At 47.1% G+C, this 144,179-nt stretch overlaps 1 protein-coding gene across 1 annotated transcript; it reads right to left on the bottom strand.

Moving 5' to 3' along the window:
* Positions 1-64,344: 64,344 nt before the first annotated feature.
* Positions 64,345-135,275, bottom strand: RGS9 (regulator of G protein signaling 9). Its single transcript, XM_024198328.2, has 19 exons — positions 135,161-135,275; positions 117,892-117,988; positions 110,117-110,167; positions 109,850-109,956; positions 108,967-109,018; positions 107,785-107,843; positions 106,464-106,540; positions 104,202-104,283; positions 102,904-102,966; positions 88,222-88,251; positions 87,469-87,530; positions 83,071-83,184; positions 82,177-82,292; positions 81,562-81,649; positions 80,696-80,834; positions 79,715-79,800; positions 76,148-76,265; positions 68,335-68,837; positions 64,345-64,526 (listed from the first exon to the last, which is right to left on the bottom strand). The coding sequence occupies exons 1-19, from the start codon at positions 135,221-135,223 to the stop codon at positions 64,370-64,372; spliced, it is 2,064 nt and encodes a 687-aa protein (XP_024054096.1). The 5' UTR covers positions 135,224-135,275; the 3' UTR covers positions 64,345-64,369.
* Between the last annotated feature and the right edge of the window lie 8,904 nt (positions 135,276-144,179).

Genomic DNA, 144,179 nt, shown 5'->3' with positions numbered 1-144,179 from the left:
TTTATGTAGTGAGGCTCCCACTCAGAAGGAGCTGCCAAGTGATTCACGTGTAGGTCATTATCATCATCTTATTGTTACAGATTCATCCATAACCGTTTGCTATAGCCGCACTAAGGAAAGACTCATATTGGCTGTAATGGGAACTGGATCAAGCCCTAAATTAGTTAGTCATGTCAAGCCTAGAACTCAGCCTGTTAGCTCCCACACTAGGGACAGGACAAAATATGTGTCACTACTTAGAACTCACTCCTAAATCACGGGTTCTAGATGTAGTTCAAAACCCAGCATTTTTCAGGTCTGAGTTCCATTGGGCTCTGGCAAAATGCAAATTCTGCAAAGTGTGAGTCCTATCTGAGGTTTCATTTTCTTCCCCTACTCGTCCTAGAAGCAGGGTGGGAGTTACTTTCAAACAAGATCCCATATACTTGGAATTTGGTTTGGTTTTATTCCATTGCAGGGAACGTGTGTTATCAAAATGTCAAATTTTGCAAAAATGATCTGGAGGTTTCTCAAAACCCAAACTCCGCTGGGTTCTTCTATTACTAAACCCCCAATGGCAGGAGCCTTTGCACGCGGTTCATCAACACTGAGGTTGGACCTCCACACTGCTACTGAATTTGTGCATCACAGACCTGATCCAAAGTCCTTTGAAGTGAACGGGAGTCTTTCCATTGATTTCAATGAGCCTTGGATCAGACCCAAGGTGCAAGTACCAGACTGATTACCTGGCTGTAGGCAGGAATGTTCCATGTACTCTGTAGTGGACACGTTTTACTTTTCTGGCAGTAACATTTCTTATGGCAAATGGCATGATTTCTTTGTTCTTCATCAGGCCTTCTATGTACACATCACTGGATCTTTAACTGCAGCTGCCATGGTTAGCGAACAGACTGAGTGTCCTGACCATGTCTATGTGGGGGGAGATTATGTCTTATACCATAGACTAGAGATGGACAACAGCCTGCCTGGGAAATTTTATACTGATTAATACACCCCGAGGCCAGTTCCCTGCCTGAATAAGCCATGTTAATATAAGGCAAGAACCAGAGACCCTCCATCTCTTTTCTCTATCTCCATTACAAGAACCAAGAGAAAAGTAAAGTCCAACAGCTCTCTATTATTAAAAAAAAAACAAAAAACCCTGAAGACCTTACAGGACGTCCATATGCACCTTGCTGTGGAGAAGGCAGAAGACTCCAGAATGAGACTAGTAGTTTCTGGGTCGGTCACTGAGCCTGCCCTAGAGAAGGATTTTCAGTAAAAAAGAAAACAGTGAGGAGTTTGGAGAGAGAGAAAAAGATCTAAATGTCGGTGGCTTTTTATGCAGCTCTTTTCACAACTAAGCAAGCAAGTTAGATGGATGCCAGGTTTGTGTGAATGTTTGTGCTCCTGGAAGCACGTCAGTGTCTACAGAAGATGGCGCAGTATTTAAAACCCAACCGGGAACGTCATTTTAGTCTTGTTTGACTGAGAGGAGGAACTGAGATCCCAGCATACACAGAAATGAGAATTCAGACAATTGACAAATGTTCAGAACATCTGGAGAGCCCAGCACTGCACCGAAAGCCCAAGAACGTACACCGCAGCTCTTTACCAGGAAAGTAAATCCCGACTCAGAGGACATTCTTCATTCCCAGACCCGGCTTTAATACCTACGGGCCAACTAGCCAGCCAAGCTCACATTTTAGCTTCGGATAGCAAGGGTTGACAACTAATCCTTTCCCAGGGCTTTGGTACAAGTGAAGAACTGCCTTTATGCGTTGGTGGATTTGGTTTTTGTTCCCATGATACGACTAGTTAATTGTAATCAGCAGAGTTCCTCTTGCTTCTCTGTCAAGTAACCATTCTGCCTCAGAGGATGGGAGCCAGTCCAGGGGCAGGGTACATGCTGATCTCTCTCGCTTCAAGTTAATAACCAACCTTCCTTTGAAACTATTTGCATTGCAAATCTTCTGAGTTCAGGCATATTGCTTTTTTCTCATTGGTTATACACACTGAGGGAAAACACTGTTTACAATGCAAAAAAATAAAGGAGACTGCATGAGGGGAATATTGGGAAGTCACATTTGGTATTTTAAAAACAAAACAACCCCCCACCCTACACCCCAAAACTCCCAACCCTTGAGGTGTTTATATAGAGGTACCTATGTCTATACCAGTAATAAGCCTTTGGGTGAATAAAGCAGTTACTGTTCTCAGCAAGAAAAATAGATCCTTTGAAGGCTGAAGGTCTATATGCATCATCCCGGGGAGGAAATATAGCATCCTTGTTAAAACAAGTGTCTGTTCTAGTCCACTGACTTCCTAAGGGACCTTATCTTCTCCAAGCATCAGTTTCCCTAACTACAACAGCTAGGAAAGGTATTATGAAGGTGAATGGATTAATGTTTGTAAGTGCTTTGAGATGCTTAAATGAGAAGTGTCATAACAGAGGGTAAAGCATTATATTAATGGTGAATTATTATTGTACTTTGTCCTTCTACCAGGAGCGCCGCCAGCTTTTCTGCCGCCCTAGGTGGCGGAAGGTCCCACCCCGAAATGCCGCCCCCCACAGAGGCGGCGGAAGGTCCTGCCGCTGAAATACCGCCGCGGTTGCCGCCCCCCAAATTAAGCGCCCTAGGCGACCACCTAGGTCGCCTAATGGGTTGCGCCGGCCCTGCCTTCTATGCAACCCTACACATGATGATCTCAAAGCACTTTACGGCACTAATTAATGGATATTCCAAGCTTTCCATTGGGCTTGTTTGGTTTTTAACCTATCTAAGAAAAGAACTGGAAAATCAATCAAACCAACATGTTGGCCTTTATATATCAGGAGCCAAACTTCTCCGACATCCAGGCATCTTCAGCTCCAGTCCCATCTCTCATCATCGTTGGCTTGCCACGGAACTGACTCTGCTTTAATTATGTGCAAGAGAGGAACAAAGCCTGAGCTGTAATATGGGCTCAATCCAATACTCAGTTTCTGAGAAGGGAAAACTCAGAGTCCCTGAAGAGGAAAGAGGCGGTGTTGTGGTTTCTGGAAGGAGAAATTTAATACAAGAGTTTAGAGTAAATAAATTACAATCTCATTCTGATGACTAGTGTGTGAGAATCTACAATCCCGGTTACTGAGAGTGAAACCCTGCCCTTCACAAGTGCAACTGTGCTGGGGTGGGACGCAAAGTGAAATCAGTGGAGGGTCCAACACTAGGGTCATCGTGCCAAGGCAGGGTAGTCTAGACAGGGATGGCGCAGGCATAGGACGCTGGCTTGGAGTGCACTTCGTTGCTCATTTGAAAGGACAGTGTGTACTCATGGCTAATGCCTGCCACTAACTTCAGGAAGCCGCTAGCTGTCTGGAGACCTGGATGCAGCCTCTATCCAGCACACCATGCTGCTGTGGAGCAGGAGCGGGACGGCTGCTTTACTGCTCCCTGTGAGGGGGGTGGGAGAGACTGCCTCAAGGAGCAGGACGGCAAAGTTCCCTAAACCCTGCTGCACTCACATATTAAAGGGCAGGAATCAGCCCTTAAAGGCCTCCTTTGTAGCATCACAGTTAGCCTTAAAGAGCAAGCCAGCAAAATAAACCACGACAAACGTCTCAGCCATAAAAGAGCTTGGCTAAAATGTCCACAGAAGGCCAATGATTTAAAATCAGGGGCCAGCTTTGGAAAATATTGACCCGGAATTGTAATTTCCTGAAACTTAAAGATTTTCTCCATGGTAAAAGCTGCTTGAAAAATCCTCTCTCTCATAATCAGAGGCGTTCTTTCAGCGCAGCCCTACCTAACAATTATTCAGGGAAACATTATGTTGACATTACTGTTTAGAAAATAAAAAAGGGTTTTTAGAGAGAGAGAGAAACATGACCATATAGCACTAGTGAATGATTAAAAATTTAGATGACTGCCTTTGAAACAATAAAAAGCTTTGGAAGCTTCTTAATGAGCAGCTATCAGAAATAAAGCATTTAAAACTTCAGAAAGTGCCTCTGTGGAAATTTCATTGTCTTTGATGCTGTAAAACAACTGCAGGGTGGATTCATTTCAAGTTCTTTTTAGCATATTGGTTGTTCAGAAATATTGGGAGATATCTTTCTTAGCAATATGTGGGGAAAACAATGTCTTGGTCGCTTTCATTTATCTGCAATTTGACAGGAGTGCAGTTTATTAACTTGAAAAGAGACAGATACATTATCTGAAACACAGAGAGTATAGTGGGTATTGCCTCCCTTTCATACCAGTTGGGAGTCCATGACACTTTGAACTTGCTCACCATTAAACGCCTTCCTGAGTTGTTGAAGAGGCCTTTAAAAAGGGAGCCGGTGCATTTATGATGTAAATTCGTTATTTTGACACTCTTTGAAATCTGTCATATTCACGTCCAATTTAATGCATCGCAAAAATTCTTTTCTTTTAAAATACTTTTCTTTTAAGATTTCAAAGCCATTTTTATGTAGAAAACTATTGTTATACCTAATATATCCTGAAAGTGTTTTAGCAAAGGAACTTATATGATTCTGTTTTAAGTCATGTCAGGTTTTTAAACATGTCATTTCTTCAAATAGGCTTTGACCACGTTATCTTTTTCCCGCCGATTAGTTAAAGTGCATTTGATTTCCATGGATAGAATTAGTCAGAGTATATGCTAGGTTATCAACATTCACATCAATTGAGATTCTTTTGGATTGTATTCGATCAAGAATTGCATACATACCTAAGATCCGTTCAGACCTGCAGGCAGGTAGATAGATCCAAACTAGAACACCTGTTTGTGTACATTTGAAAGCTTAACTAAAGCAGGAAGCGTTTAAAAATAATATGAGCTGGTGATGAAATTGAACTGCTTTTTTTGAGGGGAGGGGAGCGATATTTATTCTAAATGTGTGTATATATCCAGCACCCACTGTTCAGTTTAATTCTGACTAAATCCAAATCTCATATTTCAGCTCAATCTTCAATCCAAACAAACCTCCTCAAGTTCACTAATCCTTATTACACTGTGGATTTTAGCTGTACCTGCACTTCTTTATCAGTTTGCAAGATATTTTCAGCTGGTACAGAGGTCTTCGTGCAGCTCTGCTTCAAAGTGGCACACAGAGGACACTCTGTAAAGAGTTTCAGAGAGTGTTTACAGATGCCTTATCACTATGGGGGAAGAAGGGCGCTGGGCAGAGGGAACAAATTTCTCCAAAGGGGTGCAGAATCGTCCTAATCTGGAGAAGCGATCAAATAAGAGTTTCAAAGATCTCCTTCTACAAAGGAGAGAATTACGTTTAGTTATTAGCTGTCCAAAATCAGTGTCCAAGTTTTGCAAAACATAGAAATATGTCTGTTATACTATGGAATCTTACACTAAACAGTGTAAGTGATATTTTATATATGTCCTCAATGCAATATAATTACAAGCGGCTGGGTTTCAAATGCAGTTTATACTGAGAGTGAGATAAACGAGGAGAATCATTACTTTGGTGGTATTTAATCCTATAATGGTGGCGAAGGGGACTAGCGCTGATTTTATAAGGTCACCGTTATTTCCTTTGTTGCCTGGCTTTGTGATGGTGCTTTCACGTATTTCTCTCTTCCATCATAGGGAATGATATTTGAGGACTTACAAATCTTCCACCCTTTAAGCAAAGTCCCTCCCCACACACTATGATCACCTGCAAGCTGCCAGAGGCTGAATGTAAAGATGTTTTATATGAGGTCTCCGGGGCCGAAATCCTAATTGGCCTTAGGAAAGAACTATTAGGGGCTAATCATCTTATAGTTAGATCAGGGGTAGGCAACCTATGGCACGTGTGCCAAAGGCGGCACGCGAGCTGATTTTCAGTGGCACTCACACTGCCCGGGTCCTGCCACCGGTCTGGGGGGCTCTGCATTTTAATTTAATTTTACATGAAGCTTCTTAAACATTTTAAAAACCTTATTTACTTTACATACAACAGTAGTTTAGTTATATATTATAGACTTATAGAAAGAGACCTTCTAAAAACGTTCAAATGTATTACTGGCACGCGAAACCTTAAATCAGAGTGAATAAGTGAAGACTCGGCACACCGCTTCTGAAAGGTTGCTGAGCCCCAAGTTAGATCATCGTGCCCCTCTGCAAAGGTAGGATATCGTCCCCTGCTAGAGGTCATATCAGATATTGCCCCAATACTACACTTGATCTTAGCCAAAAGGCCATTAAATCTCACAACTTGAAAAAGGCAGCTTGAAGCAGGGAATCCTGCAGTGCTCGCTAACCTCGTGGCCTGGTTGGGATCCGCAACAGAATGCATTTCTGCTATCATTTTCCCAAGTTTCAGATTTCTGGCTGGCATGAACAAACCCTTGGGTTGCATGAGAAAATACTTTGAAACGGTGCCTAATTGATTTGGGCCCAGTTCAGACTATAGTATGCCACATAAACCACCACCACATCAGTTCAAGGGAGAAAGGATGTCCCCATGCTTGGCTCAGACTATAGGGTATTTCCTTTGCCAAAAGCATTTTAATCACACTTTAAGTATAGGTTTGTTGTGGCGGAAAGACAGAACCATTCCAGTTATTGATTTTTCCCACACAAGGAAACTTCTGTAACACAGCCCATCCAGTTAAATGTCCTGAGGTTCATTACACCAACTTAGTTGACTTAACTAGCCTTATCATATCGCTTCTCTTTTCTCTGCATTCCCACAGTACAAGGCATGTTTCTGTGGTCTGCAATAGTATTATTTTCATTCAGTTTGTCGGTGTTAAGCTTAGTCCCCAAGCTCTGGACTCCCTATCATTGCTCTGGGGGTTGTTTGATTCTCTCTTCTCTCCCTCCCTTTATTTTTTTTTGCTAATTGGCTTCCACCATTTATCTCTGATGGTAATTATAGTGCCCCCTTGGCAGAGCAGAGACAGGATCCAGTTGTTAGGAGTATAAATGGGATACTTCATAGAGGTGGCTGGACACAGAAAGACCCTGTGGTTCTTTGTGTCACTCTAGTTCAGCAGCTGATTGCAAACAGACCTAGGGTCACCAGTCAAGGTCTTACCAAGTCCTGGGCTAGAATCCACACTCATGGAAGGGGCTGCAGACTATAATACAGCAACACCCACGTGGCTAAGCACAATGGCAGAGAAAGGCCACAACTTCCTCCCCACCTACAGTGATGTTCAGTAGTGGGAGGAATCTTCAAAACCCAGCCTCTAGTGCAGCGGTCCCCAAATGTTTTTGCTCGCAGCCCCCCCTTACCTGGTCCGCACCTCCCTGGGAGCAGTGGTAGGGCCAAGAGCAGGGCCATGGCCAGGCGCCGGGTGCCGTGGTCAAAAGTGTGGCCAGGGTCGGGCACCGGGGGCCGCAGTCAGGAGCGTGGCTGCAGCCGGGCACCGGGGGTAGGGCCACGGACGGGCCAGGAGCAGAGCTGGGGGCAAAGCAAGGCTGGGTGGTGCTCCTTCCCCATGCCCTGTGGGGGCTGGGCTGGCCTGGGCCCCGCTGCACCCCCCTGAACATTCCTCCATGCCCCGTAGGGGGTTCACCCCGTAGTTTGGGGAACCACTGCTCTAGTGTTTGGGAGTTTGTGCCATGTCCAGTGAAGATGTCAGAAGAGGCCTTTGGAACACGGGATTGGCCTTGTGGATTACAGCGGTCATGCCAGCATGATGGATAGGACAGGTGCCTAATGCTGGCCGTGCGTGTTAATACCTAGCATAGTTCCTCCCACCTGAATATCACAAAGCACTTATGTCTGCTCTTAGTCTTATAATTTAGATATCATAAACAGGCTTGCCTGAATACCCTGGCTCCAAACACCTCAGACTCTGAAGAAGTTCTAATGCAGATCTATAGCGTGGGGCTGTGTCTTTTCCTTACAATGAGCTAAAGCAAACTCCAAGATATGAATGGATTTTGGTTCAACCCTGGGCAAGTTTAGATGCAGGTCTCACCTTTGCCGTTCAAGCTCATAGTAATGATATGGTTACTTGCAATATGCTGTGGAGAGTTCCAGAAAGGGTGTGGTCCCTGGTAAGCGAGCGAGACAATGCTGGAACTTGAACTGTGTGCAAGTTTGTCTGTGTCTTGTTGCAGTTGTTTTGTTTAATAAATGCCACCTGTTTAAGAAGAGGACACCCACCTCTTTCTAGAGTTGGGTTCTAAAATTGTTTTCACATTCTGGCATCTTTCTTATGGCCATGCAGAGTAGCCCATCCGTACCACAAGCCTAGCTGGCCACACCTTTAAAAAGTGACAATTTTCGATGCCTCAATTTTTGGCCACCCAACTTGATACATTTTCAAGGGGGCTGATTTTCAGAAAGTGCTGAGCATCCACCCTCTGGAGACCCTGCCCCTTTAGGTGGCCGAGGTTGGTTATCTCAGAAATGTGTCAACCAAAATCACTTTTGAAAATCTCGGGCAATAATTGCATTTATTAACAAATTAAGGGCCCTATCCTGGTGTAAGGTCAGTAGCCACATAAACCAGGGGGCCAGTCAAGTGAGGCGAGATCAGCACAGGGTTTCATGATGAATCTGGAAGAAGTCATGTTGCAGTGTGTGCCAGCCCTGTACAACATCATGGCTGGGAACTGTTCAATGAAAGTTCACTACCTGGGCATGTAGAACGTCACCATTAACAGCAGCTTCCGTTATCAACCCATTACATAGCCTCTTTCTTATCTTCCACTTCCCAGGAAACTGTGGAGATTTGTTTATGAATGTCAGAGACAGAGAGGGAGAGAAACATATGTTAAGCCACTGTGATAAATCAGACATTCAGTAAGAGAAAGGAGGGAAACTGAATGAAGATGAAAGCAAAATATTTTTTTAAAAGCCATATTAAAATTCCTCTGAAACATTCTGTTGATCACAGGTGCACACACAATATTTATACCTCAGAGGATGCCAGTGGCAAGCAAACAAACTTTCTAACCATTTGCAGATATCATTATTTGCAATACTCATGAAATGGGAATTTTATCATCATGCAATTCCCCTGATAATTCTAGTCTGTCTACATTGATTTCTCTACCCCTCCCCTCCCCCCAAAACACACACACACAAATAGGAAGTGTGGAGGTGTATTCAGTGACGTAGTCATGAATGGGCAGCTACGGGAACGCCCCTGCCAGTGTGATGTCACATGCAGAGGATGCCATTTTGCTCTACCAAATGGCATCTTCCATGTAGTGTGACCTCACATGCAAGATCATGCTATATAGAGGACACCATTTTGAGAATAAAACGGCATCCTTCACATGCCAATATGCCGTTCCAGCACTATGTGGCCCCACTACAGCACAGGATGTATTCAAAAGCCACTCCCCAAGAATGAGTTGTCCCCAAGAATGAGTTGTCCCCAAGAATGCTCGGGCATGAAGCCCCCTCTGGTTCAAATGAGAAGGGCTGTTGGCTCAAGTGCTTTGGCTGATGGTAGCTGCCACCCACAGTATCCCACAAGGTGAGCGGCTGTCCCTTAGGTAGCCAGGCCCCAAACCATGTAAGGCTTGGTAAGTTGAAGTCACCATGTTCTGTGCAAGAAACCCCACTTAAAAGGCAGGCACTGAATTCTGTGCTACTTGCAATTTCTAAATGGCTTTCTGGGGATAGGGTGACCAAACAGCAAATGTGAAAAATCGGGACGGGGGGTCGGGGGGTAATAGGAGCCTATATAAGAAAAAGACCCCAAAATCAGGACTGTCCCTATAAAATCAGAACATCTGGTCACTCTATCTGGGGAAGCTTCACATAGACCTGCAGGGTAATATTGGCTCTTCTGGATTTCCCCTTGGAACAATCCCTCTTGAATTGGATTGGCTGTAATGCTCTATGTCCTAGTTATGTGATGATGTGTCTGGATCCAAGGTTCTGTACTTGGCAATATCCTTTTTTGGGTTGATTGAACGAAACAAAGACCAACACTAATTTAGGACAGAGTGATTGCCTTTTGCTCATGTATTGCCCAGCCCAACTGCGTGAAAGGACTCACTGCCCCAGCCACGTCACATGCATGTAATTTCTGAAAGAATCCAAACTCGGTAAGATCAACAAATCTTGATAGATTATGCAACCATAGATGGAAAGCAAGCATAAAGGTTTGCTAAGGAACATCATGGCATTAGGATATTCGCCAAAATATCTTGATATGGAAGCTTAACTGCGCTAAGGGCAACTCTGAAAGAGACACAATTCTGTGCCATGCAATCAGCATATAGACACTTATTACCGTTTCACGCTCTTTGAGTTTCTGCTCTCCTCCCCCTGCCACTGCATGCAAATTGCATGGTCCAGCCCTTCTTGAGATACCCAGAATTCAGCCAAACAACCCAGCACATATTTTGTTAATATCCATTATGTATTTGTTGCTATTTACCATCTGTTTTTCCATGCACTGAAATAAACTTCAGATGCGAATCCTCCTGTTAGGATAGCTGAAAACAATTAAAAAAAAATAAAACAGAGGGAAAAATAAAACAGAGGAGCAGCTAACTATGTCCCAGACTGAAAGGAAAAGTGAATCGGGACCACTGGATTGTCAAAGTGGCATCCGCTGCACTATGCAGTCTCAACCCCCACTTTTATTTGTTTATGAACAAGCTAAAGGAAGCTTTAGTCCAGCACAAAAAACTCCCCCATGAGGATCCTTGATTTCTATTAGCCAACAACTAATTTTCCTAAATGTCACTAACATCTGGCTCTTTTGATCTGTCATTCATAGTCTGCTCCATACATAAATACAAATGCCCTCTAATTTTGATTCTATCACAGGCCACACGAAGAACAGTGATGCTCCAAACTAACTTGGCTGTTAGTTTATTAGTGTTACAGAGGAATCATCTCCATCTTGACTAGATTAGTGTTACACATTTATATAGCACCTTTCATTCAGTAGGTTCCCATAAACCGTGTATATATATACATACACATATACACACACACACACACACACACACACACCATTGGGCAAATTTTGTTCTCCGAAGCTTGCAAACCAATATTTTGTGCTCAAATACCATGGTGATGAGTATATTATAGAAATTTAAATGGAATAGCATAGAATAAAAGACAGTGTGACTTAATGGCTTCCATAGAACTTTGAGTTCTACCTCCTTGTGCACAGGCACTGTAACACATGAAATATGTCCCAACAGTACTGGTCAACTTTAGATACAGTTGGAAGAATCCCTGAATATCTATACAAGTTGATTACATAGACCTTGCATTGGTGTAACTTGAGTACAATTTGGCCCTGAATGCCCTGTGATTACTTCAGCAGGCATCAAAATGGATCCACCCCAGGAGGGAACATGTGTAGAGTTGCTGGCAGAGGATGGCTCACAACACATTTTAGAGAAGGGAAGTAAACTCAACCACCTGTTTCGCTGTATTTGATAATATATAACTTCAGCTCTCCCCAGCTTCTGAGCTAATTTAGGACTTGAGCGCTTGCCTCAAATAGAATCCTGTATCAGAGGGGTAAAAGTGAGGTTCTTACCCACGAAAGCTTATGCTCCCAATACTTCTGTTAGTCTTAAAGGTGCCACAGGACCCTCTGTTGCTTTAAATAGAATCCTGACACTTAAGTGGGCTTTGGATAAGTCCCTAAGTCAACGGGTAGGGGCTCCTTGATGTCAGAGGACTTTGGATCAAGCTTTTTGAGGCTGTGGTCTCACTTACATAGTGCTTATCACTTGATTCTCTGCATTAGATTTGACTTGACTTTGTTTGAATGCTTTCCTGGGGTTTTAAATATTACTCCCACTAACTAAAGGAGTCAATAATATATGCTGATTGAACATTTGACTCGGTTTTTCTCTTTAGGGCTGATACAGGATTCCTGCTGATCTAACTTTTCAATAAAATTTCTTTCACATACTTTTTCGCTCTTTGAAATGTCTTTGGCAGAAGAGCCTAAAGGATGCTGCAGTGTGACCTAGGAGGGAAGGTGGAAAAAGGCTATTCAGAGGCAAATACAAGTTTCAAAAAAAATGTCCCATCCACTTTTACATTCACTGCTGTTAATTCCCCAACTTTCCTTGCCTTGTGCCAGCCATTAAATGGACGAGATCATTCCTTTTTGGTGAGTGGCAAAGTTCCAGCTTCATTTCTAAAATCAAGGAGCTCACCTGTTTTCAGAGATGGCCAATGCATGAAGGTAAAGCCTCAGCAATAGCCAGGAGAGGCAACGCATGTGCTACGCAGGGGTTCTCAAACTTCATTGCACCGTGAGCTCCCTTCGGACAACACAAATTACTACACCACTCCGGTGGCAGCCGGGGGGGGGTGGAGTGTAACCTGAGCCTCACCGCCCAGGGCTTCAGCCCCAGGCAGTGGGGCTTGGGCCTCAGGCCCCAGGAAGTCTAACGGCAGCCCTGGTGACCCCATTAAAATGGGGTCCCGACCCACCATTTGAGAACCGCTGTGCTACTGTAATCCCTTTACCTGTTCCACTAATGAAGTGTAGAAATAGGGACAGTGGTCAGAAGTACATCAGCAACAAGGCAAAAAATATCTGGAGCGAGTATTTGGGAAGGAGCCTTTAGGGTACTTTGTAGGGTCGGAAGGCAAAGACCTGCTGTATTACTTGCACTGTGGCAAAGCCAGCGAGTGATATGAAAGTTACGCTCTGGTTTGCATTTCAAATCTTGTTTGTTTTGTTCCTGTCGTGTGCATCTTTCCTTTACTCTTCACATGCGCCTCACAGAGCTTCCCTACCACAGACAACTCTACCAAGTCCTTGGATCCTGTTTTCTTTCTTTAAGGAAACACTTGTCTTCTGGGACACCAAACTCATCTCATAGTGAATCTAAGCAGGCTATAAATGATATAAAGCCTTCACACCCAATGGAAATACTGATGCTAGTTTAGACTTTAAATATTTATACTTTTCTCTTCTGTCATCTCAGCATCAAAAATTCTAAAGCAGAGATTATATACATATGCAATATATAAATACAGCCCTAGAAAAGCTGGCATGCTTTTCTGATTTGTACGGGTTTTACAACAATATTTGACCCACTTCCCACAGAGATGGCTAACTGCAAAGGAAGTTTGACGTGACCAGACAGCTCATTGGAAGTATTTGACATTCAAGCAGTGTTGAGTAATTTTGCTTGGACACTTAATTCACACAATATGTCTGTGAAGAAATGTCTCCTCTCAAAACCTGTTTGGTTGCGTTGGGGGATTCTTCACATCCTTCTCAGAGATCTGGTGATTCATACACTAACCCCCTTCATGAGCATCCAGGATCAAGTTAATCCCAGATGTAATATGACTGAAATTACACCACCTGCATCACAATTATCCACCTTTGTCCGAGCGTTAATACCACGCTGATCGATGGAGCATCTGATTGAAGGACAGGAAAGGAGTCCCGCACAGGTTCACAATTCTGAAGAACAGCCGTCCTGCAGAAGGACCATACATGAACCCTGCCATCTCAGAGAAGGAGTTTTTGGCTTTTAATCATATTTCTGTTAATTCTGCAGTAATCACTTCCTATAGCATAATGTTGCCATCTAATTAAGGGAACATAATTCTCCATTCCCCTAGTATTGATATTCAGTTTGCTCTCCATCTAGTTCAAAGATGGACGGGATTTGTGTTTTCACTGTTTGATCCATTTTTATTATACATTATATTTTTACCTCCATCACATACTTTATTCTGCTTCACTTTTATTTTAATCGTGCATCGTTATAACTAACATCTACCTACCTGCTCTTTTTTCACTCCTTCTGGTCTCCCACACTCTCCTGTTACATACAGTTCAGGCCTGGGATGTAAACGTTTATTTACCCGAAAATGCCAGGGGAAGCGTGCTATTCTGGTAGCTTTAGTACAGCAGGAATAGCAACTCAAGTGCTCTTCAATAGCAATGGTTTATGGACCAGATCCCACACTGACAATCTACCTGGCATCACTCCACTGAAGCCAGTGGAGTTAAACCAGTATAATTAGGCCCATGTCACTATTGTTCATGCAGAAACAGTGGGAAATGCTGCCCGTCATATTCTCTTTTGGGAAACAACACGGGAGATATTGTTTCCATATACTATTAAAGGGACACTGCTATGAACAATGGATTGCAAAGCCAACCTTCCTGGAAAGCGTTCAAAGTCCTTTCCTAAAGAAGAGATCGAGCCAAGTCATGAAGTTCAGATTCACAAATGGATCTGAGCCCCGTCTTCGCCAAAGTTCAGGTCTGGTGGAGACGTGTGTTCTACTTCCGCTCATTAGAAGTAGGACTGTATGATGATGTCAGCTTCAGAACTGCATCTGGATCCACACTTCCCTGAAACAGGAGTTTGTTCAGTTGTGTTCTGGCTCAGCCTATTGTTCAGACACAAAGTTCTGATGTGGAACCAGAGCTGAACCTGAACATCCTCAAAGCTCAGGAAGGAGTGCTGAGATCTGGTGTTTCAATCAAGCCCATTTTAAAGATGGCAAATGTCTCATCTCAGTTTTGCTACAGTGCAGAATTCTTCTTCCCATGCTCAAAAGTTCCATTCATTCTATTGCGAAGCCCAGCAAAACTGTGCCTGTGCTCCGTCTCCTGCTAGAGTCCGGCTCTCCGGGCTTAGTTTCTAAACATGCACTCAGATACCACACTGATGATTTCAGTATAGATACCTGGAGAGAAAGACGATTTGATTGGCTGGTGAGGTTTTTTTGGGTAATGAGAAATAGGGAAAGAGAATTAGTCTCCCTGTCCACCCCTTTCACATTTAACATAAATGGTCTAGATAATACTTAGCCCTGCCATGAGTGCAGGGGACTGGGCTAGATGACCTCTCGAGGTCACTTCCAGTCCTATGATATGATACAGGGATTTCCCGCACTTCAAATATTAGTCTTTAGCTGCAAAGCCACCCAGCCAGTTACCCCTGAAAGATCTGCTATTTTTCTTCTCTCGTCCTTTCCATCTCCTTTTCTTTCTCTCCTCCAACTTCCCTCCTCTGCTACACCATTCATTTTAAAGGAAGAACTAAAGCAAATAAATGACGATTCAGCTAGCCTCATAAATGCAGTTTTGAAAACTGAACATACACCTTGTTCTTAAACTTGCACGCGTCTCACCGCACATGGTTCGCCTTCCTCCAAAGCTAGGACAAGCCAAACTTTCCTGCAACGTACAGATTTCCCAGACCTCTCTTGGGCACACGCCGTGATCTTGTACTGTGCATAGGGAACGTTGTGGATTTCCTATCGCAATCTTGCCTCTTCTATCCACGCCTCCCAGTTCTGGGAACCATGTGAAAAGTTCCTCAGTGTCAGCATCTCTCCAGCAGGCATGGACTGCAGATCCTTTGTGGTACTAGCTCAGGCAAGAAGTAAAGACAGAAAAGTCTGGCAGAATTTCCCTTGCACCTGAAGGGCTTCCCAGCAGTGTCACCTTTACCAGTTTCTTCACTTAGGACTGGGACTGGTGAAGGCAGGAATGTATTGATGCTCGGCTTTTTTTTATTGTTTCCCAATTCCAGATTTTTCTCCTGAGCTTCCATGTTCGTCCATGGGAAATAAAACCCTCTATTATAAAATTTGTCAAATGAGACCACCCAAGAGGCTGAGGGGAGAGGATTGGGGGGGGGTAAGAAATGCCTTGAACACCATTTTCTTGTTGATGGCTTAGAAAGGGAATTGACGGTTATTGTCTCCCTTTAAATATGTTCTTTATGAGGAGGTCATGTAGCAGGCACATCATTTTCTAATTACAGCCATGCAGATAACATGGAAACAAAATATATGGAGTTTTTCCAAAAGAGAGGTTGCACTTTCAAACAATATACCGTACAGTTCATTATCCCAGCCATCCAAATACAGCATAGAGCTTTACTCAAACGGGACTAAATATAGTTATAAGCCGTTCAACGCTTTGTTTTGCCAATTGTTTTATTGCCATGGGGGTGTCTAAGCTTAATCAGCCATTGGCTAATAACTTGCAAATGTAATCAGCAAGGCCCGTTGTTTAAATAGCTACATGGAAAACTGGGTTTGTGACTGGGATTTGCCAAAAAGGACAGCCTTTTTATTTTTTGCATGTTCCAGATTTATTTAAAGTCCAACGTCTACAGTTGCAAAGAGTTGCACAGGATTTAGTCAATGGAAATTGCATGTAAGGGGAGCTGTTTGATGAAATCCCATTAAAGTCAATGGGAATTGTGTGTAATGGGAAATTGTACAACTAAAAGTCCATTGATTTCAGTAGGAACGGTGTACTTAAATCCAATGGGATGGAGTCATCCTTGGTGTAATTCTTCTGAAGTCACCAGAGCTTCACCACCAGAGATGAACTTGCCCAGTGCAAGTTGTATGTAATGGTGCCTGGGCAGCTAAATCCCATTAAAGTCCATTGGGGCTGATTCGGCTCAAATCCCATTCAATGGGAATTGTGTGGCTTAAGTGACAACTTGAGTGTTTCCCTATCAAAGTTTCCAGAGACAAAACAGTTACCGTAAAAAGAATGCATGCCAGTATAAATAAATAGCAATGGACAATCCATCAGCAGTCCACAGCTCTCAGGGCTCCTTGCCTAGAGAAAGCCACATGAAGCCCCAGCAAGTGAGACTGAGAAACTCTTCCCCCATGATTTCAGTGGGAAAAATTATTTGACACTGAATGCTGTTTTGGAGCACGCGTCTGTCAGCATTTGGGGGGAGGGAGAGTACTGAGTTGGATTTTGCATACCCTGTGAACAGCTGGTGTGCAGACTATATAGACAGAACTGAGCCTCTGATCTTCTGTCTTGCCACCAGACAGCGAGGGCACTATTTGTATTGAAATTGGATGCGATTGTGCCTGTTTTTCACCCATCTCATTATCTGGTTTTCAGAGCTCTCCGCTTTCCACTACCAAAGGAAGGTTTCTTAACATGGATTTTCTGTCCCTGCAGTGTGGTCCCAGTCCTCCCACTGGAGTACATGAAGACTCTATCAGACTTATGCAGGACAGATACTGGTTTCATTCTCAGACACCACCAGAGGACATCTCTTGGAACATGATCATAAGCCTTCTCAGGATTGAGGAATACTACATGCAGTTTTCCTCTATATTTTTCCACAGCCAATCTTAATGCAAAAATAGAAAAGAAGAAAAGCAGTGGCTGGCAGGGAAACCTCTTCCCAGAGACGCATCCACCAGAGAGGAAATGATGCACTTTCAAGGGTGGTGAATAAAAAAAAAAAATACATAAAAACAGTGTCCAAAGCTTACTGCTGTTCCCATCTAAACCAATGGGAATGAGATTCTCTCCATTGTCTCTCAGTTAATCAAGGTTTCTGACCCTTCACAAAGGACTTCTCTGCCTTAGAGAAATTTGAGGCACTAAGCAGCATTTGGAAACCTTCCTACACCTATAACGTATAACCTATAATAGCATCCCCACACAAAAAGGGCTCCCAGACATGAACAAAGAGTAACCGCCATTTGGATTAGACTTGCTTAGATCAAGGCTGACTAGCCACCAGGCAGGCTTCTACTGTGCCAGTCTCCCTGATGTAGTGCCAGGGGAGACGGAGAACACTGGGGCAATAGCCCCACAGTGCAATTAGTCCTCCCGCTACCGTCCCAAGGTGCGCCAGGGATTACTGAGGTGGCCTGTCTGGTCTGCTTTCTGTATTCTGCTGGCCAAGCTCAAGGAGAAGCTACTGATCTGAATAACCCTGTACACAATATAGCTCTCAGAGGAGCCCTGTATGCACTTCGGGGGAAATCATGTGACTATTCCATGGTTGTACATTAGTATTATGTATGTTACCATTGTGCTGTGCACTGCTGTACAAACACAGAACAAACAGTTTACAATTTGCACTTCGCACATAGCATAGTCCGGGCAGTCATGTTTAAAAGCAGGTTGGCAGGTCATGGTTAAACCTAGGAGGGAACTAACATAAATGACAACCAAGTAATACATCGTAAACAGGTATTGTCCTTCTCCACACTAGGCGCTAAATTGTGTGCAACACCCTGGGTATTAGTTCACATGCTTTCTACCATGATGCATTTTCCCAGCAGAGACAAAACCTGGAAGTGTCACACTGGCTCATTCTAACTGAAACTGACCAAAATAAGTGAGGGAGGTTTTCCATAAAGACCAATTTACGTGTGTTTATACTGCCACTAACCCCCTGCTTTGTTTTTAGAAGATACTCAGGATAAAGGGATGTCTCCTTGATCTCTCTGTATTTGAAGCAATACAGTAGCATGTAATTGAGGGTGGATCATTTTTAGGCTAAATGCACCTGCTCAGAATCCCTTAGAATGATAAATTGTCATATGGTGAAGGAGAATAAGAGAACGTGCCAGATTCTGATCTCAGACACACCAGAGGAAAGCCTGAGTTTAACTGAATTTAAGAATGGTTCTCACATTTCCGGACTCCCATCTCTCTGCTTTAGTGACCAAACTCTGCTTCTTTCCTCATTGGAAGCTATTTCTAACACTCAGTTCTGCAAGCTTAAAAAAAACCCCAACCCAACAGACTTAAGAAAATGGGAATTTCACAGAATTATTACAGATGCAACTGTGCACAGAATCACTCTGGATAAAATGGCCACTTACTGGGTCTGACCTAAAACTAATCAATACACCCTGGATAGACCTCCAGGGTCGAGACTGTGATCCCCGTTACACCAGTACAAAACTGAGGAAATTCCATTGACTCCAGATTTACAGTGGCGCACCGCTGAGCACCTCACTCCACTCCAGAGTCCCCCTCCTATGTGTCAAGACAGATGACGTGGACACCACTGCAATCAGCATTCAGCTAGGCTTACTCAGAGAGCCCACACCTTTGGAACACATTCCTCCTGGGGTACCACTGAATGAGGATTTGCGCAACCTGAGCCTCCACACCCCCTTTCCCAGAAGCTAACTAGGCACCCCGAGACTTTTTTGTGATGGATGTGGGAGCTGCACTGTAATCATTTATGAATACTGCATGTTGGCCTGGTTATTGGGATGTTCGCCGTATGAATATATTCGGTTAACTCAGGAGAAGTCTGTCTGGCAAAATGGACAAGCGGGGCAGGGGGGAGGGTCACACTTGCCACTTCAGCTAACACGTAGGAGTTGTTAAGGTACCAGAAGCAGGATTATCTTTGATGATTTTGCCTGTCTCTCTACGGGACTGGTTTTGACCAGAAGAGTCAAGGTCCACAAACTCAGAAAGAAAAAGAACAAAGAACTCAGAGGATGAAAAGAGACCCTCACTCAAGGGAGAAGCTATAGTTGTCCAAGAGAGCCAGCCTTAGGACACAGGACCTCAGTGGAGGTGTCAGAAGAAGCAAAGCCTCCCTAGGTTATCATCAGAGGCAGGTAAGAGAAACGTGTAGGCATGCAGTGTGTCCCTTGGGAACGGGCTCACCTGCATTGTAGGGGGATTCTGCACTATTGTTCCCCAGGACACATGAAACTCCAAAGTTAGCTATGGCAAGGAAGAGAACCAAACAATAATACAACCTGCAGAGCATGTGCAGCCTGGCAAACAGTAGCATGACCTTCTTTCACACTGCCCCAATCCAACAATGTGTCTGAAGGGCAGCCTGGGGGAACAGATGGGTATGATAGTGCCACCCATAAGGCTTTATATAACATAACTAGAATGTGTTTTATGCTACATATGCCATGTAACATATCTCTGTAAAGGTCATAATCTACTAAATCTATTAATCCTATTTGTATGCCTGTATCATTTTTGAATTCAAAGTTATGAATATTGGCTGCACACTTGTTTAATTCTGAGTAGGCTGTAGTGAAGCAGTTGGCCAGTTTCCTGAGAAAAAAATATTCTCAGTAAGTGCCCATCAAGAAACACTTAAGCCAACAATGAACTTGGAGACACCAATCCACATCTGGGCTTTCCGGGGAATGTGGCTTTGCTGGTAAGGAACTCAGTCATGCATGGACATGTGACTTGCCCAGGTGACTCCAATACTCCATTTTGTCGCTGGACTTTGTCTAGGAGGGAGGTCTCCACCCACAAGAGAAAGTCTATTTAAGCCTAGGGGAGACCCCTCCATTTTGTCTTCAGCTGGCTAAAGAGAGAGCCTTTCCACCCCCCAAAATACCTAAAAGAAACTGGAACAAAGGACAGTGACTGCAAGGGGTGTGAGTGATTGCTGGACCCAGACTAAAAGGAGATTAGTCTGTAAAAGGAAGCATTCTGGAACTGGTGAGGATCTTATCTGTATTCAGTTTCTTACTGTATTAGACATAGACTGGTGTGTTTTATTTTATTTTACTTGGTAATTCACTTTGTTCTCTCTGTTACTACTTAAAACCACTTAAATCCTACTTTCTGTATTTAATAAAATCACTTTTTACTTATTAATTAACCCAGAGTATGTATTAATATTGGGGGGCGGGAGAGGCAAACAGCTGTGCATCCCTTTCTATCAGTGTTATAGAGGGCGAACAATTCATGAGTTTACCCTGTATAAGTAAAATGGATTTATTTGGGGTTAAACCCCATTGGAAGTTAAGCATCTAAGTGTTAAAAACATGAACCCTTCTGTAAGCTGCTTTCAGGTAAGCCTACAGCTGTCAGGGGACGGGATTCAGACCTGGGTCTGGGTTTGCAGCAAGCTAGCGAGTCTGGCTCAAACCAGGCAGGGCACTAAAGTCCTAAGCTGACGGGGCAGAAAAGCAGGGGTAGAAGTAGTCTTGGCACATCAGTTGGCAGCTCCCAAGGGGGGTTCTGTGATCCAACCTGTCACAATGGGTTATACAGACATCATGTTTCTTTTATATCTTACTGTGTGATCACCTCAGACATTAATGAATTAAACCTCACAGCATACCTGTGAGGTGGTGACATAATATTATCCCCAGTTTACAGATGAGAAACTCAGGCACAGTGTGTGAGGCTGAACATTTCAAGTTTGGCTGCTTAAAATTAGTTTGGATTCATACCAGGCAAGTCAACAATGGATGCTATTTTTGCCTTAAGATTGCTTGTGGAAAAATAAAGAGAAAAGAAGAAAACTCTGTACATAGTATCCATCAATCCTGAAAATTATCACATTCTGAGAGCTCCTGTTAATGCCAAGAGAGCAAATTACTTCATCTTTCCATGCCTCAGTTTCCCATTTGCAAAATGGGGATAATAATCCTTATCTACATTACAGCACTAATGTGAATCTGGGACTTGATTCAGAGGAGCTGAGTATCTGCAGCTCCAGGCCATTCATTCATTAACCTGGGTAAAGCACCTCAGCTGGAACAACCCAAAGTATTACTGATAGGAGAGGCAGGATGGTTTTGTGACCAAGGCAATGGATTGGGATGCAGTAGCTCTGAGTTCAAGTCCCAGCTCAATCACAGACTTCCTCTGTGTGACCTTAGACAAGTCACCTAATCTCTCTGTGAATTAATTCCCCATCTGTAAAATGGGTGTAATAATTAATTCTCCTCCCTCCCCCGCCCTCTTTGTCTGTCTTGTCTATTTAGATTGTGAGATCTTTGGGGCAGAGAGTAATTAATTACTGAACAATTTACCCAGGGTCAAGATGGATTCTCCATCACTGATGGTTTTTAAATCTGCATTGGATGTTTTTCTAAAAGCTCTGCTCTGGGAATTATCCGGGGGAAGTTCTCTGACCTGTGTTATCCAGCAGGTCAGACTACATGGTCACAATGATCCCTTCTGGCCTGGGAATGCCTGAATCTATGAATCCCATGTGGACGTACAGCACCTAGAACAGTGGGACCCTGATCTCAGCTGGGGCATCTCAGCACTACCCTAACATGAATATAAGTAATCATATGGTGTAGCAGGGTGAACACCCACTCCAGCCCGGAAGGGGTTGGAAAAGCCCTGCAGAGGGCTGGGGCTAGGCAAGGGAGTAAAACCCCTGCTGATTGGGGGAAGTGGCTGCAGCTGGGCCCCAAACTAAGCAACTGGGCCTTATAAGAAGGTCAGGGATGCCAGAAGCAAGAGTCTCTCTCTGACTGGAGAGGGAGACAGACTTGGCTGCTGGGGAACTCACCCTGGGGACCTAGAGGGAGGCAGGGCTGGGGAAAGGCCTTAGGAGCTGGGAAGCCCTAGGCCAGCAACTCCCCAGGCTGCAGGGCCTAGTTCTAGACCCACCTAGGTATTGGACTTGCAGAGGGGCAGCCGGAGGGTGGGTAAAGGCAGCCAGTCCAAACCCCTTGTTGCCTGTGATGATCAGCTGATAGACTAGCCCCTGCGCCCTGGGGTGGACTGCAAACAGAGACTGGCAGTAGCCATGACTGAGGTGACGTGAGGATAGGGAGTAGGGGTTCCCCTGGGGTGGGGAAACCCAGTAAGACTGTGGGGTACTGCAGGAGGCAGAACCCTGGGATAAGGGTGTGACGTTGTGCAGTCTATATGGTTTTATAAAAACTTGATAAGTCACTATAATGTAACTGGGATAGTTTTAGAGAAAATACGGTAATAAGTGAATGTAACGTAACTGGGATATGCTTCATGCAAAAGGTCTCTTGTAAGGTATCATTACAAAGCTTATAATCTACTGAGTATGATCATCTGATTTGTATAAATGTACCACTCTTACATTTTATATTTCTAGTTTTAGATACAACTCTGAGGGCCTATTGTAATTATGTAAAGTGTGGGCCATTAATGATGGTTTGGAATCTTGATGACTCCCATTGTCTGCAGATGGCTGTTTACCTGTGAGTCTTCCTGTATATGTGTGTGCTGGCAAGTGAGTAATGAAGTCTTGCAGTGACATGTGATCATGTCACCTGAACTGGAATCCATCTTTAACCTGGTGCTTTTCCAGTGAGGGGGGGGTGGAAACCCAGAGGGACAAAGGGTTCCCGCCTTATGCAAAAGATATATAAAGGGGTGGAACAGAAGAGAGGGGGAGAGAAGCCAGCATGAAGAATCCCCTAGCTATCACCTGAGCTGCAACAAGAGTTGTACCAGGGGACAGAATTGTGCCCAGGCCAGTCTGAGAAAAACTTACTGAAGCATCTCTGAGGGTGAGATTATCGGTATTCAGTTTGATTAGACATAGATTTGCGCATTTTATTTTATTTTGCTTGGTGACTTACTTTGTTCTGTCTGTTACTACTTGGAACCACTTAAATCCTATTTCCTGTATTTAATAAAATCACTTTTTATTTAGTAATTTACTCAGAGTATGTATTAATACCTGGGGGAGCAAACAACCGTGCATATCTCTCTATCAGTGTTATAGAGGGCGAACAATTTATGAGTTTGCCCTGCATAAGCTTTATGCAGGGTAAAACGGATTTATCTGGGTTTAGACCCCATTGGGAGTTTAGCATCTGAGTGCTAAAGACAAGCACACCTCTGTGAGCTGTTTTCGGGTAAACTTGCAGCTTTGGGGCAAGTGATTCAGACCCTGGGTTTGTGTCTGGAGCCAGACAGGAGTATCTGGTTCAGCAAGACAGGGTGCTGGAGTCCTGAGCTGGCAGGGAAAACAGAAGCAGGGGTAGTCTTTGCACATCAGGTGGCAGCTTCCAAGGGGGATTCTGTGATCCAACCCGTCACAAAGGGCACTGGGGTCCTGGGAGGGACACGGGGGGGGCCAACAGCAAGCGGATCACCGGCCTGCAGAGGGCGCTCCTGGGTCAAAGAGCTAATTCCTGGGGATGACCAGCAGGAGGTGCTGCTGGGTGAGTCTGTGCCAGCTTACACATGGGGAAAGAATTTGAAAAATATATTCACTCTCCTAAAGACTTCACTCCCAATTCCAGTTTGGATAGAAACTAGCTTTTTGGGAAAAAAAGGATACCATTAAAAATAAATGATTTTTCAGCATCAAATTTATGGTTTTAGGATTTTCAGTTTTTCAACGAAAAACCACCCATTTCACTGAAAATTGATTTTTTTTTAAATTATTTTTACAAACCCCCAAACAATTTCACCCAAAAAGATTCTCCCCTCTTCCCCCCCCCCCAGTTCCTCAATCTTTCACAGGGAAAAGAAAAATCATATCCCAATCAGCTGGACCTTTCTTGTGCTTTGTGTATTTGTCTTTATTATCCCAATTCTCAATAGGTTTTGGTTGTGAACAAGTGTTTTTTCCCTTTGCACCTGGATGCCTGAAGCTGACGCTTTGCCCGAACTTCCATCCCTAGGATGCTGCTCTAACTAGCCATGTTTGTGCACATTGGTCTAGTCTGTGCATGGAGCAGCCGTAATGCCCATTGGGGTGGGGGCGGGAATCTATTACATGGTAGTTTTTTTTGCTTGAAGAACTTTGGCTTCTACATTTTGGAAATATGGCCCCATAAATGTAGTTTTATGACTCCTCTGCAGGAGGAAAGAGGCAGGTGAAGGACTGAAAGATGCAGAAGGAACTTATTCAAACAACAGATATGTTGAGGACGCGGCAGGGACAGACAGACCAAGGGAGGGAAAGTAAATTGCACTTTTGTTTAAATGCTTTCTTTCCAAGCCTGCCCCAGTGTGAAAGCCCCCCTTTTAAAGGGAACTGAGTGGGAATTCACACCTGTAAGCTGGAACCGCTGCCTCCTAGGCTCAGGATGGCTAAATAGACACAAGTCAGCTTAGATCAGTTTCACTGCAGCTGGTGCATAAAGGAAACTGAACTCTTGCCTTTACACTGGATTACTCTGGAAGAAAGCAGTATTTGTTCGCGATGGGCTGAATAGTGATGGTTGTTTTGAAGTATTCACTTTGTATCTGTGTCCATCCCCAAAGGGTCCTGAGAATTCAAATGAAAGCTGCTTCAGCCGCTTGTGAGGAAGGCATTTGACATTGGATCTGGTAGGTCCTGGAGCTTTTTAGATGCATGACTGGAAAACTCTGTGCTCAGACATAGCACAAAACAAAAATAATCAACTAGTTTCAGCAAATTATCCCTTCAAAACCCTAACCAAAAGGGTCCTTGGTGGCTTCATAATTGGTGAGTGTTTGACTGTGAGAGACTCTAAATTCTTTTGACATTACTTGGCTGGTCATCTCCAGATCTGATCACTGTCAATTCACCTCCCCTAACCAGGGGTCAGGGACAATGTGCAAGATCCAGGAGAAATCTGCTGCTTTCTTTCACATCATCCGGCTCTTCACTTGGGACCAAACCCTGGTCCCATTGCAGTCAATGGCAAAACAGACCAGGACTTCAGGGAGGCAAGGATTTGGACCTTTTAAAATAACCAGCTATTAAGTTATTTTTACATGGCACTAAAACTAATCCAGGGGAGTGGAAGTGGGGCTTTGGACGGTCTGAGGGATTGGTAACACGTTACAGAGCCATTCAGCTTGGAGCTGCTGGTACAAAGCCAATCAAGCTCAGCAGCAATTGAAACCTGAAGGATCCTGAGTGGTTCCAGTCCAAGGAAAAGTTATTTACTTGTTCCCATAATAGAAGAACTAGGGGCCACCAAATGAAATGAATGGGCAGCAGGTTTAAAACAAATCAGAGGAAGTTCTTCATACAGCGCACAGTCAACTTGTGGAACTCCTTGCCTGAGGAGGTTGTGAAGGCTAGGACTATCACCGGGTTTAAAAAAAACTGGATAAATTCATGGCGGTTAAGTCCATTAATGGCTATTCCCCAGGATGGGTAAGGAACGGTGTCCCTAGCCTCTGTTTGTCAGAGGGTGGAGATGGATGGCAGGAGAGAGATCACTGGATCATTACCTGTTAGGTTCACTCCCTCGGGGGTACCTGGCATTGGTCACTGTTGGCAGACAGGATACTGGGCTGGATGGACCTTTGGTCTGACCCAGTACGGCCGTTCTTATGTTCTTAGCACAAGTGTCTACACTGCAATGGGCATAAATCCCAGTCTCAGCAAGGAGGCCAAGAAGTGAATGGAGGTGGGTCCTACACGGCTCTCTTCCCTGTAGTCATGGCCCGTCCCAGGGCAGGAGTGAAGCAGACGCTCCCACTGCTGTTGCTACTTGTGCTAGGCTGGTTCTGTGGAGAGAGGCTTCCAGGGGCTGATGCAGGATGTGCTGGGTGAAATCTAGGGCTGGGGTTATGCAGGAGGTCAGACTAATGATCACAATGGTCCCTCCGGCCTTAGTCTATGAACTCAATGATCATCTCTGGACCTGGACCGTGCGTGGTCATGGAAGCCACCAGCACCTTATTTGGCAGTGTTACGCCCACTGGGTTCACACTTTGCACTGGTGTGGGACTGCACAAGATGCAGGGCAACAGAACATTAGGCATTCAGTGCCCAAGGTGGGTCAGTTTGGGACCTTCCCCAAACCACTAAATCTCTGCACAGAAACTCCCCCCTTCCCTGCTCCTCCCCAGAAATCTTGACCTTGGCAAGGAGGGCCTTACTTTTACTCCCTCTCCACTACCTACATCCTGGACACATACACTGTCCCCCAAGCACTGAGATGGCTCAGGAGGTGCACTTTCACCTCAATACTTTTGGGATTGATAAACCCTCCTGATTATATTCTCCTCTAAACAGCAGTTCACCTTTTTGCATTTAGTGGTATTGCAGCCTTGAGTCCAGCCTGTTCAAAAACAGACACAAAACTAGATCACAAGCATCTGAGAACACATTTGACTGAGCGTTTTGTGTATTGTATGTCACAGTGGCTGAGTAAATGGCTAGGGTGTGACAGTGTGGAACAGAGACATCTACTGGCTGAGCATGTGGAGTGCTTACTTCTAAACATGCAGAAGAAGCAAAGGCAGAAAGACTCCAATAGTGTTTCAGTCCCAATTAATTGTGTCCAGTATTAATGAGTATTTGTCAGAGGCTGTAATTTCTAACCCCAGCTTGGGACAATTCAGAGCCTACCATCTTCCCAGTTCTGCACATTTTCTTTTGCCAAGCAAATTCTAAATGAGGTCAAAACTTGCCTTTGCTGTAATCTTCTTAAAGAACAAAAGAAATATGAAAAGAAAACATTTATTGTAAATCAGTGACTTTTGCATTAAAATGATCAAAGTGTGTTGGGTGCACACTTGAAGTTCAGATGCAAAGTGATTTTGAACTTAAATAAATAAGATTGTTTTTCTGTAATGCAAATTGAGAGAGCAAATTCACCAAAGTACAATCAGATGCATTAAGGACTGTCCCTTAATCAGAACCCAGATATTCTGGACGGCTAAAGCCCTTAGTCTGTTCAAGGCTTCATGCGCCCACTCTAACCCTTTAAAGTAGAATGCACTAAACTGCACTAGAAAAAATGGCGGCACTCATTTGTCAGATGATCATAAATAAAATGTAGGTTAAGAGCATAATTTACAAATTCAGATACTGACCCTTGGGGAGTGATGCTGGCTTGAAGAAGGGGCATCTTCTACTGGCTGGTTTCTCATCTAAACTACTTCCAAAAGAGATGGTTTTTTACATGTTCCACTAAATGCAGACGTTTAAGTGGTCACAACAATAAGTACCTGACATGATGAGATAACAAAACTGGTTGGGAACATGCCCTGTGCCTTTCAGAGAAGTCCAGTGATTAGTGCTAATGAAAGAATACATCCTATTTTGCGTTTCTCTGGTGCCCTTCATCTGGGAACCACAAAACACATTTCTGCGAAGTAGGTTTTATTGGCCTCATTTCACAAACTGAAAACGAAGGCACAAAGACTAATGCCAAGATTTTCAAAAGAATTTTGGGTGCCCAGTTTGAAATACGGAGGTCCCAATTAAGTCAATGAAAGTTAAGTATCGGGGGGTAGCCGTGTTAGTCTGTATCCATAAAAACAACAAGGAGTCCGGTGGCACCTTAAAGACTAAGGGATTTATTTGGGCATAAGCTTTCGTGGGTAAAAAAACTCACTTCTTCAGATAAGCTTTCGTGGGTAAACTTTCGTGCATCTGAAGTGAGGTTTTTTACCCTTGAAAGTTTATGCCCAAATAAATCTGTTAGTCTTTAAGGTGCCACCGAACTCCTTGCTGTTTCAATGAACAGGGCCGCCCAGAGGGGGGAGTAAGTGGGGCAATTTGCCCCGGGCCCTGCAGGAATATAGTATTCTATAGTATTGCAATTTTTTTTTTTAAATGGAAGTGGCTCCTGAAATTGCTTTGCTCCAGACCCCCTGAATCCTCTGGGCAGCCCTGCCTCTGAAGAAAAAAAAAATCAGGCCCCAGAACTCAAACTGGGCATCCAAAAAGTGAGGTACTTAAAAAAAAAAAAAAAAAAATAGCATGATACCTTTACAAATGTTGGTTGAAGTGACTTGTCCGCACATGCGCAGTGAATGACATAGCTGGGATCAGAACTCAGGAGAGAGCTCTCAGACGCCCTTGTCTTACTCCAACTGCTGGCTACTCCCACCCTTGTTACTACTAGATAATTGCCCCCCTCCCTCAATATTTTAACTGCTGTCTGCACTGTTCATTTCTGGAGGTTGGAGAGTTAACAGTGGGAACCTTTTCTCGTGGGGCAAGGACATTGATAGTTCATAAATAGTTTTCTTTGGGTGAGGCTTTCCCCTTTCACAGGTTTTAGGAGAGTGCACAAGTCCTTGACTACCACATAATATAGGCTCATGTGCCAGGTAGTTCCACTGAATCATAATATAATACACACATATTCTTAGTTAAAATGTGCCTCTTCCACATAGACACAGGGAGATGTCTAATTTGTATATTATGAAACTCACAAGTAGCAGGTAATGTTCCATCTTTAATTTAAAAAATTATGCTAAATAGCCAAATTTTTGCTTAATTACAGGCTAATCCTAGTTCCTCAGAACATGTGGTTTTTTTTCTTCTCTCTCAAAATGGAAGAGGCACATTTGAACGAAGAGTATGTGTGGGTGTTGGATTATAATTCACAGAGGAACTTTGATTGTCTACGTAGTTCCTGGCTAAGAACTGCAGAGACACTAGCTAGGGTAAAAAGCTTAAATGTTATGGTCTAGTTAGTGGTCCACAGACTTGTGTGACCTTGGACATGTCACTTATTCTATCTGGGCCTCAATTCCTTATCTGAACAATGAGGATAACAGCAATTCCCAACCTCTCAGGTTGGAAGGATAAAGTCATTAAAGATTGTGGTGCTCAGATCCATACAAGTACCAGAGATACAAGATAAGTTATCTATCAGGCATCAAGGCCCCAATTCAGCAAGGTACTTAAGCACATGCCTAACTTTAACCACATAAGCCGTCCCATTGAAGTCAGGTAGCACTGCTGTCAATAGGGCTATTCATATGCTTAAAAGTTAAACACGGGCTTAAATACCTTGCTGAACTGGCGCCCAGTTGATCACCAATTGTAGCCAAGGAGGTACTACACTCCCAGGGGCTATTAATAGATGCATTATAGTGGTTTTACACCTTTCTCCGAAGCATCAGGCTTGGAGACAGGATTTTGGACTAGCTGGATGTTTTACTACAGAAATGTAAGCTCTTTTTAGGACTGAGGAGCTCAAAGTGCTTTATCACAGCTCAGTAATTAAGCCTCACAATGCCCCTTTGCTGTAAGAATAAATAGACTGATTTTACAGGTTGGGGAAACCGAGGCACAGAGCGGTTAAGTGACGTGTCCAAGGTCACGCAGTGAGTCAGTGGCAGAGCTGAAAATACCCAAGCATCCTGCCTCCCAGTCCCCTGCTCTAACCACTAGACCACATGGCTTTTGTGTTTCTCCTTTCAATTATGCATCCCCTCCTTTTTTCCCCCCCATTAATGATTTCTGATGTTTGTTCCATCACACTGTGAGCAGACCTAGCAGATCAAAATGGCCAGTCATCTAAGGGGGAAAAAAAAATGTCTTTGCCCTTTGTTCTTCAAAGAAACAAAATAATCTCAATCCTCTGAGAAAACTCAAAGGGTGAAGGCAAAGCATCTGCTCGGCTGAGAACAATGGTGGTGTATCACCAATGGAGGAACATATCTATAGCTCTGTGTGGTTATATATTCCTTGTACTGAAAATTCCTGGGTCAATTACTTTTTCTGCAGGGAGATTTCCTCAGAGTTTTATTGTTATAATTTAATGATTATACCTAATATAAAGGTGAATTTTTATGTGCAGAGATACAAGGTTTGGTAAATCTTGAGCAACAGATTGTAGTTTCCACGTAATGTCTATGACTCTCACTAGTCACTTACTATTTCATTTGGAGGCATGAGGAATTTTGCTCATTTCTAAAGATTCTACAGAGAAATGCAAGGAAACACCACAGCATTTCTTAGAATAGCTGTGTCCCTATTTTCAGGAATAAAGGGCTGAGTGCCCAGTCCTGCTCCTTAATCCAGGTAGTGGCAAAACTCCCCATGACTTCAGTGGGTGCAGAACAAAACCTCAGGTTTTTCAGAACCATGGACCCTGCTACGAACAGGATTTTGAAAAGGTGCCGACCATCCAAGTTACACTCATAGTTTGTGCCTGGAATTTGGCAGCCACAGCTCAACTGCAAGTGCAGATCGGACTTCCTGCACCTATAACTGACTCGTTGTGGGTGCAAATTGGTTAGATACAGGGCTGGTTCAGCCCACTGTACCAAACCTTCATTTGCAGGGTGCTCCCAGGGCCCAGCAATGCTCGGGTGGGGTTTACTGCTCCACTGCTCTATGGTGCTGAAATTGGAGTGCTGCACACTGGAAGAGATCTCTGTGCAGATAATAGCTTGAGCCCCCATGAGGAGTCTCTTTGTCCTTGCTGTGAATGGGGCACATTTTGGGTTCCTCTCTTGTATTTAATAGCAAAGCTCCCATTCATTTTACCTCTAACTCTCTCAGCAAACTCATGCCCTCTCCATCGCTGGCAATCTAGAAATCAGGACTGGATGTTTTTCTAACAGAGCTGCTCTAGTTCAAACAGGAATTAATTCAGACAAGTTCTACGGCCTGTTAATCTATTAAACTATGCAGCCGTTCTGGATACGATCTCTATTCTCTCCCCTCTTCAGCCCCATTGGACTCCATCCCTCACAGTTTGCATGGCATGTTGGAGAAAGAAGGTCGCGCACAGAATCTTGGGTCTTGAAAAACTGGGCCCTTTTTAAATGACTCTTCAGAGAGCTCCTGAGTAGCATGAATCAGCTGTGGGAAAGCATAAAGGTGCAAGTTAGAGCTGGCTGAAAATTTATCATAACTTTTTTTCAAAAAGAAAGTGTTTTTTCAACCCAAATGAAAAATTTCCAGCAAAAGGTTTCACTTTGGTCAAGGGGGGCATGGATCAGCATTCATATCGCACTCCCCGTCAGTACCCGGCCGAAGCCGGGGAAGCCAATGATCCAACCAGAGGACCAAATTGAGTGATGAATCTGGTCACGTGCCACCGGAGGCACGTTGCGCATATGCTGATCAGATGACTTTGGTCAAAATGTTTGGTTTTTCAATGAACGTTTTCAAAACAAAAAATGTCCACTTTGTTTTGGCTGGTGGGGGTGGAAGGGACTGTCTCATGGTTTTCCCACCAAACTGAAGAGAAGGTTTTTGAAAAATTTCATTCTGACAAAAAAAATTGAAAATTTCAAATGAAGAGAACTTATTTCTTTGGATTGCATGTGCACATATATGATATACCAATATTTTTTTTAACCTCTCTAGTGGAATGATCGGATTTGCAGTAGGAATTTGCATTGAGGGAAATGTTACAAATACAGGCTGGGATTTGGGGCATCTAAGGACTCCCTTGAAAATCCCTGCACAGATTTTATGGGTTTTGCAAAGTGGACTTGCCCAAAAGAAGGACTCTGTTTGCACAAGCTATTTTGCCAATGCATATTGCTGTTCACACAACTGCCACATTTGCAAGTCAGTTCAGTGCTCAACTACCCTGCTGGCATGCAGCAATGCTGTGTGTGCTCACAGATAGAGGGGTGAAGCACATGAACTCTGACCACAAACACAGGGGTGGGGTTGATGACCCACTGAAACTTTGTCCCTAACAAAATCCAGTTAATTAAAAACAAAACACCTATTTTGGCATGGTGAAAACCTTGATTTGGTACCTTTTGCTGTCTGGTGCAAACTTCCACAGTGGGATTTATCCTAATTAATTTGGCCCTCAGGCCCTGGTGGTCTGGGGAGTAACTTTCCTGTATTGGTAATCCCAATGAATTCAAGAGAACTCCTCATGTGCATGAAGTTACTCACGTGAGAAATGCTACTCATATGCCCAAGTCATTGCAGGATTCAGGACCTAAAGAGGAACTTTGCTCCCATTTTCTTTAGAGCTGGGTGCCTAAAAAAATAATCCCAGAAGTGTCTAGTCTGAGACCTATCTGGATGTGAAGGATTATCTGAAATGCTGTATATATTATATATGGGGTCCTCTTTCCATTATGTTTGGAATAAGGAGCTCCTTGACTGTACTTTTGCAGCCCACAGCTCCCAAGGGAGCACTGTTTCTCAATGGTCATGCTAGAATTCTCAGCCCCGTGGGCTTCGTGAGACAGCAAAAAGCCTAAAAGAAAAGAAGAGAAGCCAGGAGAAGGGTGAGGAGAGAAGTTTTCTTCCATCTTCTCAGTGTCCAGAGAGGCCACCAAGAAAGCAAAATGCAGGCTTGTTTTGTTTACAGGAACAAAAATGACTGCAGTGAAAACCCTACAGGGGATTTTAGATTGCATGGTTAAAAAGCCCTCAGACCGACTTCTTTTAAGGTCAGATAAACCACGACATGCCCCAGAAGGAGGCAAGAACCCTCTATTGTGAGTCTTGTTTTCATAACGATATCTAGGAGGGAATGCTCCCTGTATTCATGAAGAGGACTGGGTCCTCCATTCATCGCTGTGGCCAGCAAGCAGCATTTCAGAGAACCCAGATTGGGAACCCAGTACCTGGGCTATCAGAGCTGAAACTGGGTTTTGGAGCAGGCCCTAAAGGGGAGAGAGACTATTCCCAGACTGCCTGCATACCCAGGGGCCCCATTAGCAGCACTTCAGGTGCCTGGGGCCAGAACCCAGGAAAGAGACCCTTCCTGGCTCCTCTCCATCAGCTCAGCACTCTGGTGTTCACCATCATTGACACTGTGGGCAGAACCACAGGGATAGAGTGCCCCCCCCCACACCAATTCCCAGCACTTCAGATGCCCTGTGTAGGGACCAACAGGGGACAGAATGCATCAGGCACCCTTACGTCAGCACTCAACCAATGACTGACATATCAGCTGTCCTTGATCAATGGGAAAAGAATGTTCCCCAGACTACTCTGCACTAATTTGATGGCACTTCAGTAACCATTGGTTAGGATGGAGGGAGATACCAGTGAAGATAAGTCTGGGGTGTGGTACCCAAGCTTCATTATTTCAGATGTCCCAGGGGGAGCTATGCATGAGGCAGTATTGTATCAGTCCCCTTTAGCTTTTCTTTTGTGGGTGAAGAAAGGGAATATTCTTAAAAGAACGATCCCCCTCAACTGTATGTTAAACAGTTGTAAGTGCCCCAGTGTTATAACTACAGCTCTGCAAAATGCTCGCTACCACACCCTAAACTCACTCGGCTTGTTACAAACTCAATATTCAGCCCAGGTTGGGCCAAAGCTTCTGCGGAGGTTTGTAAATTCCTGGAGCAAACCTGGTCTCAATTCTGAGCTAGTCTGAAGCAAGCCAGGGCCGACCTTCTGAACACCTTCTGAAAATGGCAGTGTTGTTCAGCGTTGATGGGAAACCAGATGGAACATGGTGGTTTTCTATTACATTTCACTTAGGGTCTTTTTCTGTTGCTCAAACCTGAGACTTAAAGCACAGCGTGAGGGAGTGGAGTAGGGTGTTAGTGAATCCACACAAATCTAAACGGACGGGAAGGGGAAGGTTTGTGTGAATCCCTGTAAATCAAACCTTCAACCATTCACACAGGGCTAGTTGTAATAGCACTGGAGGTAAGACACCATCAAACTTTCCCTACCCCTAAAGGAAGGGCTCCTTTCCTGCTTTCACCCATCCTGCACTCTGCTTAGCTAGGATTTCTTAGCAAACTTTAAAGATGACCCTGTGCTTCTTTGGACCTAAGATGCTACACAGAACACTCTGCTCCAAAACACCTGTTGAGCCTGTACTGCAGCTGTAGCTACTTTCCTTGGGAGCCTGAAAAATTAGTAGTTAGAATTAGGTCACGGTGGAGTTGAACCTTTGACCTTCCTACCCTATCAGTAAATCACAAATTGGTGCTAATATTTGTATGGGTTCAGAGGGGACCAAATAAATGACATCAGTACTCAGTCTTCACTGATGTCACATGTTTCAGAGCAGTTTTTACAAGGAATATGCCGGAGCCTCTTAATGAATTAAAAATAACCTGCAGTTGATCATTTACTCACAAGATACAAGAGACCGCTCCAGATATATGCAGCTGGATTAAACAGAAGCATTCAAATTATTCAAAATGTGGCATGGGTCACAAGTCAAAATGAGGCTGAATTGAGTGATTGTGTGTGTGTGCCCACATCAAAGTGATACTGCATAATTGGCAGACTCCTGCATGACTGGCAGCTTGGATTTGGGATTAAGATTGCTGGAGTGTTGTAGGTCAGGACTGAAGCGTACATGGATTGGGATGGGGGAATCTGACATCTGTAGACTGTGCTCACACCAGATGGGCCTCTTGCAAGGAGCATTTGCTTTTAGCTGTTTAACACACACATTCATCCCAATGCTTTACGTATAGTATTTGAAAGTGTGGTTAGGGGCTGTTCCTTCGCCTCTTCTTGCTTTCTCCTTCCCTCTTTTCTCCTCTGTTCTCGCCTTTTGGGGGGGGGTGAGAGGAGGACACAGGGGAAAGAAGCCCTGTGTCGTCCTCTGTGATGATTTGGCATTTGATCCAATAACCCATCTCTGCCCTTGCCCTCTGGCAGAGTCTTGATTGTTGTGGAAGAGCTTTGAAATAGCAAGCCTGAAGATCTAGTGGCAGCAAATGTACAGTGCAGAGGATAGGGGCTCATCTCCTAAGCATTGCTCCCTAGGGGCTTGGCCTAGGAGCCACTGAAGTCAATGGGAAGACTCGCTTGGACCTCGATGGGCTTTGGATCAAGCCCTAGCTGGCTCTAGGTTGGAGGTTGCTGGTAAAAGGTGGATTGGAGAGGACCTCCCAACAAAGCTTAAAAGAGCAGCTTACGTTTTCAGTCAATGCTCCCACCTCACCCCTCTCTCAGAGTTTTAGGCCAGAAGGGACCACTAGATCATCTAGGCTCGCCACTATGTCACAGGCCACCCAGCACCCACACACTAAACCCAACAATGGAAACGAGACCTGTGTCAATGGAACCACAGGAGACGAGGCTATTATGTTCCCAAAGCAGAGAATACGAAGGACCAAGATGCACCAGTGTCCAAGGCCCCAGCACTGGCAGGGAAATGATTAAGTGAGATATGCCCACATAATCCTGGCATGTGACACGCACCCACACGCTGAAGAGGAAGGAGGACCCCCACCCCATGTCACTGCCAATTGGACCTGGGGGGAAATTCCTTCCCAACCTACATAGGGTGGCCAGTTAGAGTCTAATCACGTGAGCAAGAACCAGACAGCCAAGCACCTGAGAGAGAGAATGCCTGGGTCTTCCTCTCCTATGGCTCCCAGTGAGGACAATGGGAGTTTTACCCAAACTAGCCCTTAGTCCCTCCAGCTCTAATAAGTGAGGAGGATAGGAGAAACTAGAGAATGTTGGGCCTGTCTGGGTGCCGTAACCTGTCTCACTGGCTAACTTCCTTCCACCCCATAGAATAATATTAATCTTATCTTTGCAAGAAGATGCTGATCCAGTGAGAGATCCAGTGCTGGTTGCGGCTTCGTTTCATTTGTTTGGTTGACATTTGAGATTCTAAATGTTTGAATTCCCCACCCACGCAGTAGTAGGATTTTCTGCTCTGGCTGCTGAAGCAGAGGTATGCTACTGGGTAAGAGGCAAAGCTGGTAGCTGGTGAAATGCGAGGGGACAGCACGCTGAAGTTTGTTACAGTTCCGGAGCCCAGTCCTGAAGCCCAGGGACTAGTCTCACTGGATTCAGCATAAGGGCTGCAAGACGGGGCCCCTAACCATTAATCCTTGCCAGGTGCACAGGCAGCAGCTACACACCCCCGTGTGCCAGCAAAGACCTTCAGGGTTCAAAACAAAAGAAAAGGCAATTAAGTGGAGTTTACAGTGGAATTAGCCAGGAAAACTGTAAGTAAAGGGGGAACATTGCATATCCAACACTAGCTCATAAGGAGACACCGAAAAAGACCTGAATGTATTTCTAATGAAAGGACTGAAAAAAAGCAAACTATAACTCTTAGCGTACTGCACTTTTAAGCAAAAGGCTTAGCCTGCACCCACCCCACCCACAAGGCAACTCCACAACCCCTCCTGTCCCCCAACAGCCACTTATAGTATCTAGAGAGATAACACCTACAGATAAGATTGAGAACATTGCATGTCTCTACACCCTTGTGTGACTCAAGCCCGCTCTCTCTCTCTCTCTCTCTCTCTCTCTCTCACACACACACACACACACACACACAGAGCACGCTTGCATGTTGGTGGGCAGACAGCTGCTGTATTTTCAACAGTTTTGATCTGTGATTGCTTACATAAGTGGGAACACTGCAGCATCTTTAGCTGGACACAGAAACTTTTACCATTAGCTATCCCAGCGTGTTGTGATAAGACTGCAAATCTTTAGACCCACACTTAAAAAAACAAAACAAAACAAAAAAACCACAGCAGATTAAATTATTTTTCTTGCAACCAGCAAATCCATAAAAAAAAACCCAGCCAGGCGAGTCAAACACTGGCTAGGTGGTAACCCTAAGCCTCAGGGGTGGAATTCCTGCCAAGCCCCAAAAATCTGTGCAGAACCCAGATGTGGCACCCTGTAGGCCTCAGAAGCCCCAGTCCTCTGTGACCACACTGCATTCTCCCTGGGCCTATACCCTGAACCTCTGGTATTGTATGTGGCCTCATAGGCCCATTCCCCCTCCAAACATTAGGGACAAAAATATCTAAGTCCAGCCTAAAGGAGGATCTGAACTTTGCAGGAGCCTTTCCCCTCGCCCATGAATGCTTTGGGTGTTTTAATTAGGAGTCTAGGACTCCCATGTTTCAGTGGCAGGAAGGGGGCTGGGGAAGAAGGGTTTAAAGGCAACATTTCATCTTACAAGGAAAAATTATGTTTAGCATTTCTGAATTTGGAACCAGGACTCAGAACATTGTCCTCTGATAGCTATAATATCAACTTGATAAATGATTGAGATAGTTATTATAGAGATTGTGTGCACACACACACACACACGCACACACACACGTGAATGTATAGAGAAACCAGTTTGTGACAGATGTGGCACTGCTGTGTAATAATCTAAGACTATTGAGATGAAGTAATTTTATGAACACTGCAGTTGCCTGGTCAGTGAGGTGAAGTTATGGTATAGCGGGCTATAAGACCTGCATGAATGTATTTGTGATGGGGTCTGCTCTACTCACCATTCGGCAGCGCTTCCTCATGGCTCATCCGGGGAATTAGCTCTGCCATCTGGTCTGCGGCCGGTCCCTGAAGTGACTCAGTCCATCATACTACTCACTTACACCGTGTCCTTTCATTTCAGGAGCTGCAACCGTTTCCTCTTCATGGCTTAGCCCTCTGGCTAAGTCACATTAAGGTTCTCCTCCCTTCTAGGTATCATCAAAGTCCATTTCTGGCCACCCCCAAATGGGCTATCCCTAGTGTGTCACTCCAGCAGTGAGTGGTAGGGGAACCCAGCCCACCATCTACCCTGGGTTCCAGTCCAGGAACCCTCTGCCCAGCATCTCTGGGCTTTTACTTTCCTAACCCTTACTGCTCCTTCCCTGGACTGCTTCCTACCCTGCCCTGACAGCTGCCTGTTCTTCCCCCTCGGGCGTATGACTTCAGGTTTTCCTCCCTGCAGCCTACCAACTTCCTCTCTTTACAGATCCTGCCCAGATTCTCCCCCAGCCAGACTTCATCAGCAGTTAGGCCCTCGCACACCCTGGGTTTCCTCCAGGTGCAGCCTAAGGTTAATTGGTCTAATTCACACCTTCGGGCCTTGTGTGGGGTGGCCAGCCCATCACAGTATTGATCTAGCTTTACAGGCTGTGGGGCAAATAAGCAGAAAGGCAAGACAGTGGCTCTAGATAAGTAACCTCGGAAGCTCTTCAGGGGGGAAATTACAGGACGATGGCCTGCTTCCAGGCTCCAGCCTGAAGTGACACAGCTGTTTTGTCAATGCTGGGAACTAACAAATCCAAGGACTCTAAACAGTTCAAAAGGACCCACTCACGCCAGGTGCTGATACCAAGGGAAGGAGGGTGACCAAAAAGATGGAGCAGCTTTTAAAGGAGACTCTCCCTGAAGCAGGGAGAGAGAAATGGTTTGTGGATTAAAGGAACCGATTTTGCCCCACTGGTCCTGTGGGAGTGTCTGAAGAAATTTAGGCCTCCCCTGCCTCCTAGGGATGGCAAGCTTTAGAGAGGCAGATATATGTACAGTGTTTATTGTTTTGAGATCTGCTTCCTATGAAATGCTTTTGTTCTAAAGAAATAATGTCTTGCGTTATGGAAGCTGTCTGGTCACTGGTTCCCACTGTCATGGCTCCAGTATGGGACAGAACTGCCGGCCCTGGAGATAAGTCAGGCCTGTTGAGGTAATCGCAGCTGATGACAGAGGACTGCTGTGCAGGCCGGGTCTGAGAGTGGGAGAATCGCGTGAGTCCCCCGCAAGAGACAAATGACAGCTTGTGACCCGATAGCTGGGTGGGGGGCACTCAAAGAGACCAGGAGTCAGAGGTGAAGTTAGCTCAGTAACTGTGACACGCAGCTGGTCAAATATGTGGAAGGAATTAGCAGAGATGGCTGCACAGACTTCCCAACGGGGAGAGGAGAAGAAATGACACTCCATATCCAGAAAAAGAACCACATTTCTTTCTTCTTGCCTGCCTGTGTAGCAACCCTCTGAATGGAAAGCGCCACACTGGGACTTAAAGGAAACACTCCCTGCTCCTGAGAGAGTGCCTATACCAGGGGCGGGCAAATTTTTTGGCCTGAGGGCCGCATCGGGTTTCGGAAATTGTATGGAGGGACGGTCAGTGGAGGCTGTGCCTCCCCAAACAGCCAGGCGTGGCCCGGCCCCCACCCCTTATCCCCCATGCTTCTCACCCCCTCAAGTCCCCGCCCCCCGGGACTCCTGCCCCATCCAACTCTCCCTGTTCCCTGACTGCCCCCAGAACCCCTGCCCCTGCCTGCCCCCTGCCGCCCCATCCAACCCCTCCTCTCATTCCTGACTGCACCCCCGGGACCCCTGCCCCCATTCAACCCCCCTGTTCACCGCCCTCTGACCGCCCTGACCCCTATCCACACCCCCGCCCCCTGGCCACCACCCCGAACTCCCCTGCCCTCTATCCAACCCCACCTGCTCCCTGCCCCCTTACCGCGCTGCCTGGAGCATCGGTGGCTGGCAGCAATACAGCCGCACTGCCCAGCTGGAGCCAGCCACGCACCGCGCAGCACAGAGCACCGGGTCAGGCCGGGCTCTGCAGCTGCGCTGCCCAGCCGTCCAGAGCATTGTGCCGACGGCGCTGCGCGCTGAGGCAGCGGGGGAGGGGCTGGGGGCTAGCCTTCCGGGCTGGGACCGGGCAAGAGGGTCCCGTGGGCCAGATGTGGCCCACAGGCCGTAGTTTGCCCACCTCTGGCCTATACAGTAGCAGTATCCACGGTAGGAAAATGGACACACCAGGCTGTGTCTAGTTAGGGGTCTTCTACTATGAAACTCAACCTTAATTCCTCTCAATAAAACTTTGACATTCCTAACAAAGCTAAAGCCCCTGCAACTTAATGAGATGGGAAAAGTACATCAAGCTCATTAAGTAATTATGAGGGAAAATCCCTAAAGCAGATGCCTGTGTTGCCTAAAGTGCAGCTTACTTTTAACTGGCAACTTTGAAAAGGATTCTGCTATTAAAGCATTATTTGCTCCCAAACTCACAACAAACTCTTTCATTTGCTTTACCAGTGGGAACTAGATGGGCAAACGGTGTGGACATTGGGGCTACTCCTTAGTGGTACAGATCAAAGAGAAGACTTGACCGGGAAACCCTGGCTGAAGTCCTGGCCATATGGAAGTCAATGGCAATATTCCCATAGATTTCAGTAGGCTCAGGTTTTCACTCAATGTGCAGTAAGCTGCTATGATCTCAAGAATCAAACAAAGAATATCTTTGGAGAGGTCTGTATGTGTGTGAGAGATACTACAGACCCTTAAAAACAACGAGAAGTCCGGTGGCACCTTAAAGACTAACAGATTTATTTGGGCATAAGCAGGGATGGCTGTATGTTTTTTGCCGCCCCAAGCACGGCAGTCAGGCGGCCTTCGGCAGCACGCCTGTGGGTGATCTGCTGATCCCGCGCCTTCAGCGTACCCGCCGCCGAATTGCCGCCAAAGCCGCCAGACTGACGGACCCCCCGCAGGCACGCTGCTGAAGGCTGCCTGACTGCCGCCCTCACGGCGACCAGCACGCCGCCCCCCGGGGCTTGCTGCCCCAGGCACGCGCTTGCTGCGCTGGTGCCTGGAGCCACCCCTGGGCATAAGCTTTTGTGGGTAAAAAACCCACTTTTTCAGATGCATGGAGTGAAAATTACAGATGCAGGCATAAATATACTGACACATGAAGAGAAGGGAGTTACCTTACAGACCCTTGGAAGAAGAAAAGGAACATTCTACACCTATCCAGTATATTTCTTCTACCAATCCCATAGAAATGCTGTCCCTAGAGGCGCAGGGCACTAGATGATCCACATTCTCTTTCTTTTAATTTTTAAAATTAATTTTCATCTAATGCAAGGTCATGGATGTGACCTGTGGAGAATGAAAAGCAGCATGGGCCATGGAAGTGCAGACGCTCTTCTGCTCCCTGACCCACACTTCCCTCAACTAAATGTGCATCCCCCTTGGCCTAGAGGTATCAGTACTTGGAGTGCGTGGGTCCTTCAAGCTCCACATCTCGCTCAGTACTTATCGCTGGTGCTGAGGCTGCCGGCAAAGGTCAGCTGTAATAGGAGCATGGGGGAGGTTAAGTCATATTTACTTGTTCACTGGAAGCTGGGCTGAGATCACTAGCTTATTTCTTATAGCTAACTGAACAGCCATGGGACGGTACCAGCTGCCAGCCACCAACCAGCCTTAGTGATGACCAAGGGCTGAAAGCTTCATTCCCAGGTACCAGTTCTATGAGGCATACAGCCCGCAGGTGCATGTGTTTTGTTCTTTGTTCTTTCACTCAACTCTGGCACACTTTGATCTAGTGTCCTTGGTCAAGCTGGGCTTTAGAAATTCATCCAGGGGCAGGCAGATTTAATGGGTGGCAAGGCTGCCAAAGGCTTCATGATCTCGGTGCCCATTGGATACACAAAGGTTTACAGCTCATCCTCATCTGCCAACTGGGCCTTTCATGGACTGTCTGGGCCTTTATCCTGACATCACAGCCCCGCACAGAGTGGTTCAATTGGTCAGTAGTGTGATATTACCATTTGCTGACAAATTGACTTGAGCAGAAACATACTGTGCTATGCAGAAATATTTGCAAGAGCTGGGCTCACTTCAGTGAATACCAATTATATCTTCCTTCTCTAATTGCTGGCAACTGGCACTCAATCTGAAATAACACATGCAATGCGCATCCCTTTGCTTTTCAGCTGTGGCCTAGTGTTCAGGGAAGCAGAAAAGGAAACTGTCGATCAGAAAACCATGCCAGAATCAGGACAATTATTTTTCAGTGACACCCAGGAATATGCCCAACACCCACCCACAAGATTCAGGGCTCAGTTCTGTCATCCTTTGTCGTGTTGAGTTGGACTTTCCTCCAGAAGGATTCCTGTTAATTTCAATTGGATTCCTTGTGCAGCCAATGGTATGACTCAGTGAGAGTAAAGGTGGCAGAAATCGACCCAAAATGTTTTATTGGATGAACCTCAAGTGGATTGGACCAGGGATGGGCCAAGAAGGGGCCGTGTTTAGGGTTTTTTTCCCCCAAAAAACTCATCATCTTTATTTTTAAAATGCCCAAAAGAATGCTGGGTGCCTCACAATAGATATAAAGAGACATAATATTTGCTTTGAAGATCTTAGACTACTTTTTCCAATATCATGTCATAAAGCAGTAGGGTAGGTATTAAGGAGGAAAGGCAGGGGTAACACTGATAAAGATAAGGGAGTTACTCAGCAAGGACTACTGGATGGCATGCAGGATAAAGAAGATGTATGTAAAAATTGAAATAAAATAACCGTCTTTCCAGGGAGTAGTTTTGTATTAGGACCACAGTGCAATGTCGGGGCAAAAAGGCCTAACGTGATCCTTAGGTGTATAAACAGGGGATCAGGCGTAGGGAAGTGATATTGCCTCTGTATGTGGTACCGTTATTGGAAGAGTGTGTCCACTTGAAACAACACTGAAAACTTGGAGAGGCTTCTGTGACGAGCCACAAAAATGATCAGAACTTTGCAAGTGGACCCTCAGTTTATAATGGCCCATCTGAAACCAATCACCCCTGAAACTATGGGGTGACTGATCCATATATTGCCGCTTGAGCCCATCTTTACCATGCAGTAGTGTCTGTGGTAGGGGATCTGTTACTGTAGCTACAAAGGACAATGGTTCGGACATCTTTGCTCCCAAATGGTCTAGGACAATTTCTAAGTAAAAATACCCAGTGTTTTCCATCCTCCCTCTACCTCAGCACGTCTCTAATCATGGGATCTTTACTGTCATGTGACTTCAGCGTGGTAAAATGGCCAAATTCAGAGGCAAATGCTGTTTGCTCAACAAACCTGTCATTAGCTATTTTTTACAGCAATTCATGTTGTTGTTTTCCTTTTCATCGGTAGTTTGTGGAATTGCGTGGTCAAGAAACCTCAGCTATTTTAAGGTCCTGTGAAACCCACACCCTTTGCTAGCTAGCTATCCCTCCACTTATTAGTAACATTATCAATAAGGAAGGTCATAAATCGCTCCCTGGACAGGAACTCAAAGACCAAAGTCATGTAACTCAAAGAGGCTCAAAGCAAAGGGGTCCCTTTAGTGTCAGGGTGGTCTGTGTAAAGTTAGGAGACACCTGCTAGCAAGTCCTGGGACACTAGCATCTGTGTAAACTTGCCCCCTCCCTATACCCGCAATCCTTATAAGGTGTTGAATGAATCCGTTTCATGAAAAAGGCACTGTTTAGAGTAGGTCTAACGCTTACATATACCTAAGTAAAACAGAGCCGGTGCTGTGCAGTCCTGGGATGGATTACTAGGGACCACAGGGAGGCCTATTAATTATTGTGACAGACGGATCTGCTTGCTGACTGGTGGATTGAGTTCCAGGGATGGTGTATTTTTTTTTTTTTTTAATAACAGACCCCTCTGTGCAAAGTTTCAAGAAAGCGCCATACAGTTGAAAGGATTTGAGGAAACACGAGCACAAGATGAGAGGCCAAAACTAAATAATCCTTGACAAAATCCCAAGCTGAAAACTAACCAGATCAGTGCCGTTTTGGCATTTCCCCAAATCTCATTGTCCGGTTTGATCTCATTTATGCTGGGGGTGGGGAGCTAATCTTGCATTTTAGGAAATTGGGTGCAGATTCTCTCCCGTGTTGCAGAACTTTGCTGGAGGCAGATGGAGACAGTGGGGCCGGGGGGCGGGGGAGGAACTGCATCAGGTACTTTAATTCGGTGGGCTGATCTGCCCGGCCCAAGCATGAGTTAAAGCAGCTGAGATCCACCCCCACACTCCCATTGTTTCACTCCTGACACACCCCCTGTGCTAGGGAGGGGTTGGTCAGTTGGATCAACAGCCAACTATGCCAGTTTTATGCCCTGAGAGCTAGGGGAATTCTCAGCTGGCCAGCAATAGCTACATCAGTGGTTCTCAAACTTTTTTTTACTGGTGACCCCTTTCACATAGCAAGCCTCTGAGTGCGACCCCCCCTTATAAATTAAAAACACTTGTTTATATATTTAACACCATTATAAATGCTGGAGGCAAAGTGGAGTTTGGGGTGGAGGTTGCGAGCTTGCGACCCCCCCTCCATGTAATAACCTCGCGACCCCCTGAGGGGTCCCGACCCCCAGTTTGAGAACTACATCCTGGCTTCGTTGCACCACCACAAAGGAGCCAGATTGCCAAAGACAATCTGTCCCTTAAAGTTATCTAGGACCTGATCCTTCTCCCACTAAAATCAGTGGCAAGCAGGATTTGAGCTCTGAAAAGAGGCGCCTAAAACCATAAAAATCTTAGGCATGTGTCCTCAAACATGCCTAATGAATTAAGCAGTTGAAGTATCCTGTGCATTAGCCCTGCGATGAGAATAAGAGCTGAAATCTGCAAACAGCAATTTTTTACCAAAGACAATTTTTTAAGAGACAAAAAAATGATGTACGTGATTCTAAAGCCTCTAGCTGAAGGTGAAAGCTTCTCATCACCGACTCTCAATATAGCTTGCACTTCTCTTGGAGGACATTTACTTTTCTCCATTACTGACGCTAGTTGAATTGTCAGATGACACTTTGTTGGAAACATTCAGACTTAGAGGTCAGAGAGAACCCGGCTTGAAAGTGGGAACACGCATTCTTTTGTCTGAACAAAAGTGCACATTTGGAATTTCAAATGCAAATTCTTTGGAGGAAGAATCACTTTTCTGGCAGGCAAGTACAGACAGAGCATTTGAAAGCAGGTTTGGCTTTAATTTTTTGACAAGTGTTATGAATAGATTCTATTTGCCGCTATTAGAGGAAAGGGATGGAACTTTGTGAACTGCTCCCCTGTAGTAGTAGAGGGAAGATAGCAGCACACGGGACAGCCCCCAAAGGGGAGAACAGGTTCTGGGGAGTACACGTGAGAATCCATCATTCCCATGATGATCGGTTACATGTTTAGGGAAAAATTCTCCCCTCGTATCCACATTGCAGATCTTCTGGGGCCATGGTCTAATGGCTAGGACACTGCTCTGGGAAACGAGAGACGTGGTTTCTATCTCTGGCACTGCCAGTGACCAGGTGAGTGACCTTGGCAAGCCATTGCACCACTCTGTGCATCTACTTCCCCCACCCCCTTAAAGTCTGTCTTGTCTCTTTAGACTGTGAGCGCTTCTGGTCAGGGATTGTTTCTCGGTATGTGTTTGCTCAGCTCCTACCACAGTGGGGACCCAAACTCAGTTGGGCCCTCTAGTTTGCAATGTAAACAATAACAATAATACTCTGTGCATGGGATTTACATTGATATCAATGGAAGAAATAAGTGCACACTTAGGCCTGGTCTACACTAACACCCCAATTCGATCTAAGGTACGCAACTTCAGCTACGTGAATAACGTAGCTGAAGTCGACATACCTTAGTTCGAATTTACCGCGGTTCAGACGCGGTCCACACGCGGCAGGCAGGCTCCCCCGTCGACTCTGCGGTACTCCTCTCGCTGAGGTGGAGTACCGCAGTCGACGGCGAGCACTTCCTGGTTCGAATTATCGCGTCCAGACCAGACGCGATAAATCGAACCCGGAAGTTCGATTGCCAGCCGTCGAACTACCGCGGTAGTGTAGACAAGCCCTTAGGCAATGGGGCTAGCTGGGTGCTTTGATACCATGATGACAGACACTTTTGAAATGCCTTAGATGTAGAAAGAACAGGAGTACTTGTGGCACCTTAGAGACTAACAAATTTATTTGAGCATAAGCTTTCGTGGGCTACAGCCCACTTCATCGGATGCATGTAGTGGAAAATACAGTAGGTAGATATATATATATATACACAGAGAACATGAAACAATGGGTGTTACCATACACACTATAAGGAGAGTGATCAGTTAAGGTGAGCTTTTATCAGCAGGAGAGAAAAAAAAACTGTTTGTAGTGGTAATGAAAATGGCCCAATACAAATAGTTTTTTTCTCTCCTGCTGAATAGCTCACCTTAACTGATCACTCTCCTTATAGTATGTATAGTAACACCCATTGTTTTATGTTCTCTGTGTGTATATATATATATATATATATCTTCCTACTGTCTTTTCCACTACATGCATCCGATGAAGTGGGCTGTAGCCCACGACAGCTTATGCTCAAATAAATTTGTTAGTCTCTAAGGTGCCACAAGTACTCCTGTTCTTTTTGCGGATGCAGACTAACACGGCTGCTACTCTGAAACCTTAGATGTAGAGCCATTCATCTCTGGGTCATCAGTTCAACTCCAGCCCAGGTTGATAGTGACCAGATGGTGGCTTTTTAATGGCCTACATGGAGTTACATAGTCGAAAATCCCTTTCCCAGTGGGCAAAGGGGGCCGCATCATGACACAAACCCACCAATTCAGCTGGCAGCACCAGAGAGCTGGGCACTGACAGTCATCAAAGGGAAGCAAAGAGGCACTTGCACCATTTTGTTGTCTGAAACACAAAGCAGCTGCAATATTGGTCCCCTCCAATCTTAGGAGGAGCTGGGTGTGCCCACTGGAGATAGCTGGAGTTATCAGCCATCTCAGGGACAGAGGCCACAGGTAAGGTGGCTATACCAAAGCCACCTGCAGCACACATTTCCCCCCCAGGAAAACAAAACCCAATGAACAAAAGAACTCCTCTCACTGAAATGAACTGAGACAGTTCAGTGACTATGAATGAGGCTAAACTTCAACAAGGTCCCCAGCCTTTTCAACTGGCCAAACTCAGAGCTTAGCTACACCTGTGTAACCACAGTGGCTTGCATGAAAACAAATCAGGCAATGTCTGGTGCATACAATTGAGCTTCCATAATGCTCCCCACACTTCGCTTCTGGAGGGTCAGGCTCATCTCATTCTTCTGATTCATGTTTCCTCTTTAAGGGTGCCCCTGGCAAAGAGAGAAGCAGGGGTGGAGGGAAAAGATGCTCAAAAATGTCTCCGACTCCATTAGCTGAAACTACCAGATTCCACAGTGTGTGTTGGGATTATTTATTCAGGCAGCCTGGCACCCCAGGATGCACCCCCTTTTCCCTCACCTGAGATGTTGTTATGGGACATGCCCAGTTGCAAACCAATTTTTCCAACTGTGCCAAAAATTTCAGCCACACTTGATAAGCCAGAGGACTTGAAAGAGGATAGGAAGGAACCAGCGCAGTCCCTCTGAATGTGTGTTAGATTACAGTCCAGTGTGCTACCCCTGCATCAACAAGGCACACAGGTGCAAGTGAGAGCCTTGAGGCTACACAGCACAGCATTTTCCCAAAGTATCACTGTTACAGGAAACTGTGCTGGGGTTGCTCACGTTCGTGCCATATTGTGCCGGGGAAGCTACCTGCCTAGCTACAGTGGTGACACTTCAAACGTTGCTTCCAGCTGGAAAGATTCTCCTGGTCTGAGAGAGAGTCTCTGTACATAAAGTGAGGAGAGTGGTAGAAGCAGCAACACGCAGGAGGGGGACTTTCCAAGTGCCCCCTCCTCCGGTGCCCCTACATTACTACCTGTGTAACAAACTGAACCAAACACAAATCACTTTGCTGCATGCTGACTTGAGTGTGGCCTTCCACCATTACACTGGTACTAAGCACTCGCATGGTGTTATGTCATTTCAAAGCGCTGTACAGATATTCCCCCATTTAATCCTTACAAGACATGAGATAGGTACGTGTTATTGTTCCCATTTTACAGATAGGGAAATGGAGAGATGAAGTGATTGCCCAAGATCACACAGGTCCATCATGGCAGAGCAAGGAACAGAACTCAGTTAGAATTCAGCTCAAAGCCCAAATGTGCCACCCAATAAGCGGCACTGCCTCTCAGCGTACAGGTGTACATAGAAGACACTCATTATGCAGTATAGTACCCATCGCTGTGTTCTGATCTCCTAGGGAAATTCCCAGAATGTCCAGGGTCCAACAGACATTCTCACTGACAGAGATATGTTCTGGTCACCTAAGGTGTGATCAGGTGGGCCATTGTTTTGGAGGGAATACTTCCAGGAAGAGCATTATCTCCGATGGCTAGACTCTACAGGAGGATAGCTAGCCAGATACCTCCCTCTCCATTAGCTGGCAGGGACCAGCATGGTATGTGGTGCTGAAGACCTCATGGAACGTCTCTGCTGATGTAATGAAACAGTAGGTATAAAGGGGGAATGGTACCTTTGAGAAGCAGGTGCACATTAGTAATAATACTTCATGCTTCTATAGTAACTTCCACCCAAGACTCTCAAAGCATTTTGTGAATTTGGATGAAGAAAGCCTCCCGCCACTCATGTAAGGGAGCTCAGTATTTTTACCCCCACTGTGCAGGCGGGGAGAGTTTAAACTGAGGCACAGAGAGATCACAGCCCATATCCTGAAAAGTGACCTCTGGTTTTCAGACGCCCAACTTCAGACACTTGGGCTGCGGCATTCCAGCGTTGGTTCCCAAAGGGAGGCACCTAAATCAAGGTGGCGCTTGGGGGGTGCTCAGTTATCGGTTGCTCAGCTTGAAACACCCTGAAAGGAACCTCATTTTCAGAACGTGCTCAGCACCCGCCCCTGAAATCCAAGACCCTCTGAGGTGGGCCCCCAAAATCAGAGTCTACTCTTTGAAGATATAAGTGACTTGCCCAGTGGCAGAGATGGGAGCAGAACTCCAGTCACATCCTTCCCCTCTTCATCACAAGGCTGAGAAACAAGACCCAGTTCAAAAAGGCATATGCAGCATCTTAGCAACATCCCAAGTCCTGAAAACTCAGCCACATCGTCTGCCAGTTTCACAATCAAAGGCTACTCCTCAAGCCCCTTTTTATAGCATCCTCCTCCTGGAGAGCTCCTCAGTGAGGATTTGAAAGTTGGATGCAGCGTTGTTTTTATTTATAAATGGCATTATGACAAATGGTGAGGGATGAAATTACACTTCAATCAAATCAAACCAAATCCAGCCGGGATCGAGGTCCCCATGGACAATATACATGGAGTTCCTTAGCTTCCTGATTTGAATCACTTTGTTCTTCCAGAGAGTGGGGAGGGAGGGGGGACATGTGGCCTAAAATTAAACATTTTCCTTTTAAGTTGAACACTGGAAAATAGCTGGGAGGAAAGAGCTGAAATATTGTAACTGAAGAACAGCCCAGGACTTTCGCTGTTTGAAAACAGAAGCCAGGGAGCGAGCGATGGTGCGAAAGAGGCAGACCTGTGTGTCCTACACACTGAAAACCCACTGCAAGGCACTAACCTAATTAGTTCTGCCGAGAGCTCCGCTGTTAAAAGGCCGTGGCACGGTCTATGGCTTTGGTAAAGGCTATCGAGAGGTTTGCTGTGTCTTGCACTACAATGACCATCATCAGAGTCACTTCACTTTCTTTTGCCAGATCTTGCCACTGCTGGTACAAGAGCCTTGTTCTCCGAAGCTCCCTCCAGTTATCCTTCTTTGTAGCTCATTGACTTTCCAACTCTCCTCTGAACACATCTCTGATCTGCACCGGCTGTGCCTCTAATTGCTCTTATTATTAACCTTATGACTTTAAGTGGCGCCATTATATATCTCTCTCTCTTACACCACTGTGTTCTTCAAGTTGCATCATGTGCTAATCGCTCTCTTGCAGTGCTGGTTTCTGGACATGTATCTGAGATGCCGTTCCCAACACACCCCAGGGATGAAAGCCCAGTGTCGTCAGTGGTGTTATATCTGGGATTGATTTGGCCCATGGGGTGTATGAAAGACGCTGTATAAAACCACGCTGTCTTGTATCATTCAGGATGGTGGAAATCTCATGAGATCAGGCGATTGCAAGACATTTCTGCTATAGGGGGCCAACATTTTCCAAACTGACAAGACTTGGGTGCTGTTAAATAGGAACCCAAGTCCTAGCCCAGGTTTGGCTTTGAACTCAGACCCCCAAACTAAAATGTGCTGCGTTCCAAGCGCTACCTCCTCAGTCCATCATTTCTAATATTAAAAACATTGGGTGTTTCATTAGCACGTTTTAAATAATCTTCTCATCACCGGCCATTCCTATGTGCACATGCATGAGCGCACACAACCACACACACAGAAACATGCACACACATATTTGCCACCACAACCTCGCACATACTATCAAGGAACGTGCACACACTTACAAACCTACACACGTGAACACACAATCATCTGATTCCTATTTACACTAAGGCCAGTTTGCACAACTCTGGCCGTCAATTACATTTGCACTCTTTACACTTCCATGGTGAAATTCTGGCCCCACTGAAGCCAAAAGCAAAACTCCCATTGACGTCAATAGGCCAGGGTTTCACCCACAGTGTGGTGTAAAGTGCCTTAGTGTAAATGAGAATGAGGCGCACGCACATGAATGTGCGCACAAACACACACACTCACAATCTAGCAATCATGCGCTCATCCATTTCTGAAAATCTATTTGCTACAAGTTTCCTCCCCTAAGCAATAGGCTTTGCAAAGTATTTTAAAGAATAATTTGAGCAATAATTCCCAGGGAATCATTTGTTACCCACAGTTAATGTCCAATCTGTTCACATTACATCTCCACTTTCTGACACAGAAATCAAGGAGAACACTTACAAAAATCAGGGGCATTAGATTCAAATTGGTTCAGCCTCTGAGGATAATAAAGACTTAGAAAGATGTATAAATTTAAGTGGTTTTGAATAAAGACGGCATTTCAAAAGGCAGCAGAATTGTTACTTTGAAATAAGCCATTATTTTCTGCTTTTTAAATGCTAGTCTTTAATGGGGGATGAGATCCAGACTGCAGAGCACCAGGGAGAACGTCTGATGCAAATGAAAGTCAGGAGTTGAGAGACAGAGGTATGTACCATAATGGGCACGCATCGACTGTCGACCTGGGGGAGCAGGGGCTCCAAGCGCTGCCTCAAACATCTGCAGGGAAAGGGTGTGACGGGTTGGATCACAAAAACCCCCTTGGGAGCTGCCACCTGATGTGCCAAGACTACTCCTATCCCTGTTTTCCCTGCCAGCTCAGGACTCCAGCACCCTGTCTTGCTGAGCCAGACACTCCCGTCTGCTCCAACAAAGACTCAGGGTCTGAATTACTTGCCCCAAAGCTGCAGGTTTACCTGAAAACAGCTCACAGAAGTGTACTTGTCTCTAGCACTCAGATGCCCAACTCCCAATGGGGTCTAAACCCAAATAAATTTGTTTTACCCTGTATAAAGCTTATACAGGGTAAACTCATAAATTGTTCGCCCTCTATAACACTGATAGAGAGATATGCACAGTTGTTTGCTCCCCCAGGTATTAATACATACTCTGAGTTAATTAATAAGTAAAAAGTGATTTTATTAAATACAGAAAGTAGGATTTAAGTGGTTCCAAGTAGTAACAGACAGAACAAAGTAAGTCACCAAGCAAAATAAAATAAAATGTGCAAATCTATGTCTAATTAAACTAAATACAGACAATCTCACCCTCGGAGATGCTTCAGTAAGTTTTTTCCTCAGACTGGACACCTTCCAGGCCTGGGCACAATTCTTTCCCCTGGTACAGCTCTTGTTCCAGCTTAGGTGGTAGCTAGGGGATTCTTCATGATGGCTCCTCTCTTTCCTTTGTTCTGTTCCACCCCTTTATATATCTTTTGCATAAGGCGGGAATCCTTTGTCCCTCTCTGGGTTTCCACACACATACACCCCCGCACTGGAAAAGCACCAGGTTAAAGATGGATTCCAGTTCAGGTGACATGATCACATGTCATTGCAAGACTTCATTGCCCACTTGCCAGCACACACATATACAGGAAGACACTCAGGTAAAACAGCCATCTGCAGACAATGGTCCTGGTTAATGGGAGTCATCAAGATTCCAAACCACCGTTAATGGCCCACACTTTGCATAATTACAATAGGCCCTCAGCGTTATATTTTATATTTCTAGTTTTAGATACAAGAGTGGTACATTTATACAAATAGGATGATCACACTCAGTAGATTATAAGCTTTGTAATGATACCTTACAAGAGACCTTTTGCATGAAGCATATTCCAGTTACATTATATTCACTTATTATCATGTTTTTATAAAACCATGTAGACTGCACAACATCACAGACGGCAGGGACAGAGATTAAAGTCCCCTCCCCTCCAAGCACTTTCCTCATGGGTTAGCTTGTTTTCACCCTGTGCTAGCAACGCTGAGCTCAAACCACAACCCCAGGTCTGAATGTCCCTGAACTCTGGGGGTACCAATCTGGATTCAAGTGTAAAGAAATCCACCAGGATGTCTGGTTTTGTTATCTGACTGCCCAGTGCCTCATGACTTGGGGTGGGATCCTGAGGGACCTGTGAGACTCCCTCATCCTCATGAGATCCCACAGCCCATATACAATCTGCAGCTCACCATCATGGTGCAGTCCTTTGGAGAGAGCTGTGTGGAGCTGAAGTGTCAGAGGTGTGGACCTGAGGGCTTCAGACCCCATTAGTTATATTTAGAGTCTTCACTCCAAAGCTTGCCCGTGGGTCACTCAGGCTTGGCACCAGCCAAGTCTTTGCAAACCCTCAAGGCATGGTAGAGAGCCGCTGTAGGCTGGGATCTTCCCTGCTCCAGAGCAACTGGGGCTGGGGCACCAGGTCCAAGCCTCTTTTCTCCTTCCTCGCTGACTCAAAGGGAATAGAAGGTGGTTGTGGTATCCTTCTCCCACCCCCTGCCCCCATGTTAGCCAGGGCCCGTTTCTAGTTGCCATGTTGTGAGTGTTTTATGGCTACCCGGGCTTTGGCAGAACACAGCACGTTGCTAGTGAGTATTCGGTACATGAGGAGAAAAAGTGTTATGTGGTGGTGGGGAATAATATATCCCGTTACAGCCCACGCCTGGTCCGTAAACGTGCTCCATGAATGGGTGTCCTGCGGGGGTCAGGCCCTGGAGCAGCACTGCAGCTGCACGGGGGATTCTCCTGAGCTAGGGAAGATAGTCTCTGTGACGGTTGTGCCCCCCTCACCCACTACAGCAGAACTTGGTGGGTGGCTTTGCGACTATGGATCTGCAGTCATCATGGATCTTGCCCCAGCCCATCCCTTATCTCCCTCTCCCCCCTGTGCAGTAACAGTGGATGAAAGTGGCCCACAGTGCACTGCTTCTTGGCCTGCAGGGAACAATGACCCCTATGCACAAGGGGCTCCTTGCATCCTGCCCCATTCCTTCACCCTCCCTAGGGGAGTGGAACTAACATAAGCGAATAGAAGCGCATAGTAAATACGCACGGAAAACAGGAAGAACAGCAAATCCACAGGTCAGATGTTAGTCACATTGCACAGTGCCCAACGGGAAGGTTCGCAGGCACTAGGGTGATGAGGAGACAGAACAACCCATGGAAAATGGAACCAAGTAGAATAGCTGAGGTGTGTGATAGCATGGGGAAAAAATATAAATCAGCCATTAAAAAAAAAGGGAAAAAAAGACCTTTATCCAAAGAAAAAAGGATAGTTAAAAATGAGAGGCTCTTTATAAGGGCCAGAACTAGGAGTGAAGGGCTCAGCCTAATTCATATACACCCATTTAACAAGAAAACTCATTGATAAGCAAACCACCTGATGCTTGCACAGCAGCAAAGAAAACACCTGGTTCTGCCTATGGGTTGATAAGCCAATATCTTTAATCTTGGTTTTTTTCCCTTGATGACTGAAGTACACACTCTGTGAGGCCTTATGCTCCAGCCACATTGGTAATAGTGACAAAGCTTTGATGTCCCCCTCATTCAACAGAATGTTGTTTAGTTCAAAGCGAAGAACAGAGGCGATTCTTTGCTTTTAAATTATTAGCTCCCTAAGTCTTCTGTAATGATATAGTTTGACTGAAGTGTGCAGTTTATTAACTACATAAAGACGATATTATTAGAGCGGAGAAAGGCAGCAGAAAGTTTTGCCTTTCAGCTCAGCAGCAGGGGTTTTTGATACTTTGATCTCAATCAATGCTCAATGTCTTTGTGAGATAGAGGGAGCAGCAGAAGTTACCTTTGGCACCACGGCTACATCAATTATTTAGCTCTTTTTCTTATAAATTAAAGTGTTCTTCAACTTTTACCCCAATTTCTGCTTTTGTTTTTTCCCCAGTTGATGGCGGGGGAGGGGGGGAAGAGGCTGACTAAAAATGTCTGGCTGCGTGTGCTAATAATAATCATACGGAGCTTGCCTGCATCCCAGTACTGAGCTCATGTCTTAGATGAGCTTCTTCAGAATTGGGGTAATGGATTCTTGACTACAACAATGAAAGGGTGGTGCTGGTTGATTTGGTGTTTAACCACATGGTTATGGGGGTCGTTAAAGCATGATTTAATGTATTTAATTACTGCACCATTTAGTTTCTTATACATCCAGGGAAGGGTGGAGTTGGAGACGGCAACATGAAGGCCTCTCCAAAATGGAGAATATACACACCTGCCCCGTGAGTCTTTTAAGCTGAGAGATGCAGGTGACTGCAGAGGAGGATGGGAGTTAGTGAGCTGGCTGCTAGTGTTGTGGATGAAAAACGTGAGAGAGGAAATTACACACATGCTCGCGTTCTGGATTCCTGAGAGTCTCTTTCCTTCTATGCCCCGTTTCCCTCCGGAGGCTCCTTTCTCTGTACCATCAAAGCCCTTCCTGTGACAGGGCTCTGGCAAAGATTCACCTCTCAAGCCCTTGGGTTTTCTATGTCTGAAAAGTCTGATCCACTCGCCCCTTGGCACCTGGGAACAGAGCCCATCCGGGGTCGTGTGAGATTCCATAGCCTGTCAGGAAACACCTGGACCCAAATCCTCAGCTGGTGTAAATCAGAAGTCAGTGACATCAATGGAACTACACCGATGACACCAACTGAGAATCTGGCCCTGATCTTTCAGACTGTACCCTGCAGCATTTTGGGGGGGGGGGGGGAAATTCTGTCCCTCTGACTGTGACCTTTTTCTGAGGAGGAAATAACAGAGATCTTTGGGGAGAGTAAAAGCATGAACTCTGGGAGCTTTAATACACACACAGCACACTGGAGAGAAACATAATTCTGTTTTCATGGTGATCAAAGTTTTGCAAGAATGAGAACATGAGGCGCTGTACCAAGCTGCTATGGCAACATGAATTTTAAAAAGTAAATCGAATTACAAGAGCTTCCCTTCCTCTTTTTTAGAGCGGCACGGAACAGCTCCAGGAACCAGTATCACTAAGAGGATCCCATCTAGCAATCACAGCTGCTTCTGAGCCAGGCACATGGCAAAATGTATAAACCATGTCACCAGGGAGCAAGGAGGAGATTCCACCAGTGACTGGATTCCCCGCCCTCTCCCCCCATTCACACCCCTATCTAGGCTCTAGCCCTCCATCAGGGCATCTTCACAATGTATTGGTCCTAATTCTAACTGGGGGGAATTCACTCCTGTGCAGAGGGCCAATACAAGACGTATCCACTGCTTAAGTCCCACTCATGCCCTATTTTGAGGGCATGAGTGGGGTTTAAGTGCTGCACAGGCCTCTGCACCAAGGTGAATTCCACCCAGAGAGCATGATTTCCAACAGCATCATTACCCAGAGAGCTGTGCACAGGGGCTCTGTTTACCTCTCCGCTTCCAAGCTGCCAAGGCAGCGGTGACTGGAAAGTTACTGATGTGCTGCTGCAAAGAGCCGCCATGCTCTGAGTCAGCTATTCTTCCACTGAGCCTATTCTATATGGATCCCTTTCCTGCAGTCATCACTGTGGTATGCACATGGCATTGCAGATAGGAAGAGCTTGCAGGCTGGCCAGAGCTACCCACACCACATAGGCTGGCAAAACTGGGCCAGAAATCTCATGTGAGATATCAGGTACTTCCTGCTTCTGAGGCCTGATCCCGTGAGATGCCACGTGCTCTCTGCTCCTTTCGAAGTCAGTGGGCCTGGAGAGCAGAGCACTCAGCAATGCCTGGTACCAGGCCTCTGAGACTAACAGGCTCTCTCCCTGTATTTGGCACTTTGGCTGCCGGTCCCAGCTGGAGAGAATGGGGTAAAAACGGCAGTCGGAGGTGCCTAAATATGTAGCATCAGACACCCAGCATCCCACTGTGCCACATTGACACGGCATGAGGAGAGCTTGCCCTGATGCTGCCCCTACCCGCTGGGCAAATCACGGATTTCAACCTCCAGGGGTGTCAGGCTGGCCCCGTTCACCAGCATAATTCCCCTGCACGTGAACTCCAGAAAACTTGGTTGTGTCTCAGCTACGGGCCCATGTTTGGGTCTGTTTTTATTATAGCCAGAATAAATAAATAAATAAACCCAACCCGAGAACTTGATCCCCCCACTGCACTGTGTGTGACCCCCTCTGTCAGCTGGGGATAGGTTGGGACTCACATTGTTAATCAAGTATCTTTCTTCTCCCTGCCACCCCCACCCCAAAGGAATTCTTGTAAGTCCTTCCATTACCACCCCCGCCATGTAATGTCCAACAGCAAGAACCAGGAGCACAAGAGCCGAAATTTCCTGTGCCTACAAGTCCAAAGCAGCTCAGAAGCAGTAAACACTGCCTGTGGGATATGCACAGATGTCCGCTTTGCAGGGCTGAGGCGAACGGTAATCGGATCTGAGCGGCTGAGGCCGCTTTATGTGCCTGTGCTGAACTGGGGATAAAATATCTTCCTCCCCCCACACACTCACCCCGTCAGCGAGGAGGCAGGTGCAGCGGAGACCGACTCGCACTAGGGCAAAGGTTCTCCTCTGCTGCTGCTGGATTCTTCTTTCTTCTGTCAGCCAAGCAGCAGGGAACTTTCTGAGACACTGCCCACAGGGAGCGATCACTTTTCCCAGTCATTAACCTTACACATCCTTCACGTTATCAGAATACTTTGGATGTCTACGTTGCTGCAGCAAGCTAATTCCTCCAGGTGACTTCAGCCAGCTTTAAATGGGCTACCGCACAGCAAAGGGACCTGAACAACCAGAGCCAAAAGCACGCCAGTCTCCAGCACGTCAAGCCTCCGGCGCACGGGTGGGAGGGAGTATCGCCAGACGTCATTGTGCTAGCCGAGTGTAGTGACACGAGCACGTCTCGGAGCTGTCTAGGGATCTGAGGCCTCCAGAGGGATAACTGATAAGGTCCCGCCCCCGTGTCGACCTCTCAAAGGTGTTTGCATCCTGGAGCTGATCACTCTTACTACTGGCTGTGGACACTGAAGACCCCTCTCTGGGTGCACATATAAATCCCACCTACGCCCCATTTTGAGGGATTAAGTGGTGCAGAGAGCTGGCACTGGCCCTTGGCACAGAGGCCAGTTTCACCCTCTGGGCACAAAGCAGGGTCAGCATGGGCAGCAGGCCAAACTTCTCCTGTGCTGCCACCAGTTTGCCTTGCCCCTAATCTGGAGGCCCCATTCGAACTGTACAGTCTCCAGCCCCATTCAGCCCTGGGCTGCTCCGCTGATATGACCCATGGCAGGGAAGATTGTTGTGTGTCCACTCGGAACTGGAAGGCGTCTCCATGGGTCACTTAATGGTCACCACATGGCAGTAGCTTTTGCTCATGTCTGTCGGCATTATTGGAAAGCCAGTGCTGATCAGTGATTAGTCTACTCTCTATCACACTAGTGGAAAATAATCAAGTCAAATTCTTTGTTCAAAATACCTAGAAATAAGATGCTGATGTGGTCCATCAAAATTTACCTAGGAGCCTGGGTTATGCTATCTGGGGAAAGACCCCTTCTGGTGATGGAACCAAAGCCATAGGAGTGCATTTGGAAATTCAGCGGAGTCTGAGAAGTCAGATTTGGGAGGCCTACTTGCTAGACTGCTCTGACATTACCCACTAATGTCTTTGAGGGCAACAACCAGTGCTGGATCTTTCCGTAGTACCTAGGAGCCTGGGTTATGCAGCAAGACTCCATTGTGCTAGACATTGTACAAACAATTCCACCCTGAAGGGGTCAGTGTTTGCAGAACCCACTGCTGCAATAAGGGATTTCTGGTCTTCTCTGGATCTGTTTTACCGTACGCCCTTTGGGACAGGGATTGCCATGATTACTGTGTACGGTTCAGCAATGAGCACACTGTTGGTGTGCAAAAAAAAGAGAACAAGCTGTCAGGGATGGCCAGGGAGAATCAATGCACCGACCAGTTGATTGTGACATGGTAAGCTCCTGGCGACAGGCCGCACGCCTTCCTCACAAAGCTCAGAGGATAATGTCAGAGCTCAACACATAATCAAATCCCTGTTCCGATTCAGTGCAGGGAGAAGCCCACTAAAAGTGGTTGCTGTCAGTGGCCATCGCTGGTGTGTCTAAGCACTCTGTGTCTGTCACAGCCTTACAGATAGGAGGAAACCACACGGATACAGCTGCGTTCTAAATAACCATGTTTACCAATGACATACAAACATACATGGCCTAGATACATGTATACACTGCTACTCAGTTAGGTTCTGGTGGCTTCTGCAATAGAAGAGGAAGGTGGCCCATTAGAGCAGATGTTCTCAACCTTTTTCTTTCTGAGGCCCCCCCAACATGCTATAAAAACTCCACGGCCCACCTGTGCCCCCAACAACTGGTTTTCTGCATATAAAAGCCAGGGCTGGTGTTAGGGGGTAGCAAGCAGGGCAATTACCTGGGGCCCCATGCCACAGAGGCCCCCACGAAGCTACATTGTTCAGGCTTCAGCCCCATGCAGTGGGGCTTGGGCTTTCTGCCCTGGGCCCCAGCGAGTCTAATGCTGGCCTTGCTTGGAGCCGCTCCTGAAACCTGCTCGAGGCCCCCTTGGGGGCCCCGGACACCTGGTTGAGAACTGCTGCGTTAGAGGGTTCCCCAACTATTTAAGGGATACTTCCCAATTCCGCTACACCACAAAGTTGCCCTAAATTGTGAGTATTGGGTTCTATATTACCACTGCGCAAAGCAAGTGCAGCAGATTACACGGTGTTAACGATGGCAGATTACACCACATTTGTCACACTGACGTCAGAGATGACCATTGTCCGTAATGAAGAGCAGTGGAAGCAGATCCTTCCAGTAAATAGAAGGGAATCAGGGAGAGAACACATTTTCAGTTCTCTTTTTAAATCTGGTGCTCTTGGAATATTTTCGTCTAAGGGGAAAGCTTAAGCATGAGGGGCTAGTTTTCTCTGTTCAAAATCTGAGCCATATCCAAATCAAAACTCCCAAGGCAGGCAATGGGACTTTTGACTGCAAGGTCCGGCCTGAGTTATGTTATACCGAAGATATTTTTTCCACAATAAAATAAATGTTGGATCATATTGCCAGCGGCTTGACACTTTGAACAGAAGGGACTGTCAGTATGCTCAGCCTCTGGGAGAAGGGAATGGGAGGGGGGGTCAGAGCAGGACATAACCCAGTGTTATAAAAGAGCAGTTCTTCTTTGTAGATGAGCTTTGCACAATATTTTTTATCTCATAATTAAAGGGTAAACAATGACTGTTTTGCACAGGGTCAGTTAGACGCCAGGTGTTGGCTTAAGCTATTCATTGCAACAATGACTGTGCTAACTTCCACCTGAGTTTAAGAGTGCAGGCAGAGTGGTACAAGACAGCTAAGAGTGGCTTCTGAACAGAGACGTGGGCCCAGCCGCTGACCAGACACTGCTGCATGATTCCCCTCTTCCTTTTGTGAAACTGTATCTACCTAAGAATAGCTAGAAAACCAAGTAGGTGTTTGTGGCTTTCCACTACCCAGCAGGGCACATGAGGAGTTGCTGATTGGCTCTGAACAAAGCCCTGTCCCTTTCCAGTATTCTTCAGACACAGGGATAGTGGCCTTGAATGTAGGAGGCAGTTAAAGTAGGTCAAAATCTTGGAGGGTTCCAGACTCTAGCAGGGGTCTAGCTCCCCTCCTCACAATGGGGTGAAAGAGAGGAGAAGTGGGAATGGGGGTTGCCAGAAGGACTCAGTATCACAGTGGAAGTCACCATAAACGATCGTGGCTGATTAAAAGGCAACATGTCTAAAGCAGACAGAAGGGAATACATTTATATGCAATGTACCTCAAATCTGCGGAACTCGCTGCTGTAGGATGTTGGGGAGGAAAACAGCTGAGGAAGTGCTTTAAAAAAGTATATGAACATGAACATCTGCAGTTACACTTGCTAGGATAAAATGGTGAGGGAGACACCAGTCATCATGCTTCAAGGCATAAACTCAGAAACAATCAGTGTCAGCTAGAAAATTGGTACAGCGTTACTCGTTGGGCACTGCCTGTTGTCCAAGGCCCCAGTTCAGGAAAGCACTTAACTTTAAGCATGTGCTTAAATCCTACTGAGACCAATGGGACTTAAGCACATGATTGAGTACTTTGCTGAACTGGGGCCCAAGACCAGGATTCCAGAGTAGATGGATTATTGCTCAGCTCCTGTGTAACAATTCCTCTTTGGAAGGTTTCCTTCTCAGAGAAGCTATTTCGCAGCTAGTGCTAGGAAAGGGAGGGAGGGATGCTGCACCTTTGGGCTCCTGTCTGATTCCCTTCTGGTCTTTGGGACCCCTGAGCTGGACAGGGGTGTTTCTCTGCCAAAGCAGCTACAACTCTAACAGGGTAGGGCCAGTTCAGAAACATCTCCAGCTGTGTCTGACCAATTGCCTAGGTCACCTTGTCCCCAATACAGGTTGGGGAAGCTGTCTTCGGGATGCACAACATGACTCAGTGAGCATCAAACAGGCCAGGACAGTAGCCTTGTGGTCTGTACTGCCAGGCAGGAGACCTGGTATCATTCTAACTCCCTCCTCGTGCTCCCTGGGCTGGCAGCAAGTGTGCTCAGCCCTGGAGTTGGAGGAAGGGGTCTTGTTCTACCACGCCCTCCCTGGCTGATGAAGGAGCTGCACTGATTGGCTCCTCCCCTCTCTCCTCGGCCAAAAGTGCGTCCCCCATCTTTACCATATGCTGCTGTCTGTCAGGATCCATCACTATACAGGGACATGAATGCCCAGGGCAGGAAGCCCCCCTCATCTCTCTTTCATACCTAAATTAAACATTGGAATTGGAATGTCCCAGTGAAATAAGGGCGGGTGGCAAAGCCCGTCTGGAAGGTTTTAAGGCTGAAGCCAATATATTACATAGGTACTCTTTGCTGTCCTCCATCTCTCTCTCTCTCACACCACCACCCCCCACACACCCATCTCTCTCTCTCTCACACACACACACACACCCATCTCTCTCTCTCTCACACACCACCCCCACACACATACCCATCTCTCTCTCTCACACACACACACACACACACACACCCATCTCTCTCTTACACACACACACACACCTATCTCTCTCTCTCTCACACACACACACCCCACACCCATCTCTCTTTCTCACACACACCCCACACACACCCATCTCTGTCTCTCTCTCTCTCTCACACACCACACCCATCTCTCTCTCTCTCACACACACACACACACACACACACACACCCATCTCTCTCTCACACACACACACCCATCTCTCTCGCTCTCTCACACACCCACACACCCATCTCTCACACACACACCCACACACCCATCTCTCACACACACACACACCCATCTCTCACACACACACCCCACACCAATCTCTCTCTCTCACACACACACACATCTCTCTCTCTCTCTCACATACACACACACACACCCCGCACACCTATCTCTCTCTCTCACACACACACACACCCCGCACACCTATCTCTCTCTCTCCTCCCCAAATATCAGTTTAAACTCAATGGTGAGCCTTATAAGGCCACATCATTTCAGGACCTGGATGCAAGGAATCAAAGTCCCCAGCAGAGGGCAGCAACTCTTCAACAAAAACAGACAGGGATAGTGTCTGGCCTGAGAGTCTTACAGAATCTTCCTCGGGAGGTGGCCGTTGGGACCCCATGAGAAGCTGTGGGAAACCTTCCCATCCAGTTGTAAAGAAAGGGAGGGTCCGAGTGACGCCCAGGCTGGGACCCCTGCATTAGAAAACTCCCTGCATATAATGCTGGGCAGCAGGAGTGTGGATCAAGACCAGGTGTGTTTGAAATCTGGCAGGATTGCCCTGACGGGCCATGGTTTAGACCATACACAGGAGAGGGTGAGAGGGTGGTGCTGGGGGGACTACGATTTAAATGAGGGGCCCAGTTCTCCTCCCACTTGCACCAGTTTTGCACGGTGCCAACTTCAGCAAGGTAGGGTTACCATATTTGAACTTTCAAAAAAGAGGACTCTCAGGGGGGGAGAGCCCCGCTCCCTAGCCACTCCCTCCCACTTCCTGCCCCCTATATAACCCCCAACCCATCCAACCCCCCCTGCTCCTAGTCCCCTGATCTCCCCCTCCCGGGACCCCACCCCCATCTAAGCCTCCCTTGTCCTTGTCCCCGACTGCCCCCTCCTGAGACCCCCCCCAACTGCCCCCCTAGGATCCCACTCCCTACCTGTCCCCTGACTGTTCTGACTCCTATCCACACCCCCGCCCCCACCAGATCCCCGGGACTCCCACGCCTATCCAACTGCTGCCTGTCCCCTGACTGCCCCCTCGAACCCCCAACCCATCTAACCCTCCCTGTCCCCTGACTGCCCCAATCCCTCTCCACACCCCTGCCCCCTGACAGCCCCCCCATAACTCCCAACTCATCGAAACCACTCCCTGCTCCCTGACAGCCCCCCAGGACTCCCCTTACCACCATGCCGCTCGAGCCACTGGCTCCACCTGGAGCAGGCTGCCGCGCTGCTGTGTGCATAGCCCCTCCCCCACAGAGTGCTGAGGCAGGGGGAGGGGGGACCGGGGGAGGGGCTCCGGCTGCTGGAGGCCAATGGGAGCGGCTCAATCGGGCCCAGCCACCCTATCAGCCGCACCGCACTCTGCATGGAGGGGGGGCGGTAAATCCCGGACCTTTCTATCTTATTACCAGTTCCTCCCGGACGGCTATTTAAAGACGAAAAAGCCGGACATGTCCGGGGAAATACGGACGGATGGTAACCCTAAGCAAGGTCCCTCCTGGTTTTCGTGGAGGTCATTGAGAGGAGAATCCGTCTCTGTTTGCGGGCAGCCTGGCAGCTCCCAAGAGGAGGAAGGGAGTATCTCACATCCACCTGACACAGGAGCAGGGTGGGAGCCACATCCTGCAAAGAGTGTGGGTCACTATGACAGGACCATGCCAGGTGGGGGGCACTGGGAGAGCTCCAGAGACCCTCCCCCCTCCGCCTTTCCCCCTCAACCCTTAAAAACAAGCTCCTTCAGAGGAGATTAAAGAAGAGAGGTTGTCCTATTACAGCCTTGCCAAGCTGGGCTCCATTCAATGATTCCACTGGTGTCCCTCTGACCCACCCCAGCATTTATATCTATGTTAATCAAAAGCAAGTGGTGATGGGCTTGAGCCAGAACCATGAATCTGAACAGCCTGAGCTTTATGGTGGGGACTGGGGGGGAGGGGGCGGAATTCACACATTGGCCCATCACTAAAGAGAAGGACTCGAAAGCAGATCTTCAGCTGAAACAGCCAATACAGCGAACTGCGCTGGGCTCAACCAAGTACAATGCGTTAAACAGCAGCTTTACTTCCAGCCACAGAAATTGTCCATGTTATCGCGGGCAGGAGAGGTGAAGACTTTAAATGCTGCAGTCGGAATCAGCGTGTTGAACCATTTCAAATCAACATGGACACATCTCCACATACCATTAGAAAATACAAAATAACGCCAACACCTACAGTCGCGGGCCACGTGGCCTATTTACAAAACAACACCCAAGGTTAGTCATGTTTAGGGACTGCCACTGTACATGGACTCGTCTGTAGAAACTGAGAAGAAGAGGACTCTCTTGATGTACTGACAGTGTACAAGGAAGGTGATTTCTAACACTCTTGGCAGAGATGCAGTTAAGGCGTGGCACAACATATCAATTTCATGTTCAGATGGGCCCAATCTACTGAGTTTGGATCTAGGGCCAATCCCGATCTTCCCAAACGTTCAGAAGGGTGGTTGGATCCTCGGTGTCAAGGCCCATCTTGGCACTGAAGGCCTATTGGAGGTAAGTGGAAGATAAGAAGTCCTTTGTTTTCTGTGGGGTTCACTTTTGTTGTTGGCTAGTGGGTTATGCCAATCCATCTACCTTACAGTTGTCCCATGAGGATGTCTGAGCTTAGATTTCCCCCCCATCCCCAGCCATCAGATGCCTTCAAGTTACATTGCTTTAAAATTCAAAGCTGTTAATAATTAGAGATGGGCCTGAACTCAAACCCAGATTCCAAAGACACCCAAACTTTGGAGATGCTTAAAGTCTGAATTCCAGTCTTAGAAAGGCCTTCAAGACAATTACATTTCACCAGCACAGCACTTACTAACACCTCAGGATCAAGAAACTACTTACATGTGAGAGAGTATTTCCGAGGACATATTTTTATCAGCTATAAGGCAGCAAATAAGGTTCATTTATCAAAAAGTCAGTAACAGATGAGTCTGACTTTCTAAAGATATGAAGGAAAATAGGTCAGGAGACACTTAGAGTTCCCGAATTACACACAGATGTGCGCAACTGGGTCTATTACTCATAACCAGGGTGGTTTGAGCCTCTTTGACGCTGAAGCATAATTCTAATGCACTTTTTTAGCAGCATGGTTCATATATTGAACTGTACGTGGTGAACCTTGCAGAGTCAGGGCCTGGAAAGAAAACATCCATTTATAAGTAGGTCACATCCTGTCTGCCTTAAGAGTTGCTTGTTATCCAGCTTTCCCTTGTTCTGTAAAGTTCTCCCAAGGGCAGATAACTTCCTTCACAGAGTCCTTACATGCCCGGGGGCAGTCCTCCTCTTCCTCCTCAGAGTCTATTGGGTAGATTCTGCTCTCTAGAGGAATATCCACTTTTATCTGGAAGAAGCTGTGTTGTAAAATGAAAACTCGTCATACACAAGGCACTTTCTGAAGTGCTTTCTGAAGACAACCAACGCGCAGCATGGAGTTTGGCTTTGAGTTTTTCTATTTCATAGAATCATAGAATATCAGGGTTGGAAGGGACCTCAGGAGGTCATCTAGTCCAACCCCCTGCTCAAGGCAGGACCAATCCCCAGACAGATTTTTACCCCAGTTTCCTAAATGGCCCCCTCAAGGATTGAACTCACAACCTTGGGTTTAGCAGGCCAATGCTCAAACCATGTGGCTCGAAGAGGGGAGAATACATATACCAACCCCACTGAAGCAAAAGTGCTGAGTGCCACTGTTCCACAGCCAAGTGAATTAAGAGGTCTTGAATTTGTGCATCTGTTTTTGCAGTTTAGGCTCAGTTACCTGGTCAGGAGCAGAGATAGACCTAAAAGTGGCAGGGGAGGGCTTTCCATTTGGATTAATTTTAGACTAGGAGAGGAACCAGGGCTAAGGCGTGAGGGTGATGGAATCTCCAGGCCAACACCTCTTGGGTCATAGGCTGGTGTTGTACTATTTTGACCCCAAATGGTGGAACTCTTGAGATCACCTCACAAGGTTCCCCCCATCTTGTGATCTGTTCTTCCACCTCCGTGGGCCACATCTGAACCAGATCTGGGGAAAGACTCCTTCTGGTGTTGGAACCAAAGCCATAGGAGTGCATTTGGAAATTCAGCGGAGTCTGAGAAGTCAGATTTGGAAGGCCTACTTGCTAGACTGCTCTGACATTACCCACTAATGTCTTTAAGGGCAACAACCAGTGCTGGATCTTTCCAGCAGTGCTGCCACCCTCTCTGCCTATTGTCAAGGTGGCCATTCAGCACAAGAACAAAGTGCTCACACCAGGACAAAGGCATCATTTGAAGATCGACTGTGCCTGGAGACAGGCAGCACAAAAACCAAACAAGCTCTCCTGAGCTGTGGTTTTCAATTAGACTGTAAAAAAAAAATCCCTTTGTGGGCCTGAGTCCCAGTTCTTCTTGCAGGAAAACACATTAGCTCGGAGAGACCTGCATGAGGTAAGATGACCGGGAAGGATACAGACTCCGAGGAGGCTCAATGTGTGTATGTCAGCAGCCTCCCTCCCTCACCATCAGTCCCTGCAGCTCTATTTGTCTATCATACTCGTATGCCCTCCATCGTCACAGTATCTGTGCACCTCACAATCTTTAATGGTTTTGCTCTGTTGGAAGATGCGAATGGCTGCCACCAGTCACAGATCTGGGTGAAGTCTAAGCACTCGTGTGCTGGATTAATGAAGGAGAAATTAAGTGTCCGTTGTTTAGTGATAGCTGACACAATAGAAGCCACCGCACAAGGCACGGACCAGCACAGCAAGGCTAAACCCTGGGGGCTGAGGTGTTTCCCTGGAGACTGATTGCAAACACGGGGGCTGGAGCTATTACCGGTTGGCAGCTGTGTGTGGGTGAAAGGAACCCGAAAGCCAGGAGACAGTGAGAGAAGCAGTCATGAAGGCAGCCCTGAGAGGGAGCAGAGACAGAGCTCTGTGGGACAAAGGACTGGCTGGAGAGGCAGGCTTGGAAACTGTGAGCCAGGAAACTGCCTGCTGCTGTTTGTTTCTACTGTGGTCAGGGAAACAGGGCTGTGTCCACATTCTTTGTAAATAAACAGGATTGCACCAAAACCTGACTCATAATTAATTTCTTCTCCTAATAGAAACAGCCCAGCAAGGCCCTGAATATGGGCTACCCATTTGGGCCATGGGGAAACAGGATTTATCCTCACAGCAGGTAAGGAGGCAATATTATCCTTGTTTTACAGGTGGGGACAGATGCTAAGGGACTTGCCCAACGTTACCCAGGGAGTCTGTAGCGGAGCAGGGAATTGAAGCCAGGTCTCCTAAATCCTAGGCGAAAGCCCTAACCACTGAGCCCGAGCCAAACTCCCCATCTCTTGTGCAGGCCTGGGCCGAGCGGAGGGTTGGAAGATCCCTGGCTACATCCCCAGATACAGCTGGGTCTGAGGGAGGTGAGGAGGGGGAAAGACGACGACACTGAGGAAGGGGTAGGGTATGTCAAACACGCTCAGGCACTGGGGTGCAGGGAGCCTCAGAAATACAATAACCCAGGCAGCTCGTTCTCATGGACACAAATCCTGCCAAACCAAACTCCCATGCGCTCCCTGCTGAGGGCAGCCCGGGGGGCAAAAGGAACCCTTTGACAGGGCCCCAAACCAAGCCAGATGGGGTCACAGCGCCCCTCTGTCACAACGGAGGGCAGTTGGCCCAAACCTGAGTCACGGCTCTGTGAGCCAGGTCTCAACCCCCAGGCAGGAGATGAGCCCAGCCCCATGGGATAGGAGCCAAGCCACCGCTACAGGCGCAGGTGTAACCCACACAGCTCACTCTGCAATACCCCCTCTCCTCCAGTGCTCCCCTCAGTGGTAAGGCTTTTAGAAGGGGGGGGGTGAGGGGAGGCTCCATTTCAGATTTGGTCCCAGCCACCCCCCCAAAAAAAACCCTCTGTGCAGCCCTGTCAACAGGGCCCCCCAGGAGCATTGCAAGCAGCAGGCTGACATGGGGATTTGCAGCCCACGTAATGCAGGGCAGGAGGGCACAGGGCAGGGAAAGTGAGCGATATTGCTGAGTTACCCCCTCCCTTGCAGAGCTACGGGCCCCGGGCACTGGCTTACCTTGGGGGCTGCTGCCCTGCAGGGCTAGCTCTGAATCCAGACCGGCTCGAGGGGAAGGCAGCAGGGCCTGCAGGTGAGGCTCATCTGTAGCCTCCCACACCAGCAGGTGGTGGCAGAAATGCTGTATTGCAGCCTCCCTATCCCTGGGCTGAAAGGGAAACGGGGGCTGCTCTGTTAGCTAATGTGTGTGTTGTTCCTCTGGCTGGTTCCTAGCTTGTCTCTACAGGGTTGGGGTGTCATCCCCATGCCCACCCCATCTGCAAGCTTCCTGTTGGCCCAAAGAGCAGAGGAGATGAATGGTTTCACGCACACAATGGACAGGTGTCTGGGAGCAGGTGTGAAACTGGTTTAGGCACAGCAGGCCGGGCCTAGCTATAGAAGTTAAGCAAGAGCTGGGGGCTTGGGAAACGCTGGAAGAGATCTCTGCCCTTCCTCCCACCACTGAGCTTGGGGGTCTACCCCCCGGGGCTCACCAGCTGCAGCCTCCGGCGATCGTCGTCGCTGAGAGCCTGCCCCAAAGGCTGGTGGTGTTGGGGGAGGGGGCGTTTGCCTGCTGGGTATTTCCCTCTTTCCCTTCCCCCGTCTCCTTATTTGAAAATTCTGACAAGTTGAAGAGCTTTTCAGAAGTTGTAGGCATCTTGGCAAGACCCTCTGACTTCTCAGGGCTCTTCCACTCGTCGGTGAGAGACAGAGAGCGCCATTCTCAGTTACTCTGGCCCTGCGCTGAGTGCGGTGCCGGAGGGGGTGGGCGGGGTGGTAAGCCACCTTCGCACGCCCCATGTTCGGAGACTCTTCAGTGCCCCTAGTGTTAGAGCCATCTCAGAGCTGTGCTAATTTATACCCTACTTCTCGCAATCCCGTTCTCTTGAGAGTATAGCTGTAGACCTGTGAGCTCTGTCCATCTCCCTCTCTGCACCTGGCCCACCCAGATGTTCTCAGGGGGCCATGTCTGCCCCATGGGAGGCCCCTTCATGGTGCCAGAGAGCAACATATAATTAGGCGGAAAGAGCATGGCTAGCGAGGTGCACACCACTACCTGGGAGTCCCTCTCACCCAAGCTGGATGCCTGTAATCACTCAGAGCTGAGTTCCTTCACACACCACAGGGGTACTTACTTGGTCACTTTTTTGGACTTCTGCTGCAGTTGTTGTTCCAGGTCATCCAGTGGCTGGACCTTTCCGTGGGTGACAGCCGGGCACTTCGGCGAGAGAGTGGCAAACACCGGTGAGTTTAAACATCCCCGTTTCAAGAACCTGCTGAAGGACAAGGTCGTCCGGGATTTGGGAGGCACCTTGGCTTCCATGTTCCCCGGCACCTGGCTGTTGCAAGTGCCTGATTCAGAGTCCATGGAAATCTCTGTGCTCTCAGTGATAGAAGGAAAGTGGTTAGTGTTAGATTCATTGGCTTCCCACTTCCTCTCCAAGCAGGGGGTGCTGTCCAGGGCTACGCTAATGGGTGAGGGGCAGACAGTGCTGTTTGGCAGAGTGATGTGTCCAGGGGATTGGGAAGGCAGGTTGTTTGGGATGTGGCAGGAGGGGTGCGGAGTTGATGGAGATGAAGGAACAGAGGTACCGGTGTACACAGCCAGGTGAGGGACCGGAGCAGTGAACTGACACAACTGCAGAGAAGAAAAGGAGACATTTTAGAGCAGGAAAAGCTGCCTGCTAGTCATGGGATACACAACACCAAGCCCCAAAACCCTCCCTCTAGCTACCAACTGGAAATAATTCCCCCGGAGAAGGCAAGTGAGAGATTACGAGCATTTTGGGGGATATATAGTTTACTGGAGCTCAGAGATCACAGCAATGTGGGGCAGGTAAATACCTCAAAAGGTAGGTAGGTAGACTGTGTATATGAGAGACTGTGTGATGGTGCCCTCTAGTGACTGGCCCTGAGATAGGCTAAGGGACCCACTACTGATAGCTGCTGGAAGAGCTCTCTCTTAGCTCAAATGATAGAGGCTTGTGTTCTTGGATCTGCAGGACCTGGCATCCCTGCAGGATGTACATAGTAATGGTGGTTGTCAGATCCATAACAGCAGGAACCAATTTATCTGCCTGGCACTGAATTACCCCTGGCACATCTACCGTGCCATAGAAATGCTGAGGATTATTAATAACAACACTCCAGAGAGCGAAGACTTGGATGGCGAATCAGGTTGACAGCTTGTGGCCCGTATTGTAGGTGAGGCTGATGAACACATAGGCTAGAATTTCCCCACATGGAGGGCCTCTGACTAGGCCATGGGTGGAGAGGAGAAGCGCTACCTGACCCCGGATGTGTCCCCTCAAAGAGGCTCCTGTCTGCTGGTTCAAGCTGCTGTCTGCTCCTACAGCCACCAAGGGGCATCCCTAGCTGAGCAGCATGGAGTCCATGGGGCCGTGAGGGAATTGAGAAAGGGAGCAGCTAGAGGGCAGAGCAAAGGAAAGGAAAAATATGGAGAACAAAAGAGAGAGACTGGACAGAAAATTAAAAGGAGGGGAAATAACCCAGGAGAAAAGGAGGGAAGGGAAAGGAGCAGAACAAACGAGAGATGGTGGCAGCTGGGTCAAACCATCACGGTAGCTCCACCAAACCAGCGCTGGAAACTGCTTCCACAGGAGTGGCCCAAACTCACTGCAACCCCAATGCACCCTGGAGGAATTTGGACCTGGATCAGTGCCTGCATTTCACGGGCCATTAATAATGGTCTGAGCCAAAATCCCACCAAGAACACACCGAGCTTGGAGGAAAGTTTGAATCCAGACCCAGACTTTTGAAGCTTGAGCTCACCTCTAACAAGATGGGCCCGGACGGCAAGAAACGTATCCACGTGTGGGTCTAGACATTCCAGAGTGCTGAGCTGGGGGATTGCCTTGAGACCCATCTCTCACTGCCTTTTGCAGGGCCTTAGGGCAGCTAACTCAGCTCTGATCTATCACTTTTCACCCCAAGCTCACAAATGGCTTTGCAAAGGCGGGTGAGTATCATTATCCCCTTTATAGAGCTGGGTAAAATGAAGCATAGAGATGTGACTTGTCCAGGATCAGAACCTACATCTCCTGATTCCCAGTCACCTGCCCTACCCCTGGACCAGTCCCCTAGATCATTGCAGTATTGTTAATGCAAGTTGCCTTTGCTTTGTCCTGTCAGCTCAGCCAAATCTTAGCTGCACAGGAGAGCTGCCAGCTTTTCTTCACTCCAAACTCTGACTCTCCTCTCCAAAGGATACAACTTGGTGTTATCTTCAGAGCATCCTCCCCCCAAAGCACTGTGCACTTGGGACAGGACAATCCCCGCCTGTCTGCCCCTGCATCAAAGAGCCAGAGGGAAGCCAGATGCAGAGTTTTGTTCTACCTTGTTGCCTGTGGTGGGCTTCCACACCATCAGATCAACTACTCTTATTATCTTTTCTTATGTTTGTTAATATAAGAAAGAGCGGGCAAGAGAGAATAGGGATTGAACCTCCTTGAAGAACAAAGGACGGAGGACTAAAAAAAAAAAAAAGAAAGATACAATTCCCTGACAAATGCCGCTGCCACCATGCCACCGAATACAGCTTTTCAAACCTGATTGTCATGAGCAAACCTGATTCATGACACCCCACGATGTGAGGGATTCTCCTCCCGCATTCAGGATAGGTTGGGTGGGATGCTTTGAGGGCTTTCTGACAAGCAGGAGCTGTCCCCTCCATGACCTCTCTCCTCTGGCTCAGTCAGACTTTGGGGAACTCTAAACTTGTTGCTTTGAGCTGCACTGAGAAGAACTAGCGCTATCCTAGCTATGCAGATGCTTCCATCCACCGAACTCCCTCCCATTGGCCTTGAAGATGGCAGATCTCCAGGGGAATGAGGTATTGAAGAAGTCATCTCTTCTTTCTTTCCCTTACATGCTGATATGGCCATCTGTAAGCATAGCTGGGATTGCACAGAACAGGCCGTGGCTGCACGTATAAGGGCAATGCTTAGGCCGGAACAAGAATGAATGATGGATTCATTTCATGCCACAGGACGGGCCTTAGGGACGGTGAGGCGTGGAGGTGCTCACAGAATCAGAGCAGCAGTAGGGAGTTCAGTGAGGGTGTAAAGGTCTGTCTCCATGAGCTAGCAGGAAGAATGGATGAGCCAGATGATGGGGCTCCAGATCCCAATCTGCCTTTGCGAAATCATCGCTCTCTAGAGAGTCGGAATATCTCAGCATTTCAGAGACTTGGACAGAGTTACTCTGAAGCATATACACTGATGTACCAAAAGGGGGAGCTAGAGGGGACCTGGGGCCTGATCGAGAATCCACTGAAGTCACTGGAAAGATTCCTATTGGCTTCAACAACCGCTGGACTGGGCCACGGTTACCAGGCAGATTGTTATAAGGGAGCTCATCTTACCTAATTCATTAAAAAGAGATTAGTTGTAAGCAGGGAGTTCTGGGAGACTATAAGGCTCTGTTGTTGCTAGTTACAACTGGGGAGCGTATCTAGTGACAACCCGGTTAGCCCCCGAATCCATTACAACATGGTTAAAGCATGTAGTGAGGGCGGGACTTTGGTTATGGATGGCATAACCAGGCTAAGATCTGACTTGAAGGTGCATGTGTGATGGACGCCATCTTGGCTGACTCCTCAAGGACTGACCCAGGGACCTCCAAAACTATGAAGCACAAGCACCAAGGCTGTCTAGCTGCGGCTGTAACAGTCTTGTGACCTCCATGGGAGACCGAGTGTGCACCCTCACCTGTGGGTTACACAGGCTCAGAAGGATAATTTGCCAATGGTTTTATCCTAGATGATGCATTTCAGGCTTCTCCAAGGCATGGCTTTACCATAAGGTCTCTACCAGCAGAAATAAAAAGATGCTCAACTGTTTAAACCAAAATGTTAAAAGCAGCAGCACAAAAAGTAAATACACACATGCAAAGAGACAACACAATGAAGGACAAACACAATGGTCTTTTCCATTTTCTACATACACTTTTATTAGACAGATGAGCTAAAGCAAATAAAACAAAGAAATGATGGCTAAAAATCAATGGAGATCCATTGGAATGCAATGAAATCCAATGGACACGAAATCCAATGGCAGATTCGGAGTGAAGTTCAATTCATAGCATGCTGAGGGGGATGGCCGATAAACAGGCCTACTCAGAGAAGATGAAGAGCAAGGGGTGAACGCAGCCAGCTACAAATGGAATACAGTGTGAGACGGGGCACCAAAAATGAGCTTACTTCTAAGAGTGCTGGTATTTGGTCATGATCTTGCCAGTCCTGGGTAGATGTTTCACACTCACAGGGTCTGCCTACGCTGCATCAGAGGTGTGACTGAAGCACATATCGACGCAGTGAAGCTGCAGCAACGTGGGCTGGTCAGGCCCACCTAGGACCTTGGGTACAGATGCAAGCAGCAAGCCCATGCTGCTGCCCCTACTGCTGTGCCTTCCCTGCTGCTGTTGTTGGCGCTAGCTACACCTCTGTCTACCCGGGCTGCAGTCACACCTCTGATTGCAGGGTAGAAATGATGGCTGGGCAGTGTTGGGACTTAGATAAAATCTGGGGAAACCAGTCAATGGAGGTGAGAACTAAAATCGATTCATTAAGCCGACTGACTGGAACCTATTTTATTATTTGTGTTATGACAGCATCTAGGAGCCCCAATCATGTATCAGGGACCCATTGTGCTAGGTATAGTACAACCTATAGAGAGACTATAGAGCTCACATGGTCCTTGGTTTCCCTTAGCTGTCCATAAGCTTACAGGAGATCCCACATTGCCTCGGACTGACCCTGCTAACTGCAGAGTGCCCTCAATAACCATGTAAGTGGAGAGTGGCTGACAGTGCCCAGCACCTTGCAGAACTGACCCTGCCAAGTGTGGGATACGTTTGAGAATGTAACGCCTGCTCCCGCTCCCACTAAAAGCAATGGGGATAATGCCATTGACTTCAACAGGAGCAAGAGCAGAGCTTTAACAGGCAGGCATCCAAATCAGAGTGAACAAACCAAACATACCACATGTTGTTTCAACTCCTCCAGGAAGACCTAGCTGTCATTATGTTAGCGCAGCTCAGGAGTAGGGTGACCAGACAGCAAGTGTGAAAAACCGGGACGGGAGTGGGGGTTTATAGGAGCCTATACAAGAAAAAGACCCAAAAATCAGGACTGTCCCTATAAAATCGGGACATCTGGTCACCCTACTCGAGAGCCTCCTGCACCCTAACCATATGTTAGAAGAGGAGCTCCTCTCATTTTACAGTGATACCAGAATGGGACACAGGGACGGCCAGACTGGATCAGACAAGCAGTCCATCGAGCCCAGTATCCTGTCTCCAATAACAGCCAGTACCAGCTGCTTCAGAGGAAGGTGCAAGAAATCCTGTAGGAGGCAGATGGGGAGTAACCTGTCCCCCAGGTCTGGTTCTTCCTGACCCCTATTAGTTGGAGGCTGGCATATACCCTGATGCATGACCATTTATATCCCTTCCAAAACCCTTGGGGGGTTTAATCATTATTCTTCTAACGCTGCATGTTCCCATTACAACAAAAGTTTGTTCTTACCTGTAAGTTTCTTACCTACCATGCCAAAGGCGGCACTCTAGCATGTTCTGATGTGCACGTTCGGCACATTCTGACCTATGCCCGGGAGGAAACGAGGACTGGACAAATGTAATGGGATCTGACCACAGTTCAGAAAGGGGCTGCAGCAGAATGGTGACGGTATAGGCTAGAGTGGGAGCAGAACCTGGCACAATCTGGACTCTCGAGCTAGGATTTTTAAAGGAGCCTAATGGAGTCATGTCATTAAGAATGGGATTTGTGTGCCTAACTCCCCTAGGCTGAGTGGAACCTGGCTTTTCCTGGGAAGGTCAATGAGGTGCCTCCAAGGACAGGGTTCTCTATGCCCACTGTTAGCCCCTGACTGCCGATGGGATTCCAACCTCATGGGAGGCCTTCGTTGTTCTAACTGACTGGTGAGGGCATCTCTATGGGAGGAGTGGGGGGTAACAGTAAAAGAAAGAAGCAGCCCAGAATTGAAGCAATGCGTGTGAGAGATGGAAGGACTTCCCTTCGCCTTCTCCCTCCCCCCACTGCCCAGGACATTAGAACTGGCTGCTGTCTCAGAGACAGAGTCCTGGGTGGAACAAAGGTGCACCAGCTCCCATCAACTTGCAAGAGTTTGGGACCTCACAGAGTGGCCCAAGGTGATAACGGGGAATGTCGGAGGCTCCCCAGCTCACAGCTCCAAACCCTTACATGGTACGGATGGCGTCTCTCTGAAATGCACCACCGCACAACATGACAAATGCTCTGGGAGCTGAACTACACTGGCTACTGAACCAGTGTACAGCTGCAAGGCGCTGGCATGGCTCTGCCCCCAGTGCAGAAAGGCTGAAACTCATGTCCAGATAAAGAGGAGAAACTGCTTCTGGGATTCTTCACCTCCACTGCACCTCAGCCCTGTTGCCAGCCACATCCTGCTCTCGCTGCCTCCAGTAAAATCATCCCAGCGAGAGCAGTGGATGAGCAAGACCGAAAGGATTAAAACGTTTTCTGAGCCTCAACGTTTGCCCATCCCCCAGCATCCCCTAAATTCTGAAGGAGGAGGAAACTTCTTTACCTTCCGCCCCTGGGTTTTCCACAAATCCCATCGTGTCCTGGTGACCTTGGCTGGTCCAGCCCCAGGGGCTTCCCAGACAGGTTGGGTATCTCCCTGAATTGTGCTTTGTACCTAACTGGAGGGTTTAGGTTTCAGGAAGTAATTTCCACTCCCCATCCCCTCTAAAAAGGAACAGGAGAGTATTTTATTACACTAGGGGCTGAATCAGCCCTTCTGACCTCTCTCGATCACAGCGGCTTCTGGGCCACTGGGCTACAAGCCGGGATGCCCACTGGAAGCTGAGGTTTGTTCATTTTTAACAAGGGGAAAGAGCATCGCAGGGCAAAGACAAGACAAGAGCAAGACAGGGTTTGCTAAAGGAAACCCATCAGGAGCAAGGCACTGCTCTTCCACCCGTCTGTCCTAGCAGGAGGCTGCTCTTCCCTCCAGGCCCATGCATAACTCATTACATGGGTGAGTTCCTGAGGGACAAGGAGAAATCGCTCTCACTGCTAACCACCTCTAGGCTGAGATCTTCAAAGCTGCCTAGGGAATATGGGGGCCCAATTACCATTAAAATGAGTAGGGCATCCAAACCGCCTAGGTGCCTTTGGAAATGTTAACCTTGCTGCTCCCACCAGGCATCCACCCCATCCTTCTGCACAGCAGCTGAGCACAACTACAGCCTCCATGTGCTCCCTCCTATTGCCACATGGGTGCAAGACACCCGAAGCAGAGCTGGCAAGCTGCACAGAGCAGTGCTTGGGGTACTAGCGGTGGGCATGCTCCCACAGCATGCCTGAGAGCGCCAAGAGGTGATGGACCTTCTTGTGCTCCCCCTGGGGTGGGGTGGCTCTGCCCCACCTGACCCAGAGGACGGGGACAGGAGAAGGAGCTGAGTGCTACGCTGCCTTGGGCATCGTAACAGAATCACGATCCGAGTTCTCTGGGTCGCAGGCAGGGATTTAAGATGACACAGATGGGAGTTTTGGATCCTGGGCAAGGTTTGGGGCAGTTATAAAACATCCCTTCCCGGACTTGTAAAAGGAGCACATCGCATGGGACCCACAATGCGATTCGGACACAGCCGGCTTTCTGACTCTAGCAGCATTGCCGTGCCTGTGACGTGACAGCTGCTGCTAGGTGCCATGGCAACCTGCCGGAAGCAGGCTGCAGGGAGGAAGGGGTCTGGAAAGGTAAAGCAGCACTGACACCTGCAGGTGGGGGGCAGGAATCTCAGCACCGGCCTTGCCAGCAGCCCCTTGTCTTGTCTTTCCCCTGCTTTGTGCCCTAGACAAGGATCTGGAGCCTACTTAGGAGGCTCCTGCTTGAGCTGGCTCCTACGGTCCAGCTTGCTCATAACCTGGGTAATATCCACGTTTGTTGCTGCTTCTTTGGCCTTGGCCTCTTCTTCCTGCTGCCTCAGGATGACGGGGCTGGGGCTGGAGCGGAGGTGACGGCGTGCGAATGGGAAACTGGAACTAAGCACAGAGAGAGAGAGAGAAGCAGGGAGTTACTGGGGGACAGAGGCAAAACTGACCAGAAAATGGGTCCCTGTCACCAAAAGCCCAAGGAACCTGCGTGGAGGGAGGGGGGTTGTTAGTGTCCTCCATTTGGAGCAAACGACCTGCTTAACCCAGGGTGCAGAATGTGCTTGCTACAGACTCACATTCCAGACATCTCAGCAGAACCCAGCCCAAGGGCCAGGCCCTGCCACAATTAACTCCCCTTAGCTTCTTCAGGAGCCAGGCTGGGCCACAGACTCAATCCCCGATGCTGCAAACATTGCAAACGATGATGCAAAAATCGCCCCACCGATGCCAGGGCAGTTCAGCCGCAGGATGCACTGAGCAGACTTTTCCCGTGGCATTTCCTGTACATTCGTCCTCCCGGCCCGTTTTCACGCCGCCCAGATGTTCCGTTGTTATGAAATTTCATACAAGCAGTAACGTGATGATGAGATTGTGCAGGATTAAGACGCTTCATGTAAACCCCTTAGCTGGGAAAGGCTCCACAGTGCCATGAAGATGTCATGAAAATGGGACCAGGTTTGAATCGGCCAAACTGCTCAAATGTCACGGATTTCAAATTATGCTGGGAATATTTTGTCCAGCTCTATCAATGAGGGCCCAGTTCTGGCACCCGTAATCACTCTGAGTTCACACTGAAATCAGTGGAACTATCTGCACAGGAAGGTCTGACTTATCACGAATAAAGGTGGCAGAATCTGTCCCTAACCAAGGAAAATGGCTGTAAAATAGTAGCAAGCCCCCTCTCCTGTCTCATTTAGAATCTCTTAGAGAGGACACTGGATACAGAAACACCTAAATTCCGACACCAACCCGAGTCCAACAATAACCCCCAAATTTCCCTGGGCTGGTGCCAATTATTCCAAAGTAACAGACGTGTTTTCGATACACAGTAAATAACACAGCAATTTGCTGAGCAAGAAGCGCCTGGGCTGAAATCCCTGAGCATCCAGATGGCCCCAGGTAGAGAAGAAATACCAATTACAGAAACAGCCCATTCAATTAAATCCCTGAGGCTATGCATTAGATGTGCGTGTGGGCTCCTGTCACAGCGTCTGAACAAAGGCGGTGCATGTATGAGAAAACATATGATGCTGATACTGGACACTTTGATCGCATCTTTCAGCTAAGGATCTCAAGGCGCTTTCAAACAGCAGCTGGTTATGAATTCTACCAGCCCTAGGAGACAGGTGACATAATACCCATTTCACAGAAGGATATGTTGAGATACAGAGAGACAAAGAGTCTGATTTGTGAACGTGCATTAGTATACGCGCCATTTCCACCACTGTGCCAATTAGGCAAATGCATGTGCAAAGTAAGAGGTGTATGAAGCGTGCACATTTTAAAAGCAAACATGGTCTCAGTGAATGGACTGAAGCCACACAAATCAGTTGCAGAGCTGCCAGCAGAACAAAAGGGTCCTTGCTCCTAGTCCCAGATATGGGCGTAGCAAACTACCCCTTCATTATACACATCAGAAGGTAACTAACACTGAGCCTGAACCACTGAGGTCAATGGGAGTTGTGCCACTGACCTCAATGGGATTAGGATCAGGGCCATTATGTCCCTAATCATCAAACATGTGCTAGAAGGGATGGGAATGATGGGTGAGATTTTTACAAGTGCTCTCTACATTGGCCTAACTGCTAGTGACGTCAGTGGGCACTTTGCCATTGACTTCAGTGGGGGCAGTTATCAGTGTTTCTCAACAATCGGTCCGTGGACCGGCGCTGGTCCCTGAGATCTCCCTGACACAGCTTAGGAAGGCAGCAAGCCAGTCCCTGGTATCAAAAAGGTGGAGAAACCCCATTAGACCAATGCTCAAACCCTGCCCTAAACGCTTTCTGTAGTGAAATGCACTGCCAGTTTGGCTGCAAATTACTTCCCTCCCTTCCTGAGCAGTTTCACCTTACACCACCCTGAGCAGACCTAGAGCAAGGCTCCTCGCTAACCTCTACTCGCAAGGCATATTGGGCTCTGATGACCCTCTTTGGCTGTTTAAACAGGAGCTTTCATGTCCTCTGTGACGCACAGATCTCTCTCTCTCTCCACTTCCTTTGCTTTTCCGTGATGGAACCATTATCCACAACAATGAAAACAAGTATCAAATAAGCAGCCTTGGATGTGTTTTTCTCTCTCAGCGTATGCTGGATGCTGTCTGAAGTGTGAATATTACATCCCGGGAGCAGCTAGCTGCAAACATGAATGCATTTGCCAGAATTACAAGCGACCTCTCCAGGATGTGCGGCACGGCAGCAAGACAGTGGTGGCAGCTGGGCGTGTTACAGAGCTGCACCTTGCATCTGCTGAGGTGGGGAGGGAGGGAATCCTGATCAATTATCATCTACTATTGCAGTAGTATCTGGAAGAGCCCAGGACCAGGATTCTGCACAGCTAAGGCACAAGAACAAATCAAGTGCTGGTGTCTCTGCAGAGGAGACACAATCTCCTGACAGGGATCCCAACGTCCCTGAAGCCTGGGGTAATCTGGCATCTGTATCTGCTCCTCAATGGCCTTAACACGACCTGCCATTGGGAGTGGTGGCCCCCAGTAACAACCTCATCCAAAGCCCATTGAAGTTAGCAGGAGTCTTTCCATTGACTTCAATGGGCTTTGGATCAGACCCTATGAGAGCAGAGCTTGTGAGACCCCCTCCTCCTTACTTGCTGGGTTACGGGCTGTCAGGGGCACAGAGAGGAGCTCCCTGTCCCAGAGGCAGCAGCAGCCGCCCCTTTTGGCTCGGACATGGCAAGTCTGGCCTGATGAGACGACTGTACTTAAACCAGGCTGCCTGAAGTCCCTGAAACTGCTGCGCCAGCTGATACGAGAAGCCAGCATTTGATCTGGAAACAGTCTTGTGGAGCCGGATTTTCCGGTGCCTTGCACCTTGTGCCACCGTTCCTTCCCACCAGTGCAAAAGGGAGTGTCGGACACTATTACTTTGCTCTGCTTTGCACTGGTGTAAGCAGCTACCTGAGTGCAGGGCTGTGAGCGCTAACACCACAGGAATGCCAAGTGCCACGGAGCACAACATAGTTACCCCATCTCGCCTTAAAACCCAGAGGGCTTTGGATGGGATCACTTTAACCCTGCGTAGGTTCTCTCGGGCCTGATGTACAGCACCCCTCTGGGGGCGGGTGATTATTAGCTCAGCAATCACAGCCTTTCCATGCAGACGCAATAGACAAAAAAGGATTGAGCACTTGCAGCTAGGCTCTGAACTGCACACAAGCCGTTTCCACGGGGTTCACACACAAACAGGGTAATCAGCAAGACTTAAATCCACTTTAATTAAACAAATGTCTAAATCACAGTCATTTCGCTGAAACTCAGGCGCTTTGTATCCCCAGTACAATCAAAAAGCACATAACCCACAATTACACCCCAATTTACTTGCCTTTTCTTCACTGTCTCTTGGGGCACAATGGCCTTGGCCAACATCTCCTTGTATATTGGAGACTTTAAATAGCGACCATAAGAGTCCTACTGGGGGGAAAAGGGAAACCGGTAGTTATGGATTGCAAACAGCCTAATTAACATCATCTTTGAGTGCAGCTGCTCAGGAGCCAATGAGGCTGAGAAATTGGAAGTCTTGCCCAGCAGATCTTATTCATTAAAACCAGCAGCTTCTCATCCGACAGGAAAGTCCCCGATGTAGAATTCAGAACGAAAAGCGGATTAATGAGCCTAGCTCAAGACTAAGGTCTTTTAGGCTACGTCTACGCTGCAATAAAAAGCCCACTGCCCCGAGTCTCAGAGCCCGGGTCCACAGACACAGGCTCACAGGGCTTGGGCTGCAGGGCTAAAAATAGATGTTCGGGCTTGGCCTGGAACCTGGGCTCTGAGTCCCACCCCTCTCGTGGGGTTTCAGAGCCTGGGCTCCAACCCAAGCCGGAACGTCTACACTGCCGTTTTTAGCCCTCCAGCCCGAACCCCACCAGCCTGGGTCAGCTGACCTGGGCCAGCCAGGGCTCTTTTACTGCAGTGTAGATTTCCCCTCACTGTCATGGCAGTGTACTTCAAGATCCTGATTTGCCCTTAAGTTCCTTTAGGCTTCTCCATACAAATGTGCATCCTACCACATGTTGACTTGATCTAGGATGCAAAATGATAGATACCGAATAGGGTGGGCATCTAGAACTCCAGAGTTAAGATTCAAATTTGGGACTTCCTAGCTCATAGCCCTGAGTTCTATCCACTAACTAGAGCATGTTGCCTTATAATGGGATGGCATGTACCATTTCTTTCCCACTGCAGGGCAGCAAGTTGTCTCCTTTCAAATAGGGGTCACTTGGGAGCGCCAGCAGCCAGCATGCAGAGACACGGAAAGGCACAGACAAGCTGGGATGCCTTCCGGATTTGTAAGCAATTGACAAACCTTTTTCATGAGCATATAAATATGAGTTTGAGCAGCATCTAAAACGTAGCGATGAGGGTGCTTGAGACCTTTGACTGTGATGCCCATCGTTGTGCCATCAATGTTAATCCAGCGCCTTGCCCCTGGAGCCAGGAAGAGTCTGAAACCAGAAACAGTCAATTTCATGAAGTGAGAACTAATCGAGACTGTTCTGCTTCCACGGATGGAACGAAAAGTGCTTCCAACTGCCAGCCAGAATTAACCCCCGGTTCTTGGTCATACCCTAGGGTAGTAAACCTCCCTTTTGCCAGAATGACCACCTCAGGCACCACCTACAATCACATGCTTTGATGCCACAATTTACAGTATTAACAGTATTTTGCACTCAGGACCTGCTCCAAAACCCAGTGTGGGTCTTTCCATAGACTTCAATGGGCTTTGGGTTAGCCTCTCATCCGGAAAGCTCCAAGCGCTTTCACAAATATTAATTAATGATGCCTCATAACACTAATGAGAAGTATGGACATAATACCATCCCCATTCTCCCGACCGGATAGAGGAGGCTGAATATCACAGAATAAGACTTAGGCAGAACCCAGAGCTTTTGTCTCCCAGCAAGACTCGCCCTCTCCCTTGTATGAATCATTGGGTGGATAGGGGAGGGGAAAAGTTGCTTTATAATAAAACAACATTTGGTTTCTTTATCTAAAGGGGCTTCCTTCCTCCAGTAGGACTATCCCACATGCGTGCTTCATGCCAGCTCCCAAAAGAAATCCTGGCAGATACTCAGCAATCCACTTTTCCTAGAGGAGAGCAACACAAGGCAAGGATGGGGATGGCGACACATCAGGAAGATGGACTGAAAACCAAGGCATCCTAACACTCACTTGTAAATTTCTTCTGCTTTTTCTTTGACCTTGGATTGGTCTCCATACTTCAGGTCCTCACAGGCTTCCCAGAACCCCAGGTTCTCTCCTGAATAATGAGGGATCAGTGACAAGGGTGGGAGAGGGACAAAGAAAATGACGGCTGAGTGAAATAAAAACCCTCAATTGAATTCACTTGATTCAATATTTGTTAGCTGTGCGCCTGAAACTCTCCGATTATGACAGTCACCCTGAGGCCTTCTGTTTGGCGTAGGCTTTTTGATGGCTCTCTGCACAAGGATGAATTTCACCCTAAGTGCATATAAAATTGACATGTGCAATTTCTTATTAGCATCAGTTGATTTGTAGGTGCTCTGGCAACAAACCAGACTGGGTTCTTTGCTGTTGCATTTTATGTCCTCTGCCACTAGGTGGTATTGCATGCACTGACTCCACAGCCTGTCTCCCCAACCATCAACATCACTTCTTAAGCCTTCCCATTTTTGTCTCAGATCACTGCCCCTATTATAAGGTAATGGCTTTCTAAAAATACCCCGTCAGCTGCCACGGTGTGTTGTAAATATGCTGTAGCGATGCTGAGAGGGTGATGGGGGAGGGACAGGAACACAGACCCACCACTGAATTCTTTCTTCAGGAACAGCTGGAAGCTCTGCCGGCCTTTCGGGTCCCTCATCAGCTCGTTAAAATTAAAGGCCCATCGCTCCACGCGCATCCTGGTAGGGATTTCCACTCTGCAAAGGTTTGAGCACAAACACCACCGTTTCCCTCTGGAATCAGCTCACTGCTCACCGCGGGATTGGGCATATTAATTAAAAACAGAACGCCCTTCGCTGGAGTGCCAAGAGATTTCCCAGCGCCGTCTGCTTTCCAGTCCGCTGTAATGAGCTCCTGAGGTCAGCCCACTAGGTAAGTGGCAATTAAACAACCTTCTGCACAGTGGGATCAGGAATGACAGTCAGAGGGGCCGATTCTGCTCTGATTTACACCAGTTCTATACTGGTGCCACACCACTGGCTTGCTACTGCTGATTTACATTGGCGTGACGTTAGAATCCAACACAAAATATCTGGTGCTTCAGGCCTTAGGCAGGGAAATCTCTTGCTGAAGTTTTGCCTGCCCAGGACTGGGGTCCACACCTATAACTTAGCTAAGGATGCTCCCTTGCTCACAATTGGCCACATTCTGCTCTCGGGTGAATGGCAGCCCCTCACACTCATCCAAGAGCAGAATTAGGCCCAGAAGCATGGTATGAATTTATGAACTCCCATGCCATTAAGGAAGACTACACTTAAAGAGAAGGCAGATGATACTGCAAGTACAGACGTCAACACTGCCCAGGGACCACTGACCTTTCCGCGGTCAAGCTACCTCACATGCGAAGAATAGGAAAGCATCGCCACTTATCACAGGAGAGTGGATATCATGAGTAGGTCAATGCTTCTTTTATTTCAATATCCCGCAACGTAAAGGCTTTGTAAGCCACAAGTTGGTGGGAGAGTAAATACATACAGCTTTGCATTGAGCTCCCAGAACTCAGAGTCATCAGTTATCCAGGGGTTGCTGGGGAGGCATCCAGACATGATGGGATCATTGGAGAGGAACTGTTCACAGTACTTCACAAGCCTGAAAATAATTCAGATGAAACCAAGGTCATAGAATCATACCGTAGAATATCAGGGTTGGAAGGGACCTCAGGAGGTCATCTAGTCCAACCCCCTGCTCAAAGCAGGACCAGATGATCGGCTGCAAACAGCACTTCAAACAACATGTTTATAAACCTAAGGAAATTATTACACAGGGCTTGGACCTCTTCCTAAGTGCATGTATAATGGGGCCCGGATTCTGAATGGGACCTCTGGGTACCAATGCAATACGAATAATAATTAATAAGAACAATGAATCTTTTCCCATCCAGCCACAACACGCAACAAAAACACCCACCAGATGCAGGCCTGTATGTTGTCTTTCAAAAGTGGCCAGTGATCTTGGGGAGGTCCCAGTGTTTGGGAGCTGAACTTAAGACACACCCAAGGTCACACAGTGACTTCAGAAGCAGAGCGAGGAATAGATTCCCTCACAGTATGGTTGATGCTTTGATATGAGAGGAAGGGAGCAGACAGAAAGGAAAACGGATGTTGCAGGAACCTGAACTGGGATCCAGACAACCTGATTGATGGACTTCTGGGACAACTTCAAGAAGGACCTTGAGCAGCTGCCTTACAAAAATGGCATCTTTTTAATTTTGCTGCAATGGGTTCCCTCCCGGGGCTGTCCTGTCCAGCAGCCTGTCTGAGTGAACCCTGGGTAGATGGGGCATGACTGAGCATGCCCCAGTTGGCTATCACGTTCCTCTCCACTGTATAGCTCATTACTCTGCAGAGCACTTTGAGCTGTTTTATGTATGAAGCCAAAGTCTCTTCTGTTCTAGTAGGAGCAAAGCAGAGAAATATTTAATGTCCCACCTCCAGTTCAGGGGCCGGCCAGACTTGTAATTACAACCCATTTCATTAACACGCTGTGAACGTTTTTTTTCCCCTTCTTCACTTTTGAAAAATTCATTGGGTTTCTGTGTTTAAAATTCATCCCAGGCTACACTGCTCTCACGTGTTCAAAGCTGGGTGCGTGCTGTCCACAGCAGTGATGCTAACAGATATCTTGGCACAGGTCCTATATACAAGGCTGCTGCACAACGCATATTGTGGGTTTGACACCAGCACACTTGATACTATTGTCTCAGTGGAAATGCCAAGGCATTCAGCGCTCGCATCATTCAGTCCAAGCCATATATTCTAATCGAGCTGCAAATCTAAACCCGTCAGCTCAGGTTACAGTGCATTTCCAGCTCCTCCTGGATCAATAAAGCACTGTGATGTGTGCATACTGTCTGGAGACTGATCCTGCTCTAACCAATAAGGATTAGAGTCAGGCCTGATCTCTGAGATTGGCTCAAGGTCCACATTTCCTCAAAGCTGAGGGAAGCTTGGCTCTAGGGACTGGGTTTGACCCAGTATAGAGACAGGGCTAGTCACTCTTGTGTGAAGAGTTTCATCAGCAAATGTTAGCTAATTAAGCATCACAGCACCCCTGGGAGGTAGGCATGTGCCCTCAGCTCCAGTTCACAGACTGGGAAACGGAGGCACAGAGAGGTGTATGTGGCCTGCCCAAGGCCACAGAGGGGAGACAGAAGCAGAGGCAGGCACAGAACAAGAACTCCTGACTCCTTTCCCCCGTTATAACCACTAGCCCTCCCAGGCCTTCCTCAAGAATGTACCATTTCACACCCACCTGGGGAAATCCACTCCCAGGTAACATGGCCAGTACCAGGTGGATTGCAGGGTGGGGGGAAGGAATCCTCTCCAGAGAGCAGCCGCACAGCCAATGCATGGAGATTGCTTCAGCCCAATGATAGGAACGGTGGTTTCCACGTGTGAAGGTCATGGGGATAGGGCTTGGGACCCTGCTGTCCTTCTCAGCCATGCATTGCTGGGTAAGAGGTGCACAGCCTCCCAAATCCTCAGGGCTGCACCAGTCCCAAGGCCTGAATGCTCTTCACACCCCCAGGAGAAGGCAGGACTTGTCTGTGTGCAATTCCAAATACTATCCCACTATGACACGTCACCGTCCCCTCGCACTTTTGGTTGATTGATTCTCTGGCCTGTGTTAGGCAGGAGGTCAGACTAGATGATCAAAAATGGTCTCTTCCCTCCTTAAAATGTGTGGATCTCCCAGGCCCACAACTGCCCCTGTCCCAGCATTGCCAATCCCAAGCACTCAAGATTTCTGAGTGATGAGCCCCTACGCCACATCATGAGATTGGTTTAAACTCATTAATGTTTAAATATCCTGTAATACATTTGGGGGGAAAGGGAGTTGCCTTCTGGGTTTTGGGCCTCTAGAGGTCACATTCTCAGGTTTTCCTCCACAACCATGAGGGACAGAAACTTCTGGGGTTTTTTTAAATGAAAACTGGGATAGTCTGATGTCATCACATGACTCCAAGAACTGGAGCTTTAAGACAAAACACCAAATTTCACAAGACTTGCAGTAAAATCGCAAGAGAGGGTGGCACTATCTGCAAAACAGCTGGCGGGGCTTGATGTGCCTGGACTAGACTCCAACGTAACTGTCCAGCACATGCAAACCTCTGCGAGAAAATAAGTGACCTATGTCTGAGGTTGGGCATCATCATCTCCATGGCAAATGCCAAAGGGATGTGACCTCTTTGCCAATCAAGCACTACCCACATCAAATCTAGCTAGGTCCTTATGACGGTCTGGCTGGATGTTCGGTCAGTGTCTATCACTGGAGATCTTATGCCATCTAAGCTTCCAGCGCCCAGGTCACGTAGCAGCAGTGCTTGGTAAACATGCTTTGTAATTCATTGGTCTCCCATCCCTGAGAGCACGGCAGGTAACTGGCATGATCAGGGATCTGTTTGGGAAAGACCCCAATGGGGAGCAGGGCCGCCCAGAGGATTCAGGGGGCCTGGGGTCTTCGGTGGCAGGGGGCCCCCGCTGCCGAATTGCCGCCGAAGACCCGGAACTTCGGCGGCAGGTCCCGGGGCGGGAGGACCTCCTGCCGCCGAATTGCAGCCGAAGACCCGGAGCGGAAGAAGCTCCGGGGGCCTGGGCCCCGTGAGAGTTTTCCGGGGCCCCCGGAGCAAGTGAAGGACCCCGCTCCAGGGGCCCTGAAAAACTCTCGTGGGGGCCCCTGCGGGGCCCGGGGCCTGGGGCAAATTGCCCCACTTGCCCCCCCTCTGGGCGGCCCTGATGGGGAGTGAGGACAGTCTGTCACTCAGCCTACCGTGAGGACTAGCCTTCAGCCACCACTTTTAACAATGTGGGACAACCAGGATATGTTTACACTGTCCGCGGCACCGAGTTAACAGACTCAGGCTCTGGGGGCTCATGCTACCACGCTGAAAAAAGCTGTGTAGACGTCGTGGACCGGGCTGTGAAGCCCATTCCCTTCCTTAGGCTTCAAAGCCCGAGCTCCAGCCTCAGCCTCAACCTCTAAGCGCTGTCCACACAACTATTTATAGAGCGACAGTATAGCCCCGCAACCCCCAGTCTGTAGGCCCGGGCTGGGAGGCTTGGGCAGTGGAGACGCGCCCCCAAGCGACTTCATTCACCACATTCTGCAGAACACCCACATCGGGAACTAGAACACTGACACCCAGCTGATGGTGGCAAAGCGGGTCGTGGAGGGGAAGTGTCCATCTCCATTGGTCACTTAGCCCGCTACAGCAAACAGATACAAGACAGAGACACAGCAAAGCAGCCTGTGAAAAGCAGCTATTGCACTCTGATACCACCACCAGATACATTATCTGTCTAACATACTGGTAGTTCTGGTGCTTTCCACTGCTGGAACCAGAGAGTTTTCTTTATTGATGGTGCTTTGTTCCACTCTGTTTTCCCAAATAATCCTTTCCTTTTAACCCAGAACCTGGGTTACGTTCACGGCCCTTCAGCCTCACTAGTCAGGATACTGACTTCCTGTCAAAACGATGGTGGTGGTGATGAATATGACAGGGTCCCTATTCTCAGTCCCTGCTTAGTCAAAGTTCCCATTGGTTATAACTGGAATCTTAACGAAAGACCTGATCCTGTTCCCATTTCAGTTTATGGCTAATTGCAGAAGTGAGCCTTCATGCCAGGATTGGGACTCAGAGACTTCTCTGCTTTATGAGTGACCTTGGTTTTACCACCAGTTTCCAATCCAGTTATTACACAGCCTTGAGACACTGTGTCTAAAGAACACTGTGTCTAAAGAACACTGTGTGAGGCCATGCAATTAATTGCCCTAGTGTGTCACCCGCTGTCAGAGTAAATAGGTTAATCATCTCATTAACAGAAGAGAATTAAAGACTAATTAATGTGTGGGCATAAGGGAATCAGAACTTACCCTCCAAGGGAGACAGAAGACTTCACTGTGGACTTCATGATGACTTGCTGATAGTACATGATCTAAGAGGCACAGATATGTTTTGTAGTTAAGAGAATTGCAGTCATTTGGGTGAAAGCTGGTCATCTACTTCATCCCTTCTGCAAGATAGCAGGACAATTACAATCGTTTCTGCATCACCCCTAACAAGTGGGTGTCCATGGAGTCCCAGAGTCACTGAATTATTTTATCGCCACAGTTATTTTCATTAGGGTTTTTCAAATGTCTCGAGAATGTTCTATAATGTGCAAGTAATTAGCCGGAGTTCCCCATGCTCTATAATAATGGAATAATAGCTACAATGGCACTTCTGTCTGCACAATGAGTCTGATCGCCTACAGATGCTCTGGAGGATTTAGGTGTGCGATTATCATTGCTACTTGGCTGTCTCTATGCTGGCAACTTTTGGGATATTTCCTATCATGGTTCTACCACTGGTGCAGCTCCATCAGTATTCAGCAACGGTGGGAGAGTTTTCACCACGACATTGTTTAATCCTGCTGAGAGCTTTCCCACCATTGCTCACAATGATGTCAGTGCAATGCGGGGACATTTCCTGAAAATGCATTAGACTGAAAGCTTTTGGAGGCAGGAACAACGTTGATCTGTGTGTATGAGAAGCACCTATCTTTGGGCACTAATGCACCACAAATTCCAACAACAACAATAAGAGACAAACACCTAATATTTGCAAAGACGTGAAGGTCAAATTACCTCTCTTCTATAAACATCAATGGTTTTTTTCTGTAAAACAAAGAAGCAAAAGCATTAAAGTTGGGTGGGTACTCAAAACTACTCTTTAAAAGAAGAAAATGCAGTTACAGGATTCCCTATTGGGAAAGGTTCTCCCGTTTAACCCTCATTACAATTGAAAACAAATACAGGCTAGCATCCAAGCAGCTCATCTAATCGGGGTATCGTCAATTCTTATTTAGTCTGCAGAAAAGAAGAGGGAGGGGGGATTTGATAGCAGCCTTCAACTACCTGAAGGGGGGTTCCAAAGAGGATGGAGCTAAGCTGTTCTCAGTGGTGGCAGATGACAGAACAAGGAACAATGATGTCAAGTTGCAGTGGGGGAGGTCTAGGTTGGATATTAGGAAACACTATTTCACTAGGAGGGTGGTGAAGCACTGGAATGGGTTACCTGGGGAGGTGGTGGAATCTCCATCCTTAGAGGTTTTTAAGGCCTGGCTTGACCAAGCCATGGCTGGTATGATTTAGTTGGGGTTGGTCCTGCTTTGAGCCGGGGGTTGGACTAGATGACCTCCTGAGGTCTCTTCCAACCATAATCTTTTATGATTCTATGATTCTAATGCTAAGTGCATCTACAGACCATATGTGGCTCCATTAGATGTATGTATTGTATAGTGCCGCCTACTCCATCACAGCCTATGTGCATTCAATTACAGGGTTATTCTAATGGAGCTAAAATAGATTCATTTAGCAGACACAGATTAGATCATTCAATATTAGTTAAAGGAGACAGGAACCAACACATTGCAAAATATAAACACCACAATTAAAAAGCCTCAGAAACAATATCTGCGGTGGAAAGGTGGTTAAATTGTGATTTGAATAGCTCAGACTATGTTATATGTCATCCACAAACGAACGAGCAATTGAAGGCAAGAAATTAACTGCAGGGTGTTTATTCACGCAGCTTCCTTTGAAGCGCAGCACAGTTATTTTGTCTTGAATAAACTGGAGGAGAGAGAAGGAAAGGCAGGTAAAGTCAGGGATCTTCCAGGCAAGCCTCTAAAACCTTGTGTAGGCTTTTTAGCCCCGAGTCTCCCATTAAAGTCATGCCGCTAATCTGCCATGCGTGATCTTTGGAGCTGCAGCCCAGAATTATCCCATCTAATTAACGCTGTGGGAGAATCAGTGCCATGGATTGCTTTGTGGCAGGCCAGCACTTGCGAAAAGTGTTGGCTTGGCAGCCCTAGAGACCCAAGTCCTTTGTCCACTGAGCGAGTACAGGATGGACAACAAGACCAGCACAAGTTCCTCCCTCACCCCCCACAGTCTCGCCAGTGAACCTCAGCCTTGATCTTGTCAGCTGCATCTGTACTGAGGCAAAATTCCCACTGCAGTTCACAGGAGTTTTGCCTGGAAAAGGGCTGAAGGATTGGGCCCTTAATTTAAAGATTTGGCAGCAATTTTGATGGGCTGTAGTAATACCATTTGGAAAGTTAAATTTGCAGACATGAGGGTTAGATGCTTCTCTTTTAAACAACAGCTTAGATTATTCAGAATCTGTACATGCCATGTGGGTCACAGAAATATGTCCAGCACATCAGATCCAATCCAGGAGCCAGGTACTGGACACCTCTGACCTACCCCCCAAAAAAGAATTCATTCCTTCTGCTTTCTCCTGACTGCTGCATAATCCCCTCAGGCCACCAGTGCCACGTTTGCTTGCTATGATCAGAGAGCTACCACTCTCCAGCTGCACACAAGCACCCTTTTACACATATGGAGGGAGAAAATGTGCACACCCAGCTGTTTCTGACAGGATATACTCACCACCTCAGTGACAAGAGTGGGATATGCAGCAGAGCATCCAGCATGCACCATTCTAACACAAATCCAGCCAGTGTGATGCTAACACAAACCTATCCCGTGTGGTACTAACACAGATCTAACCTACATGACATAAGCAGGAGAAGGTCTTTTCAAGAGACATCCATTGGAAATATCATGAATAGATCTGACCTGCTGCAGTGAAAGCGACCTCAGCTGAAACAAACAAGCTAATAGGAAAAGCAAAAACAATTTCTGCACCAATGAGAGTGATTCCCCACTCAGGGCCGGCTCCAGGCACCAGCTTAACAAACAGGTGCTTGGGGCAGCCAAGGGAGAGGGGCGGCACCTGCGGCAATTCGGGGGTGGCAGGTCCCTCACTCCCTCTAGGAGCGAAGGACCTGCCGCTGAACTGCCGCCGCTGATTGCGGCTTTTTTTTTTTTTTTTGCTTGGGGCGGCAGAAATGCTGGAGCCAGCCCTGTCCCCACTAGATACATGCAGGACCTGATGTGAATGAGAGTGAGGCTTACACAACAAGGGGAAAATGCAACCCCTCGGAGTACAATAAGATCTTTTCACACATGGGATCCAATGGCCTTAATCTGCTTTTGGAGGACTTTGCATTTGATGGAGGACACAACTGCCTTGCTTAGATGGAAGGGACTGATAAGTAGCACGTGCTGGTGAAAGACAGGGAAGGAGAGAGCTTATTAAAAATAGGGGCATCGCTCCTGTTGTCTGTGTACAGGCAAAACTCCTGTGGGTGTCCGCAGCATGCAAGGAATCAGGCTCGGAATGTAAAGCTCCAATGGTATCAGCTGATTAGTATTGGAAACTTGAAGACAATGGGAGTTCTGCTTGAGCCTCGGCTGCAGGCTCATTATTTGCAACAAGCCTGTTATTCTGCACGTGGTTAAATTGTTAGTTGAAATCTGCACCCACTGTGTCTGTCATATTGGGCCGGATTCTGGGCCCAGTGAAGTCAATGGGAAAACTCTCGTTTCTTTCAATGCAGCATCAGCTTCATTGTAAGTACTGTGAGAGCTGATAGCATATTACATACGGGGACTAAAGATCAGCCTGTGTTTGCACACATTTCCTGTTCTGAGTTGGCACCGCTGGCTAAATAGTACCTATTAAAGCCACATAAAGATTCCTCACATTTCTACATGGGTTGTCTTTATTTCAGATCCAATTGCTGTAGCCATGGAGGGCAGAAAATCATCTGCTTCTACCCATTCCCATAGGACAGACTGAAACCCACTGCACTTCTACTACCTTAGAAAGTACCTTCTTTGGAGAACTACAGTTCTATTCCAACCAAGCTATTTCATGTATAATGGGAGTTCACTATCTTCCTGAGGAGCCCTGAGACATAATCAGAACCCTCCAGATTTACCAAGTGCTGGCTAAACTATTCCACTTGCTGAGGCATGAGGGTGGCTGGTGCGGTTAATTTAGGAAACATCAATGGGTTGACTCCATTAGATCAGAAAGAAAAATCTTCTAAATTAAAGGCCCCCCTCACCATGGGCGGTGGGTATCATAGGCAGGGGTAGGCTGTGCCTCCCCAAACAGCCTAGCATTGCCCCGCCCACGCTCCGTCCCCAGGCCAGGCCCTGTTCTGCAGTTCCCAGTGCTCCGCCCTAGCTGGCCCAGGCTGCCTGGGGCTGGCTGGCCTGCCTCCCGCAGGGACTCAGGGTGACTGGTGCTGGGGCCGCGCTGCTCGGAGCACCGGGGCTGGGGGCGCTGCAGCCGTGCCGCCCTGCCACCTGGAGCACCAGGGCTGGGGACAGCCTGGCTGGCTCCAAAGCACCAGCAGCGGGGGCGCTGCCACCCAGCACACGGGGGTTGGCCATGCCACCCGAAGCACCGGGGCTGGTCATGCCACCCGGCTGCCCAGAGCACAGCGCGCTGCTGCCTGGCACTCAGGGGCTGGCCGCCCGGAGCACCGGGACTGGAGCCTCGTCGCCTGGCACTGGGACCCGTGGTGTGGGTGCTTTGGGCTCCTGCGGGGAGAGGGGGCAAACGTGGAGGGGGAGGGCAGAAGGGGAGGACGAGAGGGAGGGCAGAAGGGGAGGGGCCAGGGCTAGCCTCCTCCAACGGCTGCCTATGCCCCCCACTGATCTTTATTATCCTGGATGGATATTTCTGACAGACACAATGCAGCTGGATGAGAAGAGAGGAAAGGAGGATGCCCAGCAGAATGGTTGTAGACGGCTTTCATGGAAGTTAAGATGCTCTAGTCTTCTACAGCGCAACAGATCAAGAGCCTCAGAGGCAGGCAGGCAGCCATGACACACGCAGGAGAAACAAATAACTGGTGGGAAAGAGAAAAAGAGGGGTGGGGGAGAGTAAATTAAATGTTACCTAGAGTAATAAATCCATGAATGAAATTGGCATTGTTAGTCTTCAGAAAAATATCAAAGCTCTTCTCCAATCTGTCTGTGTTGTAACACCACTAACGTCCTACCTAGGCACCTGGCAGGATTCATCTGGAAAGCATTCCTGAGTGTTTTGTATTGACTTCAGTGAGAGCGCTGGGTGTGCCAGGGATGCAGGAGAGCCGGCCTTTGACAAGACAAACGGGTTTGTTTCTGAAGCAGGGGGAGTGACCTTACTTTGGAAATGAAGGCCCTGCAGCAAGAGGTAATGGGTCACCACAGTAAAGAGGTTGGCACAGTGAGCCCTCTGGGATCTCCTCCATTCCCAATTTGAGGGTCACAAGCAGGTGTCAGGGGTCATGGCCCCTCCCCCTTCCATATTGCTAAACTGGAGGGTGGTCCCAGCTAGCTAGGAGGAGGCGGGGTCCAAACTAGATGGGTGGCGGTGCCAGGGGCATCACAGAAAAGGGGGTCATGGCATGGTAGCTGAGCGCGCTGAATCTGGGATGAATTGAAAGGTGGGCACAGTACGGAACACATGATTCCCCATCCCCTCCCAAAGGCTGGTGCGAGTTTTGCTGGGTTTGCAGGATAACGCCCCCTGTGCCTGGCTCTAGACAGTTGTATTCGCCCCTTGCTTTCCCGAGTACTAAATTCACACAACCCTACACACGGGGATGGGGGCTGTGATTTAAACATACCGATTCTGAAACAGCAACTGGATCCTCTCAAAGGCATGAAACCATTAGGAAGTAACTTCCTTCTTGATCACTTGGCTTTCTCCTGGAGTGGGGCCCCAAACATATCCCCCAAATCCACACCCTCTCCCCCCAGCTTTGTGGAAGTGAATTGCTATTCTCAGTCCAGCGCCCAGCGGACAAGCCTTCCTCCACGTCACCAGTCAGCAGCGTCATTAGCCCCCTGGTTCGGAGTTTCAGGAGAAAGCTGAGGACTGGATGGGCCATTGAGACTGGTCTCCCCTCTCACCACTAGAAGTAACAGTAGGACATTGGAAAAAGCGAAAAAGAGTCCTGTGGCACCTTATAGACTAACAGACGTATTGGAGCATGAGCTTTTGTGGGTGAATACTTTGCTGGAGCAGGGAGGGGAAATGGGCACTGGCAGCATCCATGCTGCACCTGTCATGTGGGTAGGGAGAGGGCTTCAGCCTCCAGAGCTGTCAATCTGGCAGCGTTTTACAATCCTTAACTCCACACTAAGCATTTTAAGACAACAAAAGAAGGAATCCCAGCGGCCTCGCCCCCACCGCTGCACTTAGCTCCCCTTAGCTTCCTCCCACAGTATTTCCCGCCCCCGCATCTCTACTTTCACTGCTTCTGTCTCTGCTAGAAACCCATCCCAGCGACTGTAAACGCTCTGTGCGTCCTGGCTCTCCTCTGCCACCTACAGCTTGTCTTCACGGCGATTTAGTGCCCAGCAAGCCAGGGTGTGAATCTACTGTGCACTAGCTTGCCGGGCACTCACTGGCCACGCGGATGCTGCTGCCACACGTTGAAAGTTTCCTCGTGGGCGCTGACGTACTGCTCCTTGGAACTGGAGTATGACAAAGCGCACGAGGGAACTTTTAGTAAGTGGGCGCAGGGTCCGCGGGGCCAACAACTGTGCAGCAGCTACTGCATCATACATTCACCCCCCGGCTTGCCGTGTGCGAACTTGCCTTTACGTTGAATTCAGAGACCCACTAAACATACCGCCACTTTTTCCCAACCCACTACGCCTACAGGCCCCATTCCAACTCAGAAGCACCCTCCCGCCCTGCCGTGCACCATCTCCGACAAAGAGAGAAATCCTACGCTCGGATTTATACAGGAATATCATTCAGCGGCCAAGGGCCATTTACCATTTTCCCTTAATGAGTGTAAAACAGATTCATTGAGTAATACGCATCAACCAGTGAATTATCACAATTACCCAGTGCAGAAGCTTAATGTCCCTCTAGGCTTAAATCAAAATGCCAATTAGTGAAGGCTCCAGCCAGTCTCATCTGACCGTCACATGCTCTACAAAAGCTTCTGCGTGGTGAGGTTTCTATCGGCATTCAAGCAGCACACACACAGCCCTGTCGCTCGAGCCGAAGCTCCAAAGGCAGCATGCACATACACAGCAACTGGAAGAGGAAAAGATGAGATGTACCAAAGCGTCTCCTAACCAGGAATCCTTTGTCTGGTCCAAACCTGGGGGGATGACAATGCTGTGCCCTGGCTCTGAACACAAGCTGCCGGTGATTAACCCCTTGTGTGCTGGTGAATATCTCGGCTTGTTGGGGCAAAATGCCCCTGGGTGCTGTTCACGTGCCGCAGGTAGATCAGTTCCAAGTGGCACGCAGAACATACGTGGGTGCACCGATAATCAGGGCAGAGCACGTAAAGGACTAGTTTCTACATCAACAGAGATGGGCCCAGGTGGTATTTGGATCTGGAGTTCTGGGTCAGGCCCATCTCTTCCTCAAAAGTCTTCCTCTGATACTCCACCGTGGGAGTAAAGGGGGTTGGAAGTGACATTGGAAGGTACTGTTGCCAGTTTTCACTGTGATCCTGATTCCGAGTCGCTGCTGCCTGAAGGTAAAGGGCCAGATCAGCGAAGCTGATCTGAGGATCTGGTCGCACTTGGGAGAAGATGTCACTGTTCAGGATACTGGCGTGATTATAAAGTCTCACGGCGTTTGTGTGTCACTTGTTACTACAGCACTAGTGATCCCTTCAGACTTTCCACCAAACATGCTTCTCACAACCACCCCCTAAGGAGCTGCTACACAGGGGCGGCCATTGGTCATTCAACTCCCTGCAGAAAAGCAATGGGGGGGTTAATCTTCACCTGCAGCTCCCGTAGGTGCAGCCAATTTCTGGAGCCTGCTTGCCCAACCTGCAGACTGGCCTGCCATAGGGAGGTGTGGGAGGTGTACCCTAGGATTTAGACATAAGTCAAGAGGCAGCAAGATGGCCCCTTGTTGGGGCCTCGCTCGACCAAGCCTTCTTCCCAGCACAGCCTGCCCCTTTCTGCTTTGCTCTGTCGCCATCACCTTGAAAAAGAACATGAGGGACCCAAGCCCCAACGTCTCCACAAAGACAAATGACCTCATAGAAACGCAAAGCGCCTCCTCCTCTCCCTGAAATGCACCTTGTGGGTTACTGATGTCCGTCTGGACCGCCACAAAACTTACTTCATGCAGGGTCATAGCCCACACCCAGGCAGTGCCCTCCTCAGGAGGGATAGCTCAGTGGTTTGAGCATTGGCCTGCTAAAGCCAGGGTTGTGAGTGCAATCCTTGAGGGGGCCATTTAGAGATTTGGGGCAAAAATCTGTCTGGGGATTGGTCCTGCTTTAAGCAGGGGGTTGGATTAGATGACCTCCTGAGGTCCCTTCCAAACCCGATATTCTATGATTCTTTGCAGCCAACAGTATCTCCTCAGCAGGGCCGGCTCCAGGGTTTTTGCCGCCCCAAGCGGCGCAAAAAAAAATAAATAAATAAAAAAAGCCGCGATCGCGATGGCAATCTGCGGCGGCAATTCGGCGGGAGGTCCTTCGCTCCGAGTGGGAGTGAGGGACCTTCCGCCAAATTGCAGCCGAATAGCTGGACATGCCGCCCCTCTCCGGAGTGGCCGCCCCAAGCACCTGCTTGGCAAGCTGATGCCTGGAGCCGGCCCTGCTCCTCAGAGTAGGAAGAGCAGAAAATGTTTTCCATTCATTTAACTGTTGAGTCCCTTTCTGAGGATAAGTAGAGGCTCAGACAAACCCAGTTCCCTGTTTCCAACCTCAGGCGCATTCCTGCCTGGCCACTGCCGCCTGGGTTTCACTCTGAATTTCAAGTTCATGTGGTGCAAAACCAAAACCTCCAGGTTTCATATCAAAACCATACGGAGCTGTGCATTGAGCATGATTTTGATGTCAACCCACAAATTATCCCAAGCACGCTTAGGCATGGCCTAGGCATGCTCAGATCCTTTCAGTGACAATGGTCCAGAGTTTCAAGTCTGCAACACACCCTGAAACCAGGGGGGTAGCGAGCATGTCCTGATTTCCCTGCAAACGTTTTCTGCAGCTCTAGTGCCGACCTAAATATGTCAATCAACAACTAAGCCCTGCCGGCTCATTCTGGAGTGGCTAAGAGATGTGTCCCTCACCATGAGGTGGCCAATCACAGAGCAGAATGTTTCACTAGCTCTTGCCTTTCCCAGATCTCCTGGGCTGACCAAAGTACAAGGGAACACTGCCATGGGAGGAAGAGGAGCAGAAGGAGTCTCAGAGCGAAGAAAATGCTGTTCCTATGTAGTGCACTGAAGTGCCTTTGATGTACAAAGCCCCACTGGCAAGAGCAAAGGAGAAGCTCGGAGAGAAATGACAGGTGATTATTTCCAAGGCTGTGGAATTACTGTAACGATGCTTCTACTTGTGATAGCACTAGCTAGAAGCTGGGAATGAGCGACAGGGGCTGGATCACTAGATGATCACCTGTTCTGTTCATTCCCTCTGGGGCACCTGGCATTGGCCATTGTCGGAAGACAGGATACTGTGCTAGATGGACCTTTGGTCTGACCCAGTATGACCGTTCTTATGTCCTGGGGTTTACAGGGTCTGGAAACAGGCAAATTACACCTACTTCTTCATGGACTCCAGGACGGCGTTTGAAATTAAGAACCAGCCCATGAAATTAAGTGCCCATCCTGCGCCAGTGCACGGAGCTCCATCTCTGGACCTGCAGCCTCATTGCCGAGCACTGCCAGCAGCTCTCCTCTCTGCTGGGAGCTGCGCAGAGGGTTGTGAGACTGGAGCTGAGCGAGAGACGGGATCTGGGGGATCTGGGCATGAAAAATGCCAGATTCCAGCTGCACACCCCGGACTTGCATCGCTGTGGCCACACTGCCCGCTGCTGCCCAGATCTCGCTTCCCTTCTCAACCAGAACCATTCACTGTCTGGCAGAGTTGGATCTCAGCAAGAACCAACTGGGGTGGAGCAGCTCTTCCATGCACTGAAAAAGGTGCATTGCACAGTCTGGATCCTGTGGGCTTTGCGACCATCCTGTGGCTTTGGCAAGCCCAAACCATAAGGGAAAATTTGAAGTCTCAGATAAGGCCCTTTTGAAGATGCATCTCTTTAAAATGCATTGGTCACTCCATACTACAAATCAGGTTTTGAATCCTTCCTACCACCCGCTTCTTTCATGGTTCTGTATGTTAGTTAGTGCCTACGGTATGCTCCTCTCCACTCCTTAATACTGGCCTTTGTATTACAGTGTTGCCATTCACTGCTTCTAAATATGAAGTAATTGCTCATGTTGTCCCTGCTTGATGAAACTCCCTCCCATAACTTTATAGCTGACTTCCTTGGCTAGCTTAGGTAATATTTTTCAGTTTAGGTTTTCTCCAATTATTTTTACCCTTAATTTGCTGGATTTTCCAGTTTCTGTATCTTGCTTATTTGCTTTATTGTCCCATCTCCATGACACTCATGAAAGGTGCAACAGAAACCACAGAAGTAGTTATATTAATTGTAGTAACAAACGCTATCATTTCAATTAGCAACTGTGACTAACATGGACATATTTATCAGTAAAACTCTACTGCTATTCATAGATTTTAAGACCAGAAGGGACTATTATGACCATCTAGTCTGACATGCTGCATAACACAGGTCTGAGAATTTTACCCTCTAATCCCTGCATCAAACCCAGTAACTTGTGATTGAAATACAGCCCCTCTTTTAGAGAGACATCCATTCTTATTTTAAAAGAATTAAAGTGATGGAGAATCTATCACAAGCCTTGGTAAGTGGTTCCAGTGGAAGACTTTGCCTTATTGCTGAAAATCTGCATCTCATTGGACTTCATCCAACCACAACCTACTGGGCAGCACTAAAAGCCACCTCAGAAGTGCCATGACTCAGCTGCTATTTATTCCCCAAAAGACCTAAAAAACATCTAGACAGTGAGCAGCTTGTATAACGAACTATCCCAGGCAAGAAGCAAGCACTTTGATAGTGCTCATTCCAAAATCAGCTTCAAAGAAGTAATTTTGATGTCTGAAATGAACTATCAATGGGAATATTTTCTCTTCAGCTAAAGGAAAACTAATTAGCAGACTAAGCCCTGTGGGGGAAGAGGGGGAATCGATCTAAATTACGCAACTTCAGCTACGTGAATAATGTACTTAGATCGACTTACCATGGTGTCTTCACCACGGTGAGTCGACTGCTGCCGCTCCCCCGTCAACTCTGCCTGCGCCTCTCGCGGCGCTGGAGTACAGGAGTCGACGGGAGAGCGCTTGGGGGTCCATTTATCGCATCTAGACTAGACGCAATAAATGGATCCCCGCTGGATCGATCGCTGCCTGCCGATCCGGCGGGTAGTGTAGACATACCCTAAGATGCAATAGCCTGGGCCCAAGCAGAGTCATGAATAAAGCAAACTGCAGTTGGATTAGTGCACATGTTTCTCCTGTCCTCATTGTTCCACATGTATTATAGCTAGATCCAGGTCCTATCGAAAACATTAGTAAAACTGTCATTGGCTTCAGTAGGAGCAGGATTTGGCCATCAGGGCAAGATCCCGCAAAGAGCTGAGTGCTTGGTGAGAAGACTAAAAGTATCATCGTTCTGCTCAGCTCCTTGCAGATTGAGCCTCAGGAGTTTGGGAAAGCTGCCAGTCTAGAGGGGCCAGAAAGCCTGGCATTTTTCAAGAAATGCAAGAAAAGCTGCTAGTCAGATGCTGGAAAAGTCTTGTGTTTCAGCCGATTATTCTGGTGCATTAGTTCCAATCAAACTTTGAAATGGAAAATAGAAACAGGAAGCGTCCTATCCACTTTGCATGGAGAAGATTAACTTCCAGAGACAACCACCCGGAGGCGCAGCTTAGAGCCCCAAACTGCTAGAGCTTCTCAAAAGAGTTTCATCCACGTTGGATCGATGGAAAGTGGATTTTTCACGAAATGGAAATCTTCGCTCAAAAACTTCCATTTGCATCTAAAATGTTTGGGTCTTTGTCGAAAAGCTGAGGATGTGAAAAATTGAAAACGTTTGCTTTTTAGCAAAAACCCACAAAATTGCAAAGATATCCCTCCCCCAGACACCCACTGCTCTGCTTATCCACTTTTCTCTTTCCTATTCCCTCTCTCCTTCTGCCCCTTTTTCTTGTTCCACTCCTCTTCTCTTTTCGCCCTCTCCTTCTTTGTGCTGCTCTCAGTTACTTACAGCAACCTACCAAATCGTACTCATTTTCATTTATTTCTGTATTTACCTCCTTTAGATTTAGAATAAATAAAAAGTGCCCACAGACAGGCTCTGAGCCTCCTGTTAATTATATAAAAATGACAAAAATTGAAAAGCAACACAATGAGTTCAACCCATCTACGAACGCAAACAATATATTGCCCCCAGACATTGGTCTGTACTGCAATCCACCTGCCTCTCTCCAAAGGCCAGGGGAAATAAACAAGCACTGTAGGGTGCTCTGAAAGCCAGCAAATCGGGACTGGATGTGGGAGGCCTTTACAGAGAATGCCCTGCCAGCCACTCCCTCGCTATTATATCCAGGGGAATCTAACAGCAGTGCTTCCACTAACTTGAACCGCAGCAGTATATCCCAGGGAGAGAGGGAACACAAAGGGTCTGATTCTGATCTCCCACTGGTGTTAACCAGGAGTAACTCCACGAAACACAATGGTGTTACACTGGCATGAAGGAAAAGAGTGGAGCATCCAGCTCATAATGTGAACAGTGAGAGGCACAGCTCCCTTGCCTCTTGTGCTAGTGTTCATGATTTGTCGCTGGTGTCCATGACATTCTCTAGACCTGCAGTATGCCAAGAGTGAATTTTGGATTTCTTTGCAGTTGCCTGTTATTACTGCCCCTGGGGCTTATTTTCTGTCCCTAAATTAAAGAGTAAAATCTTTCCTGATAATGTGCAGATATTGCAGTACGGACCGTGGGAACACTGGGTTGGGGTTTCAATCATAGTCTTATTGTGTGCGTGTGTGTTGGTGGAAAGGGGCCCCTGACAATTCAGAAGCCTGCAGTCCTCCTTTAGCTACGGAGTAGGCACAGCAGGGGCAATAGGAGTATACTCTTCCCATCACCCTGCCAATATACTCCAGCTTTGAGCCCAGAAAGCTGAGAGGGTGTTAAAGTTCACGTGGCCCATTCAGGGCCCGATCAAAGCCCATTGAAATCAATGGAAACTCTCGCATTGACTTCAGTGGGCTTTGCATCAGGCCTTCACTGCTTGGGCTCTCTGCTGAGATGCTAACAAGGGAGTCAGCTGTGCTAGTGAATTGTTTCTTTTGTTGTGGGGGCTTTCGTCCAGTAGGAACTGAACTGAGAACCATTAACTCGTTTCACATAAGCCACTGAATAGCCATCAGAGGGTTAAAAACATTTGCAAACCTAAAGACCTCTTTCCATGATGCCAGCTATAATATTGTGGGGGACAGTCTATCTTATTACTCTTTTCAGTCTCTGCTTGGATCCTCCAGCCCAACAGCCACTCATGTTTTTATTTCCTTTTAAAGGACAGTTCAGTAGCTCCCACTTAGAGCAAAAAGAGAAAATACTAAACCCTGGCATTTTCCTCTGCTTTTCAGTCGCCATGGCAACAGAACCCACTTGCCCAAAGCAATTATCTGCCTCTGACAGTGGAGCTGTTTAAGGGCCGTTATGAAAATGAAAAGTTTACTGGAGATAGGGTGAGCTTCATCAAAGCAACCATCACCTTTGATTCAATGAGAAATGCTCTGCCTTCGCTCACCAAGCACAGGCCAAACATATGCTGTCACCTGAGACCCTAGGCATGTAAATATGGGACCACTTGAAATACGTATATACTCCTTCATTAGCCTGTTCATTTATAAGCCGACACCCCCAAAATGGATAGGTAAAAATAGCAAAAACTGTATGACCCTTTCATAAGCTGACCCTATATTTCAGGGGTTGGAAAACTTTGGCTCCCGTCAGAGTAAGCCGCTGGCGGGTTGGGACATTTTGTTTACTTGGAGCGTCTGCAGGCATGGAGCCCCTTGGCTCCCTGTGGCCGCAGTTCGCCGTTCCCAGCCAATGGGAGCTGTGGGAAGTGGCACGCCCATTGGCTGGGAACAGCGAACCGTGGCCACAGGGAGCTGAGGGGCTCCGTGCCTACAGACACTCCAGGTAAACAAAACGACAATGTATTAGATATTCAATTCAATGATTCCATAGAGTTTAAAATCATTAAATTTTGGTGTAGACCTGTTTATAAGCCAACCCCGGCTCTTTGATGCGTCACTTTTTTACCAAAAATATTCGGCTTATGAACGAGTATATACAGTAACTGGCTCACAGTCTCCACTGTTCACCTTCAGCAGAGCCATGGGTGAAAGATAAGGACGGTTCTAGCTACCACAGCATACACTTAGTCCTATAGACCAGTGGCTCTCAACCTTTCCAGACTACTGTCCCCCTTTCCAGAGTCCGATTTGTCTTGCATACCCCAACTTTCACCTCACTTAAAAACTACTTGCTTACAAAATCAGACATAAAAATACAAAAGTGACACAGCACACTGTTACTGAAAAATTGCTGACTTTCTCATTTTTACCATATCGTTATAAAATAAATCAACTGGAATATAAATATTGTAGTTATGTTTCAGTGTCTAGTATATAGAGCTGTATAAACAAGTCATTGTATGAATTTTTAGTTTGTACTGACTTCACTAGAGCTTTATATGTTGTCTGTTGTAAAAGTAGGCAAATATGTAGATGAGTTGATGTACCCCCCAGGGGTACGCATAGCCCTGCTTGAGAACCAGTGCTATAGACAAGTCTACACCAGGGCTACATCATTTACATTCATTTACATTCTCAGATCAATAGCACTACTCTGTTTGATTTAACTAATGTGGCAAGAAACCACTGAAAAACTGATAAGCAAAGTGAAGCTGCCAGATTCTATTCCTAGGACCAAATTCTGCTCTCTCTCACACCGTACCAGCACAAATCCAGAGTAACTCCACTGCACTCAGCAGAAGTGAAAATCAAATGGGTTTGACTTCACAGTTCTGGTTCTGGCATAGTTCTACATGCCTATCAGTTGTTATTTGGCTTGATATGGCTCGTTCAGACTGTTGCCATGCAACGCTGGAGATCCATGGAGCGCCATTCACACACAATGAGTAGGTCTGCACTGCAATCGGAGGTGTGACTGCAGTCAGCGAACGTATGCCCAAGGTACCTTTGATACAGCTAACTTGAGTATTAATAGCAATGAAGCTGCAGCAACATGGACTGGACAAGCCGCGTATGTACTCGGGCAACTAGCCCGTGCTGCCATTGTAATTTGAGCAACCTCAATCAAAGCTAGTTCAAGTGTGTCTACACCTACTGCAGAGGTGCAGTCCACACCTCAGATTGCAGCACATAGATATAGCCTCTAAGTGTCATGTAGATCTACCTGCTGTGTCCTCGTACGATCAGTAAGTTTGAAAGCAAGTAGCCTTACCTAGTTTACCTTATTTTCATTGGGATCGGTTACTCGGTCTAGTCCGTAGTCGAGGATGTCTTGCATGCCTGGCTGTTACAAATAAGAAACAACAATACATTGGTGTCTGCTTTTTCAAAACCATCTTAAGTCACGTGCAGAAATCTGCTGCTAATGAATAATTCCTCCAATTGGTGGAAAAAGGTAAAACACTGATTGATCTTTCCTGAGATGGCCGCAGGGTTGGCTGGAAGTGCATGGGAATATATATGGGACAGCCAACAGAGCAAGAGACATCTATAGAAGGGATAACCAAGAAGCATCCAAGCAGAGGTGACACCAGGAGACAATCCAGGAGAGATTTAACAGGAGAGATCCAGAGACATTCAGCCATTGGAGATCAAGGGTGATACAAGGGGCACGTATATAGGGAAAACCATGCTCAATTCAGTAATAATCTATATAGAGGAGACACACCTTGATATAGGCAATGAGAAGGGACAGGATGGTACTACTGTTATGTCTGCCTTGGGCACAAGTGATTTTTGAGTAGTTACCTGAGCTCCATCATAGTTAGATAATTGTCAATAATTAGATCTCAGTAGTGAGCTCTTCTGGGGAAAATGGAGAAACAGACCAGGAAAAAAAGTACTTAGTCTAAGTCTAAATTAGAACCAAAAGAACCAAATTCAGCCCTGGTAGAGCCAAAGGGGTTGCATCGGGGATGAACTGGGGCCAAAGTATTTGAGTGGTGCAAAGAGTCTCCCACCAACTGCTTTATCTGCAAGCAAAGGTCTAATTACTGGCTGACATTTGCCTCAGGCTTGACGCATCCCTGTATGTTAACAGCTGGGTTCTCCACTGGCCACTTACTCAGTATACACCATTAAACTGGCTCTTTGATTATGACTGGGATGAGGGAGTCAAGCTCCTGGCTACATGTCAGAGTCTGACAGCACGCTGGGACCAGCCTGGCTTCACTCAGGAAACACCCTGGTGACATGTGCCTCCAAAATAACAGCCCCCCGGGGGCAAAGGCAGTTAGGATTCTCTGTTCGCAGCATGGATGATGTGGTGAGTTGTTCCTTACTTCCCCTTTAAGAGCAAGTCTCAGGGGTTCGGGAAGTGAGTCGGCAGAGTGGATTAAAGTCTCTTTTTTGCGTCTAAGTGCACCTCTGCATCCCTGGCAGCTGGCCAAGCACAACCTTGGAGGCAGTGCCCCCAAAGCTGCCTTCTTAAACATGCAGTAAATTGCTCCTGGCTGAGCTCTCTGGACCCTATACCTCCAATATAGACTTTACAGCTATGGAGGACAGCATTCTACTTACAGGTGTTCGATGCACTAGCCAATAGGCTTTCTCCTGACAATCCAGCGCATACCTGTCTGCCTTTTTCCGTTCCTTTCCTGTCCTGCAAAGCAAAGAGTAGGTTTTAATCCCATCAGAGGAACGTGTGGGTTATTTTTCCCTTTTGATGACATTTTCTTGCATGTTAGCCACAGTTCTCACTGACGGGGACAGCACCGAAGGAATTTGCACTGTTTTCCTTTAAAACCAGCAAGAGCGAGAACATGATGCTGTTCTGACCTTTCCTCAGCCTCCTGACCTACAGGCTCACAAGGCTACATTCAGAAGGTTTGAGTGTGTGCTGCTTCTTCAGGCCACAACTAAACTCTGCTATTTCTTGACTGCACGTCGTGCTGTCCTAACTTACAACTGACGATTGGTTGAACCCCACTGATATCAATGCAGGGTGCTAGTTTTTGAGTAAACAACCTCTTCCTGAGCTCAGCTGGGATTAGGTGTATTCTCTTCTGTTTGGCCTGACAACAATTTGTTAGAATTCCTCCCTTTTACCTGCACTCAATTCTGCCCCCTCATGTATGTCTGTTCTAGGGTGACCAGATGTCCTGATTTTATAGGGACAGTCCCGATTTTGGGGGCTTTTTCTTATATAGGCACCTATTACCCCCCACCCCCGTCCCGATTTTTTACACTTGCTATCTGGTCACCCTAGTCTGTTCCCTGTAACATTTCAGGTGCCTACAGTGTCTGCTGTTTACCATGCGGGAGATAACCGTGATGTCTCTGACACCCATTTGTTTGGGGAACGGGTGGTTTTGATGGGAACTACTGTCCACAGAAGAACATAGCAGACACCATACAGGCCTGGAAGCTAGGTAGTCCTAGGTCTAAACCTCTGACCTCTGACTTGGGGTGCTAGTTCCCAATGCATTCACTGCATAGCGATGAACACGTCACTTCCCCTGTCACTGTTTCAGTTGCCCCGGGTGAAATTTCACAGAGATGTTGAGAGGATCAGTGTTGGCTTTAAAAAACGCACTGTGCGTCTCTTAGGCTATGTTCACACTGCAGTCATGGAGTGTGACTGCCCGAGCTAGCTTCAATCTAGCTAGCTCGGGTCCCGGAGCAGTGATGCCATGGTAGCATGGGTTTCAGCCTGGGCTCTACAAGCCTGCCCGGAACCTGGGTAATTACCAGGGTGACTAGACCGCACTGAAGCCAACACTGCCCCAGAGCTCCACTGCTCCAGCACCCTAACTAGCAACATTAAAGCAAGCTCGGGTATGTCTCCATGAGCTGCAATCACACGCCTGGACTGCAGTGTCGACATCCCCTTAGCCTGAGCCAGATCTGTACCAAACAGTGTTAATTTGCAGCAACAAACAGGAATTGACGGCATGTTTCCAAGAGGCAATCTCATAGATTCTGTTCTGACTTGCCTGATGCAATTGTAATGCGGAAATGCAAGGTGCTGGGGTACCAGGCAACATCTTATATGCAAGGGCCTAGATGCCTAAAGGTTGAGACAGGAATCCAGGGTTAAGCCCCTAAATAAAAGTGGCCTGATTCAAAGTTCAAAGGTGCTGAGCACATACAGCAGAGAAGACGGCACCACAGACCTCATGCTGGCTGTCGGCCAGGCCACTCAGATGGTGATTCAAAGAGAACCTTTTACAACTCCAAAGGGTCAAGGGCCTGATTCGGAAATCCCTACTCCAGCAAAACTGGTATTGAAGTTGCTGGAAGCTTTGCCTGAGTAAGGTCTTTTGCGCGGCAGGATCGGGCCCCTCATTTTCAACAGAAGTTGTAACAGAAGTAAGGGCAAAAACCTACTTTTGCATGTGCAATGAAGCATTTGCAAAGAGCTATTGGCACATGCAAGAAGGGTATATGCACACCCACACATGTGCTCCTTTGCATATGTAAACCACACTGCAACTCCACATTGTGTGTAAGCGAATTTAGTTATGCTTGTGTGCAAGAGCAAATGCAGGTGCAATGGGAGAGTGTGAATTTGTGTAGGCCACTGCCCACTCCCTTGAAAATTGAGAATTTTTAGCCCAAGTTAAGTGTCAAACGAATAGCAGGTCATGTGTGGAGGAATACAGTTCATATGGAAACAGTTTTCACCTTCACGTTCCCAAGGGAATGTTAATAAGCTGCTGTAAAATTGTAATTTAATATTTTTAATTGAACTCTATTATTTGATTGCACATCAAGTCAACACCCCATAGTCCCTCATGCCCCCAAATAAAGAAGCAAGTAACAGAATTTGAGAGAGCTCACCTATACTGCTCTTTGGCCTGCATAATAACAAAATCCCATTTGTAGTTTATTTTTTTATTTAGCAAGTTGTAATGTTCCTGAAATTAAAAAATAAAAAACCCAGTTAGTACAAAATTATGAACAATTGTGACAGACCTGGCAATTTCCTGCAATATGCTTGGAAGACTAAGTTTATGTATTATTGCAGGCCAGGATTGGATGTAACTTCTCTAGAGGAGAGATGTGACAGATGTGAGACCTTGGAGTTCAAAAGACTACACTGAAAATGTAGCAGACAAGTATGGACTTCTGGGACAATTAGAATGAAGTGTATTTCTTGGGGAATCCCAAGGGAGAAGTTAATGTGAATTCCCCAGCTCTGGTTATGCAAAAACCAGCCTTCTGAAGCTGTGCCCTGAAGAGAGGGCCATTGTCTGCTGATTACCTGTTACAGATGGCCAAGATCAAAGGTCCGAGTTGTATAAAAAAAATGGCTGTACTGCGCAGACTTGGGGTCTCGTTTTGGGTGATAGATGGATGAATTTGTAACCACAGGGAAAACAGCTTTATGTTTCAAAGGACTAAAACCTACCAGAGTCAAAGACTGGAATCAGGGGGTGATCTCTGGTAAGCTTTCAAGCATGCGTCTAGGGTTTTTTTTTTTTAATTATTTTAGTATGTTTGCTCTGTAATGCTTAAATGTGCTTGCTTAGAAGGCAATGGGTGGTGACGTATAGCTGAGGGAAATACACGGGTCATCCCCCTCGGACAGGAAGCAAAATGCAGGCACTGGCCTTTTAGGCAGTCTGGCTTGCTGGGGATATCACAGTGTAGGCAGGGACCTATGCAGCCTTAAAATTCCCAGTCAAGAGGGAGGGAGATGTGGGTCTCTGCCCAAGAGAGGAGACAGCTGGGAGCCGGAAGCCTAAAGTGGTGGACCAAAGAGGGTGAATACAGGTGCAATGGCTCTGAAACTGTGACAACACCATTCAGTTCAGAGCTTTTGGTTCTCAACATGCAGAACATGATAAAAACACGCCCTCCTCTCTGAACTAAACAAGGGATAGGCTGGCAATTTGAGCTAGAAAAACTGGGTGGTTCTGAAATGAATTACTATGAACTACATTCACTCTGAATACTTCATTCCAACATTTTGGAGAGGGTAACTGCCCCACTAAAATGATCATTTACTTTGAACACTTTTGTACATCCGCAGCTATTTCACAAAACAGAGGTGCCACTGGGAAGTGCACTGGCAGCTCTTGGTCACTTTCCACCCTCCAATCTCAAGAGCAGCTGGCTCGGAGCTGGCAAAGGCACAAACAATAGAACGTCTTCCTACCTTTTCATACTCTTCCAAAATCCCTTTCCTCTTAATATTTTTCTTGGCTAGGTAGATTGCTGGGAGAAAAGCAAAAAGGTTCAGTTACGAGGCAGATCAATAAAGCTAGTCCCTGGAATTGGCAAGCTGACCCTATGACAAAGAGTGGACCATTGTCCATCGTGACATCTTTCCCAGACACAAGCTCCAATCTCACAGAAGCCCACTCAAGAAAGATGTCCTTAGGGGCTACAGTCTGTCAAGGATGCTCCACTTGTCGATACAGAAGTGCAAGAATGGCTATCCTGCCTTACTCTCGAGCTTGATGTGGTTGATTATGCAGTTATATGCCAACAAATTGTGCCTTCCTTAAGGCCTGGGCCAAAGTACATTGGAGTCAATGGAAGGGTTTCAATTTGGCTTCAATGGGCACTGGATCAAACCCTTAAAAGGTTAGGAATTTTTTTTTTTCCAATTTGGGAGCAATTTTGTTGTTCTTCTAAAGCTTTTAAAATATTTTCTTTTAATGTTTAAAACCAAACTGGGTTATTTTCAGAAGGCGAGGCCTTCAGGTTCTAGGACAAATATATAAGGTACAAAAGTATCAGGTAAATAAAAGCTGGTGACCTAGGCGTTGGGAGCAACCCCGCAATGAACAAATCAGTGTGCACAGGCACCAACTTTCCTTGGCGCCGGTGGGTGCTCGTGCCCCCCTGCCCCAACTCCGCCCCCTCCCTGCCCCTATTGGACCCCTCCCCAAATCCCCGGTCCCACCTCTTCCCTGAGCACACCGCATTCCTCCTCCTTCCCCCTCCCTCCCAGCGCTTGCTGCACGAAACAGCTGTTTCGGGTGCAAGCACTGGGAGGGAGGGGGGAGAAGCAGGACTCGGCGGCACGCTCAGGAGAGGAGGTGGAGGCGGTGAGCTGGGGCGGGGGGTGCGGCAGGGAGCTGCCGGTGGGTGCAGAGCTCCAGCCCCGGAGCACCCCCGGAGTCAGCGCCTATGTCAGTGTGTACCCTAAAGCCCATGAGCAGCCCTATAATAATAAACCAAGATGATCAACCCAGTCTGCATAGCCAGAACAGCAGGACCTAGAGAAAACACTTAAGAGTATCATCGGCATCCACCTGACTATATGGGAGTGTGCTGTACATCCTCACGCTCCATTCAGCTTTCACAGAATAGCTATAACGTTAACACTTACCATAGTCGGTATCATCTGCTGCCCACTGCTGGGTGGGCCAGAAATATGGTGTCTGCAGAAAGAAGCCAAAAACAAAACCTCAGTTTTCATGTAGCCACCATCAGCTGCATCTGGCTCTTTAAAATCATTACATTGGTTGGTATCATATTGGCGACGTTGTTTTTTTGTGTAAACAGAAGGAGGAGGGAGTCACCTGCTTTGCAAATATGCTACAAAAAGAAGCTGATCATTCCCCATACTTCTACCATTTAAGGGGCTGAATCAACACACACACAAAATATCCATCTTCTTCGCTCAGCATAAGCAGTTAGGAGGATAAAACAAGGCTATTTTTGTTGTTGTTATTAAATCAGGTTTAATGGAGTGTCAATTACATATCCACTTCCTCTGCTTTGACAATCAGTTATGGTTAACAAGGTGAGACTTTCAAAACCATGCAAGCTTTCAGAACATCAAAGTGCATGCTTATGTCTTACTTTGCAATGTTCTCCTTGATATTGTCAAGATGTTGGAGCTTGGATTGGGGAACATGAAGGGAACCAGACAACTGGTATTAATAACCTCATTTGAAAACTATATGATAGTGCCCTAATCTCTCATTGTATGTGGAGGCAAGTCCAACCATGAACCTAATTGCTTATCACATCCTGTTTCTACAGTGTATTCTAGTTGCTCATCATACTGTCTCCTGAAATTGTTCCAGTGATTTCATTTGCTAGTGTACAAGCTGCCAGGGAAAATACATTCAGAAGGAACCACTGGCGTTTCGAAGCTACAAGGAAAAATCATTTAATTATACCGAAGCACAGAAGCCTCCGTTTCTAAGCCAAGATGCAGGGTACATTATGTCCAGCCAGCGTTCTCTGTCTAAGATATGACTTGCCTGAAATCTGTAGAGGCTGCTATCTGTTTTGAGGGTGAGGTTTTTCGGCTCCTGCAGAGGGTAGATGTATCCATACTTGACAATTAGATTCCCCAAGTTTAGTGCCTCTAAAAAAAGAGAAGTCAGATATATTGATGATACAAAGAGACTGCAGCAAATTTCAGAAGCAACCCACTACCCAGGAGAGAAGAATGTAGGTTGCATCTAACAACGAATTATAGTTTCACGATTCAAAGCTATAAAAGCATTAGATGGTTACGCTCCTACCTTCCTCAACGATTTTCAGATGCTGGATAATCCACTGCAGTATATCACTACCTGCAAGGCAAAGAAAATACCAGACACTATAAATCAGAAGTGGTGTGCAGCCCACAGAGTCCTGCACTACAGTCATCATCTCCAGTATGGAGATGGAGGCTGTGAAGACTATAGGTCCTAGCATGCCAAGCCCTATCTTAACCCAGGCAACTGGCACATATTAAAAATTAAGGCAACTGCACTGCATTCCCATTTATTCAAAGCAGGTGTGACCCACAGGCTTCTGGCTAATTGCCAGTCCAGCTCTTGGTCGGGTGGTAAATGTACAGTCAAACACAGGCAGTAAAATGGGATCCTGCAGACTACAGCAGGCCCTTCTCAGTTATCACACTGTCCCTTGATGATCGTACTTGATCTGATGTTTTCCCCTTGTCAAACAGATTTCACCCATTGGTCTTCTCAGCATTTCCTGTGTCACTCAACTAACTTGGAAGGACTTCACAGCTAACTGGAGAGCAGACCACACTCTGAAATGATGTGAGCACAGCGCCACTGGAAAGTAAATTTACCATGCTTGGGGCAGCGGGGGAGACTAGTGCAGAGGAGCCCAATGACTGTAGCTCCTACAGCCCCCACAGAGATGGAAACCCATGAAGCCACCAAAGAGGGGCTGCTGCTGCAAGTCAGGGGCACCGGAATAGGGGGGGCCAGAGGGCCATGGCCCCCACTTTTAATTGTCCCTAAGGACAAATGATGTGGGAAAAGGGGGTGGGGTCTTAGGGAGAAGAGGCTGTGCGGGAACCGGGTCTCGGGGGAAGGGGCGGGGCAGGGGCTGGGGCCACAGTTCAGGTACCGGTGGGCCCCCCCCCCACTGTTAGGAACCTTCTGCCACCCCTGCTGCAAGTGGGGTAAGAGTCACCCCTCTGAAGAGAGATGATGCCAGGCCTACGCACTATTAAGCCCTCAAAGTAGAGATTTAGTGGGACTTCAGCGATCCATAGGCCTCTTGTGCTGGTTCTCTGAATAGGGTGAATTTCACCCAAGGGAGTGCATGCCACAGAAGCAAAATACCCACATCCTTCTGTAGGTCTAGCCTTGTCTGCTCATGTATGCAGAGAGGAACATGAGGCCCCTAATCTCCCTGTGGCGTAATTGCTCCATGTGTACATGACCGATAATAATACACACCTGTTTCCTTCATTCATGGAGCGGTGAAATTCACCTCAGTGCAGAAGGCCAACAAAAGGCAAGCACAGTAAAGTCCCACTTAAACCCTAAATGGTGCATTATGACAGGGTGTACCAGGCCTCCTCTAGCCTGACACACCCACCCAACGGAAGAACGTCACTTGGGAAAGAGGGGCAGTGAGTTTAGTCCTCCAAGCACTGCCTAGAGATGCCATACAGGCTCTAGTACCAGCAGAACCAACAAGACTTGATCCCCTCCCCAGTGGCTAGACGGGAGAGACAGAAGCAGCAGCCAATCAGGATCCATCAGGCGAGATAAGAAGGCTTGCCTGCTTCTTCACGGGGTGGGTGTTGGTTGAATTTGGGGCAGAAGAGGAGCTCTCTGGTTCTAACCCAAAGCTCCCAGGCCTGGGTCAGGGCCTAGCAATCCGACTGCACCTTCAGCTGAAGCGTGCAATGAACTGTTTATTTTTTGTTGTGGAGTTGAATTGCCTGGGGGGTCATTTTCAGTTGAGTTTCAATTCACTGCTAGACTAGCAAGGGGCTTGCTGTTTGGGGAGGCCTTGCTCCTAGACAGCTTTGACGTGCACAGGCCATGTTTGGGCTGAAGTGGGACTTGACAGAGGGGATGAATTTCAGCCTAACGGCTGCGAAGTACTTTGAGATCCTGAGATAGAAGCACAATGGAAGGGCAAAGTATTATCACTACTTAGATTGTAAGCTCTCTGGGGCTGGGGCTGTCTCTTTTGGGGGCCTGTCCAGGACTAGAGCTGCTAGGCGCTATGGCAACACAAATAACAAATAATAGTAATTGCCCCTTACGTGAGGCACCCAGCCAGTCTCGGCACAGGGTATTTTTAAACATCTTCTAGCTGCTGCTATTGTGCCTTTAGAGATCTCCAAAAGCCTCCATTTTAAAATTCATATTTCTGCTGGTTTTTAATGACTATCTTTCTGCCATAACCAAACAAAATCTTTTATAAAGACCAACAATTTTCAGCGTAGCTAGTGAGACTCCACATCAAAACCCAACATAATTGGAAATGTGAAGTGGATGTGTTCTTTGTAAAGGTGAACTCATAGGGAACATTGTATTGCCAGCATGAAAAGGAAGGGAATGCTCATCCGGAATCACACAACTCAATTAGAATCCTTAGTCGCAAATTAAATTGAAACATAAAGAAACAATTCAGGTTTCAAAGGCTGGAAATGTATAACTCAGTGATATAAAAAGCATCCATGAATCCAAGTTGAAAGGGGATTTATCGTTTGAATAGAAATACATTCAGTAGGCAGGGAGGTAGAAGGCTTGGGGAATTGGTAATGGGGAAGAGTAGAGCTGGTTAAAAAATGTTTTTCTACAGGAAGTTCTGGGGAACAAAAATCTGTTTTTGCAAAATTTTCCATGAGAATTTTTGATTTTCAAAAACAACATTTTCACTGAAAATGGTTTTAAAAAACTAAAAATGTTTTCAGTTTTTTAAAACCATTTTTGTTAACAAAAATAACTGTTTTTTTATTTAAATGTTTGGGTTTTAAAAACCAGAAGCCAGAAGTTTTTCCTGAAAACTGAACCAAAAAATGAAAATGTTAAAAACTGTAAGGTTTTGGTTATCAAAATATTTTCAGTTTCCATTTTTTAGACAAAATTTTAAAAAAAATGAAAAATTTCAGCCAAAATTAAAATTTATATTTTTCACTTTGGTCAAAAAGCTATTTTTGTCAACAATATATTTTGATCAAAAAATATCAACCAGGACTAATACAGAGCCCCTCATTTTTAGGTCGGCATAGGTTCAAATCTAAGAATTGTTACCATCTGCTGGCTATGTGACATGAGTTTTGTGGGCCTCTGTCCAGACATCTCCATCACAAAAAACGCCATCTGAACTGACACTAAATGGCCAGTCCTATGCAAAACCAAGTCTGGAATGGGTCATGGAAACGGAACTACCCTCTCATAGCATCAGATGACAATATCAGCACCACTTCTCTCTTATCATGATGGGCAGGGAGTGGTAGTGATGGACTTTGAAGGGGACCCAGCTCAGTCATCCTGGGCCAGAAGGCTGGTGGCTGTAACAGGGACCTCAAAGGTGCGGGGTGTTAAGGAAAGAAATGGGGGGGAGGGATCTTCCAAGAAGAATCCCTCCTCCCTAGAAGAAAATGTGCCCAAAAGAGCTGTTCTTTGGAAACCATGGTTTTCCTATTAAGGAAGTTGGTGATGAGGTGGTTGTAGGGGCATGTGATGGGTCAGGGTGGCTGTGTTAGGTATTTTGGTTTTAAACCCTCACCCCTGCACAGAGGGGCCACATGAGGTCTGGGAATCATTTAAACCCCAGTGATCTGGCTTACATGGGAGGTAAGCGATGCATAGGTCTTGTGCGCATTTTCCACACAGGGGTGCATTTCTCCCATGGGAATTCCCTAGCGTATGCAATGCATGTGCTTTCCTGTCACCTGCTCTCATGGAATTGGCAAAGGTGTGGCCAAACGATGTCACTGGGGGGCAGGAGTAGGCCTGCAGCCCTAGAAAGAGTGTCTGGGATAAAAAGGGTTCAATGATGAAAGAAAGACAACTGTCACTCGGCAACAGCCTGTCTTAAAAGATAAACCCAAATGCACAGAGCACAGTTCTGCTGTTGCTGCTTTAGAAGGCCACCTCTGTTAAATAACTGATCTTTGCTAGCCCCTTGAGTCGTTTCACTGGTTACCTGCTTTTGCAAATAGTACCAAGTGCTTTCTCTTTCAAAATTCCCTTTGAAATAAATTCTGTCATTGAGTTCAATGGGTGTTAGAACCTAGCTTCTCTGTCAAGAGTGGTCAATAAGACATATCAGAGGGAAGCCAAGTTCCATGTACTGAAATGTACTTCAGCTTTCAAAGGCCTCTCAAGGTGATATGGCCTGTATCCGTCAGCCATACATAAAGTCAGCGTCAGCCTCCACTAGCCCTTTCATTATCTTCTGAGGAGCAAACAAAACTCTGAAGCTCTCGCCATTTAAACAAGGCCAGGCTAAATCGCATGCGGTCCCTGATCAATTACTAGCCTCTCTCTTCAAATGTCACCTACAGCTGCGGATTGAAATGTTGACCTTTCCTGACATTATACTGATTACTTAGCCTTGTACGAGGAGCCTGGAGCTTTTATCCCACTGACTGCTTCCTTAAATAGATCAAATTAAAAGATTATTCTGTCACTCCTACCTAGAGAGCTCTGTTTGTAAGTGCTCTCCCTAAAAGACACAAATTAAACATGGGTGACTATCTGCCTTTTGCAAAGAAATTCTGGAACTTTTTAGGGATTTGGCATGCATCTACGTAGTTTCCTGAACATGAAGAGCCAAGTTCTCTGCATTGCCTGCAGTGGAGTTGTGCCCATTTACACCACACACTCTAGTAATAGTGCTATTGGAAGATGTAGGGCTATATATATGCTATATATCTCTTCACTGACTTTGTGCTACACCTGTTTAAGCAAACAGAGGGTCTGCCCCATAGTGTGTAGAAGGATAGAAGACACGTCTGAGAATAAGATTGATGGCCAGGACCTCCCAAGTTCTGCCAGCTATTCCCTGCCCTGACACCAATTCCCATTGTGCCCTTGAGCAAGTTACTTAACCTATCTACCTCAGTTTCCCCATCCAGAAAATGGAGAAAGCAATATTCCCCTACAGATCTTCAGTGCCAAATCCTCCTCTCAGTTATCCCTGTGCAGCCCCAGGGCATCACTGGAGAGAAGGATTTGGCCGAGAAGAACTGCAGGACTTTCTGCAGTCCTGGGTTCCCAAGGACTGCAGAAAAGGCAAAGCGAGAGCAGAATTTGGTACAAGGTGTGCAAAGCAGTGAGTATTTATAGTGTAATATTCTTCTGATGGTTTCTAGGAGAGGGAAGTAAAGGTGTTGATAGTGTATTTCCAGCGTGTTCGTAGCTGACGGTAATGACAAACTTGGCACATCAAAGCACAGCTACCTGTCTGTTTCTTCTTCAACCTATTCAAATGAGGAAAAGCTGTAATTTAGAGGCACCGAAGTGGGTTGAATATTTTGCTCCTCTCCAGTGAATTCAAGAAAAATGATTATTACCAGAAAATGCTCAAAGGGGAGATTAATTGGTTGCTATTCATTTCTAAAACTCCATATTACAGTCTTGTATCGCTCTGCCCATTTTAATTCTTTCTGGAAATGTATATCCAGATGTGATGGGGCACATTCTCATCGCCTGTTAGATGTGGAGTTAAGAGCCAGTGAGTGCACCTATGACTGACTGATGGCCTCCTGCCCACTGGGGGGTGGAAGTAGGTAAGGATCATTAGGTACCTGGGCTTCACAAGGAACTGGAGGGAACTCAGTAGGGAGGAGACTGCAGAGGGGACAGGATTCTCCTGTGGAGAGAAACCCCCAGAGAGCAGGTCAGGCTCCTGTCAGAAGGGAGCCCTGAGGTAGGGTCAGTAAAAGCACTTCAGTGGAAGCTGAGAGGTGGAAGGATGGTTCTTCCAACAGAGAAAGGAGGAGCTAGGCGGACCTGGGGAGAATCCAGAGGCCTGGGAACCAATGAGAGGCTGCGTTAGGCACAAGCTGTAGGAAAGCAACATGGGGGAGGTCAGAGGAAGGAAGTGGCCCAGGGAAACAGCAGCAAGTCTGAAGAAGCCGACCTGCCTGCTCAATACAGGGTTCCTGGGCCAGATCCCAGAGTAGGGAGTGGGCCTGGGTTCCCCCACCAGTCCCTCAAGAAGGATCATGCAAGCCCACTGGAAGCAATACTGAGCTCGGGGTGAGGCTGATGACTGACCCCAAAGGATGGGATGGAGGCTCTTTTGTATTGGGATGTCTTGTGAACTTTCAGTTGGACCTTCTTGTTACCCTGGAAGGGGACTGAACTTAGTGACTTGACCAGAGAGCTGCAGGAGACAGACGGCCTGCAAGAGATGCCAGGGACAAGGACCCCTTGCAGCATTATACCCTGACACAAGGGGACGCGACAGGTGGAGAGCACATGACCTTACGCCATAGCTATTGAAGATCTCTCCGAAGTAGGTACGTAACAAGGGTGGAGAAGGGAGCAGCTCTTCAGTTCTGACACAGTGTGACTTGTCAAGGCCATATAAGCAGTCATTTGTTCTTAACTAGGAATGACCTTCCTCTCTGCTGCTTTAAGGGCTGGGGTGAACTCCTGTGCCCATTTAAGTCAATGGGAGTTTTGCCATTGACTCAGTGGAGCCAGGATTTCAGCCCAGATTCCCAAAGATGGGTGCATGAAACAACAGGCCTATATTTGCAGACACTTCTCGTAAGTGGGCAAAATGTCTGATGTGCATGCAGAAATAACGTATTTGTACAGGCACATGGCCCATTTTAGGCTCCTATCTGGCACACACTGCCTTGTCTATCCTAGAGGTTTAGAACATTCGTTAGAATGTATTAGTAATACACTTTTAAACCAGCATGGCTAAGGAGTTTCTGCCCAGCCTACTCAGAGTTAATCCCCTCTCAGGGGGTTAATTGTATATTAAATGCTCATTTGCGCTGCACTTGTTTGACAGAATTCTCAGCACTCTTTACACCGACAGATCCAGCCTGTAACAAAGGAACAATATTCCTCCCCAGTGATGGTAAATGGAGAAAGGGTCTTGATTTTTATCCCTAACAAACAGTGGCCTCATGCTGGATGATGAATAGTTGTGTAAACAAAAGCTAACCAAGAATTTTAAAGAGCCTGTCTAAAAGCTCCTTCCCCTCTCAACTGACCAGCCTGTAGTCGCCTCTCTCATTTGATGGCATCATTTCACTAGTTCTCCAATCATCCATAGAGTCTCCTGGGTGGACAAAACCTGTCTTTCCGGTGTAAACAACATGCAGATTTTTTATTATTAACAAAACTCTCTCAAGTCTTCTGTATGCATCCCAGAGTGATAAAATAAAGGGGGGGAGGGTGAAGGGTACAAGCCCATTTTTTTCCCTTTTTTGCCTGAAACCACCAGCATACACGACAGGAGCATAGCCACGGGTGGGCCTGGGTGGGCCATGGCCCACCCACTTACCATCCAGGCCCACCCGAATTGCACCCAGACCATCTCCCCGGTGGGAGCGCCGGGCTGGTGGGTGGAGTGGGGCACGCCCCAGTGCCCGGACCCCGCTCCCTGCGCCCAGATCCTGCTCCCTGGCGGGAGTGCTGGGCGGGCGGAACGGGGAAAGCCCTACCGCCCGGACCCGCTCACCTGCGGGAGCGCCAGGTGGGCGGGCAGAGCGGGGCAAGCCCCTGCGCCCCAACCCCATTTCCATGGCAGGGGCGCACAGGGACTGCAGTCAGAAGGGGTGGGAGGGACCCCCACTTGTCCTGGCCCAGGCCCCACAAAACCATAATCCCCGTAAGTGGAGGTGTCCCCCCGTCATTGCCTGCCCACCCAAAAGTGGGGCCCACCCAATTTTCCTAGCCTAGCTACGCCACTGATACACGGTGATGGGAGCCATATAAATGCTTGTAAATAGAATAATAGTAAGAGAAGCCAGTTTTTGGTTTATTACCATTTGTATGAAGAAACAGGCTCTTCTCCAGAGGCTCAGAAAAATAGCAGGGTAGTGCCATTGGCATCTTACCTGTCATCGCATGTGGGATATTTGTGATCATCACCCTCTGAGTGTGCATTTTGATGCCAGTGTCTGGATTCTGCATCTCCATGAGGAGGGCTTCGATCTGCAAAGCATGATGGGTATAAGCAGTTTTGTGAGAACGAAGAGGAGGGCAAAACAACAGCACAGCCTGACCTGGTCCATTTTGTAAAGGCAACTAATCCAGACTAGCACAAAGAGAGAGAATTAAGGGGCTGGGCTCACACACACCCCATCCCCTCCCTCTTTCATAGAAGCTGCTTATGTGAATATGCTACTTGTACAGGCACGCTAGCCCCAGTGGGGAATCCCGCCTCAAAGTGCCATCTTGCAACCATTCCCTGCTAGGCTACCCCATAGGAGAGGCACACGCCTGTGATTAGCTTACCTGGCCACTGGATGTGGCTGTTCCACACGAATTCGGCTAAGAGAGAATTCAGCTTGGCTTTTTCAGGAGAGATATTGACCAAGGACAAACTACAAACATTGGTTCCTTTTTGTTCTGCTAGCAATTTGCTGGGGCATCAAGAGAACTGTTGCAATACCAGTGGGGGTGAATAATAACCAGGCAGCTAGCTCCATTGCATACCTATCTCCTTTTGCTTAAAGACTAACTTGAAAGTGCATCACTCACGGGGTGAATTAGCAAAGGTGTCCACACAGACTGGGTGAAAGCCAAACCCAAGACTGTCTGTTTCAGGGCCTGCAGAGAATAGCTGGGGTGGATTTTTAAAATACAACAGCAGCAAAAGTACGTTCCACGGCTAACGGGCTGTGCAAAAAGTGCAGGTCAGTTGGAGCCTGACGTCAAAGAGAGCTCAGGGTGGCCAGCACCTCTCAGGCAGCACTCAGCATCCAGCAGGTTAGGAAGATGGCTAAGGCGTCCTCCTTTTCTTGACTACAGAAATAAGGCACAGCTCTGAGCAAAGAGGCAGCTTTGGGGTTCTTCCTCCCTTCTTGTGGGCCACTGAACACCACTCTCCTCTCACAACGGTGAGATCACCAACAACCCCACTGAAGCAAGTGGAGTAACAACAGTGTAAAATGCCTATAAGTGAGGGGAGAAACGGGCCCATCCTGCTGCTATTCTGGAGCTCATAAAGAGAATAGCTCACTCCTGCACTAACACTTAGGCCCAGATCCTCAAGAGTATTTAAGCACTACCTCCCACTGATTTCAATGGGAGCTGAAAACAATGGGAGTTATGTGACTAAACACCCTTAAGGTTCTGGGCCCTCCGGCATGATTTTTAAAGGTAAGTGAGGCACCTAAAGATGCAGATAAGCTCCCAGGTGCCTATCTGCATTTTCAGCCATCCAAATACCTTTGAAATCGTCCTCTCCGCCCTTTTTTAAAGAATACAAAATAACGTTTTATCCCTTTCAAGATTTGATTTCCTGTTAGCTACCAGACTTTGCTCTGAAGGTGGAGGAAGACAGAACAGTTGCTCTGAGGAGAGGAAAGATGGTCCCGTGCTTAGGGCATTAGCCTGTGACTTGGGAGACCTGGATTCAATTCCTTGTTCTGTCCCAGACTTCCTGTGTGGCCTTGGGCGAGTCATTTAGCCCCTCTGTGCTTCTGTTCCCCCCCTGCAAATGGGGATAACAGCACCACTCTACCTCCCAGAGGTGTTGTGAAGAAAAATACACTGAAGATGGTGAGGCCCTCTGACAGTGTAGCAATGGGGGTGTAGAAGTACCGAAGATAGCAGGTGTGCAGAAATCTAAAGGTGCAATGCACAGAAAACAAGACCATGACAGGTAAGTTACAGAGCTGCGAACACCACAGTTCTGACCCCTGCGAGTCCCAGCAGCTTCAGTGGGAGCTGTGCCTTTCAAGACCTGGTCCTTTGAGCCCATGTTCCATTTTGACCTCTCGTGTCTGGAGTGGCTGCACAGGGCTCTCAGCACCTCCCTGCTGGGCCTTTACTAGTCAAGAGCCAATAGTTGGTTCACAAAACCCACTCAGTCTTCTGGTGCAGGATGTTCTCTTTTCCTAATGAGCAAATAGCTCCGGAGACTTGTAGCTTTCCTACCCCTGCTGAGCACCCTCTGGTCCTTTAAGAAATAACATATATCAAAAGAAACAAGCGAGACAAGCTAGGGAGCTACATCGGGTGGTGCCTGCTGATTCGGCTGCAAACTGCGCACTTTGCTGATCAAAACTCAGCAGGTCTTTTCCTCTTCTCCTAAGGGAGCCGGCTGCTTATTAGGGATTCCTAGAGATTAGAAGTTGCCATCAGCACCAGCTTGTCAGCAGGAGCAAGAAGGGCTGTTTAAAATACAATGAGGACATCTGCTTTCTTTTCTGCAGCTTTGTCACATTTTGTAACATGATTTTGCCCAGGAGTGCTCTCTGGATGGTTTTCATTTTGTATATATTGAAGCCACATCTTGGCCTTGGTCCACGGGTGAAGGCTGCCACTGAGATCAATTCACAGCAGGTGAAATTTAGCACAGCGCAAACAGCCAGCACAAAGTATAAGTACAATTGAAGACCCTCGTCAGTCCTATTTTGAGCGGATCAGTGGTTCCTAAGACCTCTGCATAGAGGTGAATTTCATCTCTGGGAAAGCCTCCCTGGTCTGTATTTGGGAGGCCATCAACTGTGAAGAGGAAAAGCAGAATCCTGAACTCAGGACTCGGGGAAGAAGTTATTATTTGTTTTATGATAACACCTAGGAATCCCAGTCCCAGTCCAGGGTCAGGATCCCAAGATGCTAGGCACTCTACAGACAAAGAACAAAGCAAACAGTCCCTGTCCAAAGAGCTTACAGTCTAAGTGCAGGAGGCAGCAAGTGGGAAGCAAGCGGGTGGGAGGAGGAGGTAGTACAGTGAACAGAATTTTGAGTGTCAGCTATTTAATCCTCCAACTCGTTACCTGCTTTGCTTTTTCCCCTTGCTTGGAAATCCTGATAAAGAGAGGCTTCTGCAAGTCAAAGCAGCCTCCAAATGCTAAATGAGCAAGTGTCTCTGGAGCAATCTCCTGCATTGCTGCATATCATGAGTCATCAGCCCAGCCCCATTGACATCTGGCTGCAGCACTCAGTTTTGGTCCTTGGGGGCATCCCCAAATACAAATGATTAAACTCACAATTTCTGCACTCCATCTTCAATACAGTCACTATGTAAAATCCCTTGGCTCAGTGAGGTTTTATAGCTCACTGTTGTGGCTAAGTGGTTGATGCCGTAGCTTATTCAAATGCTTAAGGGCACAACTGCCTTCGTAGGCAGGTTAGTTCTTGTTTCATGACATTGGCCACAGCTTTCATTATGGGGTTGAGGTTTGGGGCTGTTTCGTTTTTACTCATCAGTGGGTTCCAACTATTCCGGGAAATCAAAAAGGGACACAGAAAACAAATGAGTTTGAAGGAGTCTCCCAGGCTATCTGGACCACAGTGTAGGAAACCTCCAAGATAGCTCTGGTGGGCACGAGAAGTCTTCTCCAACATGATCTCCTCTGATTGCTCCTTTTCTTCCATCTGGCATTTGTGTTTCCTTGAGAGGGGCGTGTTTCTACAATAATATAGCATAAAACCCCCCTGCAGATAGCCACAGGAAATAGAGAAGCATGTTCCCCTTATGGAGGCGGAGGTGTTTAATGCTGCTTCAAAATGTAGGTTTGTTTCCTTGCAGAAAAATAGCCTTATTGGAAGGCAATGTATAGAAATGGGATTTTTTGTCCCTGTAGGATTGTCAGTTGTATTTCAAATGCTCACCTCCTGCTTCAACTCTTGTATTGTTTGTATTACAATAACACCTATAGGATTCCACCAAGATCAGGGCTGCATTGAAGTAGTCACTGAACAAACACATAATAAGAGACAGCTCCTGACCTGAAGATCTAAATAGTCAAGACAGGCTTTAAGGGTAGGAGGAGATACAGGGCACAGAGAGGCCAAGATCACACAGCAACTCAGTGGCTGACTGGGAGTGGAACCTAAGTCTACAGACTCCCCGCCCAGTACCCTCGCCACTACACCACACTGCTTGTCCTACCATGGTCAATATAAAACTACAATCTCATCCCTTAACAGTTTTCCCTCCCCACACCCATTCCCTTTCCGTTTTTCAGAAGGGTTTACAGTAGAACCTCAGAGTTACAAACACCAGAGTTAGGCCTGGTCTACACTATGAGTTTAATTCGAATTTAGCAGCGTTAAATCGAATTGACCCTGCACCCGTCCACACAACGAAGCCATTTATTTCGAAATAAAGGGCTCTTAAAATCTATTTCTGTACTCCTCCCCGACGAGCGGAGTAGCGCCGAAATCGATACTGTCATTTCGAATTAGGGTTAGTGTGGCCGCAATTTGATGGTATTGGCCTGCGGGAGCTATCCCACAATGCACCATTGTGACCGCTCTGGACAGCAATCTGAACTCGGATGCACTGGCCAGGTAGACAGGAAAAGCCCCGCGAACATTTGAATTTCATTTCCTGTTTGCCCAGCACAGGAGAGCACGGGTGACCACAGAGAGCTCATCAGCACAGGTAACCATGCAGGCCGATAATCGAAAAAGAGCACCAGCATGGACCGTACGAGAGGTACTGGATCTGATCGCTATATGGGGAGAGGATTCTGTGCTAGCAGAACTTCCTTCGAAAAGATGAAATGCCAAAACTTTTGAAAAAATCTCCAAGGGCATGATGGAGATAGGCCACAATAGGGACTCAGAGCAGTGCCGTGTGAAAGTCAAGGAGCTCAGACAAGCCTATCAGAAAACAAAGGAGGCAAACGGTCGCTCCAGGTCAGAGCCGCAGACATGCCGCTTCTACGCTGAGCTGCATGCAATTCTAAGGGGGGCCGCCACCACTACCCCACCTCTGACCGTGGATTCCGAGGCGAGGGTAATCTCATCAGCCACACCTGAGGATTCTGCGGACGGGGAAGAGGAGGAGGAGGAGGAGGAGGAAGACGAGCTTGCGGAGAGCACACAGCACTCCGTTCTCTCCAACAGCCAGGATCTTTTTCTCAGCCTGACTGAAGTACCCTCCCAAGCCTCCCAAGCCAGTACCCAAGACCATGACCCCATGGAAGGGACCTAGGTGAGTTTACCTTTTAAAATATAAAACATGGTTTAAAAGCAAGCGTTTTTTAATGATTAATTTGCCCTGAGGATTTGGGATGCATTCGCGGCCAGTACAGCTACTGGAAAAGTCTGTTAACGTGTCTGGGGATGGAGCGGGAATCCTCCAGGGACATCTCCATGAAGCTCTCCTGGAGGTACTCCAAAAGCCTTTGCAGAAGGTTTCTGGGCAGTGCAGCCTTATTCCGTCCTCCATGGTAGGACACTTGACCACGCCATGCTAGTAGCAAGTAATCTAGTATCATTGCATGACAAAGCCTGGCAGCGTATGGTCCCGATGTTTGCTGGCATTCAAGCAACATCTGTTCTTTATCTCGCTGTGTAATCCTCAGGAGAGTGATATCGCTCATGGTAACCTGGTTGAAATATGGAAATTTAATTAAGGGGACAGAGGTGGCCCTTCCTACTGGGCTGTTTGCCTGTGGCTGAAAAGAAATCCTTCCCTGTACTAAGCCAAGCGCGGGGTGGGGGGGTTGGCACTAAGCTTTTCACGTGTGGCTAGCAGGGATCTTCCCTAATACCAGCCACACGGTGGGGGGAGGGATAAAGCGATCATCCCAGAGAATTGGATGGGCGGGGGTTAGTTTGTTTTCTGCTGCTGAAGGTTAACAGGAAAACCGCAGCACTCAACGGGCTTTGCTTGGTATGTGGGAAAGGAGGACGCAGAAGCCGAAAAACAATGGCTTACCATGGCCGCATGCAAGCCGAATTCTGTTGCCCGGACCTGTGTCTGTGATCTCTAGCAGCAAAGCCACAGGCACTCAATATTAAGAGGCAAAATGCGACCTTGCACAGAAATCACATGTGCTATGTAATGTGAATAATGTTGTTCACCGTGAAAGAATATAAGCATTGTTCTGTAAAATGTATCTTTTTAAAAAATTCTCTCCTTTTTTCCCCTCCCTCCAGCAGCTGCAAATTTTTCAAGCCTCCCTCCTCCGTCCCGAAGGCTATCTCAGATAAGGCGTCGGAAAAAGAGGACGCGAGACGAGATGTTCGCGGAAATCATGGAATCCACCCGCAATGAAAGAGCTCATCTGAATGAGTGGAAGGACACGGTTTCAAAGTATAGGAAAGATGCCAGTGAACGTGAGGACAGGAGGGACCAACGTGAGGACAGAAGGGACCAACGTGAGGAGAGGAGAGACGCTCGAGATGAGAGGTGGCGGCAGGAAGATCAGAGGAGGCAGGATGCAACGCTGGGGCTGCTGCGTGAGCAAACAGACATGCTCCGGCGTCTGGTGGAGCTTCAGGAACGGCAGCAGGATCACAGACTGGTGCTACAGCCCCTGTATAACCCCCCCTCTCCCTCCCATGTTCCATAGCCTCCTCACCCAGACGTGTAAGAACGCGGGGTGGGGAGGCTCCGTGCACCCTCCCACTCCACCCCAGTGGACAGCCCAAGCAAAAGGCTGTCATTATTTTAACATTTTTTTAGTGGCCTTTTCCTTCCCTCCGATCCTCCTCCCAAACCCCACACGGGCTACCTTGTCAGTTCTCTCCCTCTTTTTATAATCAATTAATAAAGAATACATGATTTTTAAACGATAGTGACTTTATTTCCTTTGAAAGCAAGCTGTGATCGAAGGGGGAGGGTGGGTTGCCTACAGAGAATGAGTCAATAAAGGGGGCGGGTTTTCATCGAGACACAAACAGAACTTTCACACGGTAGCCTGGCCAGTCATGAAACTGGTTTTCAAAGCTTCTCTGATGCGCCGCGCTTCCTGGTGTGCTCTTCTAATCGCCCTGGTGTCTGGCTGCGCGTAATCAGCAGCCAGGCGATTTGCCTCAGCCTCCCACCCCGCCATAAAGGTCTCCCCCTTACTCTCACAGAGATTGTGGACCACACAGCAAGCAGCAATAACAATGGGAATATTGGTTTGGCTGAGGTCTGAGCGAGTCAGTAAAGTGCGCCAGCGACCTTTTAAACGGCCAAATGCACATTCCACCACCATTCTGCACTTGCTCAGCCTGTAGTTGAACAGCTCCTGACTCCTGTCCAGGCTGCCTGTGTATGGCTTCATGAGCCATGGCATTAAGGGGTAGGCTGGGTCCCCAAGGATAACTATAGGCATTTCAACATCCCCAACGGTTATTTTCTGGTCCGGGAAGTAAGTCCCTTGCTGCAGCCGTTTAAACAGAGTAGTGTTCCTGAAGACGCGAGCGTCATGAACCCTTCCCGGCCAGCCCACGTTGATGTTGGTGAAACGTCCCCTGTGATCCACCAGTGCTTGCAGCACCATTGAAAAGTAACCCTTGCGGTTTATGTACTGGGTACCCTGGTGCTCCGGTGCCAAGATAGGGATATGGGTTCCATCTATCGTCCCACCACAGTTAGGGAATCCCATTGCAGCAAAGCCATCCACTATGGCCTGCACATTTCCCAGAGTCACTACCTTTCGTAGCAGCAGCTCAATGATTGCTTTGGCTACTTGCATGACAGCAGCCCCCACAGTAGATTTGCCCACTCCAAATTGATTCCTGACTGACCGGTAGCTGTCTGACGTTGCAAGCTTCCACAGGGCTATCGCCACTCGCTTCTCAACTGTGAGGGCTGCTCTCATCCTGGTATTCTGGTGCTTCAGGGCAGGGGAAAGCAAGTCACAAAGTTCCATGAAAGTGCCCTTACGCATGTGAAAGTTTCGCAGCCACTGGGAATCGTCCCACACCTGCAACGCTATGCGGTCCCACCAGTCTGTGCTTGTTTCCCGGGCCCAGAATCGGCGTTCCACGGATAGAACCTGCCCCATCAACAACATGATCTCCAAAGCGCCGGGACCCGCGGTTTGAGAGAATTCTGTGTCCATGTCCATGTCCATGTCCTCATCACTCTCGTCGCCACGCTGCCGTCGCCGCCTCCTCCTTGCCTCGTTTTTCTGGTCCTGGCTCAGCATAAACTGCACGATAATGTGCGAGGTGTTTACAATGTTCATGACTGCTGTCTTAGGCTGAGCGGGCTCCATTCTTGCCGTGGTATGGCGGCTGCTGTGTTCACCCAGGAAAAAAGGCGCGAAACGGTTGTCTGCCGTTGCTTTCATGGAGGGAGGGGTGAGGCTGTACCCAGAACCACCTGCGACAATGTTTTTTGCCCCATCAGGCACTGGGATCTCAACCCAGAATTCCAATGGGCGGGGGAGACTGCGGGAACTATGGGATAGCTATGGGATAACTACCCACAGTGCAACGCTCTGGAAATCGATGCTAACCCCGGTACATGGACGCACACCGCCGAATTAATGTGCTTAGTGTGGCCGCATACATTCGACTTTATACAATCTGTTTCCAAAATTCGAATTCTGTAAATTCGGATTAATCCCGTAGTGTAGACATATCCTTACAAACTGATTGGTCAACCACACACCCCATTGGAACCAGAAGTATGCAATCAGGCAACAGCAGAGACCCAAAAAAAAGCAAATACAGCACAGTACTGTGTTAAATGTAAACTACTAAAAAAAATAAAGGGAAAGTTAAAAAAAAAAGATTTGACAACTAAGGTAAGGAAACAATTTCTGTGCTTGTTTCATTTAAATTAAGATGATATAAAAGCAGCATTTTTCTTCTGCATAGCAAAGTTTCAAAGCTGTATTAAGTCAATGTTCAGTTGTAAAGTTTTGAAAGAACAACCATCACATTTTGCTCAAAGTTACGAGCATTTCAGAGTTACAAACAACCTCCAATCCCTAGGTGTTTGTAACTCAGAGGTTCTAGTGTAATTTAATAAATGAAACTTAGTAGAGAGGTGTCATACAGAGGGTGCTGGGAGAAAAGGGCAATAGAAACTGGATTAAGCTAATTCAGAATAAGGCACTCCAGAATTAACTAATTAACTCCATGTGTGTGGACACACTTATTCCAGAATAAGTGTGTCCACGTGGAGTTAATTAGGAAGAGTTAATCAGGAATAGCTATTTCTGGGCTGGGTCTACACTACAGCGGGGGTCCGACCTAAGATACGCAACTTCAGCTACGTGAATACCGTAGCTGAAGTTGCATATTTTAGGTCGGCTTACCTGGCGGTGAGGACGCGGGAAAGTCGACCACTGCCGCCGACTCCGCTGCCGCCTCTTGCCGAGGTGGATTTCCGGAGTCGACGGCAGAGCGATCAGGGATCGATTTTACCGCGTCTTCACTAGACGCGGTAAGTCGATCCCCGATAGACCGATTGCTACCCGCCGGATCGGCGGGTAGTGAAGACATGCCCTGAATAACTTTCTGTATAGACAAGCACTTAATGTCATAGGCTGCTAATGCTAATGGAGATGTTTCGCTCAGGGCCTGTGTATCTGGAGCAGAAGGATCTGAGTTCCACCATCCCTGCTGTCCCCAGGATATTTCAAGTGGCTGTACTGCAGTGAGCATCACAGTGCCAGGCCAGAAGTTCCAGGTGGCCAAAGATTTGCTCCAGTAGCAACTCAATGTTGCCCCTCGTTCATTGCACAGATGAGTTGAGAAAATAGTTCCCTGCTCCTCTCAGATACACTTCAATACACTACTAAACTCGGAGTTATGCCTATGCATCGGCCTGAAAGAACAGACCACAATCAATTATACATTTTTGATGCTGGAAAATGAACTCTTGGGATATATCCACAATACAGATCCCTTCCTCTTTAAAGGCATAAAGTGGATGGACTCCTGCCACTAGATTACTGTGCTGTTTGCCAGGTGTGTACTCCCTGCACTGTGCCTAATTGACCTTTGCTTATGCAAACAGGATTGACTTTAAAGCCAGGTGGAGATAGGCTTTGGGATTACACAGCAATTCCCCTCAGAGCAGACATTTCCAAATTCCATACCTTAATCCAGGATTCAAATGCTGTTTGCGGAGTGTTTTGCCTGTGATGGCAATGCATTCAGAGATGAAAGGGTTGAACCACGTTCTCACACCAAGCCCCCCGTGTCTTTCCTTAAGACACACGCTCCCAGTAGACTCTGTATGACGCCAGCACCCACTCGCAGTGCTCTAATTAAACATCTGCCACCTACTCCATCAGAAATGCTTGCCCAACTCTGCTCCCTCACCCAGCCTTCCCTGCTCCTATTTGTAAAGAACACACTCCCAGCTCCAACTTTTGAGGCGGTAATGCACCCTTTCATCTTCATCCCAGCATCATCCTGCTAATTTTATTCTTTTCTAGGCCTGCAATTAATAATCACAGTTCGAGACAGGGTACCAAAGTGCTTTTACAAACATTACAGAGCTTGTTAACCCACTGAAACGTTATTTAAAAAAAAAAGTGGAGATGGAAAGTGTGTTTCCCTGCAGTCCACTCGCACCCGCCCACTGCACACTATTGCTCTTTTGCTACAAAAATCCTACCCCCAAATGCTAACCAGCCTGGAAATTAACAGCCTCTGCCACACAACCCTTCTTTGCTCAAGGTTACCCCACACCACTGTAACATTGCTGCCTCATGAAATTTACAAAGATATACGCAAAAGTCAAAATAACATTCATACCTAGCCCTGTTCATCAGCAGAACTCAAAGCACTTTATTATGGAGGTCCATAATATCATCCCCTCTTCTGAGGCACAGAGCAGGGAAGTGACTTGCTCAAAGTCACCCAGCAGGTGAGCTAGGAATAGAATCCAGATCTTCCAAGTTCCAGTCCTTTATGCTATCCACTATTCTGCCTCCCCTAGAGCCAGGGTGCACAACCTTGCCAGACTACTATACCCCTTTCAGGAGTCTGAAACCTGAGCCTCCACCACTCAGGGCTGAAGCATGTTACTTGGCTTCATGGGGTCCTCTGTGGCATGGGGCCCTGGGCAATTACCCTGCTTGCTACCCCCTACTGCTGGCCTTGCACTTGTGACTCCCTCCAAACCCATCTTCGCCAGGTTGAGAAACACTGATCTAGATGAGTTGACGTACCACTCAGAAGACCTCTGCATACTCCCAGGGGTACATGGAGAACCACTGCCCTAGATGATGGATTGGAGAGTATAGGACATAGATCCCTTAGACATGAAATGGGATTTTTATGCTCAACTGGTCATTTGTTATTTTGTCTTATGCATGAAAAGTCAGCCCCTCTATGCTGCTCCATCAGCCCCACTCCCCGCTCACTCCCTCTCCTGCAGGAGACGTGCTATGTGTCTATGCGTTTCTTAAGAGATCTCAATGGTTTGGGACCCAATTCTATGTCAGTTCCAGGAGGAAGGGCAGAGCAACGCCTGCCAGGGAACAATCTGAGAGTCTGTCTCCTCCCCTGTCCCCAAGAGGTGTCAAGCCCTGCTCCTGTACATTTCATGGCGTTTAAGCCCAGATCATCTAGTCCAGAAGTTCTCAAACTTTTGTACTGGTGACCCCTTTCACATAACAAACCTCTGAGTGTGACCCCCCCTTATAAATAAAAACACATTTTTATATATTTAACTCCATTATAAATGTTGGATGCAAAGCGGAGTTTGGGATGGAGGCTGACAGCTCGCGACCCCCCAGGTAATAACCTCACAACCCCCTGAGGTGACCAACCCCCAATTTGAGAATCCCTGATCTAGTCTGACCTAAAGCGCAGCTCCACTGATGTCTAAGCCCTGCAGCAAGAATTCTACTTAATGTCTGAGAATGGCAAACCCAGATCAAATACAGCTCTGAGACTGGGAGGCTCCGAAAGGACGATTTGAGGGCAAAAGGCTGTTGAGAGAGTTTGATCTGAAGGAATTAAAACCAAAGATGGAGCTGGATTGAAACCTCCAGTTCTGAGCTCGGGATCCAGGAGTCAGGCCTGTTTCTACTTAAACCATTCTTCCAGAAGACGCTAGAAGGGGCTTGAGAGACCAGCTTGAAAGGGAAGCAGAGGGCACAGGCAGGCCCCATCCTTCAGCCCTATCTACATATGAGTCATGATGCAGCTAACACAGAACCGAAGGGAAATGTACATATCCCACCACCAGCCTGAGGCCAGGTCCTCGGCGGGTGTAAATCACTGAACGGTGCCAATTTACACCCGCTGAGGGTATGGCCTGAAGCATGTGTAACTGGGAGGGTTTATTTCTTAAGCTCGCTTCACTGCCTAACAGGCTTTCCTGCCACAGCACTTCTGAGACGGTTTATGAGAGAAAAACGCGTAAATAAAAGAACCCCAGCAGCTGTCACAGGCACTTCCCATCGCCAGACTGTGCTTTAAAACAGCCAGCAGGTGCCAAACTCATGCCTTGCCTTCTCCAGGGGCAATGCCTGCCATACGCCATCCGGCACACGTGTGTCTTGCTGAAGGCTGGGATGAGTCGGTGTTAGAAACTCCTGTTACCAGGTGTTGGCTTACAGGCAGAGGAACCTACAGAATCCTTCCCAAGGATAATCGCCAAGGTCTTCGTTGTCCTTCGGAATCCCCTGTGCTCCTTTCGCATTAAGCTTCTTACATGCTAACTCTTGTCATCACCTGCCTCTGGGCCTGATTCTGATCCCACTGACACTGGGGTAAAGCAGGAGTAACGCCAAGAGACAGACACTAGAGTAAGTGGATCCAGATCAGGCCCCTTTTTTTCTCTTCTTCCCCTTCCCTCCCCCTTCACTTCCAGCTCTTTGGGGATTTTGGTTCTCTCCACGAACCATCGACTGCAGTTCCTCATTACAGACAATGCCTTTCGTCTACAATATCACCTCTCTCAGACCCACATCCCTCCACTGGCTTTTGTAGCCTCCCATTTCTTCTCTTTTCCTCTCCTCTTTAACCTACCCTCCATTTTTCTCACTTTTATTCTTCACTGATGGTAACCTCTCAGCTGGTTCTAGACCAGTAACGTGACAAACTAGCACTGCTCTCTTCTGGATGGAATCAGAACTGCTAGACTGTGTGTCATAGACCTGATAGTGCCAACAGCTAATGGAGATTCATCTTAACCTCAACTAATAGAGGCCTGTGCTTTTTGGAGCAGGAAGGGCTGAGTTCTAGCCCCACTGTCGCCCTGAATTTCTGAATGACCATAGCGTGTAAGGAGGCACAAAACAGAAAAGGCTAAGAGAACACTACACAGAGTGGAGAGCATCAGAATGTAAATACTTAGGGAAGGGATTTAACAGCGTCTCTTTAGCCTACCACTTAAAACCCTACTGTAAACACCACAGCAGGTGCCTGGCACTGCCAGCCTCCTTTAATACGGCAAAGGAAACTCTCAAAGCTTGATTATTTCATGCTTTACACTTCCAGGGCACCTTTCGCCTGAGGAGCTCCGAGCGCTTTACAAAGGTGGGTAAATATTATCCCCACTTCACAGAGTGGGGAACTGAGGCACAGAGAGATTCTGGCTCACATTTTCCAGACTAGACTCTATAATTTTGGGGCAGGTCTGATTCTGGGTGCCCAAGTTTAGACACCACCCAAAACCCTAGGCATGGTGACTTCCCCTCCCCCCACATGGGGGGGGGAGGAAATGGGGTACTGCTCTCTCGACTTCCCTTCTCCTCTTCTAACCAGGCAACATCATCAGCCAAACCGTTTGGTAACAACCCCTGAGGTCAGGTTACTGCGCTGCCTGTTGGGGATCTGGGATGGATTATAAATTAGATCAGAAATGAAAGTGAGTTTCACTCAAAGCCAATTGCCCAGTGGACATTTGTTCATGTTCCAGGCCTAGAACTAGACCCGCCGGACATTTCTATCCTAAAAAAACCAAGCAGGAGGATAAAAGCAACTAAACCCAAAAATCATTCAGTCCAAAAAAAGGGCACAAACCCTTTACTGGCTGCTTTAATTGGTGCTGCTGGTGACTCCTGTAGAAAGCTGTTTGCCCTCAGTTTTAGCAGAGCTGTTGTGGTTACTCACAGCACAAGTAGCGGCAGCGTGCGACCCGCATTTGCTTTCTGGATGCATTGCTACAGCATGTTGCTACACACCCCTATGCCTGGAGCATGACAGCCCAGCTCCCTTGCACACAGTTAGCTTAGTGGTGTCATTTAATTCACAACCAACCTTGCGCAGCGTGAAGCCATTTCAGATGAGCATCAGTTGCATGGAGAAGCTACAAAGCTCATGCGTGGGGGAAGATAATCCGTTGTCACATACGCCCCACGTTGTGTACATTTCAGTAACAAGCTGACGGGCGGCCCACACGGGCACCGTCACAGGCGCTAGGATTGCAACTCCCACGCTGCTACCAGGACCAACAGCATTGTGACAGCAACCGAAAATCCCCGACGCCCGGCTGGCCCAAACACATATGTGGAGAATATGTGATTGGTGTGGGTGCCAGCTGATGGCAAGGCACTTGCACAGACTTGAGCAATGAATGAAGACTTTATGCGGTATCTCAGCTTCCGATGGGCTTGATCCTGCAAGGTGTTGAGCAGACACTTACCAAGTATCCTCAAGTCCCGCTGTCAGTGAGATTAAAGGTGCTCAGCACATGGGCAGAGACTGGGGGGGCACTGCCCCCCCCCAAACTGTATACCAGTCCCGGTGCAGGCAGCAGAGGCTCATGCTGACTGCAGAGTGCCCTTTCTGCACCAGGGCTACAGTGAGTGACAGAGCCCTGGTCAACTGACTTGGGCTCACAATACAGGGCTAAAAATAGCAGTGTAGATGTTCTTGCTGGGACTGGAGCCCGGGCTCTGGGACCCTCCGCCCTCCCCCAGGTTTCAGAGACTAAGCGGGAATGTCTCCACTGCTGTTTTTAACCCCGTAGAGCAAGCCCAAGTCAGTTGACCCTCACTGCTGCAGGGTTTTCTTGCAGTCCCCTGACGTACCCTGAGAGCCTTTCCATTGATTTCAATAGGTTTTGGATCAGCCCCATGTGAGCTGAATGGGAGCGCCCTCCAGCAGAACTGCCAGAAGCTGTGCTCAATATGTCTCAGATACTTATCGCTGTGTTTTAAAAGAGCTAGCAGCATTTGCCAGGATAGCTGTAAATTAGTGTGTACTAGTAAAGCTAGGCATATAAGCCTCTGTACGAAGCCTCACGGAAACTTCACTGTCAACTCTATATTGGTACAATAGTTGTCTGATTCAGACTGGTGCGGAGCATCGTCACCTCCAAGTGACGCCAGTGACACCGCTCTGTGTGTGGAGGATGGAACCACTGACAGCACGCTTTCCAAACACTGAAACAGCTACCACTAAAGGTTGGTCTTACTTCGTTTAAAAATGTGTACTCCGTATTCGGACCCCCATGTGATAATAAAGGGCCAGATTCTGCCGCCGGTGCTTATGTTGCATAGCACTATAGTCATGACTAGCCTCGTGGATAATGATGCATGGCCATACATAGCCCAATATAATAATACAGTATACTCCTATTCATCCAAAACCCTGTTATGCAAACCTCTGCATTATTCAAATCCCTTCTTTCTCCCCTGTGCAGCTTATGCTGGGGGGACAAGGAAGCGATTCGGATAATGCAGTGGCTTGGCTATAGAGCAGAGACCCCCAGCCAGGAGTGTGAGGAGGAGGAGCCCCTGGCCAGGGAGGAGGCCACCCTACTGCTGAATGGTTCCTGCAGCACAGTGAGCAGCCTGCAGCCCTGCTGTCACAAGACTGAGTGAGCAGGGCAGAGCAAAGACCCCTGGCCAGGACTGCAAGGAGGAGGACCACGCTGCAGGGGAAGTCACCCCGCTGCTGAATGGCTCCTGCCCTCTTGATTATCCAAACTCCCAGATTATCTGAACAAAATCCAGGTCCCCCCTGCTAACCAGATAATCCAGAGTGTACTGGCATTCACTGCACCTATATAGACCCTTCCGTTTTAGAATCTCAATGCACTTTGCAAAGGTTGATAAGCAGCATCACTCCCATTTTACAGCGAGGGTAACTGAATGCTGTGCATTTGGTTTTGTTTTCGAATATAGGCCAATTCTCTGTACCTTCCCATCACCGTCAGTAGAATTTCACAGAGTACAAATCAACCCCGAAGTTGGCCCACTATTTTTTCTTCTTGACAGGACAGAGCTTCTCTGCCAAAGCCACTAGAAACAAACAGCCCCAAAGGAAGTATTGTGTGTGCCTCCTTCAGCGTGAAAAGTGCAAGTGTTAGTTGCTATAGGACTCACATTGAGACTGTATAAATTCACACTCCATCTCATCTCACCTTTAAATTTGTGTTCCCACCATTTCCTCCTGTTGGGGTGTTTACATACATGCTCTGCCAAAAGAGTTGATGTATATACTTTTTTTTTTTTTTTTGCTGCCCCTGATTGTTTTGGAGAGTTACCTATATCACAAACCTGAACCAGACAGCTGTACTTGTCACTGGAAATTCAGCTAAGTCCATTCAACAGGATAAGCCATAGACAAGAAAGACAGACTACTCATGGGAGAAAAGCTGGATTAATACCTATCCTGTTTAAAATCTTTTCAAATACTGGTTATATTAAAATGCTTTTAAATGGATGTTGAAAAAAATATAAACACTTTACAAAATTATACATTTCATCCAAACCATCGTTTCTCATCGTCATGCTCTGTAAACGTCTAACCATTATAAATACACACGCCTTCCAAAATGCTGTACAGCAGCCAGACCACAAACCTTTTGGCACCATGTACCCTTTGAAAATGTACATTGGCTATCTGACATATGTAGCAAAGAGTGACTCCTGGGAGGGAAAATAAACCAGATTATGGCTCAAAGCAGAATTAGGGAATCGAACTCATGGGATAATGATTTTTATCCCAGTGAATGATCTAGTTAGAGTGGCCCTCAGGGGAAAAAAATAAATAAAAAAACCTTTCCAATAGGAGGCATAGTATAAAATTGCATGATTCGAGGAATGAATGTTTTTTGTGGCTGTTTTTAATATCCATATTAAGCACCCCTTCCCGCTCTGTTTTAATACAATGCCTCTACGACTCCCATGATGCAAACAGTGCCATGTAACAGGTTGCCTTCCTCTGGAGCCTGCAGAAAACGAGGACGCTTGCCTCGAATCCTTCAGTAACACCAGAGCAGGAAAAAGAGAACTAAAAAGGATTTCGAAACACTTAATAACCAGTAAGTCACACAAGTGCCCTGGAAGACGCTTAATTCAACAAACGAGCATAAATCATACGTAATAACAAAATGCCTCTTAACACCGTGCCCATCCTACTGCCCCCTTGATTAAGCCATACAGGCGGCAAATATTTTACAGATGTGTTTAGGGGTCCTAAACAGAGGTCTACAATAGATAGTGATGTTCATGCTATCGGGTAGGATTGCTATTATTTTTTTCAAGACCGTGTTACCTTTTTCAGGAATGCCATTCTTGGCCTGTAATGCTGCCCTTGGTCCACCCGCTTCACAGTCATCGTGAGTCAAGGCAACAGCCACAAAGAAAGCAAACTAAAAACCACAAAACAATTAAAAGCCAGATTTCTACTCAATTGCAGGGAAGCTGACAAGCTGCTGCTGCTGCTGCTGGAGACTGGAGCACTCCCCAGTCTAGAGACTAAGGACAGCGGTTGAGCAAACACTGCTCCGCCACAGCCAATCAACAAGCAGCTCCGAGGAGCTGATTTGCATGGCCGGCCGGCCTCAGCGCTTCCCACCTCTCAGCGCTAGGGGGAGCTGGCCTGCACACACAGCGAGGAGAAAGGCTCAGGAGTGGGGGGGAGAGGGCGTGTCTTCAGCCAATCAAGTCTTTCCAGAGTCTCAACGTTCCAAACCCGATACATTGTTGCATGCTGTGGAATGCCAACTAGCCACCTCAATGTTTGATGATATTTTAAAGGATTTTTTTTAACTTGACACCATGTAAAAGAGATTTAATCAAAACTGTCTTTCAATCAACATATTTTGCTGCTGTATAGTGATAAAGAAGTTGCTTTAAAATACAGTCTAAACAAATAAATATTTCTGCCCAGGGTTAACATTTCATTTCTAAAAAATTAATCAGCATTTTCAGTTGTTTAATAAAAAGTGCCTTTGCCAACATTTCTGCCGAAGTGTAATAGGAAAGTATTTTTAAAATCAACATTCCTGATGGTGTTTAAATGTAGTAAGTTGTGAAAAAGTGAACATTCTTACTGTTTACTGGAAAACATTTAAAAATATTTTCTTTGTTTAATAAAATGTTTTACTACTACTAACAAAATGCCACTTTGTATTTAGATCATTTTTCTTATTATTCACGTAGTACTTCTATATAAACACCACTCCACAGAAAACAAAAAAGACAAAGAGTTCCCTTAAAGAGTTCCCAGTCAAAGGGCCCAATCTGGCTCCAACTGAAGGCAGTGGCCAAACTCCCAGTCAGTTCAGAAGCAAGGTAGGGTCCTAAATCAGCCACATACAGGGGACAACAATTAGGTTCTAAGGGCTGCAGCCTAGCGAACACTTAAGCATGTGAGAAACGTTACTCACGTGAGTAGTTTCATTGAGGTCAATAGATCTAATGATGTGAGTAAAGTTACTCATGTTTGGAAGACTGGAGCTTAAAATCATGAAGGGATAAGGTTGATGAAATCAACAGATTTCTAGAGGGCCTGATCCTGTTACAATGCTGAATGTTTTCAACTCCACAGACGTTAACAGGGGTTGATAGAAAGTGATCCTTGCAGGATCAGGCTCTTAGGGCTGTGTCTTAGCTGTATCTTAGCTGACCTCAGTAGTAGGTCGCGCCTCAGGAGAGGGAAGGGAAGGAAAGGGACCCAAAAAAGAATGAGGCCAGGTGAGTACTTAGGAGAAAAGAAAAAGTGCAGAGCAGTGGAGTCATCGGGACAAAACATGGGGACCTCAGACAAAGCCCACTCCGAGATCATGTCAAGGGAGTCAGTGGATGTCACCAAGGGAATTCTGCCCAATGCATGCTTGAATAAGCACTCCAAAAAAGGCCCTACAATCACACAGAGTCTCCTCATGATTGAGCTTCCTCCTCCAGGACTGATTGATGGGCGAATGGTGTCTGACTGACAGTACTGCGGACTGAAATCCTTCATTTATCCAGACAGGTACAATGGAGCAATAGTCATGCAAACTTCCTCATCTCTCCCAAGTGATGCACTTCAGCCCTGATCAGGAGGGACAGCCTCTGTGGCTGAGACAGAGGAGAAACCTTGGTGCTATACGAAAACAATAATTGTGCCAGGTTTCATATCTAATACATTTCACAGAAACACCTGCCATTCATGAGGCCACATACTCCAATACATGCCACACACACACTCACCATAAATGTGCCCATACACTCACCACTCACATGTGCACTCATCCATACATATAACACATACACCAAGCACATGCACATGTATACACTCACGATAGACACAATCACTCACACCACGCCATGTGTGCATACACCCACATCCACACTGCAAAAGCATGTACATATCACACACATTAATGAATATACACTATGCACACACTCCTTTGCATGCACTCACATACATGCTACACCTCCACATACATATCATACATGCAAATGCCAACACACCATACATGAGGATGCACCCACAAAGAGACCAAGCACATACATACACTATACACACATATGCACACCAAACAGATGCACATATACACTACACTACAGTCAAACACATCTCTCAGCATTACACTCTTTTGTGATTTCCATGACATCACGGCTCCTACACTTCAGTAAAGTACATTGGCTCTGAACTCATTGCAATGTTGTCTCTCCATTAACAGCCTAAAGGCACTAATGACCTCCTCAGTTGCATTGCAGCTCTTCGGAAGCATCTGAATGAGCAGGCTTTCCTCCCATATCCTGTCTCTACTCATGAAGATTCCCATGGGAACTGCCTCCCTTTTGCATCTCTCCCAACCAGATGACAGTCAGCATGCTTGCTTTACAGGTGGTTTTCCTCTGGAATTCTCTGCTTCCTGCTGCTGCGTGATTTAATGATTATTAATGACATCTGTAGTTCTGCCTGCGAATGCGAGGGGAAATAGATCTCTGACTTCAGGGCATTAGCTGATTGTCACGGGGTTCAGGAGGGATTTTTTTCACCCATTTTCATCCTCTCACAATTGAATTGTCTCATTGTTGTTTTTCCGAAAGGAGTTCATCTACTGGCGATCCTCATCAGTTGACAAAAGGACAGAAAATCTAGCAGCACAGAAATCTCCTGAGGACAATCAGCAGGAGAAGGAAAGGACTTGAGTAGACTCATGCCTGGTCTACACCTAAAACTTAGGTCAACCTAGCTACACTGCGAAATTTCACACCCTGTGTGACATAATTAGGTCGACCTAACCCTTGGTGTAGACACAGTTAGGGCGATGGAAAAATTCTTCCGTCGACCAAGCTACCGCCTTTCGGAGAAGTGGATTACCTACCTCGATGCAAAAACTCCTTCCGTTGATGCAGGAAGCATCTACACTACAGCTCTACTGCTGCAGCGCCATGCCTGTGCCACTCCAGCCGCTACAGTGTAGACATGCCCTAACTGAAGTGGAAGAGTAGTGAAGTTGTCTAGTCATTTCGAGGACTATTGTTAATGGAAATTATTTGGTTTTCCAGGAAGAGATACTTCAGGAGTGTTCTATGCCTGTATATACATAAATAGATAGAGCTAGAGCCACAAAGGAACATAGCTGCTGCAGCGCATAACTTTTAGGTGCCTTGCCACCCAGTGGAATACACAGCCCCAAGCTAGGCATCCAGGCTCCCTGTACCCTGCATGGAGAGAACTAGGAGCCTAAGAATGTGGTCCACAAAAGCCAGTGTGCTGAGCGGGGAGCTGCCCAGGCTAGCCAGAAAGAAATGCCAAGGAGGGCGGTGTTGCCTAAGCCATGCCCCCTTAAGTGACTTAGGTGCCTACTTCTGGCCCAGAGGGAGGCATCAGTCTCTGTTTGGGATTCCGAGCTGTGAACCTTCTTCTGGGACTAGGCACCTAAGCTGCCAGTTCCCCTCTTGTAATGTTTAGCCCCATGGTTAGAGAACGCACCCAGGATTTGGAAGACGGGGGTTTAATTTCCCCCTCTGCTTCACGCGGAGAAGAGATTTGAAACTTGGGTCTCCCTCCTCCCAGGTGAGTGCTCTAACCACTAAGCTATGGGGTATTCTGGGCCATGTCTCTTTCAGCCTCCTGTTGAAGCTGTTCCACTGTAGATAAACAATTAAATGTTAATTGGCTCAGAGGAATTGGAGCCTCCCCCTTCCCTCCATCCCCTGGTGAGTCCAGCAAGAGCAAGACAAGAATAGGTTTAGTTAGCAGCAAGGGAGATTTACACTGGATATTAGGAAAAACTGTCTAACTCTACGGATAGTTCAGCTCTGGAACAGGCTGCGTAGGGAGCTTGTGGAATCCCCATCACTGGAGATTTTAAAGAACAGACTAGACAAACATTTGTCAGGGATGGTCTAGGCCAGGAGTAGGCAACCTATGGCACGGGTGCCAAAGGCGGCACGCGAGCGGATTTTCAGTGGCACTCACACTGCCCGGGTCCTGGCCACCGGTCCGGGGGGCTTTGCATTTTAATTTAATTTTAAATGAAGCTTCTTAAACATTTTAAAAACCTTATTTACTTTACATACAACAATAGTTTAGTTATGTATTATAGACTTATAGAAAGAGACCTTCTAAAAACGTTAAAATGTATTACTGGCACGCGAAACCTTAAATTAGAGTGAATAAATGAAGACTGGGCACACCACTTCTGAAAGGTTGCCGACCCCTGCTCTAGGCCTACTGACTCCTGCCTCAGTGCAGCAGGACTAGATGGCTGCCTGAGATCCCTTCCAGCCCTACGTTTCTATGATTTCACACCATTAAGTGCTGATCTAAGGGTCCCACTGAGGGACACAGCCATCCTACTAAAGAGTTCACATTTGAAAACTGGGGCCATATGTAGCAGGAGTTCCCAAACTGGTCTGCAGATCTGCTCTGTTCCAGCAGAGACATTTCCTCACCTCATAGAAACCCAGCCCAGGACTCTTTCAGGGTTTCTAGAAGTTTTCTGACTGGCAAAACTAAAATCTGCATGCATCTCTGTGCCCCCCTGCATGGCTGCTTCATGTCTTCATTTGTCAGGAGTCTCTGGTGTAAATTCAGCTGAGATCAGCTTTGCAAATGACACCAAAGTCAGAGAGGTAGCAAGCACACAAGAGGTCAGAGATGAACTGCACGGAGACCTGTTGAGATTACAGCACTGTGGGCTGCTGGCAACATGAAGAGTTTCGATACTAATTGTGGAGGAAGGCTAGTGACTCCATAGTTAAGGTTGCAGCAGGATTTCTCTTTAAAGTCCAATTTAAATGTAAGGGCCTAAAACTAGGGAGAGGAAATAAACTACTTACACACCAAACAATTCTCTTGATTAGGCATCAACAGATAATGATATTTCCTACCTTACATTATTAAATGATGACACAATTACTCAACCACCATTAGATCCTACTCCTTATAAAACATGTGCTTCAAAATCAGCATATGAATAAGCACCCTGAGGGGGCTGGAGCATCCAAAGAATAGAGCCAAAATCAGGAATGGATTCAGGGCTCCATGCTGTGAGTCAGAAAAGTCCGGGCACCTCACCGAAAAGCTGCTCTTCATTTGTGGGCCAGAAAGGTTGCCCTGCTGAAGCAGAAGCATCAGAAGCAGACAGCCGACTGTCCTCTTAGATCAGATGTAAAGTGGCAGTTAACTACCAAAGACTAGAAATCAGTAAATCCTGGTCTGTGGTGGCTGAGTAGATTTTGAGTTTCCTTGATTTGATTTTGTGTGCGAGTCTGTTGGGACTTGGGCATGAAAACAAGGGGCTAAAAGCATTGGAGGGAGCCAGGAAGAATTAAGGCAGGAACTGTGCAAGATTTCCTTCCCACTCATTGATTTTTGCCAATTTCCTTGCCACTCATTGATTTCTGCTGCACCCCTGCAAATTCAGTCCAGAAACATACTCACTGGGGAAATCACTTTCTCTCCTTGTGTCTCAATTTTAGAATGGAGCCTGTTATACTTATGTAGTTACATGCTTCATAAGAGTGTTGGGAAGCTACATTTTTTAGGGCCAGATTTTGCCCTGCTGGTCCACAGATCCCTGAGTAGCAGTGGCAACTGCAGATCCTGGACTCGCGAGGGCCCACAAACCGTTACCTCTGTGTGTCCACCAACGTGCCACAAGACACCACCTTTCCTCATCTCTTTTTGGCGAGGAGAGGGCAGCATGCTAGATGCCTGGAGGCAGAATAATGCAGAGAATCCTGCCTGGGGTGAACAACTCCACACCATACCCAATGAGGCACCATGCCTTAAAGGCAAAATTGAATCCTTAATGATTGAAAAATGCTCTAGATCTTCTGACAAAATGCATAATAATAAAAACTCCACAGCAGCTTAATCCAATGAAATGCCAGGGAAAGATCTCATTAGAACCTAACTTTGTGTCATTGTCCTGATGTTAAAGTGCATTGAAATTAAAATCAATCTCGACAAAGCTGTTCAGTCTATTCACATCCAACTAGTCAATTCTCCTTGCTCTCTCCCCTCTGAATGAATAGTACAATGTTTGAAAGAGGAACTCTTTTTAATTCTATTTTTTTTAAGAACAAAGTATTTGTTTTTGGTTCATAAATCACAATCTGCAGTTTGCAACACCAAAAGCATGCTGTGTGTGACCCCCTTCTTATCTGAGGAATTGAGGGATAATAGAAATGAAGCAAGTAGAATGATATTGTAAGCATGTCAAGCATATACTTCAGACTGAATTTCATTACCTAGCTTTTTCACCAGTACATCTCAAAGTTCTTTATGAAGGAGGTCAGTATCATTATCCCCATTTTACAGATGGGAAAACTGAGGCATAGAGAAGTAAGCAATTTACCCAAGCAGTCAGGGGAAGAGCTAGGACCAGAACTCACACCACCGCTGTTCCAGACTAGGTCTCGATCCGCTAGGCCATAGTGCAGAAATGAAGATGCTTCTACAGCAGCAACATAAAATCTGTGAGCAGGAAGGGGCTGTGTTTGTCTATTTCCCATCTCCCCCACAGACAGGCCTGGCAGCAGTAGCGAATTAGCTTTGGTGCTGGCATAAGTGGGCACAGCGCCTGCTGACTTCACTGGGAATTGTACCTGCCTAACCAAGGCTGAATTTAAAAATCTCACTGAAACACACACATTGCAACAAACAAAGCAAAAGCAAATCATTCATTCCAACAGGGAGAGACTTTAAAAGTGATCTGGAAATGGACACAAAAGGATGGAGTTTCCATCGGATGAGTGGGATTTGGCAGGTCTGGGAGGCACATAGTAATGAAGGCACAGAACTCACTCAGTGGAGGTAATCAGGTCATGGTAAAATCCCTCCTTGGACTGGACATTGCATAAAGCCTTGTCTACATGGGAAAGATTTGAATCTAAGGTGTGAATTTAAACTGATATTGTTATACAACCACCCTTGTAAACACTTTTATTCCAGTTTAAGAGTGTGTGTGTGTGTGTGTGTGTGTGTAATATCTCTATTTGTATAACGGTATAATTGGTAAAACTTTCCCATAGACAAGGCCTAAGGCTTCGTTTCAAGGAGACAGAGAAGCAAACAAGCTGGTGGGGGAGTTGTTATGCCAAGAGGTGTAGGAAGAGACTTGAGTAGCTAGGGAGTTTTCACCCTTGGTATTAAAAACAATGATCCAGTTAAAGTCCTCTGAACAAAAAGTAAAACCTTGGAATGTATTTATCATGTACTCTCCTCTGAAGTGCAACAACAGATAGGAGTTTTGGGAACATGACACTAGAATGAGGAATCCGAGGAGGTTCCGGCTTCTGCTGTGATGTTTACACAAGGATGGGGATGGGAGGGAAACAAAGAGGAAATGGAACGTTTCGTTCTTTATTAGCATTTTATCAAAAATGGAGAAAGGGCTTTAACATCTTTAAGACTTGGTTATTAGCTCATATTACAGGAATGGTCCCCATTTATGGATGGAAACTCTACAACTGCTAGGTGGAGTGGTTAGTATAGGCTCAAGGGAGTGCAGAGTTTGCAATCACATATTTGATCTGCCTCAGCTTTGGTCATGGTCATTTTCGTTGATCATCTGTGCATCACAATGGGAATTTAAGCTAACCTACCAACATACGGCCAGTTCCTCGGGTAATTGCTACTACTCAATTGACTTAGATGGAGGTATAACAGCTTTACACCAGCTGATGATCTGGCCCAAAAGGTTAAAGGGCAAAAAGGTCAGTCATCTTTTTCTTACAGTTTCACTAGTGGCATATTTTGGGTCGTATTGCTCAAACACACACACAAAAGTAATATTGTTAAAATGCATGCACACACAGGTCAATCACACACAAACAAAACAAAAACTGAGCTACATGGTGCCATTTTTACAGTTACTTGTCATTTTTGGATCAGTCATATTCTTTAAAGGCACACACACACATACAAAACTCACATCACAGTAAGACAAACACAGGTGCATGGGTCATCTAACTCAGACACATGCAAGTACACACCCATACACACCTCACATCACTCAGACATGGTCATATACAGGTCATTTTACAGAAACCCACTCACTGATTATAGATTCATAGATTCATAGATTCTAGGACTGGAAGGGACCTCGAGAGGTCATCGAGTCCAGTCCCCTGCCCGCATGGCAGGACCAAATACTGTCTAGACCATCCCTGATAGACATTTATCTAACCTACTCTTAAATATCTCCAGAGATGGAGATTCCACAACCTCCCTAGGCAATTTATTCCAGTGTTTAACCACCCTGACAGTTAGGAACTTTTTCCTAATATCCAACCTAGACCTCCCTTGCTGCAGTTTAAGCCATTCCTTTTCTCTATCCTTTCCCCATCCCCTAATCCCTAACTTGGGCATCCAGCACTTTTTCCTCTTTCAATACTTTTCTGCCTTTTGTTCTCTTGAGAATATTTTAGGTTTGGGGGGGGCGGGGAGGGGGAGAAATGGTTGTGGAAATTGTGACTGAGTTTTCATGTGGGGAAACTTTGGCAGTTTATTGGAAAATCTATTTCCTTTAAATCAATACTTAAAAGTATCAAAGTTCACATTCCAGAATACTGGGTATGGTTTGTCTGGAAGTCTTGCAGTGAGTTTATCAGGGTTAGATTCCGTAAGTACTAAGGATTAGATTTTATTGGTAAATGTCGGTAAACATTGTCCAAAGAGCCATGAATTTTGGGGGCCTACTTTTCTGAGTGCTCCCTTTGAGCCCGCTGGTAAACAGCACAGAGAGACAAGAAAGGGGTAGAAGAAGGCGAGGAAAGTCACGGTTGTCCAGCAGAACAAGATAACAAAAAACCCATTCTGGTGAAAGGGAAACGAGTAT

The sequence above is a fragment of the Terrapene carolina genome, unplaced genomic scaffold, assembly GCF_002925995.2.
Source record: "Terrapene carolina triunguis isolate 2854851 unplaced genomic scaffold, T_m_triunguis-2.0 Scaffold192, whole genome shotgun sequence".
Classification (NCBI taxonomy): domain Eukaryota; kingdom Metazoa; phylum Chordata; order Testudines; family Emydidae; genus Terrapene; species Terrapene triunguis.
The sequence above is the reverse complement of the archived record's forward strand: the minus strand, read 5'-3'. Positions and strand labels throughout refer to the sequence as shown.

Coding starts and splice junctions, on each gene's coding strand:
- RGS9 (XM_024198328.2), bottom strand. CDS start 135,223: ATGACTGTGAAGCGGGTGGACCAAGGGCAGCATTACAGGCCAAGAATG. Junction 110,168..117,891: donor TATCCCACATGCGATGACAG/GTAAGATGCCAA, acceptor TTTGCCTTGCAG/GTAGTGATATACTGCAGTGG. Junction 109,019..109,849: donor GCAGCCTCTACAGATTTCAG/GCAAGTCATATC, acceptor TTCTTTCTGCAG/ACACCATATTTCTGGCCCAC.